General features: G+C 38.8%; 1 protein-coding gene and 1 long non-coding RNA gene across 8 annotated transcripts; both read right to left on the bottom strand.

Annotated features, from left to right (window-relative positions):
* Positions 14,632–33,838, bottom strand: LOC110395158. Of its 2 annotated transcripts, XR_002436198.1 has the most exons (6): positions 33,774–33,838; positions 29,877–30,149; positions 28,639–28,717; positions 15,990–16,217; positions 15,818–15,878; positions 14,632–14,879 (listed from the first exon to the last, which is right to left on the bottom strand). It is a non-coding gene; the product is annotated as an uncharacterized LOC110395158 (long non-coding RNA). The 2 variants fall into 2 exon arrangements; XR_002436199.1 differs by lacking the exons at positions 28,639–28,717; positions 29,877–30,149; positions 33,774–33,838 and adding an exon at positions 20,890–21,217.
* On the bottom strand, positions 48,465–114,947 carry PCMTD1 (protein-L-isoaspartate (D-aspartate) O-methyltransferase domain containing 1). 6 transcript variants are annotated; one of them, XM_021386467.1, is made up of 7 exons: positions 91,906–92,174; positions 84,421–84,510; positions 73,670–74,095; positions 69,404–69,506; positions 57,756–57,927; positions 55,999–56,122; positions 48,465–51,116 (listed from the first exon to the last, which is right to left on the bottom strand). In XM_021386467.1, the coding sequence occupies exons 3-7, from the start codon at positions 73,974–73,976 to the stop codon at positions 50,746–50,748; spliced, it is 1,077 nt and encodes a 358-aa protein (XP_021242142.1). In that variant the 5' UTR covers positions 73,977–74,095; positions 84,421–84,510; positions 91,906–92,174; the 3' UTR covers positions 48,465–50,745. The 6 variants fall into 6 exon arrangements, with proteins under 6 accessions (XP_021242142.1, XP_021242144.1, XP_021242141.1 ...); XM_021386469.1 differs by lacking the exons at positions 84,421–84,510; positions 91,906–92,174 and adding an exon at positions 114,825–114,947; XM_021386466.1 differs by lacking the exon at positions 84,421–84,510.

Genomic DNA, 121,896 nt, shown 5'->3' on the forward strand with positions numbered 1-121,896 from the left:
AGAAGGTGATGTCATTCAATTCCATTTTTCATAAATTGGCTTCAATTCACATCATAATGAGAGAGAAGAAGATTTATCCTACTTTTTCCTATGCAGCCAATTGAAAAGCTCCTGAAAAAGAGCAGAGATGAGCACATAAAGTCCTCTGCTGTTGAATGACACCACTGCTCAATCATGCAATAAAAGAGCAAGAAGGTTTTGGCACAGCCTCCTCCTCCACTTCTTTTTACAAAGGCCAAGTAAGGACTTTAAAAATGTCAATGTGCTGCTGCAGTTAATTAGGTACAGTATATTTCCCAAAATAAAGTTGACAACTGTGTCATATCTATGTTTACTGTGAAAAAGTTTGCCTCCTGCTACCAATGGTGACTCAGACACCTCAGGGTGAAGACTTGTTAGATGCGTTTTCCTGCTGGAGTCAACAAGAATGTAGTTCACCGAGAATTCAGCAAAGAGAGCGTCTGATCAGGAAAATGATTATTACTAATTTTAAAGGGAATTATTTTAACAGACTTGAGTGTTTTGTTTTGAATAACTTCCACTATGATTTACCAGTGAGGCTGCATATATGTATGTGGAAATGTACATTCACGTGTTTGTACACACACACACCTCTGTCAGATTTTCCTTTGCAACCTTTTAATTGAATGGTGTGAAGGAGAAAAAAAGAAAAAGAAAGAAGTCTTAAGTTATCATTCAGGTTTTTAATCACATTTACTACCTCAATATTAGTAATTTACCATCTTGCATTCAAATTCTGATACTACGTAAAGTCACCATTGCAATACCTCACATGATCCAGAAGACATTTTGTTATATTTTGTTTTTAAGGACTGGGAAAAACAGAAAATGAAAATAAACATTCCAATGGGATTTGGAATTTGTACCAAGGGGATTGCCATATATTGGTATCAATAGAGCACATGCAGGATTTACAATGAATCATGTTTACAGCTGCTTCTGCAGGTGACAATGCAAATATTTAACTGAGTTATTATTGCCACTCTCCTGGTTAAACTGACAATTAGTTTCCCAACAAACCATTAAACATTTATCAGCCAAAAGAAATACAACAATTATGAACAGCAGTTTATCTTGCACTGAATGGGTTTGAACAATATTTTTGAATTACTATTAGTTTTTCAGTACTTGAAATACTAAAATAAATTTTAAAGCATGTAGCAAAACCTGGTAAGAGTATAATAATAGATTCTGCTATAGGAAAATTAGCATCAAACTATTATGGAAAACTTTCAATCTCATTTATGTAGTCTGACAACCTGACCTTCTGTATTTCAACTATTCTTACATTGAATGTTGAAATTGTGCCCTGTAATGGCACTCAGTTGAAATAAACAGCATAAAAGTCCCAACTGTATGAGCAGATAATTGTTCATCAGTGTCATGAACAAAATACTTCATACAGGATGACTGACTTCAAAATATTGAATCCCCATCTGGTGAGACCTAATGAGCAATGGAGATGTTTGAAGGTAATGAAGCAAGTCCATTTTTGGCAGATGTTACTTGACAGCTGCATCTTGGGATCCTAGCAGCGCTACTGCTGCCTCATATTAATACGTTCTTGAAGATATCATGATGAAGCTTGTGGTAAACAGAAGATCATTTTCTCTTCATTGAGCTGCATTTTATACAGCTATTCTTACACCTTACCTATTTAGTAAGTTTGGATTTCAAAAGACTGTTCAAAGTTTATTGGGCTTTTTCAAGTGCTTTAATTCCTTCTTTAGTCCACATGCCACAGACAGGTAGCTGAATCCCAGCAGCAAATAAAACTGAACTAACAAGTATGTCAAGGTGTTTGATTTTGTTGGTATTCCCCTCCCCCCCAGAGGCAAAAGGGGAAGAAACAGAGATTTGGGTCACTGCTCAACAGAAGCATCTTGTGGCATACGCGTGCTGCAAATGGTCTCAAGTGAGCTCCACAAGGCTCTCTTCTTGCTACATCCTGTTCAGCGGCTCTTCAGCCTCCCAGGGGAAAAAAAAATCCTGATACCACTACCTGAATTGCTGCCCCCAGGGTAGGCTGCTTTTAAATATCAAGTGCATTACTGCACACTCTTGCTCTCAGAAGGGCAGAGGAAGAGCAGCTGCTGGACTGAGGAGACATCAGAAGCTACAGACAGGTGAGGCAGAGGTTTTTCTTCTAGCCACTGTCTGCACCAAAACCTTTGTTACCAATACAAAGAGCTTATCGCTGTATATCAAAAGCCCAGGATACTTTTGTTAGTCTCTTCAGCAGTAAATAAAATACCAGAAGCTTAGGACTTCATTCTCTTCTGTTAGGAAACAGACCATAATCTGTTTGAGATTTCTGGCCTAATTATTATATTATTAAGAATAAGAGAATCCCAACACTTACAAAAGCATATCCACAACACATGAAGAAATCACCGTGAAAACTTTTTCACTATATACTGAATACCACATGAATTCTAAATTCCTAACTTCATCCCCAAAAGACTTAAGGGGCCTAAAGCATTATCTAGAGTAGGAGCGGACTAAAGAGAAGAGCTTTTCGTGGACCCCATTCTTCGTATCCATTTCCATAGTGTCCTATGGATTTAACAATCATCTGTTTCTCCAAGAAATTTGGAAATTGTTACATAGATTTTCTAAAGGAGTTTATTTGTGATTTTTGCTTAAAAGAAAGAATGGCAATTCTGTGCTTCTTTGGAATCCAGGAAGCACAGAATTATCCGAGTAAATGTAACTTCATAAGTTTTAGTAGTGGAGACATACCAGGAATGTGAATTGCTAAGCTGAAGTCTATCAACAAGCTGTTTTGCATAACTACATTAAAATGAAACACTGTTTAACATTTTGGGTGTACTTAATTTTTTTTAAGTATCTAAGTGATAGCATATTTACACATTTAATTCCAACTTTCTGTGTAGATAAATATAACTGATAGGTTGGAACATACTCAATGAAATATATATATTAGTAAAAAGTATGAAATAAATTCCATGAACTTCATATAATTTATTATATGTTCATCTTTATAAAGAAAGTTAAAAAATACACATGGGCTGTTCAGGTAAGTGCAGTTATGCTGAAGTTAATTAGCTATCATCCTCTTCATAATCTCTCTTTTTTTTTTTTTTTTTTTTTAAATGTATATACTCATTCATACAGACCCCTCAGAAGACTTTTGACAGTTCAGTGATTACAGACCTCCCTGTGCAGGTGCTCAGATGGGGCCAGGGCATGCTTGCTCTTCTCTAAACCAGGACTCAGCCAACAGTGATCACCTCAGACACAGCCGTAGCATCAGCACTAGAGTAATGAAATCTAAAGGACACCAGAAGAGTAACCATAACTTCTCCCAGGAGTTACCCAAGACCGTGAGACTAATAGCCTGATTTTCCAAGAGCACTATTCAGTCCTGACCTAATGGTGTGCAGGTGGCCAGAGACATCTCACTCTTGCAGTAGCAGCAAGCAGCTTGAGGGATATGTCCTTTCTAAGCTGCTCTGAGAGCAGCTATCACTAAGACAAAACACCAGTTGCTGCTTTTGCGGAGGAAAGAGCAGGGCTCAGTAAGGAAACCTTAAATCCCTTGTTCATGCAAAACTGGAAAATGAATTTTGGCAGAACAATTAAGGTTCCAAGGCAGGTAGGATCTCATCAGAAAGAAAAAGCCTCCATATGAAATGAATGCCTCCTAATAACCACTGAAAGAGACAGAAAAAAAAGAAATGAAAAATAAAAAAAACTAGTTTTTATACCTGCTAATATCTCTTGTAGAACAAAGGGAGAAAAAATACATTTCTAATGTATGACCTCACTCTTTCCTGATAACTATCTACAAGATAAAAGAATGGCTCAGCTGAAAAAGATCTGATGCTTTATTGCCTTTCTTTTCTGATACCATCCTTTACTCAGACAAACGTTTGCCTGTTCATCTATCAAGGGAATTCAAATGAGAACATTCAGTCCCTTTATTTCACTCCAGCACCTTCATGACAATACATATGGATCATAGCCCAAATTACATTGCAGTGCTTCAACTCTGAGTACAGAGCTTTCACTTCCTTTTCACTGGAAGTCTACAAGGAAGTATTTTTCAAATGCTATCATCTCACAGACTAACACATAACAGACAATTGCTTCATTTCCTATTCTTTGACTTTTCAGACTTCAACTTTCTGTATCACCTTTCAAAGTACATTATCAGAAGCATCAATGTATAACATTAGAAGTCATCATACCCAGATTATTTCTGAGTCAGGATCTATTCTAATCAGCACAGAAGTTTCTAACAATGTGAATGTATTTGAGGTCCAGCACTCATTATTTACAGCAATTCTGGGTTCTGTGAGACAGTATAATCACAAACGCAATAAACTCACTGGTTTTGCAGTCTCGCTGATGTCCATCTGTTCTAAAGGTAATTAATAATCTTTTCTTTCAAGTACTGTTCTTCACCAACATTTTTTTTTTCCTTAGCAGGTTTTATTTTACATTTCTTCATGGAGATTACTCTTCTTGGTTAAGAACAGAGAAGATGAAGAACTCTTTGCCCAAATCTTACCCTTACTGTTTTCTTGTTTTGTTCCTCAAGCTAAGCTTCCAGCCACTAAAAAATAAACTACAGAATAAAAAACTTAGACTCTGTTGGCACCCTTAGTGACAAAATTACTGTGACAGTACTTCAAAGCAGCTGCAGATGATAGCCTTTTATGGAGCAGCTTCATTGCCTGCAGCCCCGGTGGCAGAACAAAACAAGCTCAGGTGCATCAATCCAGTTAGATTCATCAGATCAGGTGCAGCACTGTGCTAGCACAGTTACTGCCAGTGCAATCCCCAAACTACTGCTGTCACCAAGCCCTAATGTATGCACACTGGCAGTCTGCAGACATCATACCTCTCTTAGCAGGACTACTAGGCCAGAGCACAGGTATCTCTGCACACACCAGCTCAGATCCAGCCTAGCAGGTGCAGGGACAGGCCTAATAAACTCAGCCAGACCGTCACTGTCTGCAAACAGAGTCACCTAGAAGTTTCTGCATCACACTACCTTGTGTTTGCAAGATTGGGCATTGGCCTAAGTTGGAATCAGCAGAAGGGATTCATTCTGAAGATGCACAAGTGCTAGTGCTTTTCTGTAACTCTGTCATGTAGAGGACACATCCCTTATGGGACTTCCCTTCTGACAGTAGAAAACAGGACATGAATAACACAGACTGTCTGCAAGGAAGATGCATAGGTTCTGCATTATCCAGGGCTTCCACACTCATCTATCATGTATTTTAAGATGTTTTCTGGGAGGGGATCTGAAAAGATGACAAGCTCTAACTATTACAGATCAAAGATAAGAAGACAGTCCATAGGTAAGCGGTTCCTAACAAAAGATTATTTTCTTAGCTGTCCTTTCTGTTGCACGCCAGCTTCACATAAACAGACCTTCTCAGTTCTCCCATAATTAGTAAAAGGTAAGTTGATCTCAGATTGTATGTTACAAACCTGAATGTCAAAGTACACAATAAAAGGCTTATAGTATTGTTTCTGTCTCACTGCTGCCTAAATTAAAATAAAATAGCTTGTCCAGTGCTGAAAAAAAAGGTGAGTGGCAGAGAAAGGAGTTTTTTCTGACGCAGAATGAAACACTCCATCCACTGAACCATGCCATACGCATCAGCTTGTTTTATTTCAGATACACTTGACCACTCAACTGTTTCTGATTTGTCATTTCCTTAGGAGGCAGAGGGAAACAGAAATGAAGGAAAAAGCAAACAACTGAGGAAAGAAACAGGCAATATACAAATCAGGTTGAACTGTGCTCTGAGCAGAAGGGTTAATTCAGGAAGGGAAACAAAGATCTTATCTGCACAGCACAGACTGGAGCCATGTGGAAGAAGACATTAGTCCTAGGTGAACCTGATGAATGTAATGGAAACAATTTAGCTGCAATAGCTCTAATTATTTGCGAAGAACATTAGCCTGGGCAAAACACAGGTCTTATGCTTATGCCATTTACTTGCTTTCAGGTTCAGAAAAAACTATATCCTGTAGAGATTAAGAAAAAAAAATCACCTAGCATCGCACTGTTAATTATTAACAAAGGCCATCGTCTGTGTCATCCTGATAAAAAGCAGCTGGGATTGCCTACTATCTCAGTGACACAGTGTCAATAGAGAAATCTGAAAAGTAAGCATTCCTGGGCTCCTAGAAGCATTCATTCAAGCATTCATAAGTGTACCTTTAGAGCAGACACCCCCGCTTTTTCTACCTGAATAGATGAGTTTAGGAACTGTACACAAAATTAACAGGAATACCAACTCTGAATTTGCCAAGTGTTTTCACCATGGTAGCTAGCTAAGTTATTCTAAGTTTCAGTAGTGTATTAATCCTTCAATTAACGCTTAATTTGATTACTTGATTAATTATGTGAAAAAAGAGGTGAAAACATTTCTTTGAAAAACCACAACTCAGACAGTAGCAATTAAAGACAGTCTTGGTAAATTTTTCATGTCCGGGTCTCATGATTTAATTAATAATAGAAGACCAAGGAGGCTTGTCAAGACCACATAAGTCAAGAGAAAGAGGCTGTGAACATTTCGGTTGCCAGTGAATCAAGGAGAGAGAGAGAAAAAAAGAAAATTCTACAATTCTACACCCCATAACCTTGCTCAATTCTTCATATATACTAAAAAATATTACCCAAATGAAAATGAAGCACATTGCTCAAATTATTCTACTGTTTTTGAAGGCTTTGTAGCTCCTTAGAGCCTTCCCCTTCACAAAGATTTTTGAAATGTGTGGTTTTGGTCCAGTTCAGAACTTCATATATACAAATTTTAAGGTAAAAAGCCCCAAAGAAGTGTGATAATTAGAAGCTAAAGAACACATCAGCAGAAAACAGAGAGAAATATATCACTAATAGAATGAATATAATTCCAGGCATTCTTAATAGGACTTGCGTACGTTACTGCAGGCTCATGTTCAAGATACTTTACAGAGTTGCGGATGTTGTCAAGGAGAAAAAAGAATAAACTTAACTAGAGTTTTGGCAAAGTATAGCTTTGGACCTACCAGGAAGCAGCTTTGCACTTATTACACTTTCTACAAACCTGATATGCAAGAGCTGCACAGACTTCATCTCCATTTAGTAGCAGGAGACTACTTGCTCTAGGGATCATAGTAGCTACTAGACTTTACATTTGTCCTAGCAATATCAAGATGCCAATCTTTATTTATATATTTTTCTTATCTTCCTTATTATGTGATCACCTTAATGCATGAAAAGCTTATAATTTCTTTGATGATACCTAAAGTGTTCTCTTGATAATACGTTAAAACATGAAAACTTGTAAGCCCTATCATAATTCAGACATATCCTTACCTCAAGAATTATAAAAACAGTAAATTCATCCAAGCATTGGCAGACAGATAACTTTAATCGTACAATGTAATCTAAGTTCATAGATGTCTAAGACTGGCAAATCCATTAAGAAGATAGAGTTAGAAACGATAACTGATTCAGTGACAGAGTCATTATCTGTAGCAGATAAACAATGTAATGAGCCACCCCCCCCAAAACAAAAAACAAAACACAAAACAGAAAAAAATGTATTAATCTGCTGAAATGGAAATAGAATATTTATCCCATCTGACTCTTCTAGGAACAATCCTTTCATTTGGAGTAACATTTTTCTCTGTAACCCCTGAGAAAGTGTTTATTCTTCTACCAACTAGCACATATGGCACAATATAACAGAGTTGCCTTAGCTCGTGAAAACAAGTTTCATAGTAGATACACTGCCAAAGGGTGTAAAAACTGGAATTCAGAGCAATTAGGCACATTATCGGTTGTTCACTTGGATCTGAAGAGGGAAAAATGACATTTGTTCAACACATGAACACTTTATACCAACTGCCTCATTCATAGACATCTTCTATGAGAAAGCCTGAAAGGCATTTTTGTCCCACTGGGGCTGCAGCATCAGAAGACAGAATAAAACAGTATTTGAAATACTTTTAAAACTAAACACCTTAGCTAAACCAGAGCAGGCACTGCTAGACACATAACAAGGCATGGAGGATGGAAAATGACAGTAAAAAGACCATTGCTTAGCTCGATAGCCTCATGTTCATTTCTCTTGCTTCCTTTGAGAGAGGTCAGTCACAGAAATGACAATGCTGAGAATTTTCAAACAGGTTTGAAGTCTTGAGCTGACAATCACCCCGTGCAGGAACATGTGCTGTTTGACAGCAACCTGGAGAAAAACAATCCACCAGCTTTCCCAACATTTCTGACACTGTTGAAGAAAAACTGTAAACTTTTAAACCTGTGACTTAAAAAAGCAACATGATTACCAGTAGGGAGAGTGACTGCAGAAGAAAGTAAAGCAGAAGACAAACCTTGCTCTGCACAGAGCAGCAGGAGGGTAGTCAAAGGGACCTGAAAAGGTGTCTGCTCACTCTTGATCGCTCAAGCAACAGGAATCAAAGAACACTGCTACTACAGATCTTCTGGTCCTCATGGGGCCTTCAACCACATCAATATCTGTTGGAGGGACAACACAGCAGGGCATAAGTAATCCTGAAGGTTCTTGGAATGCATTGATTCCTTCTCCAAGTGATAGAGAAACTAACAAGGAGAAATGCTACGCTGAATCTCATTCTCATCAACAAAATGGGCTGCTGGGGAATGTGAAGCTCAACAGCATGGAAAATGCGATTGAGTACACCCTCAGCAAGTTACCAGTGATACCGCACTGTGTAGTGCAGTTGACATGCTGTAGAAAAGGGATGCCATCTAGAGGGACCATCATAAGCTTGAGAGGTGGGCTTGTGCAAAACTCATGAAGTTCAACAAGGCCACCTACAAGGTCTTTCACCTGGGTACAAATACGGGCTAGAGAATGGAATAAGAGCAGCCCTGAGGAGAAGGATATGGGGGTGCCATTTGATGAGAAGCTCAACATGATCTGGCAGATGACGCTTGCAGCTCAGAAAGCCAACTGTATCCTGGTCTGCATCAAAAGAATCATGGTCAGCAGAGCAAGGGAGGTGATTGTCCACCTCTACTCTGCTCTCACGTGACCCCACCTGGAGTACTACATCCAGGTCTGAGGCCTCCAGAATAAAAAGGACATGGAGCTGTTGAAATGAGTCCAAAGAAGGACCATGATCAGAAGGCTGGAGAAGAGGCTTTTCTAGAAGGAAAGGCTGAGGGAGCTGGATTTGTTCAGCCTGGAGAAGAGAAGGTTCTGGGGAGAGCTCATTGAGGCCTTTCAGTACCTAAACAGGTCCTACAAGAAGGGGGTCAGGGACATGTAAAAACATGGCAAGGGGTAGTGGCTCTAAACTAAAGGAGGGTAGATTTCAATTAGATATTAGGAAGAAATTATTCCCTATGAGGTAGGTGAGGCACTGAAACAGGTTGCTCAGAGAAGCTGTGGATGCCCCATAGCTGGAAGCATTCAAGGCCAGGTTGGATGGGGCTTTGGGCAACCTCATCTGGTGGAAGGTGTCCCTGCTCATGGCAGGGGGCTTGGAACTAGATGGTTTTTTATGCTCCTTCCAATCCAAACCATTCTGTGGTTCTCACCAGAACTCAGACTGCAAACAGCAACTCTTTTCTAACTGCATATTTCATCTAATGTAATATCAATAATCTCACAGTATATACCCTGGTTCCAAGCATGTATATGACATGTGTGGTGTGATCAGCACACACAAGAGTAAGAAAATGAGAAAGATGTGACCATGAGTGCTTCTGCTGCCCCCCCAACCCCCATCAAACCACTACATGAAAAGAGGAAGAATTTAACCTCCTGGTCAGTAAAACCCAGATAGTTATCCAGCTACATTTGGTGCCATTCAAACCACAGCTGTAACCTGACTAAAGGGATGCCTAGCAGCCACTGTTTGCCCTTGGTAAGGGTAATTCCTGAGCTCCCTGATAAAGAGTGTTTTCAATAAATTTTCACAGGATAAAGTGCATCACACTTATAGACCCCATAGCTTCCTGAGGTCTGACATCGATGTTTGGTAGCATAGGGACGGCAAAATTTCATAATGTTTTGGAAATCAAACAAAAGCCATCACGTAAAGGAGGATGTATCTGAAGAGAGGTAGGTTGTATAAGAAAATCAGCAAAAAGTTTTGTGGTTTGAACATGTGCAAGGAAGAAGATACAGCTTAGATTCCCATTGTATGAATTATCTGAAGGTGATATTGCCTAATTCTTGAAAAAGAAAGACCCAGAGAAACTCTCAGGTCTCTGAATATATACTTGCAAAGATTTAAATTGTTTGTTGTTTTTTTGTTTGTTTGTTTGCTTAAGTCTACAGACCTATGGACTTTCTTCCTTATTTTGGCCAATGTGATGATTCCAGATGCAACTGGAAAAGTACTTATTAGGCAAAGGAATTGTAGAACTCAAAGTTTATGTCTTTCTTTAATGTAATTAGGAACTCATTCACTAGAAATAGTGCTGGAAACTTCTTGTTCTTATATTGTACTGGAAAAAAAAGCCCAAAGGCAATTAGAGCAACTACAAGTTTTTTTCAACATAAATCTCAATGCACTTGCTTAATCTCTTGCTTAACCTCAGAAGTGCCAAATACTTAGTTTATGCAAACAGAAAGGAGCACAAACTACAGAAGGAAACTTCATTAAGGGAAACAAATGAGGGGTGATTTTATTAGGAAATTATATTGCTCCCAATTTCTTTTTATATAAAGGCCATATGCCTGGTTAAAGACAGTTCTACCTATCAATTCCAATTGGTTTGGAAACAGGGAGTAGTACTGGAAACCCAAACTGAGCATCATCATATCAAGAGCATTCTAGCAAAGTGGAACAAAAAACAGAAAAGAAAAAAAAAAAGGAAAAAAAACAGAAAAAAAAGGTTCATCCCAAAACATAATGTATTTAATACACTATTTTCTCAGATATTAGCAACAGCAAATTAAATTCATGAAAAGAAAACTGCATAATCTCATATTTAATCTTATAAAAGAGTTTACCTTATTTTAATTTTGACAGTAAATACTAGTACTAATAGCTGGGAAAGAAAAAAATAATGAGAAAAGAGAACTATAGCTTGGGAGCACTGAAATAAGAAGGAAGTCAGGTTCTTACTTAGCTGATAGTGTTATTGATAGAATACAGTGTTAATGAACAAGTTTGTTTTACATTAGACAGCACAATTTTTTTTTAATACAAACAAATTAAAGAATTTGCTTTTGTATAGAAATCTATGCTATCCATTTGTCCTCAGAGGCTGTGCTTTCTCACTCCTCGGGGTGTCTGGCTGTTGGAAAAGAATAGCCATTGATTTAAAACCCAGTTCTGCAAGATTGTTAATCGTGGAACTGGATCTTACTCACAAGTCATTGCTGTGAAAATCATGGACTTGCTTGTGTTCCTAAGAATTAGAGCTGGGTGGCTCTTTGTTTTTAACTTCCTTTCTTTTCCCCATGAAACCGTTTTTTTTTTTTTTTTTTTCCCCATAGATACTACAACTTCTGAGGCAATATATTAGTTTATTACATTGAACTTTCAATAGGTGATCCAGTAGGGCGAGGGGCTGCCCCTCTACTCTGTGCTGGTGAGACCTCACTTGGAGTACTGCATCCAGATTTGGAGTCCTTAGTACAGGAGAGATGTGGACCTGTTGGAGCGCATCCAGAGAAGGGCCACAAAAATGATCCAAGGGATAGGACACCTCCTCTACAAGGACAGGCTGAGAGAGCTGGGGCTGTTCAACCTGGAGAAAGAAAGGCTTCAAAGTGACCTAATAACAGCCTTCCAGGAACTAAGAGGAGGCTATACGAACGAAGGGGACAGACTCTTGAGCAGGGTCTGTGGTGACACAACAAGGGGAAATGGTTTCAAACTAAAAAAGGGAAGAATGACTGGATATAAAGAAGTTTTACAGTAAGGGTGGTGAGGCACTGGAAGAGGCGGCCCAGAGATGTGAATGCCCTGTCTCTGGAGACATTCAAGGTCAGGCTGAACGGGGCTCTGAGCAACCTCATGTAACTGTAGGTGTCCCCGTTCATTGCAGAGGAGTTGGACTAGATAACCTTTAAAGGTCCCTTCCAACTCAAATGATTCTATGATTTAGTATCTGAATAATCACAAAAACAGGCCTTTGTTCTTTACTATGTGCCACAAAGCTGCTTGGAACTTAAGCTCCAGTTTCCCTGCAAAAACAGCTTCCTGCACAAACAGCACAAAGAGACGCCGTGAGACTGAAACTGTAACTCTGAACCAGAGGAAATATTCAATTCAATGCTGTATTACCTTGGGCTGTCAGACAAATAAGATAAATATATCAACTCTTATCATGCACCAGTCAGCCTCCTAAAACATTTTTATTGTGTCTGTAGAAAAGCAGTGACAAGCCTGATGTAACCTGAGTTACCTGAATACTTTTATATGGGCCACAGAACTGAAAGCACGTCCAAGATCCAAAAGCTTTATCAGATGCTCCAGCAGCCCTGGACCACGTATCTCAGACAGCAAACTATCAGTGCCCAAGCCAGCTAGATTCAAATCAGGAAAGCTCCAACATTGTTTCATATCCAATATGCTTTGGATATATATAATATATACATATCCTAGTAACATGGCTTTGATTTTTTCTTAGATTACCGAAAAGTGCAGAAAACTATTGTTTAGAAATTTTTGTGTTGGTTTGTTAATTGAGTAGCTATACTCATCATCTTTTAATTTATTAAATTTGAAGTGTCTCTTCATGACCAGGGGAAACCAAGCTCTTCTATAGGAAGATTTTTTGTGCATCAAAAGAGAAGTGGACAGCAGGGTGAGGGAGGTGATTGTCCTCCTCTGCTGTGCCCTTGTGAGGCCCCATACTGTATCCAGGCTGCCAGCACAAGAAAGATATGGAGCTGTTGGATTTGGTCCAGAGGAAGGACTTAAACATGATCAAAGGGCTGGAGTACCTCTCCTATGAAGACAGGCTGACGAAGTTAAGGTTGTTCAGCCTGGAGAATAGAAGGCTTCGGGGAGACCTCACTGTGGCCTTTCAGTACCTAAATGGGGCCTACAGGAAACTTGGAGAGGGATTCTCTAGGTCACACTTCACAGTTTAGTCCCACACTGGGAATCTGACAGAAGGAACAGGATCTCTGTTCATGCCCATCACATACTTGTACTTGATACGGATGTGCTTTTCTATCAACAACCTCTACAGAGAGAAAGGATTGATTTAATTAAAGAATGAGGCAAGGACTTGGGAGAGATAAATTCAAATCTCCTCAGCTGGGATAGACTTGCTGTGGGACTTGGCCAACAGCAAATCTGTCTGTACTTAGGATTCCCATTGGTTGAAAGTGGAAAAGTAGCTTTTTCATTTCTTCCAGACATTTTGTAAGTACCACACATTTCTTTGTACAAGTGCCATGAAAGAATGTAAAATATAATCTGAACAACAGCCTCAAGAAGATCAGCATGATACTTACTCTTTTAAAGTAAGAATATTAAATCAGTCAAGCAGAAGTATATCATTAAATTATTCCTCTTTCCAAGGTTATAAGTAAGATCATACCCCTGAAGGTGACTTGTCAGGAACACAGGCATTCTCTGTAAGTTTCTGATTTCTATTTGCAGTTTGCTGACTATTACTGATAATAGAATCAAGGTGTTTATGCCTCAAAATGTGGCATTTTCAACTGCTGCCCTCAGTATCTCATACCGATCAAATTTTCCCATCATGCACTAAGATGAAAAAAAGGTAAGAGGAATGGGATTTCTCTTCCCCAGTATTACTGCAAAAACATTTAAATCTGAGCCAGTCACCCAAGGCTTCGTTTAGGATCCATGGTGTGACTGCATCCCTTTTAGCATGCAATTCATCACACCCTAAAGCAGACAACTAGAAATAGGTCAGAACTACATCCTAGGATGGTTTTTACTTCTGTCCACTTGAAGTCAGCCAGCATAAGAAGCTCATCTGAAAAGGTTTATACATTGTCCTACCAACATACCATCTTCGTTTCATTGTTTGGGGTAGGACCTTTTAACCTTATTTTTCTTGCACGTGTTTAGAAAGTCTTATAGCATCATTTAAAATAACAGTTTTCTAAAACATAACATGCTTAGAAAGAATATTAAACGTAAATTACAGCAGTTGTGGTTTAACCTGGCAGGCAGCTGAGCACCACACAGCCCCTCATTCCCCCACAGCGGGGTGTGCCCAGTCAGTCCTCAAGCAGCAGCAGCTCCCCTGCCAACTCTCTCCACTTTTATTGTTCAGCATGATGCCATATGGTATGAGATATCCCTTTGGCCAGTTTGGGTCAGCTGTCCTTGTTCTGTCCCATCCTAACTCCTTGTACGTGCCCAGTTCCTCACTGGCAGGGCAGCAGAAGAAGCAGAGAAGTCCTTGAATTTGTGTAAGCACTGCTCAGTAACAGCTAAAGCACTGGTGTGTCATCAAAATTATTCTCATCATAAATCTAAAACACAGCACCATACCAGCTACTAGGAAGAAAATTAACTCTATCCCAGCAGAAATCAGGACAATGCCTCCTCCCTTCGATGAGATAGATGTTTTCATGCAAATTAATTGCTCTGAAGTTTTCTGGAGATTGAGTTTTTCTTACAGATCAAGGTAGAAAACAGAAATGTTTTAAGACATGATGGCTTTTTTATTCCTTCTGAAGCAGTAAATGTTCCTGTTTCCACAAAGCTATCCTGTTTCCTATACAACCTATTGGATAAGAAAAGAATATCTGGCGTCCCAAAATTAAGTTCTTTTTGATAAACATGTTTCTTTTCAAGTTTTTCAAAAAAGTATGAACATACAGATTATGACTTTTCTTCACAGGGTTTATACAATGTATATCTGTGTGATGAGAGGTTCCTCTGCCCATCTGCAAGGAAAAGGTTGAAAGCACAGTTGAGCCAGAAGCACAATGCTGAGTATTCAGAGTCCCTCAGAATTTCTTAAACAGGAAGTACTTATCTCAAACAATTCTATGATTCTATTATCTATGCAAGAATAAAGGCCTGTCAAGAGTAAGGTTCACTCTGATAGCTTTAAAGAACTCACACACATTTAAATATTTGTATTTTAAAAAATATTTGTCTGAAACAGAGAACGGTTTCCAGAAGACTTGATGAATTTTCCTAATTTAACTTCAGTGATCAATAACATGTTTTCAGTAGAGGCACCTTGGGAAGACCTACTTAATTAGCATTCACATTCACCAGAAATACTCTCTTATTAGTAATTACTTTATAAGTAATTATTTCTGAAATGTAAGACATGAGTAAAACTATGTTTATACCATTGTCATTAATACACCAAAGAGAACATTAAAGTGAACAGAGAAGGAAAGATATTGTATGCTTTTATGGCTTTTCCACACTGTGCTACTGGAAGAAAACTGAATTGTAGTTACAGAGCAACAGCACAGACCTGGATTTTGATCCTCAAAACAATGTTTTCAATCAATTTTCGAATAAGATAGGGAAAGGAGATCAGAATTTTTTTGTTGTTAAATGTCCAACTTCTTCACAGCTCTTCGTACGTCCAAGAAAACTTAAGAATTTGTCAGCACGCAGCTGAAGCCATTAGTCACATGCATGGCATGTATGGGAAAACATAAGAAAGGGCAAAATGCTGCATTAGAGGAAAAATGTGAGGAACAGCGGTGCAATCACCGGAGAATACGGATGAGGAAGAGGCTCTGGAACAGATTGCCCTGTAGCCCATGGAGAAGATCACACTGGAGGGAGCAGTGAAAATATGTGAGGAGAGGGAATGGAGAGGAACTGTTACAGAGTGGCCCAAGCCCCCATTACTTACCTGCTGCTGCACCACTTGGTGTGGTGAGTTGGTAGCCTGGAGCAAAAGCGTAAAACCGAGCCTTTGAGAAGGTGAAGGAAAGGTTTTCTTTTAAAATTTGTCTTTCTATTTACCACTATCTAATTTGTAGTTATATTTTTAGCTGGTAATAAAATAAGGTAATTTTCCTTACCTTAAGATTAGGTAAGGTTGAGTGTGTTCTGTCCATGACAGTTACCAGTGAGCAATTTCCCCATCTTCAACTCAGCCCAGGAGATTTCTCATTCTGGTTCTTCCCATTTTCTCCCCTTGCTTTTATGAACTCAGCAGTCAGGTCCAGTATTTCACAAGAATTTAGTCTCACGAGCATGCACACACGCATGGACTTGTTTTCTAATTTCTTTCTCCTCTTGACAGGGCTCTGTAATAAATCACAGAGGGTAACAGGCAGAATTACGACACAGAAGAAATGAACTGGAAAAATTATGATGCTCATAATTTACAGTCAATTTGCAACCTCATTCAGAATTCCAGCCCAATAGCCAATTACAGTCTGTTCAAGTGAGTTAGATAAAAGACTTTTATTATTTCTGTTGAGCAGTCTCTCAGCTTGCCTGTAAATACAATTATTTGTTTTGTTAAAAACTGTTGAAGTCTCTGTAGGTAACGAACCATTTGTGACACAATCTGTCCACACTAATAAAAAGAGATGCATTAACAAGAAACTTTTATATGAATTGGTGGAATAGAAGCATTGGTTCTGGCACTTCTCAAGTTTGCAATTACAGTAAAGAATCTGTGCAGAAAAACAAATGCCAAACTAAAAACTTAATAAAACTGAAGAGGGAGCAAAACAAAACAGAACTAGACAAAAGGATTTCTAGACAATTTCAACTAGCTTTCAAAATGCACATTTGTAATTTCTCACCAAGAAAATTGAAATGCTCCTAAGCACATACAGTACAGTACCAAATAAATTTTCTGACACAGTTTTTCAGGTAAGCTGGTCAACTGGCTTTCGAAAAGATACATTATATTATGTCAGATATTAAATACTAAGAAAACCGTAATTTGTCATGAAACAATATGACAAGTTTTGATCTCTTTTTTTTCTGAAATGAAGTGGTGATTTTTTGGTGGAGGGTTTTGGTTTGGATTTTGTTGTCGTTGTGTTTTCTTTTTTTCCAAAAAGAGTCAAGGGCAGCAAAATTCAAACCTTCATAACGTACTGCAGTCAGAATTTTTTAAGGAACATCTGTTTCCCACAGGCAACATATGACTCAAAGCTCACCTTGAAAGATTTTTGTCATTTTCACTTTTTCAGTGTCATTTTCCTGGGAAGTGAAACTGAAGTCTTTTGCCCCAAAGCCTGTGAGTAACTCCCATACTTTCCTGCTAATCTCTGCTAATCTCCTCAGGCAAGCCACAGAGGAGGCACAGAGTCAATGTATTCAATGCAGAGGAAGTACAAGGCAGGAAAATCTTTGTTTCTATTCCCTTAGAGAAAAAATACTCAATATTTTCAAACAAAATTTCCAGCTTAAGAAATGCATATTTCTGCTTATCATTCCAGCAGAAATTTCTAAATCAGTTCCACTTTTCATTTCTCACATATGGTAAATAAGTCCTCTCCTATCTGGCAGAGAGGCTCACAGGGACAGGCACATGGGCTGTAACCCTCATCTTTTTGAAATGTTCCTGGTTTCTCAGGGTTTCCTGATCTCTAAACTATACCCTGCACTTTTACTCCCAGACCATGACTTGCAGCTCTGGGAATGTACTAAGCCCTTCATCACAATAAGCTGTTCAGTTGCCTTGGTGCTTTCTGCCTGCAGATCTCTTTTCCCCTCTTCCCCCTTAGTGACTGCTCCATGACTGTATTTTTGTTCATCCTGAACCACATCTCAAGACATAATTAAACTACTTCTCTATTGAAAAACCATTTCCTAGAGAAATCATATAGGGAAAAAAGCCCTACTTTTCAGCCACCTAGAATATAGGCAGTGACAGAACCCAAATGACTCCTTGCCATTGATTGAACCCATATTTTCTGCTATACATAATATTTTCTCTGTATCAGAAAGTGGATTAGTTTGCTCCAGCTGTAAATAAAGGAATTTGCACAGGTCAATTTGTGAGTACAGCGCAAGTGATTACAAATCTATATACATTCCCAACTTCAGCATTTAGGAGAGTATTCAGTAGAAATCCTTTCCGCCAGAGAGAGACTGAAAGGCTGTTCAAAATTGTTCAGATTTAAGATAACCAAAAGTTGAAAGAGAGCTATAAGTAAAAAAGGAGAGAAGGTTAGGAGAGCTCAGCCTCTTCATTTAGAAAGAACATACTCTTGCAAAGTATTTTTGCCAGCCTAAGCAGCAGGCTTAAAGCTAACTCACAGCTCCCTTTTCATTGCTCACACAGTGCATGAAGAAAGGCTCAGATACTCTGCATAACAACAGAATTGAGATAGTCTCCATTTTCCATCCCTTACAGAGCAATGCAAAGCCTACTCCAAGTAGTGTAATGATCAAATGCAGCAAACAGCCAACAGTCCTTAAGCAGTTCTGCTAAATGCTCTCTTCAGTGGCCAAAAGCTTGCCCTAACATTCAGTCCCCTGAGACAACTACACCATACAGCCCAGCAAACTTATCTAGAGAAAACATATTGCATACTGTACATTCCTGTCTTACGCTTCTATTAAAGGAATGCAAATATAGCTGCAATCTTGCCCTAGAGACACACTTATTTACATTTTTCCACATATAATCACTTTGACTTATCAGCATGACTGTAATTTATCTGAAACATGAGGCAATGTGGTGATCTCTTCCTCAAAATTGCTTTCAGAAACTCATTGCTAAGTACCTAGTATGGCAACCACAACCAACAATTTAGAGCAAAATTCCAGATCTGGGACGATAAGTTATTTTTCCTGCATTCATCAGCACTTCAGCATACACTTTATCCCAGGTCACAAACTGAGTGAACTTGCCAACTCAAAGCATTGAAACAAATGCCTTCTACATGCTAGTATGACCTCAAGGATTTACCTATAAAATTTTAATGTTCGTGTTACACTTTAAGGTCAAATGAAAACCTTTTCTGTATTAGAGAGATATCTTTTACATCTTTCTCTCCTCACTCATTATTCCCTATCTTTACAAACAAGATGTCATAGACTGACTTCAAAATTGGACTTAAAACATTTTAAAAAGAAGTGACGTTACAGTGCATCGGCAACTCTTGAGGCTTTTTTTTCCCCCTCATTGTTAAAATGTTAATGTTGATGAAACTTGGAAAAAGTTATTTAGTTTGGAACCAGCCAGAACTGGTGATAGTAAATACTGGAAGTTGAAAACAACACATCCTTCAGACTAAAACATAGACTGAATTGATTTCTGGTTAAGATCTATACATAGGAGGCGCACAATTAAAGTAAGAACGTAGTCAAGGCACAGACATCTCTTTTCTACTTGTCTTACCTGAAATTGAGATTTAGGAGCCTGTTAAAGTAAACAGTATCTGTAGAAGCAAATGCAGCTTGCACATTAAGATGGATAATAAAATACAAACAACCACAAAAAATAGTCTTATCTTTTCTCTTCACCTTTATTTCTACCTGTATATGCCTGCAGCCTTTAACCTGTTCAAGCTCCATTTTATCAGAGGAGAACATTTCAATTGTGCTGGTAATTAGCCCAGGAAGTCAAAGACTAATGACCCCAATTACTGTGGGAGGCACTGCTAGAGAGTTTTAGTAGCTAAAGTTTATCAGAGGGTACGTGGGTGATGGGGTGCAGGGAGCTAAAGCACAGCTTTCCCTGAGCTATAGCATCTAGATAAGATCACAGTATTCCTGCCATGTATTGCAAACAGAGATCTTCTTTGGGAAAAAGTGTCTTTTCACTCCCAAAATAATAAAGTATGTTATAATTAATCCAAATCCTTATACTGTATTTGCAGTGCTTCTGAACTGCCACATCTGAGCTTTTCTGGACCTTCTGGTAGCTTTATTTGACTTGTGGAATGGGGGAGAGAAATGAAAAAAGAAAAGAACTCCTGGGTTCAGATAAAACTACTTACTAGGATAGAGAAAAAGAGAAGGATAATAATTATGAAATCTATATATATAACAAGTGATGCACAAGGAATTGCTCACCACCTCGCCACCAATGCCCAGCTAGCCCCTAGAGCAGCAAAAGAGAGAAACAGAAAAACGCAAAAGCACACAGCAAACATACAAATGACCACCAGTGGATCCTGGGAGAGGAAATCAGCAACATAAATATCATATTCCTCCTGGTGGAGGACTCCAAGTGCTGGTGACATGGCCTAGCACCCCATACACCCAGCACCAGACTGAAGCCTCTGAACTTCAGAACCCACAGAGCAGGGGAAGAGTGAGCATAACTGCAGGAAAAGGAGTGGAAATTAAGTGTTTGTGCTACAGCTTTAATAACATTATTGCTATTATTGTGATTTTTTTTTTCCATAAGTACTCTGATGGTGTTGTTCTTTGCTGTTCTGCAATAATCAGATACATATTAATAATGATGCCTGAATTAGACTAATAACCTGATATGTAAACAGATATATACGTGTACATATGTATATATATTTATGAAAGTTCATATATATATGAGCCCATAAACAAAATTCCAAACACTGTACAGTTTATTAATGTATTCCTTACTCATAGCTGTTTGCTTCACAACATACCTCATCATAGCTCAAATCAGCCAATTCTTAGCAACATTAGGTCTATCATGGTTGCACTATTGGACATCCTGCCTTTCTAATAATCTAAAATGGGTACCTTCCTGCAAAGAGATCCAGGAACACAAATGGTGAGTTCCGTCTTGTAGGAGATGGCTTGCAGCAGCTACTTAAGGCTGGCCCTGTCTGACTCTTCTAACTTTGTGCTTAAAGATGTGAGAAGAGCTATAATAAAAGTATTAGCAGAAATCAGGCAAAAAAAACCTTTGCTAAAAAGTGAGATCAGATTCCATATACGGGAGCTTTTAGGAGACTGCAGACCAGCACATATGACTAACACACCACATTGTTTGTTTAGATACTCCTAGATACTTACCAGCTTTCCTCCCCACAGTTCAGCCCAGGCAGATGTCTCAGCAACAAATGAAGAGCAAGCAGGTGCAAGCATGGCATGAGTACTGTAGCCACACAGCTGATAATATTTGCTCTGCACAAAAAACTCTTCGTTTTATTCACTTCGTAGATCACTCCAAGACCAGGACAGTTGTGATCTCTGCATGTCCTAAACTCATCCGTGAGGATCTCTGGCAGTAGCATATAACTCCATTTTAAACTTCCAGTGGGAAAGCTACAGTTGAGAGATGGGCTCCTTCCTTCTCCCCAGGCAAGGGCAAAGAACACACATAGAGGACTGTGCCATCATCCGTCCTCTCTTGACCTCTTTTTTATTTGCTGCCAAAACAAAGCATTTCTCTGAAGCATGACACTAATTCCGTTGTTTGTAATGAAACCCTTCACAAATGAGATGTGTGCATAGATCATGCACAAGTGTAAGCCACCTCAAAGCTTTGTATTTCAAAGATAAGAGAACCTGAAGCTATACTTCTGTGACATTTTGATAATTCTTTACATTTTGTGAAATAGTAATAATCCATTTCAAAGCACAGGAAAAACATAGATGAACAGTAACATTGGTGTATTTTGGAAACAGAATTTCTGAAAATATTTCTATACTTTTTGACTCACTGAACTTGAAGTTCTGAACCTATTCATATGTAAAGGAAGGTTATAGACAGAAGGGAAATTGACTTTTTATGTGGGTAGATAGTGATAGGACAAGGGGAAATGGTTTTCAACCAAAACAGAGTAGATTTAGTTTAGATGTCAGGTGGAAGTTTTTCACTGAGAGTGTAGTAAGGCACTGGCACAGGCTGCCCAGAGAGGTTGTGGATTCGCCATCTCTGGAGGTGTTCAAGGCCAGGTTCAATACAGCCCTGGACAGCCTCATGTAGTGCTTAACCTACTGGTCAGCAACTCTGCCCGTGGAACTAGATGATCTTTGAGGTCCCTTCCAACCCAAGCCATTCTTCGATACTTCTACAATACTTCTAATATTTGCTATTGGACTTACATGTATGTTCGGTCTGAGCAATTCTGCTGATCATCACCACATTCAGATGGCCAAAGCTATCAACAAAGGAAAAAAATCACCTCCCATCCTGGTCCTGATCCTGAATTAACCTCTCCAGGAACTAAGGCATTGCTAGTAAGCAAAGCAGCTGCACTAAATACTGTATGTCTGCAAGATAAACTTAAAAAGGAGCAATACCCATCCGGGTGTTCTCCTGCGTGACCTGCTGGAGGGAACCTGCTCTAGCAGTAGGTGGGACTATATGATCTCTAGCGGTCCCTTCCAACGCCTATAATTCTGGGATTCTGTCATTCACACCTAAGAATCTATGTACGCAGAACTAAGAAAGTTGGCTAATGCACACACAGGGGTGCATCTTCTTCCTAATCTCTCCAGTTTCTCCTGTGACACAGCCCCCTTGGCCAATCCCATAAAAGCTTCATGCAGCTGAACTGCTCATTAGTACCGTGGTTGATAGCACTGCTAAGGCAGCTCACATACTGTGTCCAAGCAGAAGATAAGAAAGAAAATGAAAGTAGTGATTTTCTTTTGCTCAGGTTTTTCCCCTCCTTTGATGTGATTTGTTAGAATGCACTGAGTAATTTGCCAGCATTCTTTTTTGCCCAGTCAAGTTCCAGCAGTACTTTAAAGCTGCCCCAGGGTGCCTGTCACTACCTGACATCTGTTACCATTGAAGGCCATCAGCCAGGCTTGCACATTGAAAACAAATTCGCAGTGGGTTCTGTAATTTCCCCCCACTGTTGCTGTGCAGCAAAGCCATATCTATTGATCACTGACAGGAACTGCGGCAGGTCAGCAATTACTGCTGACAGGAGTTCTCCTGCGCCTGGGTGCAGCAGTGTGCATTTATGGAGCTCGAAATGGACAGGTGGAGGGAATGATACCGGGTTATTTGGGACAAGGAAATGCTCGGCCCCTGAGTAATGCTTTTGCAAACAAAGAAACCTCAAAGCATTTCAATTTTTGAAAATAAAACCATATTGTATTATACAAATTATCCATCTGGCACAGAATAGAAAAAATAAGGCCACAAAAATTGAGACTTGCGTAAGATTAAATTAAATATATCGACATTGGGAAGTCAGGTATGATAATGAATCATTCCTAAACTCTCTCAATACTCCATTATACATCTGTTGCTTCAAATACAAACACATACACAAGGAATTAAAGAAGTACTAACATCTTCTGAGAAGCGCTAACATAATTTCTGCTTGGAAGTGAAGCTATTCTACATAGTATTGCTTCCCTTCCCTTTCATAGCATCGTAAGAATTTGCAATTGCCATCAATTCAATTCCACACAATAGTAAAAAATTATCATGCTAATTGTAGGTTGGAGAATTGTAAATGATGGCACTCTTTTAAACAGTGCTGCACAGATTTAGACACTTCTTTGAGAAACAAAGAGAAAAAAAGAGCGCATGCAATTCATGCTAGAAGTTTGGCAATTATGTGAAGAAACACATTTTGCTTTGTGTCAGAAGAGGCAATAGATAAGTGTCAGAGCAATCTCACTGACCAGAGCCTTGGTACTAGAGCAACTAGATTTCCAGAACAAAGATCTGGTTTCAGCTTTGGGGGCTAATACAGAGCCCAGAATGAGTGCTGTGAGAACAAGTTACTGCCAGGTCTGCCGGGAAATGAGCGGATCAGATGTCAGTCAGTCTTTCTATCTCCCTCATTCTGGAAATAAACAAGCACTGTTTAAAGTGCACCCTCTGCAAACTGTGTCTGATGGACTGCTGCCAGGAACAGGACCAGAAAATGCGTCCTCACGTTCCCTGGGTCAGCTCAGTGCTGTGTTTCTGAGCAAGATGGCCAAAGTCTTGGTTTCTCCCTGAGGCAGCTGCTCTCCTGCCAAGCTGCGTCACCACCCGTGCAGGAGGGCCAGAGGGGCTCAAGCTCCCTGAGCTTCCTCCAGCCCTACACCTCCCGTCTCTCAGTTCCTAGAAACAGAGTGGTTTGAGTTGGAAGAAACATCAAAGATCATACAGTTCCAACCCCCTGTCATGGGCAGGGCTGCCTCCCACCAGCTCAGGCTGCCCAGGGCCCCATCCAACCTGGCCTTGAACACCTCCAGGGATGGGGCACCACAGCTTCTCTTGAGATGTATCTGAACACACAAAAAAGGGCAAGTCCTCTCCTCACTGAGCAGAAAAGAGACTTTGCCTCCAAAGCAGCCCTAATGCTGCTTGTTCCACTTCATTTGGTTAAAGGGAAGCCCTGCTTCAACCCTGCAAGCTGCTCATAAGCAGAACAGAGATACTCCATCTGCTGCATGTTTTCATGCTCACAGTTTTGATGTGATAACAAAACTAAATAGGAAACATACAGAGACTGAAAGACCTTCTACAAACAGAAAACTCCCTTCATCTGCAGAACAGAGCCTTTGTTGCTCTTATGATGGCACATTAAGGAAGCATTTGTTTCATTGCACGTCAGCAGAGAGCAGGAGCAGAGGGATACATCACATGCAAGAGTTTAGCGCTGCTTTTTCCCCATCAACAAGCAAGAAAAAATTTACCCAGAAATGTATGTAAATAGAAATAAAAGAAAACAAAACAAACATCCTTATTTGTTTTAAATCATAGCAGAGTGTTTTAAATTTGGAGACTTCACTAGAAATATCAGAAATCTTTAGGAAATAAAAATAAATGATAGAATCAAATCTGAAATGTATGGAGGGGCAAGCAAGAGCCATTTATTTGGATTATCCACACCAGCATGACTTAGGCAAAAGGGCTAAAGCACTTATAATAACACCTCTTTTCACTAATTACAATGACACCAGATGGAATTAAACAATAACATTCTTGCTGTTTTCAGTTAAAGAACATGATTCAAACTTGCGATGAGAAAGAAAGAGACTGAATTTCAGCTGGACAAGTGAAGTAGAATGAAGAGTTTTGTGGCTTCAGCCATACCTGAACAAATTGCCAGTAATAACTATAATATTGAAGATGCTCTTTTGGAACAGTAACAACACAGTGCTTCCTATGCTTGAAACTTGAAAGCATAAAAAGCACAGCAGGGACACAGACCTTTTTCTCCAAGATGATGCATCTGTTTGTTTCAAATTCAGCAGTTCTGATAGGTACTCATCATTGAATACCTGCAAGCGTATTTTCCGCATAACAAAAAGCTGTTCTCCCCTCCTGTGTCAGCAGAGTCCAAGTGACTCAGGACATGACTGCAATGCTGGCGCACCAGTGTCAGCAGCCACAGCAAGTGCAACTCCACAAGGGCAAACCAAGTCACAAGTGCAGACCACAGTTTGTTCTATCAGATTATATAGTCCTCCTTAGGATGCCTTCTTTAATTTTTTTTACCCCTGTAATTTCTGAATTAAACTGTAAACGTGCAACCACAATCACTACTTTTTGGCCTCTGTTTATACAACCTAGTCATGCCTTTCTACTAGTAGACCCTCATTTTTCAAATTCACTGTTCTGTCTCCAGTATACAAATGCTTCCATTCAGCATTCCCTGTTTTTCCTCAGCTAAGTTGTATTTTTTAAAACTTCTCTAAATTTTTCGTTTCTTTCTATATCACTCTGGATATCACAGGAACCTACCACTGTTGGCTTGTCTGCCAACAGTAGCTTCCCTGTTTACGTTGTTATCTTCTGAAACCATTGCTATCTCTCCTACAAGTTCAGCACAGTCTCAAAATCTTTTATTTTCTACTTCTTTCTGAAGCTCTTTATAAATCTCACTTCCATGTTGTTGTTTTTCATATCTTCAGGATATCCTACTCAAAATTCCCTTGACCTGATTTAAATAAAATGAAAGCAATAGAATAAGCCTGGATTTATTTATCATTTTTAATGCTTTTATTTTTTCAGACAACTCTTTCTACATCTGTTTCTTTCTGGTGCCCAGCAGCATGATGCAACTGGGTTCACCCAGATACGTCGCATATTTAGACAACAAGAATCTGGAACACTGAAAGAAAGGCTCCAAATTCTCCTTCCTTTGCCATTACTGCATAAAAGCACATAATGTGATCGATGACACTACATTTTAAAACATAATTAACCAAATATTACCAGCCTTTACTTAGAGGATTCTTATAATGGTATAAAACAAGTTTAGTCCCTTTAAGAATTTCAAAATATGTACATAAAAGCCATGGTTTCACGTTATCACAGTGATATCCAGAGAGAAGTTGCACTTATTTCTATGTAGATATCATTTGCAGACTAGCTTTATTTTCTGACTCCACCTTTTGGAGGTGGAAGAGAACTCAGAGATGAAACCATGTAAGCCCTGAGTGTAGTGTAACAGACAAGATATCTCACATGGGTAGTAATAGCAAAGCAGAGACAGGAAAAGAATAAACTAAGCATACGTTAAAAGTGCTCTGTTAAAATGTGTTCTGCTTTGATAGAGTTAAGTATCCCATTTAGCACCCTAATGAACAAAAAAGAATTTGAAAAATCAAATTCTTATCAGTTGGGTAATCTGCATAATATGCATTTTTAGGTCTCTGCAACACTGCAAAGAACTGTATAGGCTAATGCTGCTAATCCTACTTGAGACCACAAATGTAATGAGACAATTTAAGTAAGTCAGGGGATAAGCTGTGCTCTTCTGTGTGATGTTGAATTTCATGAATAAGAAGGAGCAAGAATTAACATTAGCAACCTTTGCAAGATTTGCAGAAAGGAAAAGCAGTTGAAATTATGAGAAGTGCATGCCAGGAAGTGTATTAAAGAACATCTGGAGAAAAGCAAAAATTAGATCTAAATTAGATAAATGCACTCTACCTTGCTCTTCTGCAGTGCAAATTGCAATGCAGTTCTAAATTGGTCAAATGATTTAAGATAAGAATAGTGGAGTCTGTTTCCATCTCACTGGCTACATGCAGAGCAAATCTTGCTGAAGTAACCCAATTAGTCTTTCTACTATTTAATTTCATAGCATGCTGCCTCCATCTAATAATCAGAAAAGCTGGACAGATGTAATTCCTATGGAATTACACTGGTGCCAGCAGCTAACATTTGAACACTTTGAAGGAACCAGACAGTGGAATTCTTCATCCCTGGATAGTGTTATCCACTGACATAAAGCTCCTGCTCAGTGGTCCTCAGGCTTCAGGAGCTCCTCAGATGACTCTTACTGTAGTGATTTAAGACTTTATCTTCTTTAGATCCTTGGCAGACATCAGCCTCAGAGCCAGAGATGGCCATCAGCATCTCCCCTTTCCCAGTCTGACATTCAGCAGACCAAAGACGCCCCTTGCCCCTCGCCCACTACAGTAAGAGTCATCTGAGGAGCTCCTGAAGCCTGAGGACCACTGAGCAGGAGCTTTATGTCAATGGATAACACTATCCAGGGATGAAGAATTCCACTGTCAGCCAGGAGTTGTCCAGGGAGACCTGGACCTTTGATAGCCAAATGTTCTACAGACACTGTTTGCTATGGTATCACATGCAGGACTTTTCTCTTCTGCACATTATATGTTAGTAGGATGTGAAGTGATAATCATGGCTGCTGTCAAAAAGTTAAATAAAAAGAGAAAGAAATGAGTTCCAAAAAACTGCCAATTTTTTTATAGCATCCTATTAACTGGTAGGAACCTACTTTTAAAGAAAAAGTGGAAAAAACATCACATATTCTTATTTAGCATCCAGTATGGCTCTGCTATAGCATATATAGCTATAGTCTACAGCAAAGTTTCTATTTGAATCAACTGCATAAACCTGCATCCTAAGTGCCTCTTTTTTCCCCTCTTTCTCTGACAGAAAGTTTTAAACACCATCAGGAACTGTGTATCTTGCATAGGGTTATTCAAGAAAATTGATTTCAAAACTAGCTGCTGAGTCCTATTTTTTTTTTTTTAAATTCAAGTTGAAAGGAAAAGCAATTCTTTCATCTCCACTCAATGAAAAGTTTCCAAGAAACTGGACAAGAAATAAGACCATTTCCTGCATCATAGAATACAAATGTTCTATCACAGTCACTGTCAAAAGAGTAGGAGGCATTTTTTGCTAGGTGTGTGATGTTACTTTCTATCTCTTCCAAAATAAAGGCAAAAGATCTCCCTAAATAATCTGAGAAAACAGTCCACACTGAAGCTCTGCAAATCTACTTTTGAATTCCTTGTCCATGTTCATCCACCCAGTCCAGTAATTCAGATTCTGGACTTAACTATTAAGATAATTATTGCTCGCAGTACTACTTTAATGCAGACCCACAGCCTTTGACTCTGAAGTCCAAACAACTGATAATAAGTTTCAGAAAGAAAGGCTTGGATTTTTAACAAAAGATAATTTTTTTTTAAATTGAAATGAAATAAATTATTTCAGAGTTGCTCACTGAGACAAAAATTTCCCATGAAAGGAGAATTCACGAAAGTTGTACCTTCAGTCTTAAAAAGTTCCTACCATTAAATCTTTCCCACCGTTAGTCTAAAGCACACAAATTACTGTCTACACTAACAGTCACAAAAATTACAGGCTTCAATCCAAGAGACCTTCAAGCAAAATTCTCCACAGTAAATTTAAGTGTCTATGTTATTCTGCTGCCTTATGTTCCTTCCCTGCAAAAGGGATGGATTGGTCCATTTTAAAAATGTGAACCTGCGAAGACTGACTGTGGACCTCTCCTGTAGAAAGCACAGGGACAGACTTGGCCCCTGGGATTGCATGTGCACGCTAAGCAGTCATTTTCACTTTGATATATGTACTTGAGGACTCTGACATGATATTTGCTGTTCCAAAATCTTCATTGGGCTCTAAAAAGATCATCAACACATTGCAAGGCATCTGTAAAAAGAATAAAGATAAGAGCACATTGCATTTGGCCTGGCTGAATATTACTGGAACATCAGCAGAGCCAGTAAGAAGAGAGTCCCCATTTCAAATGTAATAAAGCAGTATATCTTGCAAAAAAGTGTTCTGAAATACAAGGAATTTTCACACAGACGAGCACTGATTCAATGCACCTTAGGGCTTACTCTTTCACAAAAATCAAAGGAAGAAAACCCTTGTGTCTTCTGAGTGAGCTTCCTTTGCTGTTTCTGTACTTTTCAGTCCCATTTGTCACAGTGTAAAATGCATTTAACCAAAAATTCAGTTACATAGTACCCATAAAGGGTAAGACATGAATAAATAGGAAATAGTAAGCATTACAGTCCTTGGAAGTGCCAGACTCACTGGAGAAAGTGCATGAAATATAGTCATAATTTCTTCTTGGAAAAAAGGAGTTCAGAGGCACCTGCTTCCCACAAACCCTACCAAAGTTTGCCTTCAGACATTAAATATGTTGTAAGCTGCAATTCTACTTAATGCCTGATAATTCATTCCAGCTCTAAGAAGATTGCTGTAGCATGTACTAATAGGATCTGCACTTACACTAAATCTGGTTTGATTAACATTAAGTTTCCTTAGGTATACATTTTTCACTTAAGTGTTCCTCCCCCATTATTATTCAAAAAAAAAATTAATTAAAAGGAAGCATTACACTCGAAATACAAACTAGAGACCAATTTGAAAGCACACCCTTCCAACAGTTGTATGGGTTTTTTTTGTTTGTTTTGTTTGTTTGTTACAATTTATAGTCAACTTTAAACATTAATCCTTACAAAGGGTTAAAAAAAAAATAAGAAACTTCTATTTGTTCTTGTTTTGTATGTTCAGAAGTCTTGCCCACCAGAAGCAGCACTATCAGCCCCGGGGCTTCAGTGAGCTTGTGGCCACCACAAAAGCACCAGCAACCTCTCCTGTGAGGTCCATTCCTACAAGAAAACTTAAAGCTAAATCACTTTATTTCTGTTCTGCAGAGGAAGAGGGGGTTCATAGATAGCGTAACACTATAATGCGTTGGAAAGCACAATGACAGCATAGTAGTGAAGTCCTAGGCTGCAGCAAGCAAGAAAGCCCCAGCGCAGCAGCCACACAGAAACCAATGAAAGAATCTGCTTACCCTTGGAAGGCCTCCAATAAGTAGGGAGCTCCAGCAATATGCCTTTGCCTCCACTGCCAACCTGTAAATAAGGTCTGGAAAGGGGCGGATCCTGGCTCCTCCCCTTCCGTCACTCAGATGCATTGCATGCACCTGAGCTCCCCTGGGTTGGCCCTGCCTTCCCAGCAGGCGCTCAATCACTGGTTCAGGCCGTCACTTAGCATTTCCACTACAGATGGTCATTACCTGTGTGTTTTAGTGGATGATCAGTTATCAGTGAAGGCTGGAAGATACCTGAGAAATGAGAAATGGAAAGTTTTATATGTTCATAGAATCATAGAATCATCTATGTTGGGAAAGACCTTCGGAGTCCAACTGCCAACCTGATCTACTGAGTTTAATCAGTATGTCCCAGAGGCTTAGACTGCTAGCACAATCGATATAGGATTCACCCACAACCAAACCAGAAACATCAAAGAAACATATATTGAAATAGACAGATGGGATAACCAAACTGGCAATAATTAGAAACTGTGTAATAGTCTGATACGCACAGTTATCTCCCTTTTCTTACAGTAGCTCCGTTTCCTCAGAAGACTATACACATTATTCAGAAAACATTTGTGTTATTTATATATTCAATGAACCTGTCTTCAAATTTGTAAAAATCTTTAGTTGATAACAAAGCAAAGGAGTGATAAAGGAATTTACTTCCTAATAAACTCATAACAACATAACATTGATATCCAGGGGCTGAGAAGTTTATAGTTTTATAGATCATTACCAGTGAGCATGGTAACTGACAATTTTTGAATAATGCTCTGAAATAATATTCTTTAAGTAATTTCCAATGAAGTACATAAAAATGAAAATAAACTGCACTTCTCTCTGTACTATACAATAAAATCTGTTCTCAGCTTAATTTTGTGGAACACAAACATACATAAAACAAGGAGAATGTGAAAAGGTAATATATTGTCTCACAAGTGCAGTTAAATCAGAAAGTTTTGCTAAAATATTTTCCTTTCTCTGCTGAACACATTATCCTGTGAACTCCTGATATTCCTCTGCTATCCATCTCTCTTCACTTATTTTACATGAGTCTTTTCTGTCTGAATATTGCAAAAGAAATGTGTCATTAAATTCTTTTCAAAGTGGCATTTCTGAGTATGCTGGAATTATATTCTGTGTTCTTCATGAATCACAGGCTGCACACCCCAAGCATCAGCTGTGAGCAGTTCATTACTGCTACAACTGCAATAAATGAAATGACTGTTTTCAGGGTTCCTCAAAGGGAGCAATCGGCAGTCAGCCCTCACTGGCTGAGGAAAGGATGAATCCTACAGCCATAATCTTCAGGTTTTTTTTTTTTCGTTTTTTTTTTTTTTAATAGAAAATAAATTGACAGCCAAGGGAAAAATATGTATGTATATTTATATTTCTAAGAGACATGGAGACCTTTGAAAGGAATTTGTCTAACCAAGGCAAACTGGAAAGCAGAAAATGGTTTACTAGACATTATTCTGGAACAATCCTCTATTTTTTTTTGATGCTTTGCTTTATACCTTGTAGAGGTTTTCAAGCTCAAGAGCATCCAATATCTGGAAATCATACATAGGGCCACTTTGCATGCTGGAGGTATATTTGAAATTTTCTGAAGTGCATTCACATATTTAGACTTCATATTTGACTTATAATTACTGATTCAGGCAGTCTTTCTATAAACTCAGATTTACATGTACGCAGTGTGTTCAGTACATTCCTAATGGCTGAAATAGCATTAAATCTTTATGACTGGATTTTCATGAGTGGAAATTTAACCAGTATATTCATCTTGCATGCATCTCACTATCTTGCAGGCATGGATGGGAAAGTCGAGAGCATGAGTCATTTAGGAATTGCAGTGTAAAATAATTCTGAGTGATAATTATCTTTATGTTAAAGCCTAGGCTATTCCTTACCAAAAATATTCTTTACAAAAACGAAGTATTTTTAAAAGAAAGAGGAGAATGCTTTAAAATATACTGTATTCATGCACTAAAAACATTTGTCAAGTTTAAACCTGAACTCTAGTCCTGGGCTCCCCATTGAAATTCTAGAGTGCTGTGGAGGGCCACAAAGGTGATGAGAGGCCTGGAGCTTCTCCCTTATGAGGAAAGCCTGTGACTGTTCAGCCTGGAGCTGGCTGAGGGGGCAATCTAATCAATGCTTATAAATATCTAAAGGGCAGGAGTTGAGTGGATGGGGTCAGGCTCTTTGCAGTGGTGCTCAGTGACAGGACAAAGGGCGATGGACACAAACTGGAATGCAGGAAGTTCAATACAAACATGAAGAAAAACATATTTACTGTCAGAGTGAAGGAGCACTAGAAAGGGCAGTCCAGGTTGTGGATCCTTCTTCTCTGAAGATATTCAAAATCCATCTGGATGCTTTCCTGTGCAACCTACTACAGGGAACCTGCTTCAGCAGGGGGTTGGACTAGATGATCTCCAGAGGACCCCTCCAACCCCTACTATTTTGTGATTCTGTGAATACTTTCAGAACCTCTTGGAATTGGGGTGGAGTGCTGGAGGCGAAATCATACTTCTCATCTGGCAAACTCTACCTTTGCAGATTATAAAATAAGACGTAAACAGACATATACATAAGTTTTAAGCATAGATGTGACTGGCTTCTGCCTGCATTTGCCAAAAATGCCTGCTGTTCCTGAGATATATTTGACAACCTCTCCCACTGTCCAGGACAATGAATATTACACCAAAGGAAACTTACATTGTCATGTTACCACAGTCCAAAATACAGACTTAAAGTGTAGGAATGTTCCACTTTTTTAGCATGCCCTTCCAAAAAATGATTAGATACTATTCATCACTTTTGAAGGATCTCAATCTTTTTGAAGGATCTCAAATTTGAACATCTGGTATCTCTACTTGTCTTTTCTTTGCTTCTTCCTTTCAATTTTGAAGATGTAACAAAGACACTAGCAAAGTTCATGACAAACTCCAAACCTCAAAGATTTTAGGCTAGATAGACACCATCAGCACTTCCTTTGTCTCTGAATCATAAAACCATAGAATACCCTCAGCTGGAAAGGACCTACGAAGATCACTGAGTCCAACCCTGGACTCCACTTAGCACCACCCAAAAATCAAACCCTATGACTGAAAGTGGTGTCCAAATGCTCCTTGAACACCTGCAGCTTGGTGCTGTGACTGCTGCCCTGGGCAGCCTGTTTCTGGGCCCAAGTTTAGAGTGTATATGAAAGCTCTTTTCCTGAAGATGCTATTGCAGTGTCTGGAAACTGTGCAGCACCAAAGCAACTTGAATGTGGCCACATGACTGTGTGTAAACTAAAGTCAGTTCAGATTGGCTCAGCTATTGTGAGGTCCACAATTAGACATAATTAATGCACCAAAAGTAATCCTTCCTTAATGGCTATCAGTGAGTGGCAGTTTTTGACAAGATATCAGGTGGAGAGAGATAGATGAGGACTGCAGACCCTCCATTCAGGAAGCCAGGTGTTGGATCGGCTGAATGCTCACATTTCTACAACTGAGTGCTTCCATAAGCATCTCACAAAAAATAAAAAATAAAAATAAAAAACTAAACTAAACTAAAAAAGCCTCTTTTTTTAATCCAAACTGAAATGGAGTTTCCAGATCAAAGAGCAACAAAAACACAAACAAACAAAAGAATAAGCACAGTAGATAGCAGCTCTGGGCATATCATCCAAGACATGATACACAAAGCTGCATGTGATCACCATTTCCACTAAAGAGAAATTAAATTCTTTTGATCTGATAAAAAGCACAGGTTAACAGCCAGAATGAGAGCTGCAAAATCACGGGTAAAACCCTATTTTGTTCTTGACAAAGCAGAAATTATTTTTTCAAAATAGAAATATATCTTTTGACCAACCTTATTCTTTTAGAGTTTACTGAATCTTTTTACAGGAATAGGTAAACTCTTCATTTTTTAACCTGCAAAAAAAAAAAAAAAAAAGAAAAAAAAGAAAAGAAAAAAAAGTCGTAAGTAGATCAAATACAGATTTGACACAATTCAAGTCAGAGAAATACATCATACAATACATAAAAGTAGAAAGTAGGAAAAAAAAGTCTTTAAAATTTATGTCCGAGAAAGCATCACCTATATAATACCTATGATAACCAAGTACTGCACCTATTTTTTTACTCTTTCTGTAGTTGTTATTTATATTTTATATACATACTCCACAATTCACCAGAGAATTGCACAACATATCAGTATGCTCATAACACAGAGCATTCAGCTGAAACCATCAAGAAAATGTTAGACTCTTTGTTAGCCAGAAGTCTGTTTGCACCTAAAATAACTATATTTATTACCATGATTTTTTTAATCTCCTGATCTTCTGATCGATTTCAAATAGTGAAAGATTTTGTATTTTCTACACTTCAAGTTGATAAGAGAACTCATTCTTTTTGAAGGACTTTAATGTTATGTCACCCACAGGTATAACCAGGTTATTATTGAGGATTCAGGATGAGATTTCAAACAGATGCAGTACTGCTTTATTTGGCTTATGTTTAAACAGCCCCACTTCTGTGCACTTTGACAGAATAAGGTTATAGATTGAATTAATAAATAAAGCAAACGGGACCAATTAAGTGCATATAACCCTTTCCCTAGTGTGCTTGTGGGTACGTTTGCAGCACTAGGCAATTTTTTTCTTATGTTAAGTAAGCAGATCTGTTACAGACCAGAGCTCTTTTATCACTTGAATCTTTTTTTTCAGGTTTGAAAAATGGTACATGGCAGGAGAGCAAGGTATTGCTTATAATATATTGCAAACCTTTGTTATCATTAAATTAATTTAAATACTTTAAAATAACTCAGAGATTTTAATTTATTTTCTAGGCATATTCCAACTTGCATGCAGCGCATGGTCTTAATTCTCTTTTAATATCCCATATGAGTGCTGTGTAAAACAATCGTTATTTACTCAGCACCAGTGGCAAAGGAAACCACTGCAATAAAACCATGTGGACTCCCTGTGGGCAGCAGCATGGAGCAAACTGGTGTCCATTCAAATGATACAACTTTGGAAAATAAAATTTGTATGTAAATTACCCAGGGTGTAGAACTTGCGGTTGGACACTGATGGTCCTAAACAACATTTTGACAATAATAAAAAATAAATGAAATAAACCAAAATTGCAAAATGCATTCACTGAGGAAAAGGAGCATTTCAGTGATTTTCTCTACAGGCTTTTCACTCTCTTCTATAATATCTTCTGATATTATAGCATAATAGCATAATATCTATCCATTGCTATTTTACCAGCTTTCTACACAGTTCCACATTTCTTCCAATGGCAGGCAGCACCTCACCCAGTCCCTGACTCCAGCTGGGGAAGCCACACTGTTCAGGAAACAGGCAACCTGTAGATAGGACCTCACTGACTTTCACAAAAGAAGCTCTTGCATGGAGTCATTGGCAGGATCTGGCCTTCAGCTGTAAGCTGGAGCATGGACTTTGCAATAGACTTGACATCTGGGGCCTCTGAGAATGATTAGTGACTAAGTGCAAACAACAGTAGTAATGGTTTTGATACTATTGTTGTAATTCATCATTTCATTTCAATATAATATAAAGATGCTTTCACTTTGTAACGAAAGCCTCCATTGTTCAGCTCTAGGTAGGTGATGTGGCTGTAAATTGCTCTTTTCTTCTCTAGGAAAAATAAACGAGTAAGCTGAGGTGAAATTTTCATTGACCTGAGCTTCAAGAAGGAAAATCTGAAGGAACAACACGCAGCATTGCGGCTATAAAACTGTCTCCTTAACAGCTTTAAGTAATAGGCTGTATTTCAGGAGATTAATTGAATTGTGGTCAAATTCAACTCAAAGCTCTTTCATTCCCATGTAATTTTCAGCTATCCATTGTTCACCCATTTAATCAACTGCTGCCTGCTTCCTAGGCTCCAAAAAAAAAAAAAAAAAAAAAAAAAAGCATCAGGTGGATTGCCACTGACAAAAACAGCGATTATAAAGTTCTCAATGCCCTCATAACTCTTTCCTGAAGGTAACCTCGCACAACTCCCTGTTCAGATCACCGGACCCACATGCACAGAAATGGACAGGCAAACAGGGTGTGTGTGCCCACAGCAGTTTTAATCAGTTACAATCAAACTAATTTTGATTTAAGTTGTTCACAGGGAGGTGGCGGGATAATCATGTACAAACACATCCTCTGAAATAACAGTCATTTGATAATCCCATGCTGCTGTAATCATTACATTCCTTGTTCATTTGTACTCCTACAAAGCAAGCATTTCCAAACATCCCCTTCTGATGTACAAACATAAGGAGAGCAAAAATTACATGTAGGAACCTTAACTAAATGACTGTAAAAGTAATCAAGCTGAAAAACATCTGTCATTACTGGCTGTGCAGTGGAGTTTGCTTTAAGAACTACAGTGTGGGAGTCTTATCTCATGAGCAGACAAACATGATATCCTGGGTAGCTGCAGGGAGAACCAGCAGAGCTTAAACCTTCAGATACAAGTCAGACTTCATAGGTTTGGAGATATTTCCTAATAATGGTATTACCACAGTACCCATAGGCTGGACATTAGGAAACACTACTTTTCTGAAAGAGTGGTCAGGCACTGGAATGGGCTGCCCAAGGAGGTGGTTGAGTCACCGTCCCTGGAGGTGTTCAAGAAACACTTAGATATAGCGTTGAGAGACATGGTTTAGTGGGGTTATTGGTGGTAGGTGGATGGCTGGACTGGATGATCTTGTAGGTCTTTTCCAACCTAGATAATTCTATGATTCTATGGTTCTATAAGCCTTTTTATTCATCCAGGACACCTGAGTAGAATGTGATGTAGTGACACGGGGTGGGAAATGAGAACGTCTTGTTTAAGCAGAAAATATTCTGTCCTGCTGCTGACTTGTATTTTGCCTGGAGGTCCTGCCAGCACTAGGCTCACTAGGGCAGCTGCAGTTTCACCTTTGATATTTCCTGAAATTGAAATACTTTGACATTTTTCTTATGCACTGTGATAGTTTTGCCCCTTCCCAGTGCCCCTCCAGATCTCCTTGCTTTTCAAACTCTTGAAACCCAAGGCAATCACCTGTGGTCTGACCCTGAAGCTCAATTCAAACCCAGGAGGGCAAGGTAGGCTTCAGGAGAGGCAGAGGGAGAGCTTCTTCCTTCCTGGAAAGGAATGAAACCTAGGCTTGGCAACCCAGTCACATGCATGCCTGCAGGGCAACAGCACAAACATTGCAGATGCCAAACAGCACTGCTTCATGCAAGAGAAGCGTTTCCAAATGTGGTCCACTCCCACAGCTCCACAGAGGGAACATCAACCTTAGGAAGCAAACAGAAAGAAGCTATTCAGATGCATAGTATAAAACAACATCAAATTCCCCACAGCCTGGGCAGGCAACCTCTCTCTCTTTCACTCTGACTTATCCTTCTGCCTTTCACTGCCACCTTTCCTGGCTTTTTCCCAACAGGATAAAACTCAGCAGAAAGCAGCTTCCTGACTTGGCTTGCCCTGCACCAGAATTCAGGTGCAGCTATGCCAGGTGTCATTTTAAAAAACAAGGTGCTTCTTACAGAGAAGTAGTGCTTCTCATAGAAGCATTTTCCAGAAAGGCTCAGTGACAGAAAGCATGTTTTCCCAATGAGTAAACGGAGGCTTGAGGTAATGGCATGCATGGTCACCTACAGACCATTCAAGGAGCATTGCATTCTTCCTCAGCTTTCTCGTATCTCTTATTACTAAAAAGGTGCATCCTCAGATCCACTGGCACTAATGGAAAAATATGGCTAGATCCACTAAAGGGCTTATTCTAGCATTAGCATTACACAGCATTCTGTAGTTTTAGAACACGTTTTCTATAGACTGTAGGTTCTTCTATTTCCAGGCACCTCTTTAAAGTCTTAAGAATAAAAAATTGGAGACAAGCTCTTTGTTTTCAGCTTTGTATTTTGCTGGAAGCAGACTAGCATCTTTAGAAGAAATTACTACTACTCCCATGGGTCACAGTGTAGAAGGTCTATATTTATTTGGAGCCTCCTATGGGGCCCTATACCAAAGTGAAATTCCACAGTGTGATTCTCCCCATCCTCATCATCCCTTGTTTAACTGCAAATATAAAGGTACATTAAATACTTGGCATTAAGTACTCTCTACCCTAAATCTGGGACCAGGTGAGTCTGAAACTTTACAGTTTTAAGAATAGGTTATCTCATTCAGTCACAGAATTACAGATGGCTAAGGCTGGCAGGGCCCTCTGGGTCCAACAGGCCCACCCCCTGCTCCAGCAGGGACACCAGAGCAGGGGCCCAGGCCCACGTCCAGGCGGCTGCTGAAGGTCTCTGAGGAGCAGACCCCACACACAGCCTCTGCGCAGCCTGTGCCAGTGCTCCGTCACCTGCACAGCACAGAAGTGCTCCTGGTGTTCTGAGGGAACCTCCTGTGTTCCAGTTTGTGCCCATTGCCTCTTGTCCTGGCACTGGGCACCTCTGAAAAGAGGCTGGCTCCACCTTCATTGAACTCTCCCCTCAGGTATCTATAGACACCAATGAGATCTCCCTGCCTGAGCCTCCTCTTCTCCAGGCTGAAGAGCCCCAGCTCTCTCAGCCCCTCCAGAAGAAGTGCTTTAGCCCTATCATTCATTTTTACTGAGATGGAAAGCCCTAAGCACTCACCTGGAAGATGCCTGTGCTACAATTTTCACATTTAAAAATTGTGCAAACATCTGCTCTTTCTTTCCTCAGTCACTGAAGTAGCTGAATTAACACAGGAGCAAGTTTCTAATGTTTTCCTTGCCCCACTGAAGGAAGCATGCTGTGCTGGTGTGAGAGGGGATGTTCATGGAGAGCTCTGGCTGGAGAAGGGCTGGTGTGACCCCACACTGAGCAGGAGTTGGAGGCTGCATCAGCACTTTGTGGCTGCCAGTGAGCTCACCCCAAATCATCTTTAGGAGCAGCCACTATCCTTTCCCCTCTACCTTTCCCCCCCCCGAGTCTCTGTGCATCTCCTGTCTTTTACCTGTTTCCAGCCAGAAATGTCTCTTAGTCTGTGGCTCTGCCCCTGCTCTGTTCAGTTCCCATCACTTTTCCCTTCTCTCTCCTGTGTCTCCATGTGCCTTCCTTCCCACTGGGAACTGCATTTAGAGATGTCTCAGCCTAACCTTTATCTTTCCATTCCTCCTTCTCCCCTTTTTGAGTAGGCAGCTTAGACAGCTGATTATGTCCTTAGTTTGTTCCCTTGAGGGTGTTAAAATAAAATATTCAATCACTGGAAGCTGAATTTCAAGTTTCTTCTCTTCCAAACATCAAAAATGTTGTTTGCTGTGTTTCTGATCTAATGCTTACTGAATTATTCTGTGAAAATGAGAGTAATTTCAATTGAAGAGACCCAGAAAGTCACATTTTCTTTAATTTACTATGCAGAATAATCTATAGCCCCATCGGGAGTACTGTGTCCAGGCCTGGGGCCCCCAGCACAAGAAAGACGCAGAACTCTTGGAGCAAGTCCAGAGGAGGGCTACCAAGATGATCAGAGGGCTGGAGCACCTCTCCTACAAAGAAAGGTTGAGGGAACTGGGCTTGTTTAGCTTGGAGAAGAGAAGGCTCCAGGGAGACCTCATTGTGGCCTTCCAGTACTTGAAGGGAGAGTATAAACAGGAGGGGGAACAACTGTTTACATGGGTGGATAGTGATAGAACAAGGGGGAATGGTTTTAAGCTGAGACAGGGGAGATGTAGGTTAGATATTAGGAGGAAGTTTTTCACACAGAGGGTGGTGACGCACTGGAACAGGTTGCCCAAAGAGGGTGTGGCTGCCCCATCCCTGGAGGCATTCAAGGCCAGGCTGGACGTGGCTCTGGGCAGCCTGGTCTAGTGGTTGGCGACCCTGCACACAGCAGGGGGGTTGAAACTACATGATCTTTGAGGTCCTTTTCAACCCAGGCCATTCTATGATGCAAAGAGGAGTATCAAACACTGGTCTACTGCAGAAATGTCAGTGCATAACATGTATATTCATTGGGCTACTGCTCACTGCTTTTTCTTTGAGGCCTAATATACCTAAAGAGGAGTTGCAGAAAAGTCAAGTTTGCAGAACCAAGGGGTTTCAACATGAGTGAGACCAATCCACTCCAGATCAAGGACTTGCGTGGGTGAAGTATGTCCATAAAATCTTCTTGCCATCCTCTGAGTGATTTGGGCAGATCAGGGAAAATTAATTGGTGTCCCTTTTAGTCAGACTAGGTCAGAAGTTAAGCAAGAGTACGTGACAGCAGCCCAGCAACAACCTAGCAGATCTTAAAGGTCCTGCGAGGGCTTTAGAAACCTCGGTGGTTCCCAAGCAAAAGTCAGCAGCTTACTCTTCCTTGATACAATATTGCCAATATTATTTTGCATTTTCTCTTTCACTGCTGTTAGTTAGCCCCTTTCCCTCCCACCTTCTCCTACTAGCAGAATCCCAGAACAAACCAAGTCTCTCCTTTGTGCTTGTTATACCTGTTCCTCTCCTTCTCATTTTCTGCTTCATCTGCTCAGCTCATATGCTAGCACAACCCTCATGAATGTTCCATGTCACAGACTTCAAATCAACCCAGAAAAGGCCTTGCTTTAAATTTGAACAAATTATTTCAAGATGGAAATAAAATATATAACAAGAAACTGGTTAGACACTACTTTTATATTGTATTCCTTTTCTACACACTTAATTTCTTGTTTGTCTTATGCTATTAGCTCTTCAGAAACAGGAGGTTTTTAACCATAGTGAAATCTTTTATAGAACTCCTATTGATTTGAATGGAACTGGGTTTTCATCTTTTTTTACAGTTACTCCTCAGTAGACTGCTGCTCTTTATGAAGATGTATTTTTTACATTTGCAACTGCTAGCACACTGATGCGATAAGTAAAATCCAAGTCAGAAATTTCTATTCAATTTAAAGAAATCTCTAGAACATCTGTTTCTAGAGAATAACACAGTACGAAGCTTACTGTTCAGCTATATTCTTTAATGATTTTATTGTCTGTTCTTTACTGTATCCCTAAGCACTAACTAGGAAATTGTTTTGACAGAGACCTTAAAAAATTGCCAAAGAAGCATAATTGTTATCCTTGCCATTACTGTTTGTGACCACTTTCAATAGCCTTTTCAATCACCCCTTTTTATATTGATTTTGAAATCTCCAAGGAACATAACAGCAAAGCAAGGCTGCATCATTTAAGGCAATCAACTTAAAAAGATATCATATTTGGGAAAAAAAAAAGAAAAGAAAAAAAGACATAAACCTAACATAAAGCACATGCAAACAAATACATATTTTGCTCCATGGTAGAATATTTTCTGCCACATCATTAGTTTGCTTTCTTTGGTTGGTTGGTTGTTTTTCAAAAGAGTTAAATACATAAAAGAGACCTGCTGTCCTGCTATTTTGCTAAAGCCACACTTTTCAGATGACTTCAGTATCTCAGCATGGAATTCATAGCAGGCAGCATGATGACATATGAACCAACACAATTAACTAGACACAAATATGGAAGCCAAAGAGAGGAAAAGATGGATGTTATTCACTTCCACAAATTCCCTCAGCACAGGTAACTATCACAGGAGAACTTTCATTCATAACCTTTGTTGTTATGGTTTTACCAGAGGACTTGTTTCAGTATCTCTTCCCTTCTGGAAAAGCACCTTTCACCTTCTATGAGGTCTGAGGCACAATGTAGCAGAAGTATTTTGAGCTTTCGGGAGAAATGAACTGAGAAGCATTTGTTCTGTGATTCTCATTCAATGGGAGGACATTGATGAAAATTAAATTACATTAAACAACATTGCAAGCTGCAGGGATCAGAAGTAGCAGTTGAGCAAAGAAGATGTGAACATACAAACTTTTAGTGTAAGTGCTTAAAGTGACAGCTTGAAAATTGAACGCTTTTGTGGACCTTCACCTATGTGATTTGCAAATCCCCTTGGTTCTTTAATTTTTACTTGCCTGAACAGAATCTCTTAAATCATTAATCACTAACATTCCATGTTGCATCTCTAACCATTTCCTAGAGCAGACATTCTCCCAGCACCTTAGACAATCACTGCTTTGCAATTAGTGACCACTGGAGTCTATGGACTACATACAAGTCAAAAGATCAGTAGTAGATACAAAAGACAAGGTTACTGTGACAGAACTAAGTAAGTCCATTGCCAACTGTTACCAGCACTGCAGAAAAGAAAGACATTAATGTAAGAGTTTGAATAGCAGTAAAATGAGATATTATGCTTACAGGGGGGAAAAAATGCATAGCAGGATTTATTATTAGTCTCAGATTAGGAACACATCACTATCACTCCCCCAAATGTCTGTTTCCTCCTCTTTAAACACAAAAATCCCTGAAAAACAAACAAACAAACAACAAATAGTGATCAATTTTGAAATCTAATTTCTGATATGAGAAGTCCACCTCCCTGGACTTGTGCAAAGCATTTGACACTGTCCCATGTGACATCATTGTCCCTAAATTGGAGAGGTGTGGGTTTGATGGATGTATCACTCAGTGAATAAGGAATTGGCTGGATGGTCACACTTGAAGAGTTGTGGTCAACAGCTCAGTGTCCATGTGGACACCAGTGATGAGTGGTGCTCCTCAGAAGGCCAGCACCAGGACTGAAAATGTTTAACAACTTTGCTGGTGTAATGTGGACAGTGGGATTGAGGGCGCACTCAGCAGGGTCGCTGACAACACTGTACTGCACTGTATAGTGCAGTCAGCATGCTGGAGGGAAGGGCTGCCATCTAGAGGGACCCTGACAGGCTCGAGAGGCAGGCTTGTGTGAACATCACGAGGTTTAGCTAGGCCAAGTACAAGGTTCTGCACCTGGGACAGGGCAATCCCATGCACAAATACAGGCTGGGCTAAGAATGGATTTAGAGCAGCCCTGAGGAGGAGGACTTGGAGTGTTGGTAGATGAGAAGCTTGATGTGAGCCAGCAGGGTGTGCTTGCAGCCTGGAAGGCCAGTTGTACCCTGGGCTGCATGAAAAGAGGGGTAGCCAGCAGGAAGAGCATTGCATCCCTCTGCTCCACCCTTGTGAGGGCCCTATCTGGAGTACTGCATCCAGGTCTCAGGCCCCCAGCACAAGAAAGACGTGGAACTGTTGGATCAGGTCCAGAGGAGGACTCGAAGATGATCAGAGCACTTCTCCTATGAGAGAGTTTGAGGTAATTGAGCTTACCCAGCTTGGAGAACAGAAGACACTGGGGAGAACTCATTGCCGCCTTCCAGTACCTAGAAGGAGCAAGCCTACACGAAAGATGAAGAGGGTCTTTTTACAAGACTATGTAGTGATAGAGTGGCAGGGGGTGTGAAGGAAGATAGATTAGATTTAAGGAATAAATTTTTTACTCAGAAGGGCATGATATACTGGAACACATTGCCCAGAGAAGCTGCGGTGCCCCATCCCTGGAGGTGTTCAAGGCCAGGTTGGATGGGGCCCTGGGCAGCCTGATCTGGCGGGTGGCAGCCCTGCCTACAGCAGGAGATTGGAACTAGATGATCTTTAAGGCCCCTTCCAACACAAACTATTCTATGATTCTATGAGATGAAGTCATAGAGATGCACACCACATTATTAAAAAAAAATTAAGTAAGGGTTAAAGAAAATCTGAAAATCCCAACTTCTAGGTACGGAAGAAGTCACCAGTTACAGGTGTTTAAGATGATGATCCTATTGCAGCTTTCCAGCAGACACTCACGCAATCATTATTTTAGAAAGAATGAAATACAGGAGCTGTGGAACGAAGCAGTAGAGGATTTCCACAGGAGATGGATCTTGTCACCTTTCCCATATCATACAATGTACAGCCTTTGGCCTGAAAGCAGCTTAAGTAACACAATGTACTAAGTAAATACATACTGCCAACCTTTGCGTCTATGCAGTCTTGTTTTGGCCTTCAAAGGTTCAGGATTCTCCTCTTTCTTCTACTACTACAGCAGTTTAGATATGTGGCTTGTTTTTCAAGACAATATGAAACTGCATCTGATTAAGATGGTTGCCAATGCTCATCTCAGCACTGGCTTCATTAGCAATGCTGAGATCACGCTGTGGAAACAGTATGACAGATCTGTTTGTCTCAAGCTTTAAACAATACACTTGCTTTTTTGGCCAGTATTTTGTATTAATTCCAAATTTCAGAAGAAAATCAGCAATTGCCAGTAAAGTGGTAGGACTCTCAGAACAGCAAAAGTTGCAAAATCCATAGGCTTGGACAGCCACCATGGCTGTTGATGCAAACAGTGAAGGTAGGACTGAGGACTGTTTTTGGCATACCTCGAGGAACTGGGATGGAAAAATTCTTGCTGCAAGCCTTTGGTAGCAGACTGTGCTCGAAGGTGTCCCCCCCTTCCCTCCATCACTTACATTGCTGTCTCTGGGAAATGTACCACCATGGCCAGGCTTTAATGCCAAATGCTTAGGAACGTTTAATATGTATTTACTTTGTGTCTGTTTGCCTCCCTTACAGTTCATAACAATAGGTACTGGATTAATGTGTCTGCACTGCACACTACTCTTCAAAGCAGATGAGCAGCAGTTCTCTGTAGCAGCTACGTACAGCATGCGTAGCAGCAGCCAGTTACTGCATTATTTAAGTCACAGGTATGGATTATGGCAGTATTCTACAAAGACGTACGTTCTTCATATATAGTTCTCAAGTAAGAGTGAGGATGAAACTGAGGATGACTTGGGCAAATGAAGACATCTAATACTTAAATCACCTTGCTTCTACAGTGTGATACCCTAAATTTCTATGAATGGAAGGCTATAACTATAACAGCAACTCTGGAAAGATCTCAAACAGCATTAAATTGCACCCCAAAAGAAATTTAGTATACTAAGCTTCTAAAACAGTCATTTCAGACAAGTATTGAGAAAACCATAAAAGTAATCTCTTAGAATGATTACGTATCTTCCAGCTATATATCTAAGCAAGTTAGCTCAGAAACATTTCATTATATAAGCTTTTTCTTTCTCTTTTTTTAAAACTGCCTCTTCTAGTTGTCAGCACATCTACTATAATGCAATACTGCCCCCTCCTGGTGGAATTTAATACACGCAAATTCTGGATGCAATTCCACAGCAAGGTGAGAATGCATTTTTAATTTTAAAGGATACATTACATGCTGCATTTGCATTCCTAATGTTGGGGGGGGGGGGGAGGGGGGGAAGACAACAATTTAAAACAATTGTAATATTATAAATATTGAATTTAGTTTTGTAGGATGTCAATCTAAAGGTCATTACTATTATCAGATTATTGAAAGCCAACGTTAAGAGTTTGTTGAATTTAGAGCAAAAAGTATAAAAATAATGCATAGTTTGCTCTTACCGATTCCAACATGTAAATCCTATCTAAACACTGTCATTTAGTAGAGAAACAAAGTGATAGCAAAGGCAAAAGTAATTCAAGTTTGAAAGTTTAAACAAATTCTTAAAGTGATCAGAATTAGTGGTGAGCAAAACCTGCTTTCTCGCTAACATACAAAGATCTTTGATAGTACAGATGTGAGAATACATATGATTAATATGAATATACCAAGTGATCTGTTGTTACTGATTATCTGCCAATTACTTTTCCCTATAAAAATTTCCCCTCCTTTAATCCTTAATTCCTGCTCCTGTCCCAGAATAAAAAATAATAGCCAAGTAGTCAAGGTGATAGTCAAGCTTGCTTTCATACTTTTAACTATGATGAGGTGTTTATGACTGTAATGCAATGTTTCAGCACAGAAACACTGGCCTTCATACTAGCAGAACCCTGAGAAGCTGCAGGACAGAGCAGTGCAGGTTCGGAATAGCAAAACGGGACCTACATGTGGGATGCAAACCCCAAGGCTACGCACAGCTCTCCAGGCATCTGTTCATGAACTGGGCAAAACTGCTCCTCAGAGTAAGAGAAATACAATCTGAAATGCAGGGTACCACATACAGGGAATCTGGATACTAGTTGCAGCTGCAGAACAACAAAGAGAAAGCTGCAAACGCACACAGCAAAACATACACGACTCCATGTGGATCCTGGTAGAACAAGACAACAGCAGTATCAACAAATTTCATCTCTGAAGGAGTCCAAAGACTTTACATTCAGTAAACTCTAATACAGCAGTTTGAAGCTGTGGATTTAAGATGAAAACAAATGGAGGCAGAGCATAACTCCAAAAGAAGGAAAAGAAACTAAGTACTTTTATAAAACACAATTAAAATTTTAACACATGCACTTTTATCTGCTCTGTTGTTCTTTCCGTCTTCCAAAGATGGAAAACTACCTGTTGCATTCTAGACTAGAGATCAGTGGGCCTCCAAATCTTGACAAGGAATCAAGTGAAAGCTTCAGTAAAAACAACAACTTCAGTCATGTTGGTTTACATTAGAAGATGGAAAAAGTCCTTGTCATGGACATACAGGTGGCCTTGTACCTGAAAATCAGTCATTTTGTGCCCAAGATCTACATAGTTTTCTTTAGATTTCAGAGAAATTTGTAGAAGAAATCGGAAATTCACCAACAGACTCTCACTTCTGGAATTGTAGAGTAAGGCTCCTGAAGTATTTACTTTTTTTTTTTTTTAAACATGTCCTGATTTTTAGAGACTCAGCATGAATGGAAGCCGTTAGACTTCAAAAATCAAAGTATACGGAAATCTGTTCAAACAGAATATACTAGTGCAAGACCTCAAAAGGACATCTGAAAGAAATAAAGTCTGTTTATTTGCCTGCAAGGAATATTTCTAAGTTTGAGGTGATCATACGTGGGTAACTAAACATGTTTGAAGCAGGCCAGTCAAATAAGCAGTAAAGCAGCAGCAGAGTAGGTCTGTATTGTCTTAAATCAGGAAACTCATGAATTCTTTTTCACTTAGGAGGAAAGGTCCAGAAAAATAACAAGTAAATACTCAGGGAAAAAAAAAAGGAAAAAATATTTAGCATGTACTAATACACCTGCTTTGTTTCTTCTCCTTCTAGTCAATATTCATCATGGCTGCTGGTGAACATCTGAAGGAAAGAAGAAATATTTCAGTGCTTTTCTCCAGCACTGGCAAGGTTTAAGAGATTCCTAGCTTGCAGCAGTAGAGAATGGAGTTTTATTACCAGGAAGATTGCAAGTCCCTTAATCTCTGAAAAGTATTACACTGAATACAAAGGCTGACCATCAGAAGATTCTAGAAAGAAAGTATTAGCATCATATTACAAAGCATTGATGAATCAGTATTCTTGGTTACAAAACCGACCATAAGCATGGTGCAAACCTCCTGCTAAATGAGCCAGCCTTACTTGAACAGAGTAATTCATGAAGATGATGGTACACTCTGAAGTTACAGAAACAAAGCAGGCATTTATCGAGCCAGAAATCTAGATTTTACTGGAAGGTTATCCAGAACCACTTGACTTGAAAGCTTTAGTAATCCATCAGAAAGTCCAAGAATCTTCTCAAAAAAAAGTTTATGGAAAACATCTTAGACACTATTCAAGTATTGTTAAAATAATTACTAGGTCATTAAGGGGGAATTCTATATACAACTTCAGGAAGAATATAGCACATAATTCCTTTACTTTTTACAACTGATTAGAAAAGTCGAGGAAATATAGAAGCTTTCAACCTAGATCAACTATATGGATGATGGAAGGAGACAGATTACTATTCAATGAGTTAAAACTGCTTTAAATGAGAACTGAGCACATTTGTTTAAAATTCCCTATTTGTTTTGAAACTGACCAGTACATATGCACTAACAAAGTAGTTTAGAGGAAAAGTAGATAGGTATGTTAAACAAACAAGCAAAATACAAACAGATTAAGTTGCCAGCACCTAAACAAACAAAAGAGACAGTACCCAGTTGAACAGAGTTGCTCTGATTCATTTAAACGTAACAGATCCCCAAATTTTTGATATGGCTTTGTTCAGTCTTACCTACACATGGGATTAATAACTTCAGGTCTTCCAAAAGATTGTGCTGCTCTTAAGACCTCCTCCAGACCAATGAGTTTAAAAACCCTCAAGTTCCAATTCATTAATTACATCCTTTCTTATAGTGTTCACAACTACGGCATTGCTGGTCAGGTTAGCCTACCCACATTTATTCTCTATGCTAACAACATAAGGCCACATCAAGACAGAGCTTCAGTAAGAAGGACTTAAAATTGGTTCACCACCCTTGTTATTCTTACCTCAAAGTTCTTCTTATTTATTTTGACCTAAGCATTAGCTCTGTTCAGGGTTAAACCAATCTCAATATTTAGAAATAAGTGTAAAACCATTCTTGAGTACACAGCTGAAGCACAGCTTCTGGGCTCTCCCAAAGAAAACAAACTCTCCAGATAAGTGCTTTGGAAGTCCCGTTGGGCCCCAACTAGTTTTCCTTTGTCGAGAAGAATATCTCAACTTCCAGCCTCTGCAAAAATTCAAAATGTAGCAAGTACTATTCCTTCAATATTTCAGAGACTTAATGACTGCCTTTATTATGAAATCAGTGTCCTAATTATGAATAAACTGATACCTGAAATTCCAAATAACTTAGTACTTCCACAGAAACACAGGCAAGCAGAAACCACCAGAAAAACCATTTTATTGCAACAATGTCCCCATCAAGTGAGATGGCAAAAATTAAGTTTTATTACATTTTGCATTTCTACCTTTTTATGTAAATATAAATTCAAGAGTGTAAAATAAATCCACATATAAAAACACAGAAGAAACATTCTCTTTCAGTGAATGCAAAAAGACTTACATACTGAATAATCATGACAAATCATCCGTTGTCCATTTTTCCAAGTACACAGGAGTGAAAGAACGCAGAAGTTTATTCTCCAAAAGCATCCTGTATAGAGTCCTTAAAGTATAAGTGATATTCAATAATCTCAAATTCTTGAGTTTATTGATGTATATTCCAAGAAAAGGAGAGAGAAAAACCATCTCAAACTTCAGATGATTTAAACTCCATCTAAAATAACCTACCTGAAACAAGATTATGCTCAATTCTTTTAGCAGAAGCATCACAACTACTTTATTCGTATCATTATTTTGGAAATTTATTTCTTAGTAGTTATTCCTGCCTTTAGAATGAAGTCAGAGTATTTATTTCAAATAGTATTGTTTAATTATACTGTAAATATATTGCGGAAAATAACTCCACATGCTGGTACAACAGGCCTTCATGAAGCTCCATTTAAACACTGCTATCATGTATTTAAAAAAAATAACCAAACAACCAGAGACTGCAGCATGAAATGCACAATAACAGGTCATTGTCATAGGGTTATGCATCTTCTTTCTCGACTTATACATTTGGAAGTCAATACTGGACTGCTAGTCCAAATTAATATTGGCTGGTTATAAATACTTGGACTAGGAACTTTACTGTTTTAGAAAAATGTGGTTATATTGCCTGTTATTTCACCAAAAAAAAAGTATCAGTACTATAAATGTATTGTGCAGGATATTTCTTCAAGAGGAATGTTTTTCACTGGGTCCAGGCAGATTGTTCCAATGACTGCGGCTTTTAATACACATCACGTCAAGTTCTTAATAAACAGTGTTTTGCCTCATGGTTATGTTACAACAGAGAATTATGAAATTAAGATGTCAAGAACAAACAAAGTTAAAAAATCAGAACTGCAAATAACTTCACAACTAGAAGAGGAAAAATTGTAGAAGAATTTAAATCAGCACTATCGTGGGTCCCCACAGCTGCACTGCTACTCTTAGGTTTCAAAAAGATGCATACGATTTTATGAATATTTTTGTGCTAAGAGCCATGCTCAGAAACAAAATATAGGCTAGCACAAGTCTACCTTCTTGGAGATGCATGTTAAGTATAAAATCTACTTACTAAAGTGCATTTGCCAAACAAATTCTAACTTTTACTATAATAACTATTTTGATAAGCAATACAAACTAAATTTTGTTGAAGTTCTACCTCTACTTAAAAGCAGTAAATATAGATGACAAATCTAAAGTACAATCTTGTGTTACGAAACATTATGTCTCAATGCCATGAGCTGTAGAAATAAACAAGAAGTATTGTCCTAAACACCTCACAAGTGAGGAAGTGCCTCTAGTTAGAAATACTGAAAGCATACAATGGAGTTAAGTATAAGCAGAGCTGAAGTAAGCATTGCTTTCCTTTTCATTCAATATGATGTTTCTTTAAGGCTCTGAGAGAAGCTGTTACTTTTCTCAAGATCTTTTGGCAAAAGATAAATGCAGAAGTAGTAGGGTAACCTGACATTTCAGAACTTGCACTTTCATATTTTATTAAAGCCAGCTAATTCAGTGTCTGTATACATTTATTGCACTTGTGTTGTTGGAATACATCTATACCAACATAGTAATAATGATTGCAACAAAGCCATAGTAAAATTAACTTTTAAAAGGGTCTGATACTACTGACATTAGAGGATAAGTGTCTGCATGTTTAAAATGTTCCCCTAATAATAAATACAGACAAATTGCTCAAGTCAGATGCACGTGTTTAACAATTATTTAGCAGATATAAAATTTCACTCATCCTTTTATCAATACAAATCTGTTAGGGATCAAAAAGACATACCATGCAAAATATTGATTAGTGCTGCATAATGGAATATATATTTCTATCAGAGTTAAAACAGCATTTTCAAAATTTAAAGAAAAATAGATTTTTAAAAAGGGATTTTACTGTTGAATGCAAGTCTTCCTTGTAGCAAAGATAGAGATAAGTTATGATTTATCGCTGTACTTCAGTCTTGATGAAAGACTAATAATAATTTGTCCACCTATTTCTTAATAAATGCTACATTTTCAAGAATAAAGGAACTATCAGTAGGCATTACTTCTACTTAAAACAAGTTACTTCTCTCTGTAATAGGTCAAGTATGCTTTTAAAGATTCAGGTAATGGTAGACTCATAATTTTCTCTCTCAATAGATTTCGAGGAGGCTCTTCTGGCTTCAAGGCCTCACTGTGATCTTTATCCTCCTCCTCTTTGTTATCATCTTCCATTCTTTCATCTTCTTCACTATCTAGAGGCTGAGGAATGAGCTGATTACCAACAAACACGTAGGTGTTAATCCTGCGTCTACGACATCGCCTGCGTTTTCGTTTAGGGGGAGCCTTCTGAGTAATGCCTTTAGCTTTCATCTCCTCATTTATGAAGTTTCTAAGGGTGCGCCTGATATATATTCGAGCAAGGTCCTGAAGATTCCTAACAGCACACGGAGCTAAAAGGAAAGAGAGAGAGTTACACTCATTAAGCAAAATTTCCCTCTAACAAAAACATTAGTTGCAAGACAGTGAGATTTGTGCTTAAGAACAAATGAAATTTTAGTACATGATGCAGTATACAAATGAAATGAGTAGACTGAGGGTTCCTGACAAACCCTGTAGTATATTCTCTACTGGAAAATGTCTCTTGCACCAGACATACTCAGATTTGGACTGAAGATGGCTTCTGGAATACAATTATTCTTTTAAAGAAAACACACAGTCCAAGCAATTAAAGGGATCTTCTGACAGATGTGCAAGAGAAGCAGAAAACATGAACAACTAAAAAATAGATTCTAGATAGCATACTTCAAACATGGCATGCCTTGTGACCTACTGCTCCTACAACCTCCAGCTGCTCGGAAAGTTTCCCCCACTATGTCACACTGGTTTAGGCAAGTGCTTTTCTTCCTTCTCACTTCTACTCAAGATATTTTTTCCTGCTTCCTGCTAAACCCAAATAATGAGCACCATGTTAAGTTCATAGCTGACCAACTAAGTCACCCTTATCTTTGTAGCAGAAAAGGAATCAAATTTGTGAATAAAAAAAGCAAACAATGAAAAGCCAAAAGCCTCATATTTTGCAGTGATAAGTAGATGATGATTAAGCATTGCCGGGCTGTTGGATAACGTACTCTGTTTGACCTATTGCCAAGTAATTCCAAGGCAAACAAAACAATAAGAGATACAGAACTGGCTGGATGACCAGGCCCAGAGAGTGATGGTAGATGGAGTCACAGCCAGCTGGCGACCAGTCTCAAATGGTGTTCCCCAGGGGTCAGTATTGGGGCCTGTCCTGTTCAGTATCTTTACTGATGACCTTGATGAAGGCATTGTGTGCACCCTCAGTAAGTATGCAGATGACACCAAGTTGGGAGGAAGTGTCAACCTGCCTGGTTGCAGGAAGGCCTTACAGAGGCATTTGGACAGGCTGGAGAGCAGGGCTGAGGCCAATGGGACGAAGTTCAACAAGACAAAGTGCTGGGTCCTGCACTTTGGCCACAACAACCCCAGGCAACACTGCAGGCTTGGGGCAGAGTGGCTAGAAGACTGTGTGGAGGAAACGGACCTGGGGGTGTTGGTTCATGCTAGGCTGAACATGAGCAAGCAGTATGCCGAGGTAGCCAAAAAGGTCAACAGCATCCTGACTTGTATCAGAAATTAAGTTGCCAGCAGGAGCAGAGAAGTGATCATCTCTGTACTCAGTCCCGGTGAGGCTGCACCTTGAGTACTGTGTTCAGTTTTGGGCCCCTCACTACAAGAAAGACATTGAGGCCCTGGAGCATGTTCAGAGAAGGGCAACAAAGCTGGTGAGGGGTCTGGAGCACAGGCCTTATGACGAGTGGCTGAGGGAGCTGGGATTGTTCAGTCTGGAGAAGAGGAGGCTCAAAGGTGGCCTCAAGTTGCGCCAGGGAAGACTCGTGCTGGACGTTAGGAAATTTCTCTGAGAGAGTGGTCAGGTGCTGGATTGGGCTGCCCAGGGAGGTGGTGGATTTACAGTCTCTAAAAGTGTTCAAGAAGTAAGTGTTTAGGAGTTGTACTGAGGGACATGGTTTAGTGGGAAATACTGGTGATAGGTGGACAGTTGGACTAGATGATCTTGTAGGTCTTTTACAACCTTGGTGATTCTATGATTCTACATCAGCCACACCTGCAGCTTGTTCAACTTTGTGATTTTTGTTCCTACATAAAATAGAATAAAAATTATGGATACTATTGCAAAAGAAAAAGAAGAAATAAGTTTTATAAAAACATTTCCAATATAGCATTCATTTTAAAAATATTCAATGAATTTCCAACTAAATTTTTTATTTTGTACATTGACTTAAACTACATGCTTGTTATTACAGTTTGAGAACAAAAAGATGCTTATTACTAGCAATACTGACTGCAGTTGTAGTCATTTTAAGAGTATTCTATTAAGCTACTTACAGGAAACACCTTTATTGTACTGCAGCTCACTTCTAAATGCTACTGGTCTATGCTGTTTTCATCTGTAATATGAGAATGGTAACAGAGAACTCTTTAAAATTCTCAAGATGATCTTTTACAAGATCACATGGGACAAGTTCACAAGTCCATGGGACCCGATGAGATTCATCCATGGGTTCTGAGGGAACTAGTGGATGAAGTTGCCAAACTGTTATGCATCGTATTTGAAAGGTCATGGCAGTCTGGTGAAGTTCTCACTGACTGGAAAAGGGGGAAACATAATCCCCATTTTCAAGAAGGGGAAAAAAAGAAGATCCAGGGAGCTACAGACCACTTAGTCTCACCTCTGTGCCTGGCAAGGTCATGGAGGAGATCCTCCTGAAGGCCCTTCTAAGGCACATGGAAGATAAAGATGAGGTGGTTGCAGGTAACCAACATGGCTTCACCAAGGGCAAGTCATGCCTGACAAACCTGGTGGCCTTTTATGATTGAATTACAGCATCATTGGATAAAGGAAGAGCAACTGATGTCATCTACGTGGGCTTGTGCAAAGCATTTGACACTGTCCTGCATGACCTCCTGTTCACCAAATTGGAGAAAAATGGATTTGACTGATGGACCACTTGCTGGATAAGGAATTGGTTGGACAGTTGCACTCAAGAGAGTTGTGGTCAGCGGCTCCATGTCCAAGTAGAGACCAGTGACAAGAGGCCTTCCTGAGATAGATGTTGATTATTTAGTGTTATTTAGCATCTTTGTAGGTGACACAGACAGTGAAATAAAGTGCACCCTCAGCAAGTTTGCAGACAGCGACACCAAGCTGAGTGGTACAGTTGGCATGCTACAGAGAAGAGATGCTATCCAGAGGGACCTGGTCAGTCTTGAGAGGTAGGCCCAAGCCAACCTCATGAAGTTCACCAAGGCCAAGAACAAGGTCCTGCTTCTGGGGAGGGGCAATCCCAAGGACACATACAGGTTGGACAGAGAATGCCTTGAGAGCAGCCCTGAGGAGAAGGATTTGGGAGTGTTGATTGATGAAAGATTCAACATGAGCCCATGTTCGTAGCCCAGAAGGCTAACCATATCCTGGGTTCCTGGGTTGCATCAAGAGAAGTGTGACGAGCAGCTCAAGGGAGATGATTCTGCCCCTCTACTCTGCTTTTGCGATATCCCACCTGAAGTACTGCATCCAGTTCTGGAGCCATGAACACAAGAAGGATATTGAACTGTTGGAGCAGGTCCAGAGGAGGGCCACAAAGATGATCAGAGGGCTGGAGCACTTCCTCAATGAGGACAGGCTGAGAGAACTGAGGCTCTTCAGCCTGGAGAAGAAAAGGCTCCAGAGGGACCTTATAGAGGCCTTCCAGTACCTGAAGGGAGCCTACAGGAAAGCCAGGGAGGGAGTTTTTAGAAGGGCATGTAACAACAGGACAAGGGGAAATGATTTTAAACTGGAAAAGGGTAGGTTTAGAGTAGATATTTGGAAGAAATTCTTTACTGTGAGGGTGGTGAGACACTGGAATAGGTTGCCCAGAGAGGCTGTGAATGCCCCCTCCCTGGAAGCACTCAAGGCCAGGCTGGATGGGACTCTGAGCAACCTGGTCTAGAGGGAGGTGTCCCTGCCTATAGCACGGGGGTTGGAATTAGATGATCTTAAAGGTCCCTTCCAACCCAAACCAAACCATTCTATGATTCTATGATTTGGGGGGAATGAGGCTGTATTAAACCATATTAAGACTAAGTTTGATAAGCCACATCCCCATTGTAATGTTAGTTACAGTACATTCTATGATGAATCAAGCCTAAAGAAAAAAAACAGGAAAAAAGTCTTGTTAATACAAATTAATTTGAGGAAATAAATTTTGAGATATGAAAAGCAACTGTTAAAGTGAACAAAATTAATTACTTCTGTAAAAAAAAAAAGTCTACAGAAGGGAAAGGAACTTCTATTCTTTGAAGAAAAAAATTAAAGCAACTGTAGTAAGGAATCATTCTTTGCAAGTTCACCTATACCCTAACAACTAATAGCCGGATCAGTAGTTATAAGCGATGCAACCTGATATGTGTCCTAGACTACTGAATGGTTTACAGCTGTTTTGCATTTAAAACTGCATAGAGGCAAGAGGCATATAAATAGTACAGGAGAATTAGTTCACATTGGTCTTATGTTAACAGAACAGAACGAGAGAACTGTTATTGTCTAGTTTCTTTGCAGGGTTTACTTAAGCTCCCAGGTGCTACTGAAGCCTTATGTAATACTACTCCTAGCTCTGCCTGTTGTAGCAGAAAGTTTCATCTGTATGCCTTTCTCTGCCTTTTTTTTTCCCTCATCGTGCTATCATCTTATCCTGGCAACAGCTGTGCTTTCAGACACTTTCTAAATACCTTTCCTAACCTAATTCAAAAGTTTTGTGAGTAGAAAGCCCACATCAGTGAGTACTAAAAACAGCTGAGAATCATCTTACCAGCTGCAGACAGACATAAGCACACTCAGCTATTCACATTCTGCAGTACCACAGCTCCACTGTAAACCAGTTCTTTCCATTTCCAGAGGGGAGTGAGGAGAGGAATTTTTTTTTCCTCTGTGAGACTGAATATCAGTACTTTTGATAAACCTAGTATTAGCTCAGTATGTTAGATGTATCTCATTAGAAAAGAAGCTGAATCCAAAAGGAAAAGGAGTCTGGAAAAGTAAGCTGGAAACAATGTACCATTTAATCTGAGATGTTAATTGTGCAGTAATACAGAATAGCCAGCAGCACAAACTATCAGTGAGCTGCTATTATGTTGAAGCTCTGTGTTCCTATTCTGTCATACATCTGTATAGAATAGCCTCTCCACTTCTAGGGTAACACCAGGAAGCACAATAAAGACCCACCAAACCAAAGGGAGCCAAGTGACACTTACGCAGTCCCACGGTATCATGTTTGCCATTGTCATTTCTGTTTGGTTGCACTAGCGGGGCAAATGAAACAGCAAGGATATTTTTACTTTCCCAAGTGTTCTGTCCTGTTCTCAAGATTTGTGTTAGCTGCGTAAGAACAACAAAACAAAAATCAGCGGTTACAGTTTTGTCATACTCAACACTGTTCAGACTGGTGTTCAAACAGTGAAATTCTGATTTGCTTCACAATTAATTTATAAGAGGTTGTTCTCTGAACAGCCACTACTTCCATTTCCCAGAAATATTATTTTGTCACTAGAGTACTAAAGAAGGCTCTTTTGCAGTGAAGAGAGAGGCAACTGGAAAATAAAGTCCTAAGGTAAGTTTTTGTGCTCCCCCTCTCCAATTTTTTCCAAACAATCACAAAATGCTTAGGTTGGAAGCAACTTTTAATATCCAACCTCCTGCTTGAACTAGACTAACTCCAAAGTTAAATCAAGCAACTCGGAAGTTTTTCTGATAAAGTTACAAGAAAAAATAAAATTTCCTAGGACTGAGATTCCACAGCCTCTCTAGACAAATTGCTGGAGTGTTTAACTCATTATCCAGTATTCAACTCATTATGAAAAACTGTCTTCGTTCTATCAAGAGAGAATACTCTTTTGCTACCAATCTGCAACATTTTTCTTTCAGTTTCCTGTGCATCTGCAAAATTGATTCCTGCCTACTATATAAATGCCCCAGGAGTAAGATGTTCTATAGCTGAATGTGTTTTCTTCAGTTGGTTTTGTTAGGGTTTTGTTGTATTTTTTTTAATTTTTTTCTCTGTACTTTTTTCCTCCCTTCCAGGTTAGAAGAACCTAGATCTTTCAGCCTCTCCTTACGTTTCACCGGTTATAGAGCCCTAACCATCTGTATAAGTCAGAACTAATGTAAGTTTCAATTTTGCTTCCAAATCTAGACTACTCTTAAGATGAACACCATCAATCTCAATTGACAGTATCTTAGTCCAATAAATACTTTCTCTAGTATTTATAGAACTTAATGACACAGGCCACATTTAAATCACTTGGATATTTTGAGAAAGTAAGCATACAGTGCCAATTATTTTTGGAAGCTAACTAGAAAGCTTAAGGACATCTAAGTCAGTCATAGTCTGTCATTCCCTAGTTCCCTATTAACAAAACAGGGAGAAGAATACTTACCTTTGTAAAGCCTTTTGAGATCTAAGGATGAAAAGTGATAAAAGTGCGAAGTATTATTAAAATAATACACCTGTCTGGAAAATGTCTAATCTAACACAAAAAAGCAACACCGAAAACTGCTGAAAATAAGCCTTTTTCTTCCCCACTTTCTTTTTCATCTCTCTCACCATTAACTACAAACATATAATCATATTTCTCTGAAATCAGTTCTCTTGTATCAGAGGGTGTTTTATGTTGTGTTAATAATCATTAAGTATTAACTGAAAATGTGTGGCAGGGAGGATTTCAAGGCAGTTCTGGTACTGGCATATTTAAAATACTTATGGAATTCTAGTTTCATTGAAGACAAAACAGTTTTACCACAGATAAACAGGATATTGACACTTCCCCACTATTTAAAGGAAGAAATTGTCAAGACTGCATTGCAAAAACACCTGCTGAATTGCAGTAATACACGGAGTAAAGATGACAACAGTTGAACACTAACTTAGTGAACTATACATTTTAAAACATTTCTTAAATTATGTGTTTCTCACATACTATAAGATAGCAAGGGGAAATTGTCATTAAGTCACCTGATCTTCTATAGGCATTACTAATATGCCTCCGACTTTCAACAAAATTTTCATGTAGTTTTCATGGTCTTTCTGGACTCCAGCTCCACAGTAAATCCGGTCATACTGATGACTGTCTGAGGCTATTTCCAAACAATTACCAACCACAAAGGCAGGTTCACAGAACTCAAACCTATGGGGAAGAAAACAAAAAGAAGAGACATTTCAAAAAAAAAAAAAAAATCCATTTTCTTGAGAAAAGCCAGTCCTGTTAAAGACAGAAGTATGTTTCGCATCTTCCCTTATGTAAAGAAAAAAGATTAGCACGCACTTTAACTACCGGTGTAAAGCACAGCAGTATTAAACAGAAAACAATGCATTGTTTCTGCTAAATCAAGGATCAAATAACAATTCTATAAAAGTGAGTGCATCGTATAAAAACAAAAAAAGCCTGAAAGAAACAACAGACTTCTTAACAGTAAGCAAACAGACTTGTAAGGTTTCTCTGGCCAAGGCATACAGTCAAGTCCCTTTAAAATAGACAGACGTTTGCCAACACTTGCAGAATATTTAGGTTGCTGGATATTGGATAAATGTTCAAGCAGTCCAATTCCCAATACCTCCCCCTCACTTTTTAAAGAGAAAAGTAGGCTGTTTCAATAATTGTTTTCCTCTATAGCCTCCATTTTCTACTTTGAGAGCAATCTTTTTTTCTCCAAAATAAAATTCAGTGGGAAAGTTTTCACCACACACAAAGCAAGAAAAAAAAGATTAATTCTGAGAAACATCTGTTCTAATTTTCTTCAGCAAATGAAAGTTATATAACTGCCTCTAAGTGGACTTAAGTAGAAAGCATTAGTTGCAAGGAGTAAGTTTTCCTGACACTGCATAAAATAGCAAAAGGTGCACAGTGGAACTTTATTGCCAAAGCTGCATATGTTTTCCATTACAAAGATATTTTCTGACATTTTTCACATCTCTGCAGCATGTGTCTGATTAAGATGTTCATTCCATGATAATGTAATTTAATCTTTGTATTAAAAAATAGTAAAAGAACACACAACAACTCCCCCCCACACATACACACACACACCAACAATGTTCAGACAGTATCTTCCTTCTTCCCCACCCACTTCAAGAAGCGATGTTACACAGTTGCTCACAGTAAAGATTTACGGTTTTCTTGGAAAAACTTTAAGTAAAACCTACTGCTTTGTTGTTACAGAAGTAGTTCATGAGTGTCATCTGGCAGTATCAAAATTTAATGCTTCTCAAGCTTCATCTCAGCAAGAATAACTTGTTCTAAATATTTATTTGAATGCATAGAGCCATTTTATGAGCTTTACAGCTTACATTCGAAAATTATTTTGACTTGGCTTGCAGTAGGTAAGTAATCCCAGTACAACACCTGACAACATCCAAATCATCATCTCAGTTACAGTGAAGCCTGGCAGATCTCACTGCCTATAAGCCTTGGCTGACACTCCTATCTATGCTACCATTCACAAATTAGACTTCTATTAAGCTATGTTTTTGCTTGAAGCACTTCGTTTTCAAGATAGGGTGCATGACCTTGAAAATAATTCAATGCTTTCTTTGACTAGTCATGGATAGACTCCAGAATCCCTTACCAACTAACTACTGCAACTGCCTTATGTGCTGAATGTGGCTGACAGCCCATGCTGTTGTTTCCTCATCCAAGTCCGATGGAAGAAATGAAAGCTACAATCAACACTGACAGATTGAAAAGAAAAAAAAAAGGACGGTGGCAGGAGGGGAGTGAGGCCAACTGCACACAACCAGGCAGTTAGAATGAACTGTGGTTGAAATAATTTAAAAGGAGAAATCTCTACAGACACATTAAGCAAGGTTAAATGCTCAGAAGAAAATGAAACCCAAAGCACTGATCACTTCTTCAGTGAAGTGATCTCTTAAGTGCATGGAGTATCACATACTTTTCAACGTTTAGTGAAAAGATAGCTCAATGAATAGTTTTAATTTCAGGTTGTCTACAGCTGAAGTAAAGCATCATCACACTGATTTAATTTAAAAGTTTAAGCTAAGTACTATTGTGGGCTTCAAAAGTACAATAAAAACCAGAGGTGAGGAATAGGGCACTCCTCTGAAATGCAGTTTTAGACATCAATATAGTCACTGGTTCTAAGTTATATTCTTAGAACAGAAGAGAGACGGGTTGCATAACCTGACAACTTTTATAACTTTGTTTCTCAAAATGTTCCTCCAAAACCTTACTACCAGATATTCCCAAAATGCTTCTACTGGAAGCAATCGATCACATCCTCTTAAAACAGAAACACAAAATTCCCAAGAAAGCAAAGACAAGACAAAAAAAAACCACAAAACATTTCCCAGATACTAAATATACACTATATATAGAGAGAGGCCTATAGATACAGTAAAAGCTGAAAAGAACTTCTCATTTAGCTCCACAGCTTGCAGACAAAAGTACACAAGAAAGAATGACACTGAAGAATCTTCCTTTTTCACCAGTAAGAATCAAGACAGGCTAAGCACTAGAGACTAACTCTGCCTATTAGTGCATTAAACTATGGCTGGACTGTGTTAGTACAAATTTGTAGAGACATGAGGCTTATTACCAAGACAGACAGACATAGGTTAGGCCAATTACTTCAAAAATTACCTTCTTCACCCCAGTAGCTCCAGCTAGTTTAAAGCCAATTAGTCAAAAATAAGAGCTTCCTGAAAGGCTGATTTCCCACAGCAGTTCTAACAAGAGTACATGCAATTCAGAAACACGCCTTTTTAGTTCAGGTCAGATGGAAAACAAGGGACTCGGCTCACTTGGCAATGCAATGATAACACTCACAATAGTATGTTGGCTGCCCATTTATATCGTATAGTTCTAGAACTGCCATGCATATATTCTTTCTACCCAGAAAGCTATATAAGGGTAGGAATAAGTAAGAGGAAAAGACTTTAAGCTGTATCTAGTCAAAGCAACACTTGAGTCCAAAAGCCAGCGCCATTCACTCAAGCTGCCTGCAGGACTAACTACTTTGTGTTTTATGATATGAACAGTGTCAAAATACGAGAAATAAAAATGCATATGGGGTTCCTATTTAGAGTATTATGGAATTCTCAGATTCAGTTAAGTTGTACAGAACAGAACTTAGTTCTTTCTCTGCACTCCAAGTAAATCTTCATCATTGAAGAAACAATGATGAGAAACCTTTCTCACTCCCTGAATCTTTAAGTGTTATCACAAAGTGATACACCTCAGAATCGGTACATTTAGTTATCAGTTTCCCATTTTGAGGTATCTATGTAATCTAGTAATTTATAATTACCTTCCAAGAGACTAAAATATAATTTAGAGAATTTGTGTCACTAACTTTCCCAAACCATTTCCAAGATGGGCAAGGTTAAGTTCTTCACTGAAGTATATGCCTCTCCACCATCTGATCAGGAAATGATGGGCTGCATTAAAAGAGGAATGGTCAGCAGGGAGAGGGAGGTGGTGGTCCCCCTCTACTCGGCTCTCGTGAGGCCCCATCTGGAGTACTGTGTCCAGGCCTGGGGCCCCCAGCACAAGAAGGACGTGGAGCTGTTGGAACGAGTGCAGAGGAGGGCGACCAAGATGATCAGAGGGCTGGAGCACCTCTCCTATGAGGAAAGGTTGAGGGAACTGGGCTTGTTTAGTTTGGAGAAGAGAAGGCTCCAGGGAGACCTCATTGTGGTCTTCCAATACTTGAAGGGAGCGTATAAACAGGAGGGGGATNCCAATACTTGAAGGGAGCGTATAAACAGGAGGGGGATCGATTGTTTGTGAGGGTGGATAGTGATAGGACAAGGGGGAATGGTTTTAAGCTGAGACAGGGGAGATTTAGGTTAGATATTAGGAGGAAGTTTTTCACACAGAGGGTGGTGACGCACTGGAACAGGTTGCCCAGGGAGGTTGTGGATGTCCCGTCCCTGGAGGCATTCAAGGCCAGACTGGACATGGCTCTGGGCAGCCTGGTCTAGCGGCTGGCGACCCTGCACTTGGCAGGGGGGTTGAGACTCGATGATCTTTGAGGTCCTTTTCAACCCAGGCCATTCTGTGATTCTATGATCTTAAACTTTAACACAAGTTTCAGCAAATACAAGGGAGTAATATCTATCAACTGCATAATAAGCTTGTTAGTCTTCAAGTACAAAAACAGCATCAATCACATTGTTTTACAATGGAACTTAATCTCAAACCCAAATTCCTTCAGTCCCATATGATGCTACATCCATTGAGGTAATTTCAATCCCATTACCTTCAGGATATGAAAACAGATCAGATATTCAACTTCCTTCTGTGTTACGAGTTATTTTTATTACAGTAATGACTTTGTTGAAAAGGAATGTTTTTTTCTTTAACATGCAGTACTGGCAAACACATAAGCTACCTATCAAGGTGGTGTCACATTTCATTTAGTTACCAATTTGAAATGGAACTATGAAAACAACTTAAGAAATGACAAGTGTTATTTACATGCTGTTGATCACGATTAAATAGCCAAGGTGGACAACTATATCTGGATAACATTATTTTTTTTTTTTCCTCCCATAGGTTAGAAGCCCCCCAAAAACCTGAGACTAAAATACTAGAACAGCCTAGAGATGTTTGAATCCCACCCAGTTCTTCAGTTCAATCTGGTATTTTGCTTACAAGAAAGCAGCCAACAGAAAAGAAATTGAGTTCCTATTACAGATAACATAGCAACTGTGTTTCTGTGTATGAATGAGTATCTGCCATAGGATAAATTTAATTTCATACAAAACTTGTTTAGCAATGGAGCAAGACAGAAAAGCAGTTTCAAGCACCTGAAGTGTGTTGACCTGATTCTGTCCTTTCCTCCCTTGCAATTTTGTAACTGGTTCCTCAAGGGCAGGCATTTCATGTCCATCCCCCCAGCACTAAAATTTTATAAATTCAATATAGGTACAGCACTCTTCTTTCTAAGTACCAAAAATTAAGATTTAAAGAGTGTTTTTGTCTTCAGTGCAGCAGATTAAGAAAATAATTAAGGAATAGTTTATTACTGCACGCATTCTTTTAAGAGTCTCCATGGGTATCAATGTAAAGAAACACTATTACTGCAATAAAATGAACGTCCATTAAAAAAACATTTTTAGCAAAGAACTAAGATTGAAAGTTATTGCTCTTGTATCCATATCCACCAATCTAGTATTCATGTGGTAACAAAATATGTAAAAAATAAACTATCCTAATAAGTTTTTTTTCCAAGGTAATTCATTGGTAGCTCCTACCATATAACCTACCCAGACAATCCAAATTCCAATTACTCCCAACTCTGAAGATGTACAGCATCCTTCAAGGGCTAAGCTCTTCCACCTATACAGCCTTCATGAATGCAGTGCGTTATTAATCCTGACATCTCTTCAAGATCAAACTAGAGGCAAGGAGTTGTGTTCAGTTTTAAGCGGGAGATGTACTTGATTCCTTAGAAAGGAACAAGTTTAATAAAATTGGGCATAAAATCACATACTTTGAAGGAAAAACAACTTCTAACACCCACAGATTTATGCTTAAAGGGAACTGCCAAACGTGCTATAAGATGCTTATAAAAAAATACTGGGAAACTACTTGAACTGCTGCTACCTGTCTTCTGCTAAAAGAAAACAGTTCTGAAAATCAGCATCACTCCAGCTACATTTTACACTTCTCCTTAGCCACCAGAACTCATACAAGGATACCACCTAATAATACACTTCTGCCTATTTTACTGTAGCCCCATCTCAGCTTGGTGCTTACAGTCCTTACAGAAAGAAAAAACCTTTCAGTATAAATTTAGGATACTGGTTTGCCATCCACAATCACTTCCTTTGTTCAATCGACTCAAACCCATCCAAAAGGGTATGGAATACCCGTGTCATCAAGGTGCTCCCCTCTAGTAGTCCAGAAAGCTTTTTAATAGAACAAATAAAGATAAATACACAGTAACTCTCAGCAGCTCCAAAAATGGAAAAATAAAACAAATTATAATGCATCTTTTATTACTGGGACAGGGGCAAGGGGATTGAAATAACTTAAACTTACAGCACAAAAGACTACTCTTCACCTTTAATGAGAAGACTGCCAAGTTGTTACAGCAAGCCATTTGAATTATGCTGATACTACATTCGAACAAAAATCTAGAGCATCCCATTACAAGTTTTGGGCACAGCATTTTCATGGAAAAAATGTGTTTTAATACGTATTTGCCAACAGTAGGGAATCGGCAGAAGAACTCACAGAGTTAACTTTATATCAAACTTCCCTAACTCCATTATTTTCAGCTGAAAGATGCCTTAGGATGTGTAAGGATCTTTTAAACCACTTTAACCATCATGAAAACCCTCCTTTTATTTTAGAACACATCTACAGAAGCTGAAAAGGAAGTACTTCCTGTGATTACACTCGGAGAATGAAGAGCTACAACTAATTTAATCTAGGAAATTCCAACTCATATTCATCTATATTAAAAACATAATACTCTCAGGGCTTCTTCTATATAAAACAATTTCATAAATTAGTAATCTTACTCAGAGTATACTTAAAGCCAGAAAGAAACTTTCAAGAAACTTCCAGATCATTTAATCCATTTCATTTTTTAAACTGACATAAATCTTATCTTCTTTGAAAACCAGGTAGGTCAAATTCATCTTCACCTTTGAAAAAAGGTGAAGGTCATATGTGACTTTTTGTAATATAACATGCCACAGCAATGCATAACATTCACAGAATGGCTTGTTAGCCTTTTTCACCTTACTTCACTGCAGACGTACTCTAGATCTAGTAACAACCAGATAAAAAGGTGTTTCTTATATACTGCAGAGTAGAGGAAGAAATTTTCCCATTTCTCAATAAATATTCCTCATATTCTATCCTGGTGGTGAGGTGGTGATCTTCATTTAGGATTCTATCACTAAGAACCACATTAGATAATAAGAGAACAATTTTCAAATGTTTTCAAGTGTTAATTCTTTCAATATTAAAAAATGGAACAACAGAATGACAAAATAGCAAACTTTTTCCATTTTTTTTTTTGCATTTTTCTCTATTGTTCATTCTGTCTCATTTATGCATTTATTAAAGCTCTTTTAACAAGTCTGGTTCGTATAAATGCGTACTCATGGCTTGCTAGCATGTTTTACTGAAAAGTTAAACACATTTTACTTATTGGGACTTTGTGTGTACTCTATGAACACAAGAATAAACAGAAACAAAAATATAAAATCTTCCAGAACTAAACAACTGTTAATATCTACAGTGGCAGCTTTTAAGTCCCTTACATACAGTTACAATAATGGTAATTTTATTAGCATTAGAAAAATAGCCAGAAGTAGTGCTGGCAAAATTTCTATGCAGTAATTTTTTCCTCAACATTTTCTTGTCCAGGCAATGCTGTAGGCCAGTGAGAAATGCATTCCAGCTTCACTTTTGTTTGTTATCTCAGTTTTTGAATAAAACTGCTGTCATTCTTCTATTGTGCAACTTCAGCTATCTAGTTTGTTTATGATTTCTAATATTCAACAGCTTTACTGAAATATATCAAAAAACACTGCTCTTCTTTATAAAGAAAAGTTTGAATGCCGGACCTTAAAAATACTTATGACTAACCTTACTCTCTCCTCAGCACAACTGAGTTTGAGACAGGTTGCTTTCCCTGCATAGATTTTTACTGCTACCATTACCTAGCTGCACAGGAAAGAATGCAGTTTTTATTTGAGCATATACAAGGAACTTCCAACTTCAACTCTGCTTTTATTAAAGTGACCTTGCAGTGTCCAATCAGGAGCCCTGAATTTCAGCAAAGGCAAACAGATACTTTGTTGGAAGATTAAACTATTTTTCAATGCCAGTAATTTCACTACAGGACTTCAGAAAGAAGTTTAACCCATAACAGTTATACCAGAAGTAGTACTGGGATCTTGCAACTTACCATTGAAGTGGTTTCTTTTGATCCTGAGAAGGTTTGGTGATTCTTTCACATCAGGGACTTCAGCTTACCCAGGTTTGGTTTTTGATAGGGTGCTAGAAGATGGGCAACCTAGCCTTGCCCTGTGGCTCTCTCTCCGAGCTGGATATTCTAGGTCTAGAAGTTGACTGGGAGCAGAAAAGACAACACATTCCCCTTCAATAAAAACAGGTGAAGTGGGGCCTGGTACTTGCACAATGTGTTTCAGATAGCCTTCTTAAGGAATGACTTTTTTTTCCCCTTAAATGGCATGCATTCCCTCCTCAAGGTTTTAAGTACAAAAGAGAGCCTTACATGTACTTCCAACTCAGAGTGCTTTGTTTAATCTACACCTAAAATCTTTTGCACCTCAACCATAACAGTACTTCTAGATGATGGCACATCTCCTTTACTTCTACCGGAAAATATATAGCAAATAAAAGCAAGGCAGTATTTTACCTCTCAGAAGAAACAACTCCATCTCAATTTAGACAAAAAAAATTTTTATAGATTGGTGGGATATGGATACAGATACAAGTGCTTACTGGAATTATCCATCTTTCTGAAACAGCTATATGAAAAGCTTTTCCTCTAATAACAGTTCAACAGACAACTGGTAGAAGAATAAACTGCCCTTTAAACAGAGAGTATCTCAAATTCTTTATTACCATGACTTACTTTTACACTGCTACCAAACTTTAATCAAGCACCTACCCCCAATCATTAAAAAAAACACATGTAATTACATTTCAGCAACATTTTCATCAGGAACCATAAAAAAGCATTGTTGTATCACACAAATGCTGTATCATTCCTCCCTGACAAGTGGCATCAAAACATCTTGATTCATCAGGGAAAGAAAAAGTAAATCATTATAACCCAACTACATGCTGGAAGTCAGATGCAAGGATAAAGGTGTACTGCTTCAAGTCAAAGAACACCACAAATAAAATTAAAGCATTTATTTAGGATCCAAGCTGAAGATTCTGAAGGATCTACATTAAAGGTTAAACCCTTATTTACTTTTGTTTCAGAAAGAGTGCTTCAAATATTCAGATCAGACTGCAGAATATTATCCACTAAAGAACACAGGAAAGGACGAAGAGTTTTACAGAATTCCCCAGCTGCATAACTCAATTACATGTGCTCTTTGTGCTCCTTCTATACAATATGAGCCTCTTTTGAGGCTGACCACAAGCGTAACATATTTTTCTCCAAAACATGCATACATCCACTGAGACAATTAGCTTCTTTCATACCAGTCTGTCAGATAAAATCAGTTTTCAAACAGTACGTACGTCTTCTAGGTATACACCAGTGTTCAACAGCATGCAGACACTGCACACCTTACGTGTTCTTTTTGATGGGTGATCTTTCCTCCATGTAGTAAGCAAATCAAATCAGTAAAGTTCAGAAGTGATACTTCACATAACTTTCAACAAGTATCATTCTTTTACAAGCCAAAATGCAGGAAAAAATTATTGAAATAATAATCAAAATTAGGCTTACTGACCTAGAGCACGTTACTTTAAGAGGCAAATTAAAAGTGAAGACACACTGTATATACTTGATATCAATATATACAGAAAATATATATAAACATAAATGACTCAGTCAATCACAGAAAAAAATATGCCATCTTCAATTACTATACTAAAATACACAGTTAACCAAAATTAACCGTGCAGACAAGGAGTTACAAAACCTTCCACTAAATCCAAAACCCAAACAGTCAATCAGTATTATGCCAACAGCAGTTCAATTATTACCAAGTAGGCTTATGTAAGAAAAAATTCAGACATATTATGTTTGTTAACTTGGTGAGGAGGGTGCTTCTATAGCCATTGCTTTCTATTTTTTCTGTTGTAGATTATTAAAAAGTATATGCCAAGAAATGTACATGTAAATTAGTGAAAGCATAAATTATATTCACTAATCTTTTTTTCCTCCTCCTCAGTGGAGTAACACTATATAAATAAAGACCAATTTAGCTATCACTGTACATAACACATCATTTAGAACATTGTCTCCAGAGTCAATCCCTAAATTAGCAGAAAATACATTTCTTCTGCTTTGAGAATATTTACATCTTGTATTAAACATGATCACTTATTTCCTTCAAACAGTACATGTGCACACATTCAGTTATGCCAAGTTCAGCAACATTGGGATTCGTTTTTTCCCTTGGTTCTTGCAAATTTTTAAATACAAACCACACTTTCCTGGTATTTATTCACATAAATAACATAATCAGATTGATTTTGTTTAACAATAACAGTGTACTTCTTTGCTTCCCCCTCCAATTTAATTTCTCCTCATCCATGTACATAAAGGTATTAATTACCAAACTGGCAAGGCTTTTCAGTCCAAGTCAGCTTTTTGTATGTCAGAATACACATGCAGGAATACAGGTACACACAGGAATTAATTAGCTAGCAGTTGCATCTTACTTAATAGAGCAATTAATGTAGTATTAATAATTATCACGAGTGACCGCAGTTCTAACTTCTGTATGTATTAGAATCAGTTAACAGTAAAAATCTGCATTAAATTTGAGATGATAGTAATGATATATACATACTCAAACATGACAGTTTTAGTTCCGTGTCCCTCCAATGCTCTTTCAATTGAATAACTAAAGTAATCTAGTTAATTCTAGAAGTACAGAATTGAATATAATGACAGGTTGCACTAGGATTATTCTTTACGCTCCAAGAGCCTTCCTTTATATAAACGCAGAAGAAAGGTGGTCTGTTGTCTGATTCGAGTTCTAGAAGTTTGGTGCAAGGGAAAAACTGGATGGAGCTTCCGCTAAGAAAATCAAGAGCGTAGCAGTTCTTAAAAGATATTACAAAGGTAAGAGGATAAAAAGAATTTTCTTTGCTCCCCTCTGAGCAAGAGAAGATGAGTAAGGACATGCAACTCTTACGCTATGCCTACAATTAAAAACATTGTTCTCAATCTCCAGCAGCTACCATACAATTACCACTAGAGAAATTACTGTCTATCAAGAAGAGGATTTTCACAGAGAATAGACCTAGCTACAGCACCGTTTTCCATTCTGAAAGGGCAGAGAGGCCCAAGTTCTACATTCTTACGGACCGACTTATGAACTAGAGAAAAAAATTGTTCAGTAAGTGGAATCTGTAAGGTTCAAAGCCTTATAAACATAAGGTAAATCAGTAAGAACAAGTGGCGCATGAGCACAGATGAAGACTCCTAGGTCCACCTCTTCAGGTAATAAACATAAACACAATCAGATATCAAGATCAACAGTAGTAAGTTAGAAGTTTGCTGCGTACAGAAAGAAGACATCCAGTTATCTAATAGAAACTGACTTAACAGATATAAATTGCCTTATAAAAGACATCTGTATAATACATGTCATGTATATATGCACGTACACGCAGGTATATACACACGTGTGCACATGTATACATACTCTCAAAATGCAGCAAGATCAATTTTGTTAAGTACTATACAGGAAGAATACTGCCACACTTCAAAGTCTTCTTTCCTAAGCCTTAACTTACCTCATGAACTAGACTGACAAACTGGAAGTTTTATGTTGCAGTAACAAATACTGTTTATCATGTGTGATGCCATTCTTCTACTCCCCTCTCTAAACTTGTGAGCAATGACATGGTCAGTTTAAATAAAAAGTTGCTGCAAAGTGAACTAGACAAATGAGATACTTACTTATCAAAGCTATCACTATATTTTATGAAGCTCTCCAATTTTTCCTTGGCATATTCTACCACATCTGAATGAAGCTCTATTCCGTGATTTATCCCAAAAGGTCCTGTAAATAAAAACAGCAGTTTCTTTAATCACAGATCAATCACGTAGAACAATATTGTACTTTTGCCTGTGCAAGTACTAACATCAAATAAACACTGAAGTCCTCAAACACACCGGGCAAAGATATTTTTGTATTTGCATTAGGGATGGCTAAGAGGAAACAAAAATAGGTAAAAGGTCAAAGGACTGAAAGAAATAAAAAGAACTGAGAACTACGGCAAAACAATTCTATAACGGATTTTTCATCATAAGGATGCAGAAAACCTTGACTTAGGACAGTCTAAGCAACTTCCTTTTTAACATATTATTTAGTTGGAAAAAAAGAATCTGAAATTATGATTTAGTTTGTATTGTGTTCTTTAAATTTTGAAAGGTTTTCATAGTTTCTGACAATTCTGAGATTTTGTCTTATATTCCCTCAATTACATCTGTTCTTCTATTTTGCAGAAGCTCACTCCTGTTTTACTCAGAGAGCATTTAACTTCCACCTAAATGTGTACAGTTACCATGTTCATGTTCATTCATTACAATACCACTACAGCTGCAGCACTGATTAATCCTGCAATCAAATCCAAGTATATTTCCAAGTTAATTTGTGTGCTAGAAGTTCAAGCTATTTTTCAGGAACAAGAAGAAATCATGAGACAGCATTATAACTATTATCTACATCAGGAAAGAGTCTGAATCAAAGTCACATTTGCTGTGAGGTTTTTTATATTTAATATACAGTCAATATCCCAGAGACTTCAGTCATTGGAACACAACTGGAAAAGGGAAGAGAAAAAAGAAAGCAAAGATCAATAATATTAGACAAAATGTACATTTCTATAATCTACTGCATTCTAAATCTTGCTTAAGTATTTAGCTCAAAGATGTCATTCCAAAGAAATAGTTTTCTTAAGACACCAATTACAAAAAAACAGAGTTACTGAGAAAACTTTGTCTCCAGTATAAGAAAACCTACTGTAAGTCGCTAAAGTGATTACTAATTACAGTTGTTAACATACCACAGAATATTTTCTATTAGATTAAATAAAACCAAGCTGCATGCACTGCTCACGAGTCCTCTCTAACATCACCCAAGAGGTAGGTAGATCTTTAATGGGTGTACTGTGAAAACATATACCACCTGTTGACAGTCACACCTATTTAAATTTACTTTATCAACCATCATGATAAGAGAAGCATACCTCTCACGGTATCTTTCGTGGTGTTTATTTAATGGTCCCTTGCACAATAATAGCCTATCACATTCCTAACCAGCATAGGTACAGTTCTGTAATGTGCAGCAGCATCCAATGCATGCTTTCTTCTATTAAAATTGCCATTCGTTTAGTCTCATAAACTAAAAATTATGTCTCCTGTCCCAAAATTATTCATATTCCTTAAAATACTCAATTTTGAAGAACTACAGAACTGTAAATGTTCCAACAGCTTCAAATTAAATCTGTGAATGCAAAATACTGTCATGTTGCAATTTACCATAATACCCCTAATTTGAACAGAAATACAAGAAGTAGATTCTATTCTTTCATCAGTAAATTTGCAGATGCCAAAAGTCACTCATTTTAAAAACCAGAAACAAACTTTTCTGTTACTCTCCAGAGTGAATTGATCTCTTCCAGTGGAATTCAACATAGTTCCACCACCTAGTTTGAACTATATATTTTAATGGCCCCAACAGTTAATCTAATCTCTTTAGAACATTCTTCCCCCCATATATCATTATACTTATCCGTATAGTGTATACCACTTCAAATCATTTGCTAATTTAATCTCATTTTGATGCTGACAGCATGACAAAAATATACTCACTGTCAAATTGGAAGATGCCCACCTACTGTCAAAGAACACACGGTTCCCTGTTACTATTCACACTGCATACTGAAACTTGTTTAAAATAAGGTGGGCTTTTAAATACACATGAGGTCTGCTCCAAAAGTAACACCTCCCATTTTACTACATTGGCCCACAATGTCAGAGGCATATATTAGTTGTCTGTCAGTAGAGATTGAACCTTCCCACCAATATTACATTTTGTTGCTGTGTGACAGATGGCAGCAGAGGGGCAGTCTGACAAAATGGTGCCTGACATGGAAGTGCATATGGAACAAAGGTGTGTCACTGAATTCCTCCATGTGGAGGAAATAGCACCCACTGATATTCACTGATGCTTGCTGAATGTTTATGGAAACCAAAAAGTGGATATGAGCTTGCTGAAGCAGCGGGTGGTGCATTTCAGCAGTGGTGATAGCAGGTCACCTCTGCTGGCACAGATTTTGAGAGCATGGCATACAAACTCTTGCTCATCACTTGCAAAAATGCATAGCTAATGGTGGTGACCACATTGAAAAATCTTGTTTTGCAGCTGAGAATTTGCTCTATCAAATAGTGTGATTGCACTCTGTTGTAGTTTCCATGGAAATAAGTAGGATGTATTACTTTCAGAGCAACATATGTATTTATCAGAAGCATACTTCTGTTTCTACTCCTTTATTTTAGTGTGTGGTTTAAACCATGGAATAAGAAAGAATTACCATATGTAACTAGTGATTTTATCAATGGGAGCAGAAAATAAGAAAATGAAACGCTATGGAAAAATGGGAAGCCTGCTTCTGAATGTAGCTGAACAGCTACTGCTCCAGGCTCTGCAGCACTGCTAAGGATGTATCAGCACCTGAGTTGGAAATGTGGAACATCTAGCAAGTGTTAACTGTGCTTCTTAGTGGCTGTCAGCCCACCTAACACTCAAAAGACAAGTCTTTCTTTTTTTAATTTTTTTTTAAACTCCACATACAGTATTCTGCAAGACAAGAATCCTGCTTGATAGGGTCAAGCAAAGGAGCATTCAACAGGTAACCAAAAGCCATTCAAAACAGGTCAAGTACATGAATACAAGTGCAATATACATGATCCAACTTCTTGAACATCACAGTTCAGGAAGAATATTGAAAGAACAAAGCTTTACACAGAGCAGAGAAATGAATGAATACTATTACACACTTACTCTTAGCCCAGAACTGAACTTAGAATATTCCAATCTATTCTATTAAACATAAACACCCTCCAAAAGTACAAAGGAGCTCTACTCAAGCAGATATCTTCAGTTTAAGTTTTTACCTGTTAATGAACATAATTTCTATTTCCACAAGAGAACAGTACCTTTGTCATTGAATTTATTAACTGGAACAAAGGACACTGCCAGAGATGACAACAAATGAAGCCTGTTATGTATGCATTAGGGACAATTTCTACTTTTTAATCAGTGAGAATGAACGACAAAAACTGAAATTTATCAGACCAACTCCTCACATTTCAGATTTGTGTGTCTATCAACACACGCAACAACATGTATGACCTGCTAGGTTTTCTGCAACAAAAAAATCCATTTATTAGTCACTAAAATTACACCTGTAAGAGCTACGTACTAAAATAGTTACATAATGAAATTGATATGTAAAATAAAAACATACTTCCTCGCATACATGCTTTGTATTCTAAGAATCATATTGAGGGGAGAAAATTAAAGCCTTTTTTCTTCTAAAGGTAGGTTTCAAGTTTTTAAATTTAACCAGAGATTTCTCATTATACTCTTTCTCCATAAAGGAAGTGTATTTGAGGAAAGAATAAAGAACACAGCAGTTAAGTAAAACAGCTTTAAAACCCACAGACCTTAAGCACTCTTAGATCTCTGAACTTCCTCACAAATTCAATAAATGTATCTTAAAAGAATTGTTTGGATGCTGATGAAGACTTATTTTTCAATTAAGTTTCTTCAAGTGCCATGAGCCAACACAATTTGTATTTCTTCTATAAATGGTATAAATATGGTGCAGATGCAAACCATAGCCCTCAGATTGTTCCTCTATACTTTTCCCTTTTGAGCAATGAAAGGCTGTTTCCTCTCATATTAAAATTCTAGGCTACAGAAAGACAAGCACGAACCTCCTCCTCCAAAACACTCCATGGAATGCCAGAGAACAGAAGTATCTGTAGATCTACAGCTTGTAGTTAACATACAATATTGTAAAAACATACCTCAAACATCCAGTTTTATGTGTATTATTATTATTACTTTTAAAGGAGTGCAAGTTCTACAGGGCTTGTATAATCTTCTAAAAATATGCAGTAGCAATGTATTAAAATAAATACTTTCAAAGTTACCTAATATCAATCCCACCATTGTACTCAAATATCCGGTTCCACTACCCAGATTTAGAAAAGATAATCCAGGTTGAAGCTTCAGAGCTTCCATGACTTCAGAATAAATGCAAGGTGCTGACAAGTGTATATTTCCATGCTTCCAGGCCAAGTCTTTGTAAGCATTGTCCCTGTATCCTTCCAGATAATAATCACCACGATCAATCGCTCTGAAGGCTTGCTCCACACTCTCAGTGCGGATATACTGAGCTTCTTTCAAGTTATCAATTAAGTCATCGTTGTCTTCTCCAGCACTCACAGCTCCTCCCATGCTGAATTTCTATGGTGATTCAATTAGTTTGCAAAATACATCAGGAGGAGTTTTCCCAAAAGCATTTAGTATGTAACGGATCCTTCGCTGTTCTTTCAAAAGCACATCACAAATGAATCCTGAGGGGAAAAAAAAAGATAAATTCACATAACTTGAGTTTCAAGAGAAATAAATCGACAGTTATTAGAGGGTGATGAAACATTGTTAGCATTGGACCACTTCAAGAAGAACCATTATAGTGTGGACACAGTACTTCATAAAAAAAAATCTGCCCTTCAGATTCGTGTCAACACAATCCAATGTTTTTCAGCTGAACTTTAATATTTCACTGTCTGTCTACATTAGCAATCAGTACAGCACAAGAGTTTACACAGACTGCAAAAACACAGTACTAAGAGACTCTCACACATTATTACATTTGTGGGGCCAACTGTCTTTGGACTAGCTCTGGATGAATTTGGAGAACTAAATACCAAACAGCAGGTGAAGCATACACAAACTTAACTGAATTTTAAAGGAACTGAGCTAACATGCTCTGAAACCAACCCTGCAGTGGAAGACAAAGCCAGATGGTTGGTTAATGACCATGAGAGGCTTTTCAGATACTCACTTGTGAGTTGAACCAGAATGCAAGTGTAGAAAACTGCACTGTTCTGGATTCAGTAAAGTATATCTAACGGATATAAAGGAATATCTATCAGTATCTATATATAAAGGAACTAAACAAGTACTATTTCTTTAAGTACCTGAAACCTTTCATCAGCTTGCCAGACTTTAAGTGACCATGAAGTTTTAGGAATTCTGCATAGAACACTCACTTAAAATACCATTCTGAAGGCATTACTTTGATCTGCAGTTATGACACTAACCACTGAATTCTGAAATTCAGAATGTTAACATCTGGGTTTGTTACATAAATTATCAGCAAAATAGTAACTGAATATCGGAAAGAAAAACAAAATTTTAATCCACCAGTACTGGTCGAATAGCTTACCCAAAGTGAGCTAGTTACTAGTATTACTTACAAGGCCATCTTAACCAAAATAACAAAAATACAAAGAACCTTAGTCCTACCAATTTACTTACCTCCTTTCCTTTACCTAGTTTTATTTGTTGAACAATACATCAAACATAGTATACAATTCAAGCCTGAACAAATGTGAGTTGCTTCTCCCAATATTTGGGAGACTTTTCTCAAGAAGAAAAATACTCCCTTCAGTATCAAAGGCAGACTTGTCAACTGCCAGAAGTATCATTCCAGTGGTATAATGACAAGTAGTACGTTAGACAAAACATGTTAACAGGAACGCAAGTGTACCAGGCAAGCAGAGGTATGAAATTGTCTCTGATCAGTTTTAGGATGATCTGTGAAAGGTATGAGTCATAAACCAATAATAAGGAAAGAACAGCCTACTCTATTCCAAAGGCAAGGGCTCACTGAAAACTCCCAGAGATAAGCGATCTCAAAACAAATGTTTCCCTCTTGGCTACTAGCCCTTAAATGAAGTTAGGGAGGGGTGGACTCCACTGTCATCTGTGCACTGGAAAGGGTGGATCGCTTGCACCTGTGCTCCCAGGGCTGGCCACACCTCTTCAACCACTGGTTCAGGCCATGACCTAGCAGTTCCCATACAATAAGCAACTACCACATTCACTGCTTCACTTCTGCATGCTACAAACAAGACTACTGGCCCCAACTACTCTACAAAATAGGGACATTTCACAAACAGTCTGAATTACCTCAATCTAGATATGATATTGCTGCTCACAAAGAAATACACATACACACTGATTCTTTAATCACATTTAGTACCACCATTTTTTAAAAAATAAAAATCCACCTGCTTCTTCAAATAAATGTATTTGATTTTCTGAAATGAATGTGACCTTTTATCAGAAATTACACCAACACAATCCAGCAAATTCCTGTTTTGTAAAAGCCTATTCGTACTGAGCATGATGCCATATGGTACTGGATATGTATTTGTTTGACAAGTCTGGGTAAGCTGTCCTGGCTGTGTCTACTCCCAGCTTCTCACTAGCAGGGCATTGTGAGCAACAGGGAAGATCTTGATTCTGTATAAGCACTGCTCAGCAACGCATAAAACAGTGTCATCTACAGTATCATCAACCCACAAAACAGCATCAAATAAGCTACCATGAAGAAAGTTAACTTTATCCCAGCCAAAACCAGTATAACTAGTTAAAAATAATGGTGACTAAAACCAACAGCTCTTGCCATCCCTTCACTCTAAGAGATTCTTGATTGCCTTGAGAGATACAATTACATTTTTAACTAAAAAGTAAACATAACAATCAAGGTTTTGAAGATTAATGCAGCTGCTAAACTTAAACATCACTTCCAGCCCTACCTGCAGAATGCATTCACTACCTCATGCCAGCAGATGGAGAACTTCACCAGCTCTGTATTCCACTGGTGAGCAAGCAAAACAAAACCGCTCTGAAGAAAAAAGCCTGCTCTTTCAACTTAAAACAAAGCTTTATAGTTTCTATAAGATGATATCTTCTGTTTCACGTAAAATTACTTTGCCACAGAAAACATTTGATAATTTCAATACAGTCACTAGAGAAAACAAAATTAACTTCTTCAGGTATTGTCTAATTCTGTGCTCTTAGGATTATCTGATAGTTAAAGTTACTACAGTGGCACCACATTTTCAACTGATGACATGCATCGAAAACACAGCAAGTTAAAAAAATCAAAGTCTGTCTTTCCATGAAAAATGTATTCTTGTGCTGTAGAGAAATATCTTGTCAAGGCATAAATACTTCCTTCCAGTGCTTGTTTATAAGCTTTTGCCTTATGAAAGTACAATTGCTTGCTTCCAACAGAGGCGAGAGACATGCAAAGTCAGATACATTTTCTTTTTTTAAAAAATAGAAAAGAAACCACCCCACAAGTTATTTTTGTAGAGGTTAGAGGGAAAAAATAGGCAAGTTAGTCCAACTGCTGTCATTCCGACAGCTGATCCAGGATCAAAACAAGCACAGTAGAACATGCCCTGGTAAAAACATTCTACGTCGATGAGCTCTGCAAAGCTCACAGAAAGCATGCTATGGAGCTTACAGATACCTAAATTGCAACATCTGCCAAGGCAGAGCATAACTAGCATTGTAATTACTATTTTACATAGAGATATAGAAATCACAAAAGAGAAAGCTGCCTAAAATTAATGAAATGCAGTCACTACCCTTAGAAATCCCTGGAATACAGTATCCAAAGGAAGTTGTAGTTTGAGAATTAGAATCTCAAGTCATCAATAAGAAGTTCATTCACTGATTAAAACTGATTAAAAATCTGTTTCTCATTCTACATTATTTACAAGTTTATTTTTACAAGTTTACCTTAACATTTCTTCTCACATATGCAATAAAAATGAAAGGTCAACCATTTTTAGGTTCTGTAAAAGACCATATAACTGCATCACAATACCTCTGACTTCCATCAAACTTGCTTGTATTCAATTTTACTGGAATTCCTCATCTTAAGTAGTTTCTAGGTTTGGTTGTTTGTATGGGGTTTTTTGTTGTTGCTTTCTGGGGGGGGAGAGCTTGTGTTTTTATTAAAAAATACAAAAAATCAAACATTATCACATTAATTGAACACATGTTCTTGGGCTACATGAATCTAAGAAACACTGACAAGTTGAGTGTATTTTAACTAACTTCAGTGTATTTTAATTGTTTTACATGCCACACAAACTCTTATCTGAGAAGTCAGTAATTGGATACAAGCTTTTTCAAGTTTTGATTGCCAGCTCTCAATCAAATTTTGCACATTTCAGAAGTTTTACAAATACATTTACATTTTAAGTGAATTCCTCAGGTCAGCCTAGCCCACACACTTTTCTTAGAGACTGAATACCACACTAGCAAAGTTATTCAGTTAATTTGATAAGCAAAATCTTCCCTTTTCTAGATCCATAAAACAACAAATACATAGATTTCGTAATATTGACATGTGCTTTAGCCCATCTTGACTCTTAACAGGTTTCAAAGGATGAAAACCAAAACAAAGTATAATAGATGTTGTTCTCTGTATTTTCAAGTCTGCTCCTCAGAACTAATGCTTTCTGAGAAAATCCTATTGTCATTACCATATCATCTCTGAAATTCCCACATTGCACTGAATTTGGACTGCAATGTATTCCCTGCAGTTTGCAGGGGGCATGCAAAAGTGCCTGGAGAGTCTTCCCTCTTTTGGGGGGGAACAGCACACAGAAGAGGAGAAAACAAACCACAAAGTTTTATTAGTAAAATTAGATACAGGAACCAGCTGTTAAGTTTCCTAAAAAAAAAAGTGTTCCCCCTGCAAAAAACTGACCAGATGTGATACAAGGGACTGAAAAAAATTTAGTCCGTTTTACAGTTTCAGTTTATTCACGGTAGAAGTCAGCAACCTTAATCCCATCAGCAGATGCTTAAGATTTGCTGGGCCACCGACCAAGTATTAAATCTGCTTCTAATAGAGTCAGTTTCGCTCACTTCTGTAAGTGATAGTGAATGTGATCATATTTTGCCTGTTCTTGTCCTCTCCCATGACTCTCTACAAGCAAAGGATCCCATTTTTCATTTAGCTTCCTCTGTCCTACCAAGTATTGTAAAGTGCCATAAACAGAAGCAATTAAACTCCAAACCACAGAGAAATCACAACACTGCCTTCATCCTGCAAAGAGTGGAGAAAACCGAAAGACAAACTGTGTGCTGGAGGCAACCGTAATAGACGACTAAGAATAGACAGCTGGATACAAGGACTGAAGTCTTTGTATACAGTTTTGGAACTTCTGTACCTATGTCTTGTTCAACTGCAACTAGAAGCAATGAAGTCTAGATGCTCTGGGAAGAATGACTGCTATTTGAACTGCCCTCTTCCATAGCTATTGTTTTCTCACTTCAAATAGGTTAGAAAGGAAGAAAGTGATTGTTTTTAGGGTGTGGCAGCATACTGTTGGTGACTTAAGAGAAACTATTAGAAATGACAATTTTTTTTTTTTACTCTATTAGACTCATCTTACTCAAGAGCATTCCCTCCTAACATACTGTCCCTGTAGATCATTTCAAAAAGCTTTTCCAGTTAAACAGAAGCAAATACAAAAACAGGTATGGTCAGTCCTCCAATTTAATGCACCACACACAGGATACTTCAAGGTTCTTTGCAATATAGCAATGGAAAAAAGAACAGACCACAGGATTAAAGCTAAGCCAAATAAATGTAAACAGCAATGACTACTGACTTAACCTGAATTGCACTGACCTACTTGGGCAGAAAATGTTTGTCAAGTCTGATGTAAGCTTAAACCCTGATCCTCCTGTTCAGGCCTTCAACAGATGTTTATACAAGATTCCAGGTGTGCCCTTACTTTCACTTTATTCCTCCTACTCCAGTCACCTGAAAAAAAGTGCAGTACTGTTTGTGATATTTAGTGTGTTCAGGAGATGGACTGAGGCTCCTGGCTCCACAAATGTATGAGCAGTGACAAATACATCAGCGCAGATTTCATGGTAAAGTTACTTCCATCTTTAGGGTTACACAAGGTGGTATAATTTTTGGCTCATCTTTGCCCTTCTTTCCTTTTCTTCCCCTCTCTTAACTTCCTAATTTATTTTCACTTCCTGTAAATTGTTTTTTTTATTAAAAATAAAAAATGGAACTTCGTTGATTTTCCACCTAGAAATTCTTCTCCTTTCTTTGGGCTCGGACACTTCTTTTTCCAATGTTTTCTTCTATATTGGATTCATTCCTCACCTGAAATTTGATCTACCCTCATCAAACAATGACAAGATTGAATGTCAAAAATGAGCATTTTCTACATAAAAGGTCTATATGCCAGGTCTGTTTTCAAATATGCTGATAAAGACTTGAAAATTCATTCCTTCATATGACAAAGAAAAATCCAAATATTTCCTGAGTGGAGCTTTGAATTTTCAGTTTACCACCATAATGCAACTCAATTCTCTTTACTGCTCAAAATCTAGATGACAAAAAAGAACCCTCCTCAGACTTAAGAAATTTCTTCTTAAAACAGCTTCCCACCTGTAACACCACATACTTGTTCTGAATGCCTATTCTGAAAGAAATGAGTTCAGTGTTCCCACTGAGAAATTCAGCAACACAGTCTATGAATCCCCAAGTGCAGGCTAGTTTCTTAAGTTTAAAGGTGTAGATCTATACCAGAAGAGTACTAAAGTAGCTCTATATCCTCAGAGAGGTAGCCCTCAACTATGCTCTCTATTCAGGCTATGCTTATGACAGCTGTCACTATGGTTAGAGATCTAGCTCCGGTTTTCACATCCTATAATATCTTCCAGGCCCCTAGATGACCTTTCTTAATTATACTCTGCAGAGAGACAGGAAAGCTGCCTCACTTCCCTAGTAATGGACTCGAACAGCATGACATGCTTTTTCACAACATGTGGATAAGTAGTATGTCATCAAAACAAATTTGCCACCTGATGCTTATCATTAGCAGTCAGTCATACATAAGTTGGTCAATGCATATAACAATCTAACAAAATACAGAGAAGTTATATGCATACCTTTATGAGGTAATGTTAGCTATGGCTTGACCCTGGTGTTTGCATGATGCTGCATAAAGTGATCTCATCTCTGTGGAGCTTAAGATGTGCCAGTGACCTTCGAAGTCCCACAAGAATACCTCATAATCAAAAAGATGTCAGCTTAACTCAGTGCCCCAATGTAATAAAGAAAAGCCCTGATCCTTCCATCCCTCGTAGTGCAATCTTTTTTAAAGGACCTAGCTTCTGAGAAGTGTTCCTACAGCTCTGCCTGCTCCCAGGTTACAACTATTTTAAGTCTGTCAAGTATAAACTGGAAGACTGCTGCTTTGTCATACAAAGGTATACTGGAGAACCTAACAGACTCACAGAAACAGCAGGTACCAGATAATGCTGGCTTCTTCACCAGCAAGACTAAATCATCAGGGGACTTCAGAAGAGAGAGATGCATTCTCAATGTATACAGATGTCTGATATTGAGTCTGTATTCATGCACCTTTTTTTTGGTTTTTTTTTTCCAGAAGAGAAACTGCTGTCTGTGCTGTATTTCCAGAAAGTAGGAAGTCACTGAAAGGCCAGGCTGCGAAACTCATCACCACAATAAACAGCTTTGTTCAACAATATTTAACAGAGAATACTCCTTGCAAACAGGTTTATAAACACTCTAACAGTCAAACGTTAAATGTTTTAAAAACAAGTGTTTCTCTTCATGAAAGAAAATGCTTAATTTAGTTTGTGGTGGTGACCAGAAGGTAGCAAACCAGACACCACAAAGTAAAATATGATACTCCTTTACCTTCAGCATCACCTCTGTAAAGCAGTCAATTGGAGAGGGATGTACATTTTTCAAAATAAATTACAAAGCAAGTTTAGTACACAAGCTGAAACAGTCTCCTGAACTTCTAACACAAATGCAGTTTCTGCAGCTACAGTCTTAAGCAGATCAAATCACAGTTCATATAATTTTCAGTAGGATAAATGTGGCTCATGACAGAAAATTCACTACTTCAGCTAGTGCGAAAGTTCAAAAGCTTATTGTGCATAAACATTTCAAGTTATTTAAATAACTCACTTCGAGCAGCAACAGAACAACACAGGGCCTGTTGCCTTTAGCAAAAGAAAATAGAAATGAGGTCAAGAGTAAAAATAGAAGATGGTTACATTCCTGACACTTGAAACCTCATCTCAAAGCTATGTATTTACAGCACTCAAAAAAATAATAAAAATCAGCAATTGAACTTGAAGCATACTACAAAACATTTGTATTTTACGGTCTTTAGACATAATTGCATGCTATTGTGATGCATTTGGAATAACACCACCATAAACAACTTAGTACTATGCTATCAAAATGTTTATTTCCACAGCCTGAGAACATCAACATTTATTTATTATGTACTCCCCCCATAAGACACTGCATAAAGAATTTCAAGTCCTGATCCTGTTTATTAGATTCTTAAAATGGTCCAGTACAATACAACAGTATATTTTAAGAAGCTACTTTATTACTTGGGCCTGTAATCTTCAAGAGGCACGTATGAGCATGGCCTACTCTTGTATCTCTTTCGTCATCAGAATCACAAAACAGAGCTCTCTCACTACTGCCAGCTTCCAGAAGCACCACAATGGATCCACCCATTTTTTCAAATGCAACTGGTTTACATGCATGCTGATTCCCATGTGAATAGCAATTACTTAAAGGCTCAACCTTGTCCATAACAAATCCATGTTTTTTAAGATGTCTAATGCCTGCTTCATACAGAGATCAACTACCCCTATGTTTCTTATTAAAGCAATGATTTACTGCAGTGCTCAAGATCTACAAATAAAGTACGAGAACTAAATGTATATTAAAAATCTACCCCCATAAAAATGTCCCTATGTAAATGCAATAGCCATCCAGGAAAACAAACAATTCAGCTCCGTATTTTACAAACTAAATTTAGAGCATTAGTACTGTTATTGAAGTTCATTACGAAAGACTATTCCACAAAGTTTCATGTGATTGTTCTAGCATTCTCCCTGTTCCCATTTAAAGCACAAAGCCACAAACAAGAACAAAACCACACTCTGAGGTGGAATACAGTTTCTGTAACAATATTGCTTTAATTCGCCCCATGTGGCTGGGTAGCCACTTCTACCATACATTTTCAATGACACCTGCAAGTGATTAAACCAATTATTTGCCAGTACCTATCAAAGTTAAGTCTGTCAGGTTATGTGATAAAAAGCTATTTACTTTACAAAGGAGCAGGCACGCCAGTAGGCAGGGAAGCCCAAACAACCAGCCTGCTGCAGTTCCTCCCAGGGTTCCACAGGAGAGCCACCGCCTCTGCCCCACCTCAGCCATCACTGGGCCTTTCCAGAGCACCTTAAAGATAGAGATGGTACTGCTCACAGGGCCCGATATTTATCGAGGGAGACAGGGCGAACAGCATGTGGGGACTGCACCACACCTGTTATGGGACATTTAGGGGAGGAACAAGAAGGATCGAGGAGGCTGGGGAGGAACAAGCAGGGGAATACAGAGGGCTAAGGTGATAGAAGGAACAGGTCATGTATTCTTATGAGTATAGGGCTCTATTCTGCATGTACAGAAGTCTCAGCAGCAGCAACTGGCCCCATGTGGCAGTGGGTCATAGGAAACAGTGTGTCCCTGGTGTCAGCAAAGGAGGGGGTGAGCATGTGCAGGTCAGGTCATGAGGAGCACTGAACTGGACCAGCCCACAGGCATGTGAGGCAGCCTGGGGACCATGAGTAGGGGTCAGTGCCTGAGCGAGGTAACTGGAGGAGTCAGCTGCTGGAGGGAATGGTCTGAGCCCAGTGCTGGAGAACCTGGGGTGTCACAGGTAGGGGGCTGCTGACAGGCGCGTGCATGCAAAGAGACAGAGCAAGCAGACACAATGGCACATTACAGGCAGAACAGGTATCTAACCCCAGTAACTGAGAGATCCATAACATACATACACATGCATTTCCCACTAGCATTCAGCCTAACCATCCAGAAAGAGCAACAGGGTAGAGCAGTTGGTGCTGCCTGTACTTGCACTAGTGCTGTGTTTTCTGCCCATGTTGATGTGCATGCTCAACTATATATTTACATATGATGAGCTATGTATGCGAGCTTGGGGGTGCCTTCTGAGAATACATGCTTAGTCTCACTATTGGCCATGGGTGCCTAGATTAAGGCCCAGGTGATAGACATATCAAATCCTTGACTTATCTAGACTGAATTCTGAAACTTTAATTGCAAACAAGAAGCTTTCAGACATTATTTGAAAGTAGTAATTCAAATGTTATTCTTACATTCACAAATGCACTCTGCCCAAGTCTACTCACTTGAATGTTCTCAAAATGATGGTGTCACTAGCAGACAAATGAAACCTCGTTCTGTTTTGATGATGACAGATGTCTTGCCCTCTTTAACATCTCAATCCTTAAAGCTACTGAATGTGTCAAAACACACACATAATCAATGCCTAATTATATTTTATATCTGAAGGTAATACTTATCCCTTACTGCTATGAAAAACTGAATCAGGATCAAAGCTCAACCGCAAAGAATCACCTCTGCTTAATGACTAAGGAGACTGTTTCAGACAGAAATGCTTTGATGCAAGAGCAGATTATGGAAGTTTACTTTAGTGGACATAGGCTCCTGTTATTAAAAAACTGCAACTGCTTTCTGAAATAGATGGAAAGTGTCATGCCACCCTAAGTTACAACACATACTTAAAAAGCTTGCATAAATTCTGAAGAAATTGATTTCTCTTTGCTTTCTAAATCACATTCTAAAAAGAATCTCTAATTAGCTAGATTCCAAGTTAGCTTATTTTTAAGATTTTGTGTTTGTTTTGCTTAAGCTAGCTACAAGATCTTCACTTACTCAAGTGTTTGCTGTACTTACCAATTCCTTGTAAGAGCACAGAAATGCTTTTACAATGGTGCCGACATTCCTTTACAGTAGTCAAGGCTTAGAGTATCCTTTTGAAGGCAACTGACAGGGGAGAAGGGGAAAGCAAACAACAGGAATCATTTTACAACTTCTTTGTTGTATTGTTGCTTCGCATATCCTCTTATACTACTGTTTTAATCCACATAGCCTACGATACTGACAAGTTCTGCAGCTATTTTGTCTCCATATAACAATTAAGTACTATTGAAAACATGGCTTCAAAGTTAGAATTTACCTACGGGACTAACAGCAGGGCGCAGTCTATAGAAGGGTTTAGAGCTTTTGGAAATGCCTCAGTGACCATTTCAAAATATCAATATAAATATTTCACCAAGATAAGGAAGTTCAGAACCTTTTATCGTTGTTTGATCTAGCAGCCATACGTAACACAGATGCTGTGCAGTGTTCTTCCCCATAATCCTACCGTCAAATTTTTTACAGACAAAAACATGTGAGTTTCACCTGACAGAGGTGTAGTTTACAGATGTAACACAAGAGGCTGCTACAGTCACGTAATCTGCCTTAGTTACATCATGAACAACTCCAGTTTATCCAAGCCAAATCCGACACTGACTTCTCTGAGAACTCAACTACTCCAGTACACATCACAGACTCTCAAAACTCGGCAGTAATGAGTCTTAGTTATAATTAACAGAGGTAAACAAGAAGAGATTTAAAGCCTATGGGATTTGTAACACTGCAAACTGTCCGCTGCATAGAAGTTACTAAAAAAGACGTGGCAACTGGTCTGTCTCCTCCTTCCAGTTTCACCGACCTGACTACGATAACACCAAATTTAGTGTTTGTAGAAGAACACAGCAATGCTTAAGAACACAGACAGTAAGTGACTACACTGAATGAAAACAGAACCACATTTCATTCTCAAAAGGGTAAAGAGGAGGACAGTTTTGAAAATAAACAGCAGGGTCACATGCCACAGCAGAAGAGCCAGCAAATCCCACCTGCCAGAATCCAATATCAACAACAACAACAGACAAGAAAACTATGGTCCCCAAGATTTTCCAAAATAAATCAATTCCTTCAGTGATACTGATAGCTTGCTAGAAATAATCATAGCATTCCTGACTAAATGAAGTTTTTAGCACTGCAAGATTATTAACCTTTTGCTTTGCTGTTCTCACTGGTGGTTTAAGGAGTTCATTTTTTCAGCAATTTACATTTCCATACATTTTAGCCATACCTACAATCAAGAAAAGTTGTGTCAAAAATATCATTACAAAGACAGTGGCTCCAACACTTCGTTCTCAAACATGTGTCAAGAAAATTACATGGTTATTCCTGAATATCTGCTGAAAATATTAGTACGAAAATAACACAAATTCTCAGAATAGTAACCACTTCCCATTTTCTCCCAACCACAACCCTAATTCTTCTTTCAACGTTAAAACAACTGCTTACAGGAACCAGGCTTTACATCTGGAACAGGGACACCACAGGCATGTCAGTCTCTGTATGTAACTTACCAGCTGACTATTACCACTAGAAGTGCCAATGACTTCATCATTTCACATATGGAAAAGATATACTGATGTGCTTAGCTCATCTTGGAGAAGCAGCTTTTGTGTTACTTTTAAAACAAAAGAACGTGAGTAAATAATTAAGAGGTTATCTCTGAGACATTCTCTTTGAGATTTAGTTCCCTTTCACTCCTGAAGACAGAAGCTGATGTTAAATGCTGTTTGTTCTGCTTTAAGGTCTGCGCTAACACACATTTAGAATAGTAACATTCATTCAGACACATGTATTCCCTATCTACTGGATTATTGCATACCACCTCTCATTACATCTTAAACTGCTATTACATATATGAAAACCCTGAGTTGACTGTTCCTCTCATCTTTAAATCTATTAATAGTTGCAAACAACAGCTAAAAAAGCTTCCCAAGGACAGTCAGATGGCACCTGCTGGAACATTACCTGCTATCACTAAGCTGTTGCTACTCACCTCAAAAACAGTTTTCACCATTGCTTAATTTGCCATTAGAAATATGCACCTATCATTAAAGGCAATAATGAGCCAGCTGTTAAAAATATAAGGAAGAAAAAAATCCTTATTGACATACTTATTAATAAGTAACTCTATTAAGGAATTATACAAGTTAAAAGTGTATGTAATACCAATAAACTGTTGATACTTGAGATGTGATTCAGGTGCTTAAACACAGACCTCTAGTATTAATTCAGGTGCTCCTGCTGACTATGGGCTACTAGGCCTATGACACAGGAACAGAGAGTGTTAAGTAAGAATGGGTGACTCTTCTGTATGCATCCTGTCCTTGCTGTGTGATTTCAGACCTCTAGAAAGAGCTCAAACTGTATACAGGGATGTATTCTTCAAAAGGAACATGACAGTTGGGTCTGGAAAAGGAGCCAGGTATGTATTCTAAAGTGTCACTGGCCAAGGGCTTTGCAAGAAAAGAGACTAAATAAAGAACTCAGAGGAACTCCAGGTTCTATGAACAGGACTAAATACAGCCATTACACTGCCATACAACTGGTTGGTTGTGTGTGCATGTATTTTATACGTGTGTATGTATGTAAAAATAAAAATATGCAAAAAAAATCTTCAGTAAAGCATACCTGCTAGCAAATCAGACAAAAGCTGTCCTTTCTCTAACTGCAAATCTACCTGGATTTATCCTCTTATTACTTCCTCCCTCCCACCCCTCCTTTCTGGAATTTCAGGAAAAATGTAGGCCTTCAGCAGACACTGTCATATCTAACAGCTCCATGCTGACTACTCAAATAACGATACTAGACATCTATTTAAAGCTGCTAAAGGGTAAGTATCTTTCCATATCTGCAACATGAAACTATTTTCATTACAAGCTTTCAGGCAACCCATTTTGCTAACAAACCACTTGCTCTCTAAGACCAAGTTCAGTTTTAAAACCTCATTTTAAAACAATAATTCCATTTGTCTTCCAGAAACATAGCAAATCAAATCAAGCATTTGGTTTGCAGCACTACTCTGAGCAAATACTACCTTCAGGAAATTTGGAGAACAGTGCAACACTTAAGAAACTATAACCTTCAATATTTAAAGTCACTTTAATAACACTCCACATACCTCAAACTTCCTGCAACTCATACAATGCAATGTTCAGCATTTCAAACTAAATTTTAACATCCTTTCTTCACTAAATACTACGCAAAACAAAGATGAACTCCAAAATCAGCCTTCATTAAATGTATTTCTAAGTAGTGGGCTCCAAGCCCTTTCATTGCCCTAAGGCAGCCCTCTAACTGGAGCAGCTTATTCCTGTTCACGGCCACCTCCCCTACCCAGAACTCCCCACCCAAGAACACACCAGAACGTGCAGAGTTACCATGGTGACTTCCTGATGTCACCTCTGAACTATTCTAGGGCTGTAGGGTGTTGGTGTTTGATTTTTTTTTTAACTGCCTTATGATTACTTCTAAAATACTGTCTTCCTCCTCACAATGACGGATGATTTATATTTCCATGCAATAATAGTCACCTATCTATTGCAGTCATAATGTACAAGTGGTGGACACTTTCCAGATACAAGTTCTAATGCCACTTGCACTCTGAAATAAATTCTAATAAGGTGGTTAATGCAGAGAAAGGTACCTTCACTTTCAGTTCACTTTTACTTGTTACTTTCAACATCTCCAACAAGCTCCTAATCAGAAGTGGTATACATCTTGCTGTTCAGATTTTTAAGAATCCAAAACACAGCTGTTGGGATTTCAGGCTCCTTGTGACAAGTTAACATCACTGCCAACTTTGCAGTAGCATGCTTAACTCTGAAACAAGTTGGCATGATGTACCAGGAAGACAGAAGGGAAAGAAAACTAACGCCACTGTTCTGAATGGAAGCCAACTAATTGTTCAGTCCTGGGGGGGGGGGAGGGGGAGGTGAGTAAGATATTTAACGTCCTGAACTGCTACAGATTCTGTCCTTTCTTCAAGGCTCAGGAAGTCCAGCCCAATTTTCTTAAACGCAGCAGCAGCAACTACTTTAACAGGTCACACTCAGCAGGCCTGAAGTCTCTAAACGATATACTGAACACACAAATAAGCCCCAAAAGAACTGGAGCACAGTAGGTATTTCCAAATGTTTGAACGTAATCATATCCACATTATTTTGCATAAACTACTTCACTCCCCAGAACTCCATAGAAGAATACAGAAGGAAAGGGAAAGTATGATCACACTTCCACAAAGCAGAAACATTAGAAAAGTTCTCCTTTAGGAAAACCCACAATCCTTGCTTACAAAAGATGAGGTACACTGATCTACTTGGCCGCTTTCTGACTCTGCTGGAAGACCTCTAGAGTGCCTTTAGGCAAGGCACACATCTAACTGTTCTTTTGCAAAACAAGATGGCAAACATTCTTCCCACCTTTGAATTTACATTTTAAGTAGGTAAAATAAATTAGATAATAATCAACCATGCTTGCAACTAAGACTACCAAGTGCAGTAGATTTCAAGCCACTTTTCTTACACAGAGATAATTAACGATGAGCTAGAGAACTGTTTGCAAGTTCTACAGGGTAAAACAGTAGATCTGTGAAACCCCTACTGACAATGAGAACGACGCAGGAAATGAACAGTTACAAGTGAAGATGTTTCTCCTCCAAAAACAACCGTATTCTCGGCTGTTCCTCAACATGCACTGCATCAATTTCAGAATTACTTCCAATGTGTTTGTTTTCGGGGAGTCTTAAAACTACTGGCATAAATGTTTCTGAAAGGCTGCATAGAAAAACTTGTCCATGCTGAATTTCAGGAGTAACTTTGGAAGAAAAAAAAACTGTATTACTAACCATGTTTCACAGTAGGAACTTGAAATTTGGCCCTTGTATTATTGTTCTATGAAGTTTGTCTAGAAGAGTTACAGGCAACATGCTGTTTAAAGGCTTTCACCTCCATCGGTATCATGCTAAGCCTAGCTTTAGGCTTCAGAATTCACAATATGTCAAAGCAATAGCTCATCAAGTTTACAGAAACACAGCCACATGACTGCTCTGGCGCAGTCCAGCACAAGCATGGAGAACTACAATGGTAGTTAGGTTCTATTATTAGACTCTTCGGAGGCAGAAGCCTCTACAAAAGGAGCAGCTGCAGCTTGGGATAGTCATCAACAAGGAAACAGACGACTAAGAAATACGAATGACCAATCTGGCAAGATTAGGACCATAAAAATGGCAAGATTTCATGAACTAATAAATCTAGTACTTCAAAATTATAATGGACTGTTCAAATATCTAGAGCAAGTCACAATAACAACATAAAAAGTTTGAAGCTGGATGAAGAAAATCCACAGATAAAGCCAATTAGGAGAAAGAAAGATTTTTTTTACGAGTTTTGTTGTGAAGATCTGAGGCAATGTAGGGAAGAGGAGCCTTATCCTGCACAAATCCAGAGATAACATTTGGCTGTCCTGAGTGCAAGTTCAGTATTATCTCATCCATTTCTGCAATTTCATGACATTCTCCTCACCACAGGGCTCCCAACAACATCTAATTGTTTCTCCTTGCATTTCTGAGGGACATTTACTATTGTCAAACGCATCTGGCTGTATATCCATCTCCATCCAAAGCTCTCATGGCTTTCTGACCACAGTCAAGTAACTTATGTTCCCACCATTACATGATCTTTATTCACCCAAAGTCAGTTAAGACACTGATAGATCTTTGACTCATTTGTCCACCTACACACCCAAAACACTTCTCAAACTTCTCCAACGAGGCAGGAGTTCTGCTGAAAGCAGCTCAATTTATACAAGCTTGACTCATTCCAGAGATGGTCTGCTTAGTGCCCAGAATAAAGTATGAGTTGGGGGGGGAAGGGGAAGGGCAAGTACCACATATTATCATTCCTTCACAAGGATAATGAATTACAGTCACAAAGGTGCTCTCCCAATACACTCGTTATCTACTAACTTGAAGCACAGATTTTTCCATCTTGGAAAGCACTTTATTACATAGAGGGCAGGAACAGAATTGGTATCTTCACTAATCTGTTCAAATGCTGATCGCCCTCATCTTGTGCATGATGCCTGAAAAGTTGTGTGCTTGAAAAGTTTACTGCTCATTACCAGAAGGAGCCTTACTCCCTTGCTGAAGTGTGCAGCTCAACTGTGCTTAACTTTGACCTGTCAAATGGAAAGAATACTAAGGACAGCAGCTACGCGGGTACTACTGAGTACTGCTGAGACACAAGCACCCTCAACACACTGCAGCAGAACCACCCCTTCTCTCACGCAAACCCCAAAGAAGCATCTTCCTCCCTCAGGATGAATCCCGTTCACCACCCGAGGCGCCTGTTTTTCCCCTTCTGCTGTCAAAGTCGGGGCCGCAGAAAGCAGGCCTCGGCCACTAACCGCGTATCAGACAGATGCCAAGATTCCTCCCTCCTTCCACTTTCCCTGCGAGGCGCTGGCACGGCCGCGCCGTGGCAGAGGGCGCCGGGTCGAGGGGAGGAGGCAACCCCACGGCAGCGGGACGTGCCCCGAGCCACCTCCCCCGCGGAGATAGCAGCGAGAGGGGGCGGCCGCCCGGCGCGGGGTCCCGCTCCTCCCCCTGCCCGAGCAGAGCGCGATGTAAACAGAACCGGGATCGGCGCCGGCGGGGAACGGCCCCGTCACCTTTGCTCTCGGCAGCAGCACCGAGCGCTGCCCGCCGGAGCTCAGGGGGCGAAAAGCGGCATTGCTGCGCGTGACACGCTTTATTTATGTAAACAAGGGGTTTCTCCCCTCCACCGCCGCAGCACCGCCTCCTCTGAGGGAGGGAGCGACCTCCCCTCGCCCGCGCGGCCGCGCTCAGAAGGACGCACGGCACCGCGACGCGTTTTTCCCCCTCCGAAACGCCTCCGCTTCGGGCGCAACTCCCACAGCACTCTGAGTAAGGCTACCGAGGCTCGGGAGGAAAACAAGAAGTCACCTCCCGTCCTCGCCGTGTTTCCCTCGAGTCGCAAATGAGGAAAAACAAAAGGAAAACACAGCGGGGAGGGGCCGGAGCGCGGGGATAGCGCTCCCCTCAGCCGCGGCCTTCGCCCCGTCCCGCTCAGTCCCGCACACCTGCAGTGCCTCCTGCCCCGTCTCGGGCCGCGCATTACGCACCGCATAGGCAAGGGGGGGGCCGCGGGGCAGGGGAACAGCGCTCTCCCACCCTACAGGCGGCAGCGAGCCCTGGGCCCGTCCCGGCTGCGCGAAAACAACCTCTCCCCCCCCGCCCCAACCCCCACGCGCCTGCGTGCCAACGGACAATGGGAGCCGCAGTCGAGGACGGGGGGGGGGGGGGGGGGGGGGGAGCTGCGTTCTTCCCTCGGCCCAAACCGTCCCGGCTCCGCCATACCGACCCCGCGCCCCGCAGCACGGCCACGAGGAGCCCCCCCACCCCCCGCCTCCTCCTCCTCCTCCTCCTCCCGTGCGCGGGGCACTCACCCGCCGTGCAGCAGGCACCCCGCTCGGGGCAGAAGGGAGGCAGAGGAGCGCTCCAGCCTCCCGTGCGACCGCCCACGGAACGAGGTGACGCCGGCGAGCCACGCAGCAGAAGGCTCAGCCGGCCGCTGTTTGTGTTGGTGTAAGGCGCCGCAAGGGGAGGAGGGGCCCCAACAGCTGAGAGGATGTAAACAGAAGGTCACGTGACACCGCCGTCGCAGGCAGCCGAGCCCCCTCCGCACCGCAGCGCCGGCTTTAAAGGAGGCGGGGGGGAGCAGCAGCGCTTCGCTCTCTGATTGGTCGCGCTCTGCGAGTCCGAGAGCCAATGAGAGGAGGGCGTTTAACGGCTGTCGTCATCAGTCGCTAGGGGACGTGAGGATAGTCATGGTAGCGCCCGACCACCTTCCCCTGGCCATCCGGTGTCGGCCCGCGGCCGCGGCGGTGCTGCCCCTGCTGCGGCTGAGCTCCGGAAGGAGCCCCGCTTCTCGCCGCGGAAGGACGGCGCTGAGGGGTGTGGGAGTGCTGCAGATGCCGGCCCCGCAGGGAGGGCGAAGGAGGCGCGGTTTGTTAGGCCTGATGTTTGTAAAAGTACACCAAATGCCCGTCTGACATTGTTCTGCTTTCTCTGAGGCGGCTGATTCGAGGGAATTTGGTCCTTGCAGTGACGAGAAGAGCCTAGAGGAAGAGCGTCACCTCCTCAGATCCCGCTTGGGAAGGGACTCCTAAGGGACGTGGGAAAGTGGCACTGCAGAAAGGGCATCCAGCTCGGATGTGCCAGTGCTCTGATGGAGAACATACAGTTTGTAGGGATTTAAGGCTACTAGATATAAAAACCTGAACATCTACAGCAAATGTTACAATTAAAGCAGCAACTTCGGTAACTCAGTGACGTTTAAAGCGCTTTGATCTGGAGTGGTTTAAGCGTTGCAAAACGCAGCCGAGAGGCATAAGGTTTTGAGTTTTAGCCAAAGTTTGAGTGCTGGTGGGACAGGATTTCTAAGTGAAAGCCCTGAGAAATGAATTACATAAAAACGTAGCTGGTAAGCAGCCAGGAGTGAATGTCACTGGGCGGGGCGGGGGGGGGGAGGGGGGCGGGGGGGGGGTGGGGGGAGGTGGAGTGCTACTGCCTACAGTGCACAGTGGCTGTAGACAGCAACAGTTTAAGGTGGAGGTAACTGGACACATATAAAGGGGAGAGTTTCTGCTAAGACTGATAAATAATTCTGCCTTTTTTTTTTGTTGTTGGACTGAGAGGCTCAAATAGCCATTTTATTACTGCTGTAACCGATGCACTCTTGTGTGTGGGAAACGGAGGAGAGAAGAGACAAATTACATTTTTGCATTGCAGTATGACTTGCCCTCAGATAATAAATCTAAATATTTTTGCTGGTCCTAAAAAATTAACATTTTTTCACTTGGAATTTTTAGACAGGTTACTAAGTATGTATAATTCCCTGCCTGTTGTGCAAGAAGATTTCCTGCTTGTTATTCCTTCTCTTTCCATCATCTTCCTAGATCTTGTGTATAACCAATATCTTACTTGTCAGACAAAGTGCACTTAATCAGTATTCATTCAGGACAGAAGTTATGGCCATATTTTAAAGAAATTTTCTGATAACTTTTTTTTCTTTTAAATTATCATGGCATGAACTGATGTTTTCTTTCCATTTATAGTGGGCATAAACATTGGATTAGGAAGGTCATTCTGCCCTCTCAAAGCTCAAAACAAGGTTCAGTATTCAAGCCTAACAGAATATTCTACTAAAGCATGTATGGTTCTACTAACTCCTGTCAGCCATCTTCAAAACAGAAGTAAGGCACATATCTTCTGTTGCAGTATATAACTTGCATCTGGATGCAAATTGTATTTATTGTCACATGATTTTAAATTTGAGATGTGCATAAACTGGACAACCTTTCTTTTCATTTGACTGTAAGTTAATATTCCTAAAAAAGCATATGGCAGCTTAAGTATTAAATGACAGGCCCAGCCAAAGTTCTGTGTAAAGTTGCTGAGTTCAAAACCCATGTAAAGCACTTCTTATTTTAAGAATATCCCTTCACCTTTATAAAGAAAATGAGTTGTTTAAGCTAATGTGCCCCTCAAACTTCATTAATCGTTGGAAGTGCTTTGGACTGGTTTTTTGTTAGTTTTCTTTTTGTTGTTGTCATTATTTTTACTTTTTGTGCAAATTTAAGCATTACTTATTCTTTGAGAACTTGATATTCTGTTATTTTTTCATGATCATGCAAATAAAATGTGAACTAGGTGGAAGACTCTGTCTTCATTCTGTGCTGCTGGTGAAGGTTAAAGCATTTTCATGTCTAGTGGAAATATGTGTACTTTAGACTTCCATTTTTATCGATAAATTTGAAATTTGCCACTAGAAATCATTAAGGTTAAATACAGAAATGTAACTGTCACCATGTTGAAATGAAAATTAGATACACATAGCAACTGATAGTGGACGCTATTCCAAATAAAGATTGCCATATGTATTGAGTAGTTAGGTATACTGAATTTCTCATTTCCATTGAAAAAAGAAGTTTATTTTACATGTTGGCCTTCCTAAAAGTGGCTTAAAACCAGAATGGTGCAAATAGAATCCCTTGAATGTAGTGCTGTTAGCATGAAAGTAACAAATAACATGTAGTTTACGATGTTTTTATTTTTGTGCACATTTCAGGTCATGAAAATCATTTATATATCATTGCATTTAATGTGGCTTGCCTTGAGTCAGTTTCAACTTTATGTTCCATGGTTCTGAATAGTTGTTTTTAAATAATTTCACATGCCTCAGGAAATATATTAAAAAAAAACAAATGAGTATTTTTCTTGAAATATTATTTTCAGGGATATTCAATTACCAAAATGGCCTATAAAGCTTGACCTTGTAAAGATATTCAAAATATTTCCGATGTTCTGCAATACAGTCTTAATTTCAATAAAGTTAGAACATTATAATGTTCTGTTGGATTTCTAAAGTATTATCCATACCAAGTAAGGAATTATTTCTTCTCTTGCTTAGCTATGGAAAGGCTGTGCAAGGAGAAGGATATTAAAAAAAACTCTACATCTACACTGTGTTTCTTTTCAGTTATTTCCCATTGTGGTGAATGTATTTAACACAGATTTTTTAGACAATGCTGAAAGCTTACAAATCATTATTATTTTGAAAGAGTGATTTTTCATTCTAGCTTTTACATTTGCATTAGCTTTTAGAATCATAGAATCCTTGGAGTTGGAAGGGACATCTGAAGGCCATCTAGTCCAACTCCCCTGCAATGAACAGGGACACCGCCACTAGATCAGGTTGCCCAGGGCCTTATCCAGCCTCACCCTGAAAGTCTCCAGGGATGGGGCATCAACCACACTGCTAGGTAACCTGTTCCAATGCCTCACCACCCTCACTGTAAAAGATTTTTTCCTTATATCTAACCTAAATCTACCTTTTTTGAGCTTTTCTTCTAGATGAGTGAAAAAGACATAGAGTACAAAGACAGAAACAAATCCCGAAGTGTTTTAACTATAGATATTTACTGTCGAAAGAAGTAATTGATGGTGGCCTTGAAATCTAAACAATTAAAATTTCTTTGTTATGAAAAGTTACTAGTGCCTGAGGTTTCAACTAATGCTTTATGAAGGGCATAAGATTAAATTTAAAAAAATATAGAACAGGATGTAGTAACCAATGGGTCTTTATGTATACTGAAAAACACACAGAAGTATCCCCAAAAAAGTTATAAAATAAAATGAGCGAATGAAGAATATAAGTTTCATTTAAGGTACTATGGGAATGTAGCCAGATAACCTGTTCTATAAAGCTAAATTTCTGTTTAAAGCTTTGTCCCTGGTTACCCTCTGTGTATTCAGAGGAACTGACTTGAGTGACGTGATTTGATATTATTTCACAACGTAACGTAAACAAAAAACTTACGAAAACTGAGTTATTTTTAAACAAGGGAAAAGTTAAGATTTTCTATTCCATCAAATAACTCCAACTGTTAGTGGTCCAATTGAATGAAATAATTATGAAAGATACAGCATTACCAACTCTTGAAAATGTAATTTTGGGGGTGCTTTTTTTTTTGTCTTTTATCATTTTCCTTATTGAAAACATTAATCATCTGTTATTATACAAGTGAAGCAGGAACAAAATTTGTCTTTAGAGTGATGTCAGGACCACCATTTTCACTTAATGGTAGTCTCAGTCTCTGTTTCTTTTCTTATGCTGATGTAGCACAGCCATTAGAAACTGAAAATGTTGTAGCTGAAGAGCTCTGAACAAATAGTTTCACCAACAGCAGCCAGAAGGATGAGAAGAGTTCACCGATTTCTGGATTTACACTTAGTGGAATGTTTAGATTGATCTGAAGATCAGAAGTTGCTGTTTAGCTTCTACTCCACAAAATAAAGTGTCTTCATAGCATAAACTACACAGAAAGCTGGTATATTTTTTATGTTTAAATCTTTTAACTTTGTGTCACTTTCTGAAGTGCAACATCCTGTTTCTTATTTGTTTTACACGTAACTATTTTTTCTCAAGTTTCCACAACCCTGCTAGACTTCCTTCCTTCAATCTAATCTTATTCTGCTTTTTGTTTCATCTTTAATTATCAAGCTTTTTAAAACTACAGGCACTTTCCTATGTCTCTTTCATATGCCTTATCCTTCTGATATTCATGCTTTAATAGATTATGTGTATTGAACTCTCTTTTTTTTTCTCATTCTTTTATTTCATTGCATTATTTCTTTCATTTTTGTGGATTTTCTTTCTTGACAAGCCTTGACTGATCGTTTTACAGTTGTGGAGCACACAGAGCATGTGCTGTATAAGTAGCAGTTACACTTTTCAGATATTGTCTTCTGTTCTCTATAGTACATATTATTTCTGGGGAGAGGATGCAGTGAGCACGTACCTCAGACTGTATCGCATGTTGTCACCGGCATAGCCCGTTTCAGGAAGAGTGCTCTGAAATGCAGAAGAGCTGCAGTGTCTTTCTCTTGTCTTGAACGTTTAGTCTTCCTATTGCCAGACAAACTTCGGCCCAAATAAAACTACTTAAGACCAGCGTGGATATTAAGAAGAAGGCATTCTTTAATACGGCCCAGATGCACAGGGGATATTTCCTTCCTAATGTGCACCCCAACAGAACAAAGGTACATCTCTTATATACGTATGGGTACACTATGCCTAAGTGCTTGGAGAGAGGTCTGCAATTGTAATGAGGTCTCATCCCGCCTTTCCCGTTCTCACGGTTGGTTAGTTAATGATGGGGTAATCTTGAGTTTAGCAGTTTGGATAGATATACTAATTTTCAAGATGCTCCTAAAGGAAAAGATTGGCCACACTGACCACATTCCCACATTAACGTACCAGCTCAAAGCTAAAAATACCGTACTCTTGAGAAAATTACAAATAACACAGAGAGAAAAGTAATGAAATCACTTCTGGAAAACAGTTCATTTTACCTTAAATGTTTGGCCTGCCTATTGTACTTGTGAAACGTATCAGGTGTGAATTCTTTTCTCCCAGACACTGGAATGTCCCTTTTGTTACTCTAGTATATATCCCAACAGCTATCATGCCATTTCCAATGATCTATAGTGTGTAGTGCTCCAGTCTCCAGGAAGCTCCCAGGAAGTGCCAAATCCAAGTCCATTCACCTGCAGCACCAACCCGCTGACATACGTGTATAATGGAGTTGTCTGACTGCCTAGTTGCATGACCCATTGTAACCTACAGTTACACACCTAGGAAAACATCAGGCTGGCTCTGTAGGCTGTTGATGTGGTCCTCTGAAGCAGGAATGCAGCTATACTGCTTCCTTGTGTGACCTGGCCCTGGAAGTAGTTTAGTCACATTTATGGGGTGCCACGTTTACAGATGAAACTTGATAATTTTGCAAGCGGTAGTGTTGCTGCATCTTTGGCCTGCTGCAGTGTGGGTACATAAACCCAGGATAACAGTCTTAGATACAAGTGGTTGTAGGTTAATCATATTTAAGATCAAGATAGAGCCCAAAGGCTCTATATCTAGTTGATCAAAAAATATTTTTTATTTTTTTTCCTCAAGTTAATCATCATTTACTTCAGACCATATCAGTGTGACAGGATATATCAAGTGTCCTGACCAGTCTTGAAGACTTGCCACTTTTTTCTCAGTTCTAGTCACACTGTCCCTCTCCTGCCCAATTCAGTGAGGTAGCTGGTACTGTAACCTTACTAAGGCATTTGTATTTTTTTAGAAACTGAGGTTATCATGGCTGTAGATTCTGAAATGCCCTCTTCTCAGACATAATCTCCAATAAGCTTTCAAACATTTACACATTCTGTGGATCATGATTGTGCTCCTCTAAAACAAACAGAATTGGTTCCAAATAAAATGTGTTGGGTCTTGAGTCACTTATTTGGGATGTCTGAAATCTACCCATGCATCCCAACTCTCATGCCTCACTTAAGCCTTCACAACTATCATCTGTCTCATTAGAGGAAACATGATAGCAGAACCTATTTTTATTTTTTTTTAAACAGCCCTGAATAAGCAGGAATAGCAGTGATATTTACTCCAAATGATATATCTACATACATCTGGATGGGAGAGAGTAATATGTTTTTCCAATTCCATGGAGTCCTCTGTTAGACTAGTGTTAGTATTCTCAGGTCCTCTGGAGCAGTCATGTTCTGAGTGCTTCTGGGCGTGGGCAAAGGATGGCGCATAGCCAGGAGTATTATTTCAGCTGCCAGAACATAAGTTATGCTCAGTTCATATTTTTAAACATTGAAAGCACAAGCTAGAAATATATATACTTTTAACTGAAAAATGAAAATGTCTGAAATGAATTGGAATCTACTGCCATAGTCATTGGCCTCAAGATATTTCTCTTATGATCTACTTACTATATGATCTTTTTTCAGATTAGTTTTCTAGTTTATTACTCATGCCTTCATCTTCTTCTGTTAGGAACAAATTTGAGATCATAATAATGGAAGGGATCCAGTGGCCTGTAATCACTGATAATTATATAACCAATTTTGTTCATAAACATAGCACATTGATCGAGACAACAGTTGATGTACTATAAAAATTCAGTTACACAATCAAATGTTAAAAAAAAAATTAAAAATAGAATTAGTTACCAAGACAAGTGTTTGTCTTGGTAAAATGTTTGTCATCATCTGTAGATATTTTACAAATAGGGATATTTTAGCCATTTAAAAAAATTATGAACACCTACTTTAATTACAATTTTTTTTTTCCATGACCCAATGGGAAAAGGTGTATCTTCCTTCAGCATTCCTTTAGCATTTCGTAACTTGCCTCAGAAGTATATTAATATACAACATGAATATTTCAGCAGAAAGCATCACCTCTGTCCTATTCGTGGATTGTAAACTGCAAGCCCAAGACATTCTTCATGAAAATATGTTGATTTTAATCTAGCTGTAAGTGACAGTGAGTCAACAACAGACTTTTGTTATTCTTTGCTTAAATCAAGAGGGTGTTTTGCTAAATTTGATGCTTTTTTTTATATATATAAGCAACACAGCCCTTCAAACTGAGAAAATTACATGCCATCATGACTAATACTTCGAAGCCAAACAGTCTATGAGCTATAGCTATGACTTGAATGAGTCAGTTAGAAGGAAGTTACTATATTTTGCATCTTCAGTAATAGCTCAATTTTATTCTGAAATTAACAGATGCTGGGAGTTTTCCTGTATTTTTGCCTGATTTTATTAAATATGTAACAATATATAATTCCATGGATAGTCAACTGGCCTATATGCAATAATTTAAGAGTCTTTCAAGTCCAACCATTCACTTAAGAGTATCCATTAGGCATCTGTTTCTTATATTCTACTTTTAAGTAGGAAAGATGAGAAAAGCTGCCTGCATATTGTTAGTATGTCAAAAAAATCCATATCTCTGGTTTCATTTCCAGCACTACTCTGAGCAACCCAACAAACACAAGATAAAAGCAAAGCAACAAGCCAGAGCCAAAGTGAAGCCAGGGAATCCAAACAACAACACAGACATGGAGATGGTAGCAAAGAGCAACCTGAGGTTAAATAGATCTCCTGGCACCATGGACAGAACTGTGAGTGGAGGTCCCAGGTAGGGCTTATCAGGTCTGTCAAGGCCCATTGGTGCACTCAACCCTGATACTGTGCTTTTCAAAGTATCAAGCCCAAATAAAACTCTTCCACAATTTAATTTGGCAGGCAAAACTTTTCAGTGAATATGTTAGTGCAACATGTATTAACCAGATTAACATTGTACTGTTTAGTCATGTTGAAGGTCCACCAAACAAAAATCTGATTATTTCAAATGATCTTCTGTGGTAACAAGTAAGTTTGTGATTTTTTTTCATTTGTTTTTATGTGGCCTAACACATGGATCTTAATGTGCAAGACAAGGACAAGTAAGCAAACTGATATTTGTGCTGTCTTGAGTTAAGCTAGCATCTTTCCCTTACTGCATACAGCTAACAGTGAAAGATCTTGTTGAAGCCAATTCATTCTTACATGTAACAACAGGAACGAACATTTTGTACTCCAGGCGGTCTAAATAAGCGTGTTAAGTCTCCACCCTTTAAATCATGTGGAAGATTGTTTCATCCTGATTCCTGACAGTTCTCAATTTTCTACTGAAGTTAAAAACTAAATAACCAAATATTTGGCAATAAAACAACTATGTCTTCATAAGGATTGAAGGCCCTTAAATCTTTCTTGAACTTTTCATACAATTACATGAAAAGAAAAACTTCACTGAAGAAAACACAGGTATGAGAGAGGAAGATTTGTTTGATTGGCTTTTTGAATAGTGTGAGAATCCATCTGCTGAAGGCTGCAACTTCTTATCAAGTAAAACAGCAGCCTGGAATGAATCGGACTACATCTTAGTCTAAGGTTATGCCATATATTCTTATAATACTTCCTTATACTTATTATAATACTTCTAATTCTGTGAGTTGATCCTTTCAGTAGCAAGAAAGTCTTCAGTATAGTTTGAGAATAGTATAAAAGTATACCATTAATATTGTACTACACATTATAGCAGTTGTAGAATCTGATCCTGGAACAGTTGAAAATTCAGTGTATTAAAAATATAATTATTTACTTCATGTGCTAAGTTTGCTTCTCTATGATTTATTTCTCTGCTGTTGAAGCAAGAAAAAAGGCAAGGATAGTTCAGACCTCTTTTTCCTTCCCCAAGAAATGCCCTTTCTAAACACAGGTTCCTGTATTTTTTTGCTTTTTCTAAGATACATTCAGTCAGAATCTGCATTTGTGTAAAAATATTTTACAAAGTATAGGCAACAACATGTTGATATTAGAGAAAGCCCACTAATTATTTCTGCTGTCTCTTCGTTTTTAAAAGGTCTGTATATAGCTATTTTTCAGGTGTTTTGGTGTTTCACATATCATCTCCCCCATTGAAAAAACAGAACTCAACGCATACTGTAGACTGCAAATAAATCTACCTGTGGCAGGAAACACAAAAAATTAAACTGTACCAGCATTAATTTAACTGTAGTCAATGAATGATGTTTACTCTTGGTTTCACATTGCCTCCTAAGTAGTTGGTATCTGCAGAGGCCTTCTGACTTATCACTCTTGTTCTGTAGAATGCTTATGCTGCAGAACTGGAAATGAAGCTCAAGAACTTTCCTTCCTATAAAAAAAGTTACAGATACTTTTCCTCCATATGTTTTAATACACCCGAATAAAACTGAACCTGTGATGAACACAAAGTTAGTAATAAAGACCTAGAAGAAAAGCATCCAGATGGTTTCAGGTCTCTAAAGTACTGGAAGCTGATAGAAACTAAACAGTGTATAAATAAGCGTGTAGCTAAAAATATAATGGCAAGCAAAATTATTTGGGATCGAACTTGGTTCATGTAGTTCTTTCATATATATTTGTATTAAAAGTGAAACTATACATATGTATAAAAAAAAGAGCTAAACGAAACTAATGAAAAACAAAACCAATCCTCCCCCAGAAATCCCACCCAACTAAGGCTATTTAGTTACACTCCGCTTTGTTCAAACACACCTTCTGATATCAAAAATATTTATTTGAAGGCTACTACATTCATATATTTTGTGATAGTCTTCTACCTTCCAAAAAGTTACCAGTTTCTTTAGAGGATGATTTAATAACACTTTTTATTAAAAAAAAGAATTGAGGAATTCCTGAATCACGGCTGTGAAGAGGAAATGGTAGAAGTATCTTATTTTGTAGAAACAGGTTTTAGTAAACCACAATGGAGTGGTATCATGAAGATCTAAAAGCAATTCTGAATAATTATTACAGAAGGCACGCTTTTTGAATTCTAGTTTATGTTTTCTTCTTTTCTGTTATTGCACAGAAGCAGCTTTAGACAGTGCTCAATTCATCTTTATCCCAGATCCTTAATGATTTATGTGAAATTTCTTGTGTAGAACTTCTGGGCCCTCTAGACCTTGGCTGGCAGGGTGGCTTCAATTCCTTGTATGGTATGGGTGCACGGCTGTTACATGATCACCTAGTTAAGTGACCCCAAGGCTTTTCAGGGCTTTTCCTTTGTTACTATCTTTATTATTATCTAGATTATATATTATATACATTGCCTTCCTTTATTCTGACTTTCTAGCTGGTAGCCAGGAAGAATCATTAGAGAAAATGACAGTAGCTCTTCTTCCTCCTGGTGATTAAGATGTAAGAACAATCTAACAGAGCCTTAGTTTAAATCATTTACTGATTCCCTTCAAGCATTAGAATTCATTTATTTTATCACAGGTTAATCATTTTCCTGCAGCAGAAACCAAGTACATGGTTGTAATGCTTGTGTGGCTTTGCTTAACTTGTTCAGCTGTTTTAGAGGAACAAAACCATGCATCTCACTCAGAACCTGGGTTTCAGAACACAATCATACTGAGAATCCAGGCTGTAATAAGTATGTGGATTTGTGACTCTGAGCTGCAGGGACTGTAATGTTTAAAGACATTTCTAGATTGAGGATGAAATACGTTCCTCATTCAATATGGAAAGGTGAAGACCCAGCAATTGAGTAATGCTAATTGCCTCCTTAGGGAGGCATGCTACAAACTTTCCAAGGATGCTATTATAAAAATCTGACCTAAAACCAGTTTGTTGTATTAGGCGAATAACGGAGCACTCAGGTTGTAACGCGGAAGATCCTTCCCCATTTTGCTTTCTATTGGTTGTCCTACTTAATTGAACCCGTGTCATAAGACGGGGAGGCTGTACTTCTTTGTTTTCATAACAAGGAGTATAACTACCCCGTATATGGCTTTTCAGAAGTGAGTGGACAGAGCGGAATATTCAATATGATTGGCCAGGACCCCGCGTGAGCTTCTGGAACAGTCTAGTAAAATATAAGAAATACTATATAGTTCTGTAACTTTTACCAATAAATGCCATTTTGCTGTACATCATATTGGTGCCTGTATGCAGTATTTGGCCTGGACCAGACTTTGGTCTCAGCGCACGAGGATGAAATACAGAGGATTGCCTGCGTTTGGCTACACAGTTTGAAATTCTAAAATTTCAAACCAGCTTACTCAACACCTACATTGTATCTGAAGGCATCAAAACCTATAAATATATATGAAAATGAACTCTGGTAAACATTTTTCTTCATGGCTATTATCTAATAACACTAACGATATTAAAAGGATTCTTCTTACATGCAATTTATTTTTGTTAAAGTGGAAGCCAATTACACCCAAAGGTGGTGATATTGCAAAGGTTAGTAACACTTCAATTCCTGAGTACAGGGATGTCATTATATATTTTTATTATTGCATCTCTCCCATGTACCTCAGCTATCACACACTGTTGCCTTTTAGTAGATCAAATGGCTCCTGACCTTCTGATGTCAGTGTGGTAACCTTTATGCTCACAGCTCTTCCAATTGTATGAGAACTGCTTTGAGAAATGGTCCTTAGCACAAAAGGAGGAAGATATGTCACATTAGTCATAATTGTTACTTTCTCAGTGGAACCCTTGGATAGATCTTAAAATTGAATCATAATAAACAAACAAAAACCCCTTTGAAATACCTTATTTATGTCAGCACAATATTAAGGAAAGTTTGTTAAAATGCTGCAGAGAGATTTGTGCTTAGTTGGCATCCTACTGCTGTTAATCTTCCAACTGGGACATTAACACTAGAGGGACTGATTTCTTTCACCTATTTTTAGATTACTTTTCTTCACAGTGTAAATACCAGAGCAGCACTATAATGCTAGCAAAGACCAAAAGCTCCCAAACCTGTCTGGGAAGAATGTAAACTCAAAAGGTTATATGAATTTGGTGGAGATTCTTCCTCTATTCAACAGAAGATAGGGTCTGCATTTCTAAAAGGTCCTGGATCAACTAGTCATCTCATATAAGCAAACACCTTCACCCGCAGAGAAAATAAAGAACCATGGCATTCATTACTTCTATCCACTTCTATTATATTTAATGCCAAAGATTTTAATAGAAGTTGAAGGATAATTTTAATACAATTAAATAAGAGAGAAGTAATGATACTTTTCATTCCCACAGTTTTTCAATGTAAAGATAATTATCTTCCCAGATCTCTGTAGAATAGACATGTATCATTAACCATATTTCACAGAAAGTACAATGAGGATCAGCAAGGTTAAACAAATTTCTCAGAATTAGAAAAAATATAGGAAACCAAGAACTGTATTCTAATTTCTTGTCACCTTGTTCAGCTCTGTTTTCACAAGATCAGCCTTCATTAAGTTGTCATCTGAAGCAGCTTTTAACTGATTATATCATGAAGAAATTAAATGACAGGCATCCAAAGTTCATTTAGGAGACAGAGGATATGAAAATCCTTGCACTGAAAATGAGTTTTGTCATATATATACAGCTTGAACTCCCTGATGTGCTTCTTTGTTTGATGAAAATTGCCTGAATTCTCTGAAACCAGAACACTCATTGAAACAAAAACAAAAGTTTGATATAGCAAAACTGGCCAACTTGTATCATGTCTAGACTTCCTCTTAGCATAAAGAGCTTTCTGCTACTCCAGAGAGCCGCAAATACTGTTGATTACATCTAATAGTTTCTGTACCATGAGCCTTCATTTTTTATAAGGTGGTGGAGAATGATCTGTAGTTCATAACACAGAGCGAGAGCCCTTAGCTTTAGTCTTGAGCCTCTTTTACCTTTTTAGGGGGAGTTGGGCAAAACAGGCATACCTGCCATTTTTGTCCATTCTTACCAGATTTTGGAGAAGACTTCAACTTGAAAACACTAAAAGCAAAACCATTTCCTGACAAAATTACATGATAGCTGCCCAGTTCAGGCAGCTTTAAAACCTCAAACATCAATACACACTGGGTGACAGAAGGATTGAGAGTTGCCCTGCAGAGGCAGACAAAAAGCTGGACACAAACCAGCAGTGTGTTCTTGCAGCCCAGAAGGCCAAATGTGTTCTGGGCTGCATCAGAAGAGGGGTGGCCAGTAGGGCTAGGGAGGTAATTGGCCCCCTTGCTCTGCACTTGTGAGGTTCCATCTTGAGTATTGCATCCAGATCAGGACCCTCCAGCATAGAGAGGGCATGGAGCTGTTGGACTGGGTCTGGAGGAGGGCCACAAAGATGATCACAGGGGTGGAGCATCTCTCCAACAAAGACAGGCTGACAGGTCTGGGGTTGTTTAGCCTGGAGAAGAGAAAGCCCTGGGAAGACTTCATTGTGGCCTTTCAGTACCTCAAGGGAGCTTAAAAGGAAAGGCAAACAGCAGTGTTGTGATAGGACAAGGGGGAATGGTTTTAAACTAAAACACGGTAGATTTAGATTATGCATTAAGAAGAAATTTTTTACTCAGAGGTTGGTGAGGAACTGGCACAGGCAGCCCAGAGAAGCTTTGGATGTCCCATTTCTGAAGGTGTTCAAAGTTAGGTTGGATGGAGCCCTAAACAACCTTACCTAGTGGGAGGTATCCCCGCCCACGACACATAGATGTTAAGACTGTTTAAGATGTTCTCCCAACCCGAACTATTTTATGATTCGATGAAAGGTTAAAAAAAAAAAATCAGTCAACAGTTAAAGACGTGTTTTTTTCTGTGGAAAGAAGATACTTTGCTATTAAACTCTAAGGACTGTATACTGAATGCAGTGCCTGAAGAAAGTAAAAAAATATAATCCTGACATTTCTGTTTAGATTTGTCTTTAGGGGGCTGACATTTGGATGAGTTCAAAAACTGTTTTCATGAGTTTTCACAAATTTCATCTACAGCAAAATTTAGCTGCTTTCACTATGCATCGCTGCCAGGAAAGTGTCAGAATTCTTCTCAGTAAATCTGTTTCTACAAATTCGTCCCAGGTAGAAAAAAATAAATTTTGCAAAAATCATGGGTCTTCTGACTAAAGGGAAAAAAGAGAGAAGGAAGAAAAGAAACTAAAGAAAAAACCCTTAAAAACAACTCTCTGAAGAAAAATTGATTTTATATATTTGTAAATCTTAATATCATTTGTGACCTTTTATCAAGTTTTACTATTTCTTACCTACATGATAGGTAAGAAAAAATACTTATAACCTCCAAAATATTTCTGTGATAGGTGAGACTGAAAAGGCTTAACACTATACAAAATAATTTATCTTATTGAAGGTTTCTCTCTAATATTTTCATTGTCTATTTTGTATTTTACAAGTTAGGAAACTCTGCAGACTTTGCAGGGTCTGACTTTGTAAGTCAGTACATTTTCTTCTCCCACCATGATGATGATTGTCCAGAATGAGTTATTCCTTCAAAACCTAATGAGGCATACTGCTAACATGCAAACCTCAGCTTACTCAGCTTTACAAGAGAACTGCCTGCAGTGGGAACTCTAAGGAGCAGTCTGCAAAAAACACTAGAGCAATTCTGATAGGACCTGAGAATCTTACTGCAGCTCTAAGGCTTTTTTTTTTTCCTGAGAGGCTCTATCAGGGTATTTCAATTTTAGGGCTGTAAAGAAGAGCTTTGCTGATAGTGCTGACTCCAGATGTATTACTGACAGCATACGTCATTTGCCAGAGGTCTTAACCCTCTAATGATAGAATGTCTGGTACTGTAAGGACTACCCAGTGCTTCCTCAGTACACACACTGACCATGCTTGAAAGGTCTCCAAGATGCAGTCAGAGGGTCCAAAGTAAATACTACTCTCTAGATACATAAAGGAATTGCAATACTGGGTTTCTCTCTCACTTTTTTTTTTTAATAAAAAACCCAGGTGGATTTTTATTTTGGGGAGAAGGTTTTTTTTTTTTTGAAGAGACATAAGAAAATTTTTTTCATGGTACAAAAGAAGAAAATAATTGCAAACTTGTTTATTGCTTGGAAAGCATTCATTCTGTAAGAACACAATCAGACAAAAAAAACTGGCTTTTCTTCTTTAGTAATTTGTCATGTCTAAATCTAATGTAACAGACCTGATTCTTAAGTGTATTGCAAAGTGCCCATTGGTGAAATGGCTTCTATCAAACCCTACCTGTGCTTTTTCTCCAAACTTATGTAGTTAGTGTTTGACCATTTGCAATAAGTGTAGCAGTCCTAACCTAGAACTTGCAGTCCTAGAGTAGATCAAGGTTTTAAGTCTAAAGCTCCAGGCTTTTAGCTGATGTCATTCTGGGTCATTAGGTCCACTGGAATGATTTGTATTATAGATGGGGAGGAGAAATACATAGATGTTTTTGCTCATTTAGAAAAGGATTGTGTCTATAACATAATGCCATTAGTTTTCCTTCTCAGATATGTTCTAAGTAGAGAAATGTCAGGCAAAATCCTAAGGGAAGGATTCTGCTATGATTTCTATTATATTTAAAGATAATGTTCCAGAGAGGCAGTTCACTTGTTAGGTAGGTGTTTTATTCTGAAGTGAAAAAAATGGAAGGCATTCTGTAAGGGAACTGAAAACAAATTCATCACTTCACACATTAGGTTATCTAGAGATGAGATTTTGGCACAGCTTGGAGGACAAATGGCATGTATATGATCAAAGAAGTTTCTGCAGATTAGCTGAATATAAAATGTAAATACCTGTTAGAGGCAAATGTATGTAAATGACGAGAATGATCAAAGTATCCTTTTCAATCTCTGGATAGATTCTAGGTAGACACTTCCTCGTGTTAGGAATAGCACTTTTCCTTTTTTTCCCCAGCAGCCTCCTCATACAGAAAAACAATCACACTGATAAATAAAACTCATTTTGAAAGGTAGAAAGATGAACATTTGTTGTTGAATACCAGTCCTTTGGAAGATGGAGACAATGTTGATTGTGGCAAAGCCCTCTCCATCACTCAGGAGTCTGACATCCCTGGCAACAAGCTGGCTAAACTGCATGAATCTGATGTTTGTATTGCTTACATCCCTGTGCTAGCAGCTGTTATCATGCTATTAGCCTTCTGTAGTCCTCATGTAACCTCTTGAAACTTATATGGGCTCCATGCTCTGAGTCTACCTGCCAAATATTTAAAAAAGAATAATCATTACCTCTCACTTTCTTTTCATTTTCCACCTGGGGGTGAAAATAGCTTGATTAGTTTGGGTGATGATAGGAAGCTGGAGGTAATCCAATCACGATTTTTCAGTCTGAAGGATTTATTTCCTTTCATTTCATTTATTTCCATTCAGCTGGAGGTAATGAGGTTATGCAGGTCTGATTTCAAAGGACACAATTTTGAAATGATGGCTTTTTCCTAGGTACACTATAGCTTTGAAATGGTGATTTTGATGAAGTTGCATAAACTAGACTATAATCCACTTTCTTCCCCTAGAGACGGGGTGGCTCAGCAGTAAAGACATACAGTGATATTTTTTCTCCCCACTAAAGCACACAAGAACAGATCTGCTGAGTAGGAAGTGCTATTTTTACATAATCACTTTTCAACCTAGAGCCTCACTCCAGGCATTTTGAAGAGACCAAACTGAGCATGCTAGTAGTCACTTCTCTGGCTGCAGAACTATGCAGTGAATTATTACTTATAATAATAGCATCCTCTCTAGCCATTCTGCTCTCAATTAACTCAAGTCCTTTTCTATAAGTACTCTTAACATTTTGGAGGCTTTTCATCTAGAAATTCTTTGCCTACACACAGCAAGCTTATAGTTATTGAAAAGAGATTTTTGTATCATTACTATCTGAAAAAATAGTGGAATACAGTTTGTGTTTTCCAAGTTCTTTTTGATATAGGATTAAACTAGGATGCACTGCTGTAGCATATGAAGATCTAATTTATTCTCACAATCAGCCCACTGAGATAAAGAAATCTATATTCTTATCCTCATTATTCAGGTGAGAAGTTTTTGCAGAAAGATACCTAGTACCCACAAAGGAGCTAATGCCAACTTTCATATCTCATTACAGTGCTTTACAAGTAGTTCAAATGTTAATGAAATAGCAAACATTATTAAAGGACTTGGTTCCAAATGATGCAGAGGCAGATCTTTGCAGATCATACTTAAAGACTCCTTTCTCTTCATCTCTTAGACTCCCTCCAGCCGCTGCTGGAGACTCAGCCAAATTCCTCCTGCTGGCAGTAGCTCTGGTGGTAGCATAGTTCTCCCCACGTGGATTAGGCTCAGTGTTTCTTTTGTCCAGGCCTTACTATAGACTGGGGTGGCTTCTAGCAGCTACCCTGTATCTATTGCCCATCACAAAGAAACAGAGGTGTTAAAAAAAACCCTTCCCACCAAGAAAAACGTTCATAAATCACAAACTCAATAATGATGTAGTATCAGTAACTATTTAAAGCTTGTGGAAGGCTGAACTGTGGCTAGAGAGCATAGTAAGAAATGTAGTGAAAAACTAAGTTAGTACATGGATGCAAGTTTATTTCATACATATTTGCTTGTATGTATATTTGTTTGTATCGATGCAGAAGTTTTTACTTAAGCACAAGGCTTCTTTTGAATGCCAACTGGGTTACAAGTTGTTTGTGACACCTAGTTGACTTTTGGAAAAAAAAATAAAGAGGTGCCAAAACGGCAATAGGAGATATAAAGTCTTTTTAAGGCCTCTTGTCATCTCTTCCTTGCAAGACGAAACACAAGTTCTGTTGTTTTTCAGACCTCAGTTTAAACATCCACAGAAGCTTTTACATCGAGACCACATGTGACTACAGAGGCCCCATATCTGTAGGTGGGCTTTAGCAGAGCTCTCAATTACTAACTTGGTGGGTAGAAGTCACTAAACATTAGTCAGCTGAACTCAATGTACTTTTTCCATTTGCCTCAATGCTGGAAGTTAATATTATTTTAGGTTTAGCTGGACAAGGACTTTTCTCATTTAAGCAGAAGGAAAGAAAACCTACATTATGAGTGATTCACCTGCATACACATATCTGGCTAACTTATCCTCTTATTGGAAAGACTTTTTTAATATGGTCCTCTGAAGCAAAAGGAGGAAATAAATAATTTTAGGACTGGAATTAAATGTAAGCTTCCAAACATGAGCTAGATTTCCAACACAGACTTTACAGTAAGCTATTGATTTGCTATCAGAGTATTCATTTAAGGAAGCAAGGCCACACTGGATGAACAGACAAGTGAATGTGCCTTTCTCAGTAATGACACTCTGGGAATCACCTTGAAAATTAACCTAAAGGAATCGTAATATCCAAGCAGTGGATTTAAATTATCATACTTATCATACAAACAAGCAAATAAGTACTGTGCTATGTTCACTTTGAGGTTTTATGTTATGTACTCATCTACAAACTCAAAGAGCTAGAATCCTTTATGTAATAAACAGATCAATGACTGTACTATTCTTTACATCCTTGTGTAAACAATGCAGTTCACTGAAGTAGATATTTTTAATTCTCACTGTTCAATGACTCATCTGCATGTTAGGTTCTTTCTTGTCTTACCTAAGAACGGTTCCATCAGCAACTTAAGTGATGGTTGAATATTTTCCTGGGAAGAAATGTGTTATGTTATGCAGTTTACTTAACAAACTTTAACACATTTCAGAAATACAGATGTTCTATTTTTTCTGCAATATTGAACTAAAAATATTGTTTTCCTTCATGTATATGTTTTTAAAAAGAATATTTTACTGAAATTAATGTTACAGTTAAGCATCTATTAGATTTTGTAATACAGAATTATGCATTAATACATCTTTGGACTCTCCTTATATACTGTTTTCTCTGAGGACCTGAAAACCCTCCAGAAGAGAAATGTCAACATACTAAGAAATGCAAGATATTACTTGGCAGAAAAGCATTTGTAAGAGAACTTCTTTCCAAGTGTAAAGACGAAAAGGCAAGATGACATGATTTTTCACCCCCCCATGAGAAAGTTGCTTTCATGTTTGAAGTTAAGGGATCATTAGAAGTGTTACTGAAAGCCTCAGACTTTGTCAAAAAATTAAATTCCAAGATTGAGCCAATTACAATAACGGCTGTACAGAACTGTAAGAAGTACTCTTTGTTTTGTGTATTTCCCCAGTTATCATCTTTTAGTTCTTGTGACTGTCTCAGTTTTGCTTGACTTACAAAAAAGTACAATTTATGGATATAAAATTAGAGGCTGTCTACCTATTAAGGTCTTAGAAATGAGTAATATTAAAGGTAATAATAATAGTATTTTGGATGCTTGTAGTACAAGATTGCATACCTATAAAATGAAAGCCTGGTTTATTCTTCCATGGCAGTTTTATTTTTTAATGGCAGATGTACTCCCAGCTCTCCTCAATCCTTTCAACTAATGTAGTTCAAAAGGCTGCCACCTCAGCTGCTGAAGTGAGTGCTGCTTGGTGCTAACAAAGCTAAAATCTGTATGGACAAGGGCAGAATGTGGCTCACTAAGGGAAGTGTGTCAGCTAAGAGTAGGAGAAATGAAAACAAAAACTATCCAATGAATAGATTAAAAAAACCATAGTTTTTGTTCAGATTCATCTACTCAGGAAAATACAGTTTCAGTTCTAACACTGGAGTTTCCCCCATTGTTTACAAAGGAAAAACAAGTCATGTACTGTTTTTCCCACTGCAGGAGCTACAGAGAAGAGGAAGTGCTTGGGAAATTTCAGTTTGTATTAAGCTTCTGCTTAACTTCCTAAAACGTGCAATTCCCTAAAAAGGTCAGAAGAATTTCCCCTTCACTTGTGACCGCTGTGCAATCTGCGTTTCCCTGAGGCGCACGATGCCCTCTGCTGGTGCGCAGCATATCAAGTCGGAGCTCAGGACGCACAGCTAACAGCCAGGAAATACGACTTAATTTTTATTTGTTTAACCTTATTAGTGTCTTGAATACCTGGTACATTTGCCTAAATAGAGCTGCTACTAATCTTTTTTCATCTTTATTTAGCATGTTGATAGAAAACAGTTGGAACATTACGTTTTATCCCAACGTGTGTGTGGGGGGGGGGGGGGGGAAGATTTTGCCCAGACAGTGCCCTGGTAAGGTTTCCACTTTAGTAGAAAAGAGGATAAAAAAATTACTGAAAATTATTGAATGAAGAATGGACATAGACAACCTGCCTTCCCTAATCCCAGCTCTTCATCTCAATCCTATCTCCTTGATATTCCTTTCTCTGAGAACTGGGAAGACGGGGGGGGGGGGGAAGGGACGACATGGAAAAGCAAAGAAGTAGTATGAGGTGGGGACAAGAAAGGAACTTCAAGCTGCAAGCAAGGATGCTGTCTGTGGTTGTTTTATTCCTACAATCTTCCAGAAGATAAGGATTTGTACTCTCCATCAACAGGACAATAGAGGTATACTTGATAGATACATTACTACATTTTCTTGACCCAAGTTTTTAAACACAGTATTTATAGTTTTATAAATCTACTGTTTTTTTTTTTTCCTCTATTTAAATGAAGTCACTTTCCTATGCCAAAGACTATCCATCTTCAAACATGCTAACCTCTACACCCAAGACAAGGCAAAATTTTAGCAAGACAAGAAAAAAAAGAGTGCAAATGCAACACTTAGGTAATAAGATTGCAGGAAGAAAGAATAACAGATACACAAAGCTTTTTTTAAAAATTCAGACACACTATTTTGTTCCTCAGCTGTATTTAAATCCTACTGCTGCTGAAAGGTGTTGAGATTATCCAGTATAAACCGATTTAGACATTAAAGAAATTTTTTGCCTTCAGTCAGATTGCTAGTGACAGTGTTGTGGGTTGCAAAGGGCTGATTGTGAAATCAGGCAAAAAACAATAATTCAGAACATTCGTTTGAACATGACAGAGCTGACTGGAGGCTCATCGTAAATACCAGCTCCATCTAAATAAACAGGGGGGGGGGAACTGACTTCAGTATTCCCAGTTAGTTTTATTCCTGGGGAAGGCAAGCACATATAGTGAAAGTAAAAAAAAAATACACAATTCTTGCTTGTGAAAGGTCAAATTTGCTTCCTTCCACAAACAATTTATACTGAAAGTTATTGAAAAAGCAAACACAAAAACCAACATTCCAGTTGTAAAATGCTTTTCAGTCAAAGGGATGTAAAAGCTGATACGTTTAAACAAAGATCTTATTTCAGGCCATGGCTGTTCTATTATTGTGAAATGTGCTCGTGCCTTTAAGGTCTTTCAAAGAAATTTGTGTAGAAGCTCAGTTTCAGCAGTCACGCTGAGATGAGCTAACTAGATAAGAAAGCTAATTCCATTTTTAAGTGCCTGCCTATACTTAAGGCAGCTCTTGTCCAGAACAGTCCATGCAAATAACTTCCCACACAACACTTCTTCAGGTGTGAGTATCAGTTGCATTGTTTTTGTCTGTTTTGTTGTTTCCTGTGGGGAGACACTGGTTCATTCTAACTGCTCTTAACTGGGTAAAACCATGCAGTCACATTGCCATGAAGAGAAGGCCGAGACAATGGACTATTTCAGAACCAGTTCCAGCAAGCCCTCAGCACCCTCAAGTTGCCACACATTCCCTACGTATGGAAGATGGATAGTTATTTCTCTTGTTGAAGGCTAGCCCAGTAACACTAGGCTACACTTTCTTCCCACTAGAAACTGGAGACATTTGACGTATATGTAAGCATACATATAGAAATCAAGTACAGATGTAATGAATGATCCATTCAGTGTGGTCTAAAACAAGGAAAACTAATTATTTACGGGAACAAGACAAGAGGATCTAGAATTTCCTATCTGCAAGCATCAGCAGAAGCTACTAAGAGATGTATCTGAAGGCATTCAGTACTATCTACTACAGGTGTGAGGCCCCAGAAATTGGGGATATGGCTACCATTTGGCACAGCAGTCTGAACAGGACCTGGAAAACCAAGAGGCTGCTTTTGTGGGAGAGCAGAACAATGGTAGGTTAACTCTGTAGTAAATCCAATAGTCAGTGTCACTCCCAGTGAACTCTGATGAGTTCAGGAATAGATCAGGGAAAACAAATTCATGTCACGCACTACAATTCTAGGGAGCAATTGCTTTCTGGGTAAGATTTTGTGGCTTACCCACTGAGGAATAGGTAGTTTATTTTTCAGAGAAGCTCCTTGCATTTATTGGACATTCTGTCCCTGAATAATTTCACTGACCATAGATATCATAGTTAAGCATGCAATTGCTTAGTGTTGAAATTTCACTTTTTATTGTATGCTTCTTAGAACCCAAATCACTCAGAGTACATTCAGGAGTGAACTAACTTTCAGAAATCAGATTTTATCTTAGAAGAGGTTAAGGTCAACCAGGCTTAAAATAATGTCAAAGGATGAAGGGACAAAATAGAACCATACACTATATTACACACAGTGAATTGTACTTCAGTCACAAACTCTGAAGCATAAGAAAACAGTGTTCCTTTCATCAGTTTAATATGCTTATTACTACCTGTTTGTCCTATGAAGCAGCAAAATTGCTTCTGACAAGTTCTTTACAATTCCAAGTAAAGTATTTTTGAGGATACCAATAGCCACATAAAGGAATAAAGCTGACTCACCCAGCTGGAGATGAAAGTCCCTAGTCATAGAGCACTCCTTCTCAGAAAACAATCTTCACTGTAAAGACATTCTCCCTCCAGAGGCCAGCCCTTAAATGAGGCCAGGGAGAGTGTGGGCCCAGGGTCCACCCCTTCCAGTCACGTGGGAAGCACCTGTGCTTCCTAGGCGGGCCATACCCCTTCATCAGGTGCTTAATTATCAGTTCAGGCTTTGGCTGAACAGTTTCCCTATGCTACCCAAGTCCTATCCCTTGCCCAACTCCTGTTTTCTTTTCTGCAAATGATTGGTGTGGGAAGTGATGACCTTTGGTTAATGGGTTTTCAGATCATTATGAGAAATATGGAAAATACCAATACCTTAACTGAGGAGCCAGCGATCTGCTAGGAACCATATTTTGGCCAGGGTCAAGCTTTAGGATTTTGCAGTATCTCTAGACCAATTCCTCTCTCACATGACACCTCAAACTACCACAGTGAACGTGCAATGCTTGGTCTTCAGCCTGTCTCCCTGGGCTGATGTTTCCTCTTCAGCTGCTAATTACACTGAATCCCAGCAGGTGACAGTGGAGGAGGAAGATGAATCATTTGGATTCTACTGCTGTGGACTGACTTATCTCTGACTTATCTCTGAAACAACTGGTGAGTTTACCAAGAGATGTAGCCTGCAGCCCCCGCTCCAGGCCTCCACCTCCTGTGAGCATCATCTTTGTCATCATGCAGCCCACCGCATCCCAAGTAGATTATTGGTAAGGTGACTGAAAATGCATTAATCACTAAAAAATTTGCCTGTGCAGTTCATCATGTTGAAATATTTCTTTAGTCTCTTTTAGTAGCTTCTGAGCAGACTTACATGACAAATCACAGAAGCAGAACTGCAAAACTTATTGTTCAACTTGTGCTTCTTGCTTGTTTCCCATCTGCACAGCTCTGTGTAAACAGTGCATGCAGATGAACGCATGGCTCAAGCAGGGTAAGACTGGAAGGTGGGAGAATACCCCAGCAGAGCAAAGAGCTTCCTACACTAGAGGTGGCTGAGCCTTGGGAAGACAAAAATCCTAATTATTTATTCATTTACTGACTCCAAGGAAACCTTTTATTTCCTTTTATATCAAAACACTTGCCTTTTTTTTGTTTGTTTTTTTTTTAATTGTTGTTTTAGTTAAAAGGCAAAAAATAACATGAAATAGAGTAATTGGCTTTTATCCAACGGCATTTTTTATCATAAATTCAGAGTGGCTTATTATCCTAGAGATTCCCTTTTATTACATCATCCATGCCCTGTGCAGTCTTCTCCAATGTCCCAGAAGTTCCAGCAGCAATATCTAGTGTTGGCTCAGGAATTATGCCAAGCCATCCCTTCACTCTGTTAATGCTATGGGCAAGAGGACAGCGAGCAACAATACTGAGCCTCCGACAGAAGAAAATGTACACGGATGTTTTCTCACTCAGAGTAGCGTGACATAGATACTACATGAGAAGACCACTAGGTGGCAATTTAGCAGCCTTTGTTTTAAATATTTAATATATTCTATCTTTATTTATTGTGTTATACTCTAACTTGATGAATGGCAAATGGAACGAAGTTCTGGAAAATCTATACTCTCTGTTCCTGCCAAATTTATTGAAGTTTCTATGCTTAGTGCACTGCTCCCGGATGTTCATTAAATTCAGTGAGCACCTCTGAACACCTCAGTGAACATCTCTGGCCCGGTGGCAGGACACGGAATTCTTTGTTGTCACAGAAAGTAAGAGTCCTTCTAACTTGTAATGCATATTTTGTCGTGCAGACTATATATGACTCGCAATTCTGTATCCTGATAGGAAGCTGACTGTCTGCAGCCATGCCTATATAGTCGTGAGATAGCTATCTGCTTATACTGGATGTGAATTTATACAGCAGCACAGCTAAGGTGGCAGGGGAGCTGCTGTGGCCTTTATCTATACTTACTAGATGAGCCTGTGGTGATAACACACACCTCCCACCTTCTACTTCTTCTTCTACTAACTGAAGATCAGAAATCTGGTATGAACCATTTTCCTAGAAATTCAAAACAAGGCACCTTGCAAATGAACAACAGTTCTACAGTTGTCTGAGAGAACCATATTGCTGCAGAAAGCCCTTCACATCTGGAAGATTTATGACTGGCACATATAGAGAGAGAGAGAGAGAGGAAGTGAGCAATTCAAGTACATGTGTATGCAAAAGTACAGCTATTTACATTAAGAATGCCATATAATTTATACCAAAAATGTTCAGTCTATATAATAAAGCACAGACAGACTGCACAGAAGAATTATGTTTTAGTTGCATAATGCAAATAACCTTTGGGTTAATGCTCATCTTTAGTCCCTCACTTTAGTGTATAAGATTTTTTAAATGACTGATCCCAGAACTTCTGTGAAAAGTATTTTTAGTAGCGCCCACGGTCTATGATTCAATAAGGAGAAATACAAAATATTCTTTTTTAGTGATCTCAAGTGACACACACTAAAAGCAATGAGCTTTTGATGTACTAACATTTGTTCCCATTAAAAAAAAAAAAAAAACAGTAGCATATTGTAAAATTTCAGCCTTCAGATGCTAAAAATAAGAGGAGATGGAAGAAAAGAATTGCTTGAAGTCAGAAATCAACAACACAATATGCAGTGCTTCTGTAGCTTCAAAGCAGGCTGACTCAGAAGCTAATGTTTTGGTAGAAAAGGTCAAGAAGAAAATGGTTTATGATTCTCAGTGATCTTTATATTAAGTGACTCTTTGGTCTCCATTTACACAGCTGCTACTTGATGCAAAAAGTTCAACCAGTCTGCACATAGAAAGCAAATGCACACAGCCTACAATTGCAGAGGGTGAGGAGGGGGAGAGAAGAGAAATAAAATGGATAGAAAGTAATGACGGCTTTTGTGAAGACTGCCTCAGTCCAGAAGAAAAATAGAGCAATAAGATATTGGTGGATAACAGAGTAAGAGGAACCAAATTTATCAATAACTAGCAGTATGAATAATAGTGAGATTGATACCACCATAGCATTTATTTTTTCTGGGCCCTCTTTCAATTGTGTCTTTAATTTGTAAAGGAAACCCAATGGGGATTCTCACTTAAAGTAAGAATAAAGGGGGTACAGGGCAAAGAGGGTAGCTGCTTCCAAATGAGACTGTAATAAAGGAAAATTTATTTGTTCTTTCATTTGTAGGTTGAGAACTGTATTTTTTTTTTGTTCATACTAATGAATATGAATATAAAGGAATCAATGGAGAAAAAAAAGATTTACTAGTGTTTAGAGGGTTAGAATAGATGTGAAACTGAATGAGGATTTAAGATTCCCAAGTCCCATTTTTTAACAACTCAAGACCCTCCCACTCTAAGCAAAGATCAGGTTCGTGACCACCTGAGGATCCTGAATATCCACAAGACTATGGGTCCTGAAGAGAGCCAGCCATGTGCCCTCACAGCCCAGAAAGCCAACCATGTCCTAAGCTGCATCAAAAGAAGCATGGCCAGCAGGTCAAGGGAGGTGATCCTGCCCCTCTACTCTGTGCTGGTGGGGCCTCACCTGAAGTACTGTGTCCAGATGTGGAGTCCTCAGTACAGGAGAGATGTGGACCTACTGGAGCACATCCAGAGGAGGGCCACAAAAATGATGTAAGAAATGGAACACCTCTCCTATGAGGGCAAGCTGAGAGAGTTGGGGCTGTTCAGCCTGAAGAAGAGAAGACTCCAAGTTGACCTGATAATGGCCTTTCAGTTTCTAAAGGGGGGAGGGAAGAAAGGAAGAAGGAAAGAAAGAAAGATAGGGAAGAAAGGAAGAAGGAAGGGGGGACAGACTCTTTAGCAGGGTCTGTTGTGATAGGACAAGGGGACACTGGTTCAAACTAAAAGAGGGAAGATTTAGGCTGGATATAAGGAAGAATTTTTTCGCAATAAGAGTGGTAAGGCACTGGAACAGATTGCCCAGAGATGTGAATGCCCTGACCCTGGAGATACTCAAAGTCAGGCTGGACAGGGCTCTGAGCAACCTGATGTAGCTGTGGATGTCCTTGTTCATTGCAGATTACGTGACCTTTAATGGACTCTTCCAACTCTCAGGATTTTATGATTCTATATTCTACCTTGAAATGAATCAAGAGTTGTGCAGTTACTTTTCATATTCTGATGGATAAACGGCTGCGATTTTCATATTTGCTTACAGCTCTTACCAGTATGTTCTGGAAATCCCTGTGCAATAAACAAAAGATACAAGCTCACTGATATATCATGTATGGTTTTTAAATAATGTTTAGTTATTTTAACACTGACATTGAGCTACAAAGGTACTTATCTTAGTCTTCAGTAACTCAACCAGAAGCACCCAGTAAGGACCAGTTGGAGCAACAGCCAGTGTCTGAAGTGGACACCTAGCACTGCTCTGCTGGCCAGACTGTAATCAGGACGTACACTCAGTACACATTCTTCAAAGGTTGTTACAATCTTTTTTGTAAAACTGCTTTCCAAACTCTTTTTGTTCTTTGTGCTTTGAAGCTTAGAGATGCCCTATGATTTGGCATTGTCAAAAGCCCTTCCCCAGCCCTGTGCTTTTTGCAGCTAAGTAGAAATGAATCACACAAATTTCCTCCCAGGGTTTTGTTGTGCAATAGGTACAGGGTACCTGATCTGAAGCAGTGAAGCTCTCTAGCAAAGAGCTTCCTTGTGAGACACTGCTTCTTCAAATTAAGCAGTTGCAAATTGCTCATATTGACATAAAAAGTAGTTTTGGTTGTTTATTTCCCACGTGCAAGTTGAGAAACTTCATGTCTAGCTGGTAACCAGTAGCAGTAGGAATCTATTTTCCACAAAAAAAAGTCTTAAAGAATAGCCTTTATCCTAGAGATCTTTGCAAAATAAACATTTTTCTTTACTCCGAGGAAACAGTGTTTTATCTGATTGCTGTTTCTTTTTATCATACAAAAAAAAAAAAAATCACATCAGGTGTTTTCTTTAACAGAAGTTTGAACGGGTTCATAACATTATCATTTTTACAAAGCGATAGTTTTCCAAATAGTCTTTTTTCCCCATAAGACAAGTCAAGTTGTTACACACGGGCATTTCAACATATATGGTTTTACAATTCCTATTTTTAACTAATCTTTAGAGCAATTGCTGTGTTACTTGTTCTTTATTATTTGTTCTATTATTTGGTGCTGTATTATTTCTTTTCTTTAAGTCAAAAAGAATTACCCAACCAATAATCTCTTCCATTCCCTATCTGAAACTCTCAACAAAAATCTCTCAATTGCACAAAAATCTAATAATGTACTTAAGACCTAAACTATGAAAAGAAATTAAAGGCTATAGAGTAACTGATATTTTTATCTTTTTTTTCCCCCCAAAATTATACCAGTTGTCTTCCTACTTTATAGCTGTCTTTTATCTCCCAGCAGTGGCACCCACCATCTGACTTATGCTCTCTCTGCGGGAAGTCATTGAGTGGCACAATAGAGTTAATGAATTGGTCTTTCACCTCCAAAAACCTGATCTAAATGCTAGTCTGAGATAATGAGCATGATGGAGTTCAGTAATGTCAGCAGAGTATTAACTTCTGTTTAAAGGAAGAACGAGCACTGGCAGGAAAATGGATTTTAAGAGATATTTGGAGCAATTGCACCTGCATGCATTATGGCAACTCTAGCCTTCCTTCATTAGAGTCATATTCACATTATCTCTTTGCTATTTGAATAGAATTTGGCAGGAGTTTATCTGTGGAGCATATCATTTAGCAGGGATCTTTCTCGATATTTAAGTTCCCTACCACTGTAACATCTAAGCAGAACATTTATACTACCTAGCAGTTCAATCCAGGATATCTCTATGGGAATCAGAAAGGAACACTTAACCAATCAACAGTAATATTTCTTATCACATGCATACATAATGGCAATATATTTTGGAAAAAATACTGTCACTGGGTTAACTATGGAAGCTTGCAGGACTGACAGAATGTTTCCCTTCTTGGTGCAAAAAGGCCAAATACAGTGTATTTTACTAAGGCTCTCTACCCTTGCTGAAGGTGGATTGCTGGGTTGCAGCAGAAGCCTTTAGAAGCTACAAGGGTCTCATGTTTTTTTGGAGAGACAAGTAAGAGGTCAGCAATACCTTTCCCACCACTTCATTAATGCAAAGGGTTTGTGTATCAGTATGTCCACATGTCCTAGCTGAAGCAACTGCAAAGCACATGATCTTGTACAACTTCTCCTGTCCAAGTAGAAGAATTTTTGATCAGGGTCAAATAAATATACTTTTTCCAAGTTCCATAACTAATTAAATAAATAAAATTATTCATCACCTAAAAAAAAAAAAAACAACCAAGAATATGCAATCCAAGAAGGATACTCGATCCTAGAATCACAAACATTCTACAGACTGTCAAACCATCTGGACAAATTAAAAAAATTATACTAGTTTATTGGCATATTTGTATCATCTTTCCAGCTTCTCCTCTTAATTTTTTTAGAGCAGGTCACTCCTGTACTTTCATGGGTCACTTTTTTTTTCAGTCAAAAATAGAAAACACCTATCATTCTTTTCTCAAATTCAGTGCAGGACAATAGCCACGCTGGCTGGCTGGTATAGATACTTGTCTTAAGGCTACTTCAAAAAATACAGTGTCTGACAAAAAAAGATCATGTGCCCCACTTGGAAACTTCCACACACTTGCCAAACCAAAGATGGACTAGCTGTCACTCAGTATAGTATTTCCCTGAAAAGCAGCAGCAGAATGATAGATTGCAGTGTCTGTCAGTTTTTCTCAATTTGTACTTCTGATTTTACTTCTAGAAACATCATAAGAAAGAGCAGCTGGCTTGAAATGAGCAATGGGGAAGGCTGCCTATCTCTAGCTGGAGCTACATCAAGAAGTCGAACAAAAGAAGAAAAAACTAAATGATAAACCCCAGAATTCGTAGGCCAAAAATAGGCCCCAAACAAGTAAAACCCTAAAGGAACAGCAACATAAATCCATTCTCTACTTTTATCCCCACTGAATTTCTTTCCCTGGGTACTCCATTTGTCTTCAGGAGAGATGGTAACCTTCCGAATGCT

This window comes from Numida meleagris, chromosome 2 (genome assembly GCF_002078875.1).
Source record: "Numida meleagris isolate 19003 breed g44 Domestic line chromosome 2, NumMel1.0, whole genome shotgun sequence".
Classification (NCBI taxonomy): Eukaryota; Metazoa; Chordata; class Aves; order Galliformes; family Numididae; genus Numida; species Numida meleagris.

Bases quoted from the DNA above. Each gene is read 5' to 3' on its own strand.
- PCMTD1 (XM_021386469.1), bottom strand. From the start codon at position 73,976: ATGGGAGGAGCTGTGAGTGCTGGAGAAGACAACGATGACTTAATTGAT. The intron at 69,507-73,669 runs GTAACTTTGAAA...TTTTATTTACAG, and splicing joins AATGGTGGGATTGATATTAG to GACCTTTTGGGATAAATCAC. The intron at 51,117-55,998 runs GTAAGTGTCACT...CTTTCCTTTTAG, and splicing joins ACATGATACCGTGGGACTGC to CTCCGTGTGCTGTTAGGAAT.